The sequence below is a fragment of the Zeugodacus cucurbitae genome, chromosome 6, assembly GCF_028554725.1.
Source record: "Zeugodacus cucurbitae isolate PBARC_wt_2022May chromosome 6, idZeuCucr1.2, whole genome shotgun sequence".
In the NCBI taxonomy this organism is placed as follows: Eukaryota; Metazoa; Arthropoda; class Insecta; order Diptera; family Tephritidae; genus Zeugodacus; species Zeugodacus cucurbitae.
The window spans coordinates 22,958,303-23,083,906 of record NC_071671.1 but is presented as its reverse complement, the minus strand read 5'-3'; the positions used below and the strand labels follow the sequence as shown (position 1 = coordinate 23,083,906).

At 37.1% G+C, this 125,604-nt stretch overlaps 5 protein-coding genes and 1 long non-coding RNA gene across 6 annotated transcripts; 3 read left to right on the top strand and 3 right to left on the bottom strand.

Moving 5' to 3' along the window:
* Positions 1 to 18,456: 18,456 nt before the first annotated feature.
* LOC105210773 (odorant receptor 74a-like) lies at positions 18,457 to 20,441 on the bottom strand. Its single transcript, XM_011181914.3, has 5 exons — positions 19,953 to 20,441; positions 19,331 to 19,874; positions 18,965 to 19,066; positions 18,603 to 18,785; positions 18,457 to 18,542 (listed from the first exon to the last, which is right to left on the bottom strand). Exons 1-5 carry the CDS (start codon positions 20,315 to 20,317, stop codon positions 18,492 to 18,494), a joined length of 1,245 nt encoding a protein of 414 aa, XP_011180216.2. The 5' UTR covers positions 20,318 to 20,441; the 3' UTR covers positions 18,457 to 18,491.
* An 18,851-nt stretch (positions 20,442 to 39,292) lies between these two features.
* On the top strand, positions 39,293 to 40,591 carry LOC114803760 (putative gustatory receptor 58b). The gene is made up of 3 exons (XM_054232741.1): positions 39,293 to 40,158; positions 40,201 to 40,363; positions 40,424 to 40,591. The coding sequence occupies exons 1-3, from the start codon at positions 39,293 to 39,295 to the stop codon at positions 40,589 to 40,591; spliced, it is 1,197 nt and encodes a 398-aa protein (XP_054088716.1).
* An 18,594-nt stretch (positions 40,592 to 59,185) lies between these two features.
* LOC105210751 (putative gustatory receptor 58a) lies at positions 59,186 to 62,024 on the top strand. Its single transcript, XM_011181890.3, has 2 exons — positions 59,186 to 60,349; positions 61,361 to 62,024. Exons 1-2 carry the CDS (start codon positions 59,291 to 59,293, stop codon positions 61,526 to 61,528), a joined length of 1,227 nt encoding a protein of 408 aa, XP_011180192.2. The 5' UTR covers positions 59,186 to 59,290; the 3' UTR covers positions 61,529 to 62,024.
* An 850-nt stretch (positions 62,025 to 62,874) lies between these two features.
* Positions 62,875 to 68,555, bottom strand: LOC105210752 (integral membrane protein GPR180). Its single transcript, XM_011181891.3, has 5 exons — positions 67,665 to 68,555; positions 66,084 to 66,492; positions 65,880 to 66,023; positions 65,732 to 65,802; positions 62,875 to 65,659 (listed from the first exon to the last, which is right to left on the bottom strand). Exons 1-5 carry the CDS (start codon positions 68,177 to 68,179, stop codon positions 65,095 to 65,097), a joined length of 1,704 nt encoding a protein of 567 aa, XP_011180193.1. The 5' UTR covers positions 68,180 to 68,555; the 3' UTR covers positions 62,875 to 65,094.
* Positions 68,556 to 78,968: 10,413 nt separating this feature from the next.
* On the bottom strand, positions 78,969 to 110,715 carry LOC105210774 (sodium channel protein Nach). The gene is made up of 9 exons (XM_011181915.3): positions 109,819 to 110,715; positions 95,615 to 95,812; positions 95,254 to 95,538; positions 94,545 to 94,781; positions 90,651 to 90,805; positions 89,267 to 89,332; positions 84,818 to 84,909; positions 81,435 to 81,540; positions 78,969 to 80,221 (listed from the first exon to the last, which is right to left on the bottom strand). Exons 1-9 carry the CDS (start codon positions 110,613 to 110,615, stop codon positions 80,112 to 80,114), a joined length of 2,046 nt encoding a protein of 681 aa, XP_011180217.2. The 5' UTR covers positions 110,616 to 110,715; the 3' UTR covers positions 78,969 to 80,111.
* On the top strand, positions 93,772 to 94,352 carry LOC128922771 (uncharacterized). Its single transcript, XR_008471953.1, has 3 exons — positions 93,772 to 93,978; positions 94,045 to 94,172; positions 94,228 to 94,352. It is a non-coding gene; the product is annotated as an uncharacterized LOC128922771 (long non-coding RNA).
* Positions 110,716 to 125,604: the final 14,889 nt, after the last annotated feature.

The window sequence follows — 125,604 nt, the reverse complement described above, 5'->3', positions numbered from 1 at the left end:
GATGTGAAGGAAGACTTACCTCTAATGAAAATAAATTATTTAAGTGAGCTCGGATTTAGTATTGAAGAAAAATCATCCTTCCGAAGTGGACGTTAACACCAAAGTCGGTGAAACATAATCAGAATTTTTTCAGAAAATTGGATGAATTGAATGAATGATGATGAAGAATCAGTCACTAATCATACCATCCCTTGTGAGTTCGTATGCTATCCATGAATAATTTGGTCTTCAGAACATTTTCTGAACGATTTTGATTGATTACCGCACCTTTTTTCTCTACATATTCGAAGTATCAAAAGAAATCAAGCCTTTTCCCACACTTCCCCCTGAGCTGGACTTACTTTGTAATGTTGAAGACCTCACAGAGTTGTCATTGTTGCCACCACATAATGATCTTTTAATCTTTTACTAAATTTTTCTCTAAAACTATCCAAAAGACATCTGATCGGTTATCTTCGCCATTCAAAGCACAGCTAATCACGATATCTAAGAGAAGTCTTACGAAGCGTTATTTGAAGAGCTACTACTTTCTGCTTACTAAGACCCGATTACCAGAATTTGTTTCATAGGCATTAGATGTTTTAAAAAAAATTGTAAACAAAAATATGTATTTTCTCCACAAAAACAGAAACAGTTTAAATCAAAATACGGCGATACATGACCCTGATGTTTTGAAAAAATAAAAGTTGTGAAAGTAATTTTAACAAAATATTTCGAAAAACTTTTGTATATAAGCTCTCTCCTGTGTTTCTTATACCTAAGACAGACATATGGTTTCTGTACTACAATAAAAGCTCAAGAAACCATATAACCATACCAGCATAGTGACACACATGTAGTATTGTACTATGTTTACATCCATCAGCTGATACAAATAAATTCAAGCAAAATATAATTATGAATAAAAGGCAGGAAAATTGATCCTGACATCAAACTTGTTTGTGTATCCAGTCTTCTGCAGATGATTTAAAATGGTTTGATGACTAAAATCCATCTCTTGGGCGATGTCACGAGATGCCACATGTCGGTCTAACTCGATGATTTGATCGGTATTCGTCGTCGCAGGTCTTCCGCCGGCTGGCTTATCCATGGTGTCGTTTTCACCCGCTCTTAATCGTCGAAACTATTCCTCCCCATTTCGAAGTGGTAGAGTACCATCCCCGAAAACAACATTAATCTCACGGAACGTTTCTCTAGCGGATTTGTCTTTAATGAAGGAAAACTTTAAAATAGCGCGAATTTCGGCGTTAGGGAACTCCATGTTTATACGTTTATAACTGTTGATCACAATATCCAAACTTATCATGCCTAGCGTCGTTTTGTAGGTTATGTCAAGACCTTTCAAAGATGTATAGTATTGCCAGATACGAGCCCTGTAGCGCTTTATATATAGACGCAAAATTCAAAAGAGAAAAAGGCAGAGGGAGATATTTGACAACCTAATGAAGACGAAATGACTATAGCTATATTTAAGATTTAATTCAACAAAAACTAGAATATAGTTTGGTGTTATTGGAAGGAAGGATTCATTGAGAGAGGTAATATGTTGACCGTGTTATTCTGAAAAAGGGGCGGGGCGGGCGTAAAAAACTTCGTTATTAGGATGACTTATTAATTATAAATTATAAATTTTATAGATTCTATAAGAACCGACTATATGTGTAAAGGTTGGCTCTATTCCTTAGCCTTCTTACATCGTTTAGTATTTTTCAGAACAAAGTTTGGTTTTATGAGCCTTCAGTGGCTCTACAACTAAATAACCTTCTATAAACTTACTTAACGGGTTGTTGGTTTGTAAGTATCAGATGCAATGCTTATGCATAAAAAAAAGCAACAACAACAATACAACCACATTGTCCACTATTGTGCGGTAATTATTTTAAGAGTTTGCTAAACTTACGAGGCCGCATGAAACAATAGCTTGAGCTACGAACATACACAGGATATCTACATTTATGTACGCACATTCATACTTCCTTACTTACATATATGATGAAGGCATCATTGTCAGCCAAGTGAGTCTTGTATATCCATTTAAAGCGTTGCGGTGCACGCTTGTCCACAACTTGCCAACGCACACATACACGAAAATATTTATAGCGCTCTTAGGTTATGTACACATTGTAAGCATATTAAATTCATACACTGTAAATATGTATATGAAATAAAAGTGGAGAGCGCTTGGAAAAATTGCAATAGCGCACAGGAAGGGTTAACAAGTGCAAGTTGGCACAAAACAAAAAAACTTTAGTTTATGTTGGCTTGTTGGCGTAAGCGTGCTGCTTGTCTCGCTGCCGACAACTACAACAACCGCAAGCATAGCGGCAGCAGCTGGGAGAACGCTACGCCAGCAATTTCCGCTGCCGTTGTCGGAAAAACAATGCAATTTGCGGCGCAGCAAACAATTAAGCGCACTTGAAGGGGAAAGAGTAAAAAAATTTTAAGATAAAAAATTAAAAAAAAATATATATTAAATAAAATGCAGACAAAAATAAAAAACAAAAAAAACTAAAAATAAAAGTTACGAAAAACAAAAAATTCTCCAATTGCATTGTTCCAAAAATAGTCGAAGTGTATGAAAGTGAACAAGTATTAAAAACATCGCAGTTAAAACAAGAGTCAAAAATATAAATGCAAAAAAAAAACAAAAAAAAAGAAAGAAAAAATTAAAACAACACAAAAACAATTAAACCGAATTTCAGCAAACACACAAAAGTCATGAATGGCGTAAAAGTAGAGAAGCAGAAATCCGCTCGGAAAATAAAGTTTCACTTGACCCGGTTTTCGCGTACGCTACTTCGCCGCCCGCCACTGGTTCCGTAGTTACCACTTGCTTTCGTATTGTTGTTGTCTGAAAAAATCGCTGAACTATTAAAATTTTTGCGTAAAATTGCGAAGCTTTTGTGCGGTTCAAGCAGTGTGCGGTTAACGCTGGAGATTTTCAGTGAATTGCGCACGCCACGCAACTCTGCAGTTGTAGTGGTGTTCATTAGTCTCATTTTTTTTTTTTTTTGGTTTGAGAGACTGGCAAGTCGCTCTAAATATTTTTATTAAATTTCCAGCAATTTTGTGGAGTTCTTTATTAAATAATACTTATGGCTATCCAACAACACAAAACAGTTGAGGACTTTTGCTCTCGTAGAGCCGAAAAAAAACTCGAACAAAATAGAACCATAAAAAAGCATGTAGATACTACGCAATAGTATATGTATAATCTTTAAAAGCATTTCCTACATAAAAAAGCAACTCGATAATCCCATCCATCGGTTAGGAGGCACTGTAGATCATCATCGATGATTGTTTTGGCCGCGTCCATAAGCCTTCGCCAGTTGTCCCTGCATTGCGCACGACAACGCCAGTTGGGGATTTCAAACTTCGCCAGGTCTACATCCGCTTTAATCCGAGTTTCGGTTGGCCACCAGGGGGTAGCGTATCGTTTTACGTGCTGGAGTGTTTTCTTGCATTCGGGTGGTATGCCCAAGCCAGCGCAGCCGCTTTATTTTTATGCGCCGCACTATATCCATATCGTCGAAGTGGTCATACAGCTCGTCATTTCAACGAATCCGGTACTCCCTTACGCCCACGCGTAGTGGGACATAAATCCTTCGGAGGTCTTTTCTCTCGAACGCTCCTGAGTGCTCATCTTTGTTGCTCATCGTCCATGATTTCGCGCCATACATCAGGAGGGGGCTCCGCTTTTCAGAAGAGCCCGTGACAGCACCTGTTGGTAAGAATGATCCTCCGATTGATTTCGTGGCTGACGTCGTTATTACTTTTTATGCTAAAACCTAGATCAACGAAGTCTTTTACTACCTCGAAGTTATAACTGCCAATAGTGACGTAATCTTCTAACCGCTGAGATCCTTTGCATGATGATAGGAGGTACTTCGTTTTGCCTTCGTTCACTACCAGACCACTTTGCTTGGCTTCATTTTCCAGGTTTGAAAATGCTGCATACACGGCCCTGTTTTTGCAGCCGACACTGTAGATATCGTCGGCATAGGCCAATAACTGGTGATTCTTGAAAAAGGAAAAAGTGCCAGCACGATTAAGATCTGCAGCGCGAATTACGCGGGGAGCTTCTTCCCTATTCTGACGAAACGGGTGGTAGCGCTCAATCATTTTACATAGCCGAATAAGTTTTATGGGTATCCCAAAATCAGACATTGCGGAATAGAGGCGATCCCTTTTTGTGCTATCAAAAGCAGCTTTGAAATCGACAAGTAGATGGTGCGGGTCGATCTGTTTTTCTTGGGTCTTTTCCAGGAACTGTCGTATGGTGAATATCTGGTCAATGATTGATTTACCTGGTCGGAAGCCGCCCACTAAGGACCTAGTTCAGAACTCTTTAAACAATCCCGAGGAGATCGTGGTTCTCAAATTAATTACAACTCCTATGACGTGAAAATGAGTCGAACGCGAAACATTGGATAAAATGTCTTACCAACTAAGTTGAGTGTTTACCATACCTACTAACGAGGGTTTTTATAATTTCTTCAACAGTTCCAATTTCATACAAAACAAGTAAGGAAGGGCTAAGTTCGGGTATAACCGAACATTTTATACTCTCGAAATTTAATTATTTAACTTTATTTATTTTATATAATACACAATTTGACCCACATATTCGTCATATATATTGTATAAATTCCATTGAAAGTTGGAAACCATAATATTAGGTTAGAAGCACCGAGGTCCTCGTGTTCGATATATGGGGCCTTAAAAACCTATGGTCCGATTTCGGCGATTTTTAGAATGGGGCTGTCACACTATTAACGTAGTATTTGTGCAAAGTTCTGCACCGATATCTTCACTAGTGCTTACTTTATATATTGTAAAGTAAACGATTCAGATCGTCTTCAAAGTTCTGGTATATAGGAAGTAGGCGTGGTTGTGAAGCGATGGCCTATTTTCACAACATATCATTGGGATGTAAGCAAACTATTACGAACCAAGTTTAATTGAAATCGGTTGAGCAGTTCCTGAGCAGTTCCAGTTCTCGTAGCAACTTTGTTGCGAGAGTATAAAAAAACTACAACCATAATATCAAGGCAATCTGAAACCATCGAATATGTTAATAGAACCATTTAATATGAAGTTCTTCTTTCTTTCATATATTTCCTGTTATTTGCCAAGAGATTCTGAAGATTATGAATGTCGTTTTCGGTGGGTTGTTTACAAGGATTTTATAACTGTTTCAAATTAGATTCCACTTCTGATATAGTCATCACCGTTACCGCTGCGTTCTATATTAAAACGAGCATGCTTAGAGATTATAAAAACTAGGGAGAGAACTGCATTGTTATTAAGTTCTAGATCTATTCGTGAAAGCGATTCTACGTTAGATTTCGATCTGGCTCCAACTTAACCGAAAATTACTCCATGTTCGAAGTTATGACTGTCAACTGAGACATGTGAAACCTAAATGAGTGAACTGGACTGTTCTTTTCGCTATCAAAATATATTTAATCTTCTTCACCACACTTCCTTCCATGTCATCTAAATTTCATTCAGAGCTATGAGCCAAAACTCTTAAATGTCAACCACTGACAAATGAAGAGTTGAATTGATTTACTCACCACACCATTCATTAAGGTGGCATCACTTGCATAAGCGCTGCAACTGCTCGCAAATAAGATCGTTGAAACGAATCAATGAATACCTAATTATATCGCAAATGAGTACTTATATAAATGTAAATGTATGTGAATGTACTTGCAGTTGCCATTGACAGCTGCGGTTAAAGAGAATGCTTCCTTGCAATAATATACTTATTTACATCTGCGTCTGTTGTTGTAATCTTTGTGCATAATTAAAATAACGTTGCAACAGCAAATAAATCATTATTTGCGCATTTACTGATGAATGTACCGCTGTGTGGCCATGCGAGCATGCATTCGTATGGATGTGTTGGTGTATATCATTTGCTTTTGGCGGTACAATTAGCACAAAAGTGATACTAATTACATTATAACCGCAACTCTGGCAACTAACTGGAGCAAATGAATACGAATTTACACTTGAAAAGCGATTGAATGTTAAGTGCTTCATTAATTTCAAAATGAATATATCATTGTGAGAAGTATAATGTATAATACCTAAAGAGTGATTTATATGCACGAAGTGTCTAGAAATGGAGTTCTACAAAATACTATAGCAAATACTTTAATTTCAGCGTCTTGACTTACCTCTAAAGTGTCATTTTGAATGTAACACCTGAAGAATCCGCAAAGTAGCCGAGGCATATTGGAAGATATATAATACTCGTTAAAAAAATAACATTTACCACACGAGTTCAGTTCTTAAAACAAGCTTCGTTGCCATTTCAGTTAGAGTTGTATAACCACCTAACTAGTAAACTCAAAATTTGTTCTTTACATAGAAATTAGTCATATGATAAATAATCACAGTTGAAAGAGAAAATGAATTCGAGTTCCATGGAAGTTGAATAACAAATGCATGACCCAAAATTGTTTATTTGGACCTTCGGTTTGCTATAAAATCATCGTAACATCGTAAATAAACGGCGCTTACAAATTTGTTAGCCGTTTAATTGCGCTTCTTCTTCCTATTTATTTCACCCATCTGTATGTTTTGTGTGTATATTTATACAGTTATAACGAATGAAAGTAAAAGATATATGAGGTCTCTTCTTAAATAATATCTCGCAATATTCCGATTGAGTGATTGAAATCTTTTAGTGGACTCAGTTGGTCATTCTCTAAGATATTCAGTTTTACAATATACGAAACTTCTTTTAAAAAAGCAAGCATGAGATTTCTAATTGAACATTACTCATGACTAATTCAACCGTCTGATTTAAGTGCATTGCCTTCCGCTGTCTGCTGGAACCAAACGTCGAGTCTGTTTCGAGCAACATAACCATATATACTTTTTAAAGGCTCGCCATTGGAAACAAACGAACAATCTTGTATATAACATATAGTTCTGCACTGGCTAGTCGAAAGATATCCAACGATGGCCTTCTAGAGTACAAAAAACAGAGTACATGATTTGTGATTTTTTTCCACACATTCAAAAAATTAAATTAAATCAATTAAATAAGAACACAGATGAAGTTGTTGTTGTTTTCATAGCGCCAATCACCGCTTGAAATTACCTTTATTTAGTATTGAAATCAACTGATTAAGAGTTGAATATTGTAAATAAGCTGGAAATATTATATAAAAGAGTAAAATAAAAAAATCAAAATAATCGTAAGTCAGTATCTCAAACATGTACATAAATCAAATTTATTTAATTTATACTCTCGCAGCAAAAGTTGCTAAGAGATTATTATAGTATTGTTCACCTAACGGTTGTTTGTAAGTCATATAACTAAATGAGTTAGATATAGGGTTATATATATTTCAAAATTATCAGGGCGACGAGACGAGTCAAAATTCCAATGTCTGTCTCTGCGTTGAGATACCTTGACGAAACTAGGTACATAGATTACAAAATTTGGGATCGCCCTAGCAAGGCCCATATTTGGATGTAATTTTTTTGGGGAAGTGGGCGTGACCCCGCCCTAAATATGTTTTTTGTATGTATCTCGCACACCAATAAAGCTATATAAACCAAACTTTCTGCAGTCGATTCTCTTACGTACCCCACCACACACCACGAAAATAGTTCAAATCAGATAATGACCACGCCCACCTGCCATACAAAGGTTAGGTTGAAAATTACTAAAAGTGAGTTAACGTCAAAACGTCAGAAACACTAAATTTTACAGAAGAAATAGCAGATGGAAGCTGCCCTTTGATTTTTTTACAAAATGGAAAATGGGCGTCGCATCGCCCACTTATGGGTCAAAAACCACATCTCAGGAACTACTCGACCGATTTCAATGAAATTCGGGATATGATATTTACTTGAGACCCTGATAACACGGATGATAAATCGGTTCGCAAGCACGCCTACTTCTAATATAACTTAATTTTGATTTCCATCTGATTCTTTCACTTTATAATATATACATTAGGAACCAATGAAGATCGCGGAATAAAACTTTACACAAATACAGTATATGATCTGTGGCATCACTTGTGACAAAAATTTTCGAGAATGGACTATAACATTTCAATACCCCGTATATCGAATATGAACAACTCAGTGTCTTAGAAAATTTTTCACCGAAAACATCGGTAAATCCCTCAGATATCTTAATTTAATTCAGAGGAAATCTTTTTCTTCTAATAGTGTGTCTCTGTACCAAAAAATATTGAAATCCGGTCATAACGTCCCCTAGCTCCCATATACCTAATTATAGGTTTTTCAAAAATACGATGGGCTTAATAGCTTATAAATCGGTTAATATGTGAAATATCTTAGCAAAATTATGTGAACATATAATCTTAGATATAATGTACGTTGATGGTAAAAATGAGTGAAATCAGTTCAGGAATTACCTCAGCGCTCATACACTATATACCCTGATTTTCGTTATTCTATTGGACATTATGCCGAATATATGGGTCAAATTGTGTGTTATCTTAATAAAAATATAGCAATAAATTGCGAGAGTATAAAATGCGGTTGCACCCGAACTTAACCTTTCCTTACTTGTTAGACTAAAGTTTTGTTATTTATATTTTATTTTGCAAAAGACTCTTAATTAAAGTCATTTCCACCTAGAACCTTCGAGCAGCAGTGTTAGTTAGAGTATAAATCAGATTTAAAGTACTAACTTACAGATGTATGCATTTATGCAGATATCAAGAAAGGTCAATAGCATATGCTGCGTGATTCGAAGTCATTGCTAAGTTGTTGTAATACATACTACTTTCACATTGTGCAAACAATGACTTAATTTTTCGAACTACAATTGTTGCTGCTATGATTTGTAAGCTTTGCTTGTTGTACTTGTCGTTGTTGTTATTGTTTTTCGTGTTGTTGTTTTATTTGCGATTGTTGTTGTTGTTACTACATTTGCCAATGACACCGTTGTCAATGTACATATGTAGATGATATTCAGCATAAGAACCTTTGCCAGTTGACTTTGCTTGACAGCACACTTGCGTGTGGAGATTTTTGCATACAAATGCATACAAATATATATACATATATGAGATATATGTGTGGAGTGTTTGTGCGCCAATTTGTATTGCTGTCTTGCAACTGATTGTCACAGCTAGCAATATTGTTTTTGTTGTTATAATTGTTTTCTACTGCTTTGTCGTGTTGGTTGGCTGACTGACTGTAGTACAAGCTTGTGGATACTTCTAGGTGAATGTATGTCTGTATGTGTATAAGTGTGTGTTTGTTTCTGTGTTGCTGCTGCTGTTGTGTTTGCCTTCATTTGCCTTTGTTTACTTTGCGGTTTTTACTGAGTCGTGTCAATAACATTCAATATTGAAACAAGTCGATCAAAAGCGGCAGTCTATTAATGCAGCAAAGGGTTTGGCAAATAATAGTAAAACAGTAAATATGCACGTGTATCTTTCACTCTCTCCCTCTCTCTCTCTCTGTGTGTGTGTGTGTTGGTAGTAAGACCGTAAGAAAGCAAACAAACTCAGAAGTTATATCTGATTTTTGCAGTAACCTCGTTTGCCTGCAATCAAAATTTGGTCTCTTCTCTCCTTTCTACACTTTTGTTATTATTTTCTCTTAACTATGCAACCTTTGAAGGCACTAACAACACTATATACATACATTCAAACATACATTCCACCAAGCAATCCATATCATTCAACGTTTGCCTTATTCATGGTTGTCATGATTTCATTCAGCCCATGAATATTCCAATGAAATATTCACTTAACGAACGAAATACTGTAAAATTTATGCAAAAGGAAATTTTCACCGACAACTTGTTTATGCAACGAACATGTTTGTGTTTGTGTGTGCACTGTGCTTGTACGCTTTGAGCTCACTTGATAAGAGTTGAGTGAAAACTAAAACTTTTGACTTTTCACACGGAAAAGGTAGCGCCAGCGCAAGCAGTAACGAAACCAAGTGCTACGCCAAGTATACAAAGTAAGGCGAAGCATAGCAAAACAAAAACAAAAACCAAAGCCAAACAATTGCTATCAGTATATATGGTATGTGCAGGGCGTATACGCAACCTTTTGTAAATGCATTCAATTGCATGAAATATTTTACACAAACAAAGTATGTGTGAAATGAAATGCGAGTGAGAAGCGAGTAAGCAACGCACGACCACGTATACAAACAAACACACACTTTCATATGAACTCACTTACACTCACATATACACTCGTGTAAAGGAGTTCGAAGTGAGGTCAATGTGTAAAAGTGAAAAGTACCTACAAAAAAAAATAATAAAATTTCCAAAATGGTAATAAAAATCACTAGGACACTGACAGTAAAAGAAAGTATTAAAAAGTAATAAAAGTTGTTAAAAGGCATGCTGGAAAATATAGAAAACAAGTAAGGAAGGGCTAAGTTCGGGTGTAACCGAACATTTTATACTCTCGCAATTTATTTATATTATATAATACACAATTTGACCCACATCTTCGTCATATATATTGTATAAAGTCCATTGAAACCCTAATATTAGGTTAGAAGCACCGAGGTCCTCATGTTCGATATATGGGGCCTTGAAAACCTATGGTCCGATTTCGGCGATTTTTATAAATGGGCTGCCACACTATAAATACAGTATTTGTGCAAAGTTTTGCACCGATATCTTCACTAGTTCTTACTTTATATATTGTAAAGTAAACGATTCAAATCGTCTCCAAAGTTCTGGTATATAGGAAGTAGGTATGGTTGTGAAGCGATTTGGCCTATTTTCACAACATATTATTCGGAGGTAAGGAAACTATTACAAACCAAGTTTCATTGAAATCGGTCGAGTAGTTCCTGAGATATGGTTTTTGACCCATAAGTGGGCGACGCTTCTCCCATTTTACATTTTGTAAAAAAATCTGAGTGCAACTTCCATCTGCCATTTCTTATGTGAAATTTAGTGTTTCGGACGTTTTTCGTTAGTGAGTTAACCCACTTTTAGTAATTTTCAACCTAACCTTTGTATGGGAGGTGGGCGTGGTTATTATCCGATTTCTTTCATTTTTAAACTGTATTAAGAAGTGTGATTTCGGTTTTTGCCATTTTGTGGGCGTGGCAGTGGACCGATTTTACGCTCTCACGGTCCCAAGGAACATGTGTTCCAAGTTTCATTAAGATATCTCAATTTTTACTCAAGTTACAGCTTGCACGGACGGACGGACAGACATCCGGATTTCAACTCCACTCGTCATCCTGATCATTTATATATATATAACCCCATATCTAACTCTTTTATTTCTTGGTGACACAAACAACCGTTATGTGAACAAAACTATAATACTCTGTGCAACAGGTTGCGAGAGTATAAAAATGGCAATAAAGCACTATATAAGAGTATCACTTGCAATTGCTACTTTGTGGTGAATACACGAGGAAAGTAGGTTATTGGAGTTTTTGTAAGCTACATAAGCTATTTAGGTATATATAAAGCATAGATGTCGCTGTGGTTGAAACGGTTTACTTTAAAGCTATTACTCCGATTTTTTAAATATATTTAAATATTTTTTAAGAGATTTGTATATTTTATAGAATAAATTTATAATCATTTTCTCATTTGTCGCTGTTACATCACAAATTGTCCTTTACATGGCTTTGGAAATTGCTGTCGCTTTGGCAGTGTTTCGTCGTATATAAACTCAGGCCAATATATGTATATTAACATCGACACGATTTTAATAATAATTGCGACAGTAAATAAACTACTTATAAGATTTGTGCATCTTTTTTGATGGTAGTAGTTGTTTTTAGGCGTATAGTTTTCAATGAGGCAATAAATATTTACTTGATAGTTAGTTTGCTCCTAAGTATATTAGATCTGCTGACCTTCACCGTAATCTTGGTGTGAACTCAGTAGTAAACGAAATAACCAAACTTGCAAAGACTCACGAAATGAGGCTTAGACAGTATGTAAATGAAGAGGCATTCAGACTCATCGGAACTGATGAACGAGAAAACCGACTGAAACGTAAGAGACCTTCAGACTTAGCAAGGCAACTGTAGCAGCAAATGAATTTCTCTAACATTTAGCTTTTAATTATTATTTTTAACCTATTAGAATTGAATTGTTGTTAGTATTTAATCATTGTATACTAGCTAGAATTGTAATAATAATAATAAAAATAAATTATACGCGTTTAATTAATTTTTGAAAACCACATGTCTAAAAAAGAAGACCCTAACCTAACTATGATTTTCTGGAACCGAGGACAACTCTATATCTGTTAATTTTAAGTTGTTAATGTGGAGGTTGTCTCGTACTCTAATTCTCTTTAGTCATACATAACACTATTATGAAGGTTTTATCACGACTTGAATAAAGTATGTATGTATGTGATTAGCGTTGCAACCGTTTAGCCGGTTATAGCCGAATCGACGATAGTGCGCCACCTCTCTCTCTCCTTCGCAGTTCGGCAACAGTTGGAGATCCCAAGTGTAACCAGGTCGCTCTCCACCTGGTCCCTCCGGTCGAATACTTTCAGGGCTGGAGTGTTTTCGTCCATTCGGACAACATGACCTAGCCAGCGTAGCCGCTGTCTATTTTTTCGCAGAACTATGTCAATGTCGTCGTATAACTCGTACAGCTCATCGTTCCATCGTCTGCGGTATTCGCCGATGCCAATGTTCTGAGGACCGTAAATCTTGCGCAAAATTTTCCTCTCGAAAACTCCTAGTGTCGTCTCATCTGATGTTGACATCGTCCAAGCTTCTGCACCGTAGAGCAGGACGGGAATGATAAGCGACTTGTAGAGCTTGATTTTGGTTCGTCAAGAGAGGACTTTACTGTTCAATTGCCTACTCAGTCCAAAGTAGCACCTCTTGGCAAGAGTTATTCCGCGCTGGATTTCGAGGCTGACATTGTTCGTGTTGTTGATGCTGGTTCCCAGGTATACGAAATTATCAACGACCTCGAAGTTATGACTGTCAACAGTGACGTGGGAGCCAAGACGCGAATGCGCCGACTGTTTGCTTGATTACAGGAGATATTTCGTCTTGTCCTCATTCACCTCCAGACCCATTCGCTTCGCCTCCTTATCCATGCGGGAAAAAGCAGAACAAACGGCGCGGTTGTTGCTTCCGATGATATCAATATCATCGGCGTACGCCAGGAGCTGTACACTCTTGTAGAAGATTGTACCTTCTCGGTTTAGCTCTGCAGCTCGTATAATTTTTTCCACCATCAGGTTAAAGAAGTCGCACGATAGTGAGTCACCTGTCGTTTCGTATATTGAAGAAGTACTTCGCCATAAATTAATTACCAGTTTCTGTCACATTAACTTCCTAATACCCATTCGAGTCCACATTTTGTCCACTTGGAAAATATTTTAACAATCTCAGATCCTCGGTCCTTATTTTAGAAAAGTTGTAGGGTTTTTTCATATGAGCCATTCTTTTCAGTCGTTACATATGTAAGTCCATTACACCCCAAGGGTAATCCGGTTACCTAGGAACTAGAACAAGATGGGATAGGAAACTATATGAAATTTCCATTAAAATCCTGCTAACGCAGAGAGATAGGGAACTATATGAAATTTCCATTAAAATCCTGCTAACGCAGAGAGTAAGATTAGATGTACTTTGGAAGGACTGAATAGAGTGTGACTCTTTGCTTGACGTCTGCTATTAAAACGAAGTGATGACTGGTGAGCTTTTAAGGACTTAATTGTTACCCCATTATATCCCACTAGTTTAAATTTAGGATCTAGTAAACCAACCCACGAGATATAGTACTACCAATAATATTATGCTGGATGACGGATAATTCCTTTTGATTCAGTTTTTTTTTCTATTCGAAATTTTTAGCCAAAATTTTTAATTATCTTCTCATTGACTTGCAGAACCATAATCGAGATCTAGATAAGAATCAGGAATATACTTGAATGAGATCTTATCTTATTCTCTATCTATGATCTTATTCTTTATTTATTTATTTTTTCAACACAATCAAAGATTGATTCTTCAAAACACACAAGCAAATCTTTAAGATATTTACAATTAATTTATCTAAATTCCTTACCTTCCACACTCTTGCAGCTTAAAGGACAGCAATCTCACATTTATGGTGGATAAATAAATAACAACAACAATAAAGAATTTTCCACTAAAACAACAACTACATACTAGACAAACTAACAAGATTGCATTGAAAATGTCAGTCAAACAGCTATAAGCTGCAAAGATTTGACATTTAAATGAGCGTGCCTACAAGGCAAAACAATACCGTTAGAAATGATAGAGGCGGCATGAAAAACTTTAACACACAGAAAATACTAAAATCACTCGACTCTGACGTTGAGACCCAACTCAAAGCTGTCAAATGGAGAATAGCATTTAAATAAAGCAAATCTACAAATATTTGATAAACCAACTGCTGAGAGTTGTTTAAGTACGAACGATATACATACGAGTAGAAGCTAGCAATTTAACCAATAATTTTTACCCATATCAAATGTCCGTTTAATCTGCGCGCACATGAAATCTTAAATAACAGCCGTTGGCCACAAATATAGGTACACGTCACATACATATAGCCACACATATTTGTATTGTATTCAAGCTTGCTCGCCAGCAGGCTTCCACATGCGTGTTGCTCCTTTACTAAGCCTTCGGGTTGTCGCGTTGTGCGATATCCGGACACATTTCCTAAAACATATTTCCTTCCGCCTTTCAGTAAGTGAGTGTGTGTAATTTTAGAATGCTTGTTGTTGTTGTTTGTTTTTCTTTGATTTCTTTTCTCTTTTTTTCTCCGCTTAATATCTAAAGCTGTTAAGTAGTGAGTGCCTCATTTCGTATTCCGATGGTGTAAAGCACGTTAGCAACTTATTTATAACCTCAAAAAATGATAAACTTTATCCACTTTCGATTAGCTGTTGTGGCGCACATGTGGAGGGAGGGGGAATTACTTGCTATGTATTTATATATTGACTGCATGTGATCACACAACACTTTATGAACACCGCGTGAAACTCTTTGTCCCACGCTTCCTTGCTCACACTTGTTTAGTCGCTGAAACGAGCTCGTTGCCTCAGTCACTCACTGACTTGCATACCACAACCATAGATTGACTGAGCTTCTGCAGCGCGCTAAATATGTGGTTGAGAGTTAGCAACTTGTTGGTTGAGTTGAGCGATTGCTTCGAATTCTGTGCGTCGCTTTAAATTCTTCAATGCGAATATCGAAGACATACTTTTAGGTGCTTGTGTTTTCATTTCTTCCAATGAAGTTCATACTTCTCAAAAGATTAATGTTAAAATTGTTATAAATATCGTAAGCTTTCACACTAGTCTTATGACTTTGAGAACAGAGACCAAATATAAGATCGGTATACATACATTTGTCAACAACGACTCTTCCAAAATTTCGCAATTTTTTTTTTTCATAAATGACAAATAGAAATTTGAAAGTCGTTCAAAATATGTAGGATCCTCTATTTATTATATAACATAACCAAAGATCAAAGGCTGTGATATTTCTTATATACGGTGGGGCTTGGAGTAGATCTCAGGGCCCAATTGTATTTCCGATGAAAATCGGGCATTCATAAAAATCAATGGACTATCAGAACTGAATTCTGAAGATTTAGGTATCCGAAAACGCGTTCCTCATATCCAACTGTATATAAAGTCTTTCAAACAGATAATTCCGTTAAGCTGTATCTTCAAAACAACGATACTTCTGTTCCAAAATCGACAGTTTGGAAAAAGGTTCCGAGCCCTGTTATTTTTATATGGCTTAATATTGAGTTCCGTGAGCGCTGATCAATCACCACAACTTGTGTGGATACTTGATTTTTCGACCATAGCACAAGAGGTGCATTGCACTATTTAAGCAAGGTCCATCAAGTTGTCGAGCATCGAGTTTTAACCGATCATTGTCCCATGGACCTTCATGCGACTTTTATTTAGGCTAAATATTTTTTGGAAAATCTATTTTCTAAGTTATCTGGGAGCAGGCTGGGTACAACCATCTCAGTACTTTCTTCAGGACTGTTCCGCTTTCGCAAAACTAGGCTTCGTCATTGTATACGAGGTTTCCGTCCGACGTTAGGAGTTTTTAATATCATATTGAACGGGGATACATTTGTCCAAGTGTGATCCATGTGATCTTTGTCATGAGAACCAACATAAATACCTAACATAGCCTCTACGAATTAACTTATTAGACCAGAGATTCTTTTCAATGATATTAACCATTGGAACTTAGGAGCTCACGCTCAGTTACCTACCACTTCGGTTGCCGGTAAGATGTAGTGCTTCGTCTCCCAGTTTGCTATACTTGGACTTGGGTTGCGAACTTTAGTAGTCTGGGCTTACTTACTTGACTGAAAAAAGGGTATTCTTCAACTCTACACTTCAGTATTCCATTCAATCTATCCTACTTGAGATGTCTCATACTATGCATAGTTTGAATATGCAGGTCTCCCTGGATCAGCTCTAGATATATCAGCTTTACGGAGTCGATCAATCTCCTTATTTTATGTAAAAATAAAATAATAATAGTGGACAGTTTGAAGATTGGTCGTTTGATCTTCTAATTTTTTGTCGAATAATAGAACCGTTGTTCATCCCACTCAAATATTCCTCATCCTTTTCGCTAGTACTTCCCTATATAGGGAATAACCGTAAATGATACCCGAATTTGAATGAACTTAACTCAAACGAAAAGTTTGTTGTGTTCAATTTATTTTTCTTTAACCAAAACCGGAGCTCAATAATTTCTTGGCAAACAAGCATGCTTCCATTCATAAATACGCCCCATACACGCCTTTGACTCCGCATAACTTCGCCAATATAAAATATATCGTAGCCGAATTGAAAGTCTTCTGAGTACATATATATTGTGTGCTTGTGAGTCTGTGGTTAGCTGTTAAGAACATGTGGTCCACACCGACACCCACACGCATATCCACATGCACCTGCTACCACTTTGGCCACAACAAAACAACAAGAGTGTACGTGTGCAACTCAATAAACGCTCTTGCACGCGTGCATGTTTTCACAAACTGCGTGTTTTTGTGGCTTCATGTCTACCAACACACACACGGACACACCCACACGTGACTAAATATACCATTATCCACTTTATAAATATACATATATGAAAATATGTGTGTGAGAGTATGCTGAGCACTCTCAATCGATGCTGCACATAATATTGATGTTATTAACTCGCTACAATAATCGCTTTAACAACAACAATAACAACCACTGTGGCATTAACACAATTGTTTGGCTGTTTTCTCTTTGACGCATGCGAAAAGTTTTCATTGCCACCACATTTATTGTTGATGTTGATGATGTTGTTGCGCCCACAGCAGCGCCTGCCAAACTGTCATAATTGTTTTTTATTTGTTTGGTGTACGTGAGCGTGTTAGTGGCGTTGTCAAGATTTTGGAATGGGCGAATGAAGGAGGCAGTATGGTTAATATAAAGCAAGGCAACTGACTTCTTCTTTCGGTTCATGTACTCTAAAATTGTTGGTTATGTCAAGAAGACCACGAGAAAGAAGTCCAAACGTCCATTCAAGACGACATTCAAGCCGAAGTGATTATGTTAAGATAGACGTATCACCGATACCCTCAATTCTCCACATGACATAATCCGGCTTCAAAGTGGTAATTTTATTTCAGTTCGCTCTGTGTCAGATTGGAGAATGTTTAAGCAATTCCAATTAGTTCATGCAACTTTCGTCGTTTTCATTCTCACTGATTTGTAATAGGGGACCTAGTCGAGTATGGACTATTTATCAACCAATTATTCGACAATATGCTATAATCTCATTGCTATGCTGCGGTCTCTGCGTTCCTGCTGTCGATAAACAACAGACCTGACCTGAACTACACCGTAGAAGGTCAAAGAAGGTTTTGGAGCAGAGCTTTGATTGCCATTCACCAACTTGGTAGTATCAGACACATTAACTGCCCAATCGTTCCCAACCGGACTTCTCGTGACTTGATTTATCGCCCAGCCGCCTCCTCACCTAACTTCGACTATCTCTGCTCCAACCTCTTTAACCTACTGAGACGATTTCTTCTCTTTGAAGTACCTGAGATACTATTTCACATACACTCCGGTCGTCCGGTGGATCTACAGGACAGCTTTCGAAGCTCTGGTGTCACTGAAGAGAGTGCCCAACTATAGTAGGTAGGTAGATCTTGCAACTGACGTTAACTTTATAGAAATGGCTTCGATCACTATATTTTTAACTGAGTGTTTCTGAATTTTGTGAGATTAAATCGAATTAATTCTTAAACAATTGGAATTAATATCATTTTTCTTTTTATAACTAAAGCAAAGTCGCAAATAATATTTAACATCTAATTGTTAAAGCATTTATACCCGCTTTAAATACATTGAACTTGTGAAACACCTTCCCTTTTGTCAGTAAAACACAGACATAACTCTTATTTTCTTTTCTGTACCTATTACTTTTTTCTCTTGCCACTTTTTAACTATTTATCTATATGCGTAAATAACCGTAAAGTAAGAGCCAGCTCCTCTTAGAATCTGTAGATAATTAAATGTTTTAATTAGTGCCGAATTTCAGTTGCATTTATTTGCACTTACCGATACCACCGTCTCATAATTAACAACGGAGAAATTAAGACCGGTTAAACGAAAAGGATTACTATTTAAATGTACTGCCAAGGCTATAAGCTTCATTAATTTCTTATTCTCCTCTGCATCAGTAGAGTGTAGTATAACATCTTCCCAATCACAGCAATAATACGATGTGCTCAATTCGTCTGTCTGTGAGAAACGAGAATATTTACTTAGTTAATGTACTTTAAATGACAGAATAAGATATTAGGTGAAGACTCTTGAGGGTTACCATATATAGAAGTGTAAGGTTTTTGATTTCGAATTTTAGAGTGCTTTGACAATACAAAACACACTTGTTAGGCTTTTGAATACATTTGTATACTAACCGTTGTGGAAAGAGTTGTTCCAAGACGTCCGAAAATCAGCAATTCAACCACCTTTCCAATTATCCAACTTACGAATCTAATATTCTGTGCCGTTAGCCCAAGCTGAAATAAATAGCAATGAATTGGAGTTTTAGGAAGTACTTAGGTAATAGAGTTCAGAAATATATTTTGAAATGTTCGTTTCCAGATACAATACATGACATGTCTATAAAACATAATACAATTAGGAGCGAAGAAACTTGAAAAACTCTCATAGATACAATTAAAAACACTTGAAAAGTTGTCCTAGACGAAACAACCTTCTTGTACCTCCGATACGGTTTTACTACTTTCCAAGGAATTTTTTCAAACGCTCACTAGACTTACCGTTGCCGTTAAAAATCCCAAAACGCACAGCAAAGTCGCACTCATGGCCATCATAACGAACACCCGAAACGAGTATTGTTCCTGCAATGACTTGGCAAACTCGTTCAACTCCACATTTCGCCGAATAATTTCGAAAAGCCTGTAACGAAAGCGTTGTGTAACCAACAATGTATCCTTACCCTTGAGACGTTCATGTTCGACAATGGATTCCTTCGAAATTTTGCGCAAATCCTGCAGTAACAATGAATAACGACCATTCAAATGTAAGATTTGCATGGCCAGTAAATTGGGTTCGGCCACCAAGGGACCCACAACGGCAAAACCCGTCCAAATCGACATAGCGAGAAATACTAGATAACGCGGCCAAGGTACAGTATAATCAAAACTAAATCGGATTGGAAATGGTACCAACCGCTCATTTTTGATTAAGCCACTTATCGGCACATAGACATATGTCACGAGTGTGATAATGTAGGTGCATGTCGAATATTTTGTGGGCAATTGCTGACGGCGGATCTGCTCGAAAAGATCTGGGTTCCAGGTGCTATAAAGTAATGATATCAAAAGAGAGTGTTAAAAGTATAAGTATATCTAGAAATCGATGTTTTCATATATATCATACCGCTGTACATAGATCTTCTTATAGAATTCTTCGATATGTTTACGAAAACTACTCCGTCTATAGATAATATTATATGCGCGCAACATCATTTCAATCAGTATCAAATTCGGTGCCAAAACGGTACAGACAAAGCTGATGTTATCTAAATTGTCATGCATCACGATTCCCTCGCCAATTAGTACCATACTCTCGGACATAAACTGCGCAATGGTCACCATTATATCAACGATGTAACGGGCTTTCGTAATATGTGCCGCGAGTGGCCAACAATTCGAACAAATAAAGCCATAGATTTGCCAGTCGATCGGCGGATGACGTCCATTCGGTAATAGAGGTTTATGGTAGCTTGCCGGTAGATAACGCATGATCGGCAAATAACTGTAATTTAGTTGGGAAGAATAAATTACAGTGGGACTTCTCCAACTCGAATCACCATAATCCACAAAAAAACTTCGAGTTATAGAATTTTCATTAAAACATTCAATTTTCAAAAAGCTGCAAAATATAGATTTATACACAGTACTATTTATTTACTTCGCATAAAGTTTTGTGTATATGGGTGATTCTACAACAAGAGATTTTAATTGTATAGAGAAAACGGCCAAAGAAACACTTGGATGTTTTTCCTGAAACCTCTATATTATGATTTCTGTCCCTTTTATTTATCTGCTCACGTAAGGGCAAGTTACTTAATACATATTTTATTACTTTTTCGACGACCAGGTTAATTACATCGGCCAGGGAAGAGACGTAAAGTTTATGATAGATAATTATTTTACCAAAAGCAAAAAATTAATTCAAAATAGTATTACAAATTAAAGGTACTCTCTTTCCTAGATGAATAAACCCTAAATTAAAATAACAAATCAATAAATTCACTCTTTATCCTAAATAAACGAAACAAATATTAAATGTAAAATCTTACGATCTTTCAAAAACATTTCTGACTTTTTAAAGACCTAATATATCCTCTGCCCTTTGAAAAGAAGATTTGGCATGGAGAGAGTCTGGCCAACCTGATCTTATTTATATATACATACATATATGCGCTTTCGTCATTCGAACAACATGACGTAGGCTCTGTATTTGTATTCGCTGAACTACATATGTCAGTGTCGTCGTGTAGCTCATCGTTCCATCAACTGCGATATTCGCCGTTGTCAATGTTCAAAAAACCATAAATCTTCCACAAAACCTTTTTCTCGAAAACCCCTAGTGTCTCATCGGATGTTGACATCGCCCAAGCTTCTGCACCATAAAGCAGGACGGGAATGATAAGCGACTTGTGGAGTTTGGTTTTGGTTCATCGAGAGAGGACTTTAAGATTTAAATGTATTAGTAACTTAGGACAATAAAGCCAAACAAATTAAATTAATAGTATACGTTATATGAATTGCCAGGGGAGAGACAAAATCAGTTTTCAATAACTAAAAAACTACAGCGCTCAAACGGATTTCGCAATTAGTATTGCGAACTTCAGGCTGAAATGAGCCCATGATCACATTTTTAAATGCGATCGTCTTTGAATTTATGTCATACAAGCGGAATAAAATTTGGCAGGGTAGATACATAAAAAAATCGGCACAAAAGTTAATTTTAAAAATTATATGAAATAAACAAAATAATTTTGTTTTTTATTATCAGTACTTAATTTTAATTGTTTTACTTCCGATTGAACTTAGTTTTGGTTTAGCATCTCATAAAAAAATATACGTATTGTCCGAAAGTTAAATAACGGGTGATTTTTTTGAGGTTAGGATTTTCATGCATTAGTATTTGACAGATCACGTGGGATTTCAGACATGGTGTCAAAGAGAAAGATGCTCAGTATGCTTTGACATTTCATCATGAATAGACTTACTAACGAGCAACGCTTGCAAATCATTGAATTTTATTACCAAAATCAGTGTTCGGTTCGAAATGTGAAAATCCGCTTTTTTATCGACAAATTTTGTTCAGCGATGAGGCTCATTTCTGGTTGAATGGCTACGTAAATAAGCAAAATTGCCGCATTTGGGGTGAAGAGCAACCAGAAGCCGTTCAAGAACTGCCCATGCATCCCGAAAAATGCACTGTTTGGTGTGGTTTGTACGCTGGTGGAATCATTGGACCGTATTTTTTCAAAGATGCTGTTGGACGCAACGTTACGGTGAATGGCGATCGCTATCGTTCGATGCTAACAAACTTTTTGTTGCCAAAAATGGAAGAACTGAACTTGGTTGACATGTGGTTTCAACAAGATGGCGCTACATGCCACACAGCTCGCGATTCTATGGCCATTTTGAGGGAAAACTTCGGAGAACAATTCATCTCAAGAAATGGACCCGTAAGTTGGCCACCAAGATCATGCGATTTAACGCCTTTAGACTATATTTTGTGGGGCTACGTCAAGTCTAAAGTCTACAGAAATAAGCCAGCAACTATTCCAGCTTTGGAAGACAACATTTCCGAAGAAATTCGGGCTATTCCGGCCGAAATGCTCGAAAAAGTTGCCCAAAATTGGACTTTCCGAATGGACCACCTAAGACGCAGCCGCGGTCAACATTTAAATGAAATTATCTTCAAAAAGTAAATGTCATGAACCAATCTAACGTTTCAAATAAAGAACCGATGAGATTTTGCAAATTTTATGCGTTTTTTTTTTTTAAAAAGTTATCAAGCTCTTAAAAAATCACCCTTTAAAAAGTAGCAACGGGATAAGCCAGGGGGAGACTTTTTTAGACTTAGTAAGGAATTCCAGAAAAAAATGTTTTGATTATGTAGTAAATTGTAATATTATTTAATACACTAGATTAATATCATGGGAATCATTTAAAAAAATAGCAACATAAAGGACAAAAACAATATTTTTAGCTGATTGCCGCACAAGTTACCTCTTATCGTAGAATCACCCATATACGTTAAAACATGTATTCTGTAATTTTGTTTGTTGCAGTTTGCTATTGTTTGGCTCTTGAGGCTCTGTATTCCATTCCTTTGCTATACGATTTATGTAATCCATAGGTATAATATCATAATTTTTTAGCCTCCATTCGATATAGAGAGACTCTTGTAAAACACTGTCTCGATAGTAAAATTTTAAATTTTTTATTATCCTCTGGTCGAAAAGTTCGATTTATGGAAGGAAATTTGAATGAAATTTGAATTCTAAACGCTATTGCCAATTCAAAAGTTCGAGTTATGAAAATTCCACTGTAGATTTATTTATTATGTATAGTTTAGATTTGCAGTATATATCAGCTGTCGTCAGCTCTTTGTCATGTCACATGTCAATAGTCATAGATAAAGTGTGACAGAATTGAAATATTTAAGAGTCATGTTTCACATATTTCTTTCAGATATACATACGATCGGAATCCACTAGTCAAAGATCAGTTCGAAACTATATTACGGGAGTACACCGTCAACAAACTGATTGGACCTTATCAGTGTGGCTTTAGACCTGGAAAATCGACAACTGACCAGATATTCACCATGCGCCAAATTTTGGAGAAGACCCGTGAAAAGAGGATCGACACACACCACCTTTTTGTCGATTTTAAAGCTGCTTTCGATAGCACGAAAAGGAGCTGCCTTTACGCCGCGATGTCTGAATTTGGTATCCCCGCAAAACTAATACGGCTGTGTAAATTGACGTTGAGCAACACCAAAAGCTCCGTCATGATTGGGAAGGACCTCTCCGAGCCGTTCGATACCAAACGAGGTTTCAGACAAGGTGACTCACTATCGTGCGACTTCTTTAACCTGATGCTGGAAAAAATTATAAGAGCTGCAGAGCTAATCCGAGAATCTTCTACAAGAGTGTACAGCTCCTGGCGTACGCCGATGATATTGATATCATCGGAAGCAACAACCGCGCCGTTTGTTCTGCTTTTTCCCGCATGGATAAGGAGGCGAAGCGAATGGGTCTGGAGGTGAATGAGGACAAGACGAAATATCTCCTGTCATCAAGCAAACAGTCGGCGCATTCGCGTCTTGGCTCCCACGTCACTGTTGACAGTCATAACTTCGAGGTCGTAGATAATTTCGTATACCTGGGAACCAGCATCAACAACACGAACAATGTCAGCCTCGAAATCCAGCGCAGAATAACTCTTGCCAACAGGTGCTACTTTGGACTGAGTAGGCAATTGAACAGTAAAGTCCTCTCTCGACGAACCAAAATCAAGCTCTACAAGTCGCTTATCATTCCCGTCCTGCTCTACGGTGCAGAAGCTTGGACGATGTCAACATCAGATAAGACGACACTAGGAGTTTTCGAGAGGAAAATTTTGCGCAAGATTTATGGTCCTCAGAACATTGGCAACGGCGAATACCGCAGACGATGGAACGATGAGCTGTACGAGTTATACGACGACATTGACATAGTTCAGCGAATAAAAAGACAGCGGCTACGCTGGCTAGGTCATGTTGTCCGAATGGACGAAAACACTCCAGCACTGAAAGTGTTCGATGCAGTACCCGCCGGAGGAAGCCGAGGAAGGGGAAGGCCTCCACTCCGTTGGAGGGACCAGGTGGAGAGCGACCTGGTTAAACTTGGGATCTCCAACTGCGAAGGAGAGAGAGAGGTGGCGCACTATCGTCGATTCGGCTATAACCGGCTAAACGGTTGCAACGCCAATCACATACATACATACAAAATTTCGACATATGAATGGGGGAATCATCCATCATGTAGACTTTAACTTTGCGTTGTGGATATTTAGTTCATATGTGGGGAAAACACTCTAGTTGAGAGGAAGAACCAGGTCTGTCCTCTGAGTGTCTAGACTTATGTATATAGTTAGTATCTCGGAAGAAATATCCTAGTCGAGAAGTGTGAGTTGAAAAACGAAAGTCCCGTACATAATTGGATAAGAAAACTCCAAGAAATGTAAAGTAACCAAGGATCCTTAAAATTTTACTCGGATTCCCAACTGATCGAACATTTTGAAGATAGAAAATCAAATTCATTGAATTTACATTTCATACACATTTGATTAATCAATCAGTTATAAAAGAACTAGCTATTACCTTAGGTGTACACATTTATCAAAAATGAACGGAGTTACTACTCAAATAAAACTTTCTCAATACACGCTCCCCATTTTTCTTTAAATGTCTTCCAAGGAGTTCAGTTATTTTATAAATGGTTCGTTGATTTTCTTGGAATTCTAACTAAGCTTTTAGCAATTTTGTAGTAGTCCTTACCTGAAAGATATGCAAGAAATAATTACTAGGGTACTTTGTTTCGAATAAATTTTGAATTCCATAAAGGCTCAGGATACCTGCTATTAGTCATGTTTTCGATCTCAACTTTAGGAAAAAATCCGTCAAGAAATCTCGACATAGTATGCCCTCTTAGCCATCTACAAGAAAGCTAATGGAATTCTTAGTAAAAGATTAAGCACTTTAGTAACTTTTGTAGAAGTCGAAAACTCCGGCTAAATTTTAAAAATTGGTTATGAATGGGACGTTACAATCTTCCAATAAACCTCTCGTCTTTAGAAGGGTAAGGTTGAATATACCTTCCAGGAAGTCTTTTTTATCCCGTGTTATGTTATTGTTTATATTACTTAATGAGACGGGGTTTCGTAAGCACCGTTAGTTGTAAAGCTTGTAATTCGGCAATTTTAATTTTTCTTGATCCTAGTTTTTGTTTCTTTCTACTCAATGACTCTTCACAAAATCTTCAAATCCATTTTACCAAACTTGTATCCACTTGCTTCACTGCACTACTTGATCACTTACGTTGTGCTTGCGCTTCTTTAATCGGCCACTATCAAGCGTCTGTTTCGTAGTTTAAGCGGAAAATCATCAATCAGTACGCTTTTATACGGTTCTTTATCACTTGGCCATAACTTTTTTCGCACTAACAAAACAGTATGCCTACACATGTAAGTATGTATGAATGAGAGTATGTGGGTGTGCAAGAGCACTGCTGTCTTCCCAGCTGCATTTATGCATGAGCTTTCGTTCGCATTGTTTACCCAGATCGGGCAACTTGGCCAAACGATAATTAAAAGTTTCACCAAACAACTTAATTGGCCTGTCTGCATTCGTATCAGTTATCTATGTGTGTGTGTCTGCGAGTGAATCGTAAATGTGCTCGTCGAAAAGTTTTGCAAATCGTTCTACCCCACGAACATATTACCATTCAACCAATGGATTGCAATTGCTTTTGTGATTGTGTTAGTCCCTGCCATGCCACTTTGTGTCTTCAAGCCCTTCCGACCTCCACGCAGTTGACATTTACGCCCACATTCACGTTTTAATTTGGTAAGCTTATGGTCGGACAGTTGTTGAGCGCCATCATCTGGACCCTTTAAACTGAGTCGTTGGCGGAAGCAAAGAGGTTGAAATTGATTGATCGTTGATTGATGATGGAAGCATGTAGATATGTAGAATATGTTGGTTGGAGTTGTTGTAGTATGGAACGCAATTGTTGGGCTTCCACTTGAATGATAAATAATGCATGTGCCGAGGAAATAGAGAGACATTAATAATTTTTGTTGAAGTACTTTAGAAAGATTAAATATTAATTTTGTTTGCAATAATTGTGCTCAATTATTGTCTGAACTTTTTAGATGCCTTGGACTTTTTGGAAAAAGTATCGATTAACGAATTACTTGTAATGTCCGTAGGCCTTGAGAAGCTAAACTAGAATTTTAAGGATGAACTTATTGTTAAATATCGATCGATTTTGTGTTAGTCAGTTGTCAGTCATGTGTCACTTGAGTTTTGTGCTTCTAAGTTGCCATATAGAAAAGAGGAAAGAAAGAAACGTAAATCCTGTCAATACATGAGTGAATTCTCTAACCACTATTTCTTTAAGGTTTAAATAACCTTTTTTTATTCTATCATGTAAATCATTATGTCATTAGTCATTTGTCACACGTTCCCCACAACCCATACGACATTTCACTTTCACTTCTTAATTTTAATAATAAAAAAGTCCAACCTCACGTCTTGAAAGTTAAGTCCAACATAACAATATGCATGAGATTTACTTAGATTATTTTATGGTCAGTTATCATTATTATCCAGTCACAATTAGAACTTACTATAAATCGGTTTCACAATACAGTAGAATCCCGAGCATCGATTATCCGAATAAACGGCAACGAACGTATATAAAATTAACTCTATCTAATTTTCAATTGAAGGAGATGCTGAACTGTTATAATGAAGACCCTGTATTCACAATATTAACTGAAGAAGAAATCTTGATTTGAACGGTACAGAGTAAAAAGATTATAAAGAGACTTAAACTGGGGATGTACAGAGACAGTATTCTCAATTGTGGAAACTATCTGAAAGTGTAAGGATCTTTTACAGAGTAAAGATCTAGTATGTTTATATTCACATAGGCAAAACCCGCTAGCAATTTGAAGAGGAGTATAGAAGAGAAATGTTGGGAACTGTGATATTGTTGGGGTGAGGTACTGTTATAAATGATGGTAAGCATCAATATGAATTATTCGTATTATAGTGACGCCTTTTGTCGCGTTTATTGAGGAATCTTATATTGGAAGTTCTCATCATGATGATTTTTACGTAATCCAAATACCAAAACTCAGTCACTATCTTCATAGGGATCCATGAAAACTGTAATTCACTTAAACTGGTAGAATATGGAGATTATATCACAGTCGAATTATGTGGAGAAGAGATACACTTTTCAAGATCAAATGCAACACTTAAAATTAATCACAATTTTAAATGTTCCTTAGATAACAAGATCTTTCTGGACTTTGTAAAGCTGTCGTCACACCGCATATAACTACAAAAACAGTTATTCACACATTCTACAACAACTCCATACCGCCGCACCATCCCCACAAGCAATGCACACACGCCACCAAGGCCACAAACTAACGGCAACCGAACTCGAGCACCAGCGTCCACAGAGTGAGCGTGGAGTCCGACGGGCGCATTTAAATGCACCGCAACTTAATATTCGCAGCATATGAGTATTCACTATAGAGCAATTTATGGCCACATTTAGACGCAAGTTGCTCGGTCCAAATACACAGAGAGACACACACTTTTGGGTATTTCTACGCATATATGTATGCGATGTGCGTGATGTGCACGCAATTGCAGCCTCAAATACATTTTCGTATGACTGAATTTTGCGCATCAATTAGCTGTGCGAATATTTTGCCATAATTTTGGTTGAGAATATCCGATTTTAATTATGCAGCCAAATTAATGCTTGCTGTCAATATTGAATTACGACCAATGAATGTGGAATGCCAATATGACTTATGCATAACTAAATATACATACATATGTACATAGATATCTATTTTCTAAATATTTGTTTGAATATGTATGTACCTATGTATAAATGCTCGTTTCAAGAGAGGAAGAGAAAAGTGTAGAGAGCAAGTGTGGGCACCATAACACCCAATGAACCAAAATGATTATCATCGTTTTCAGATTTCTTTGATTTTTTATTCTCAAAATCGGGAGAGTCAAGCAACTAGTACCGAGTTGATTCTACTATATCCAGATGGACAATTAGCACCCAGTAAGATTTATAGCCTTAGGGTTTGGGTTTAAATAGGATAATTACTGATCAGAGGACCGACAACGAGACAGAGATGAATCCTATTGAGGGTGCAAAGCTCGCTTTACGACGGAGCTTATGGAGTTCGTGTGAGGCCCAATCGTTTAGCAATAAACCGTAAGAGGAATAATGGAACTCCAATTCATTCGCAGACTGATGATAATAGAACTGCAGAATCTTTTTAAGTCATTTTATCAATCTTAGGCCTCCCGGAATTCCACTCTGCCAAAAAATAGAAATGTAATTGAATCACATTCAAGTTCAAATGGCAACCCTGAAACCAAGCTAACCATGTTATCGTTTTATGTATAGCCTCGCAAATGCATAACTTTCTAACTCGACATCCGAATAATTTCAGATGTATCACTTGCGATCCACATATTCGACAGGGTACCTCGTGTAAGATGGGGCATGAGTGCATAAAACTTTTCAAAAGGGTAGAGCCCTTTTACTAGATAACGAATATCGGTCTCCCATGAAATCATCCCTGGGATGGATAGTGAGACGTCAGGCTCGTTTACATCTGTTATGAAAATGGATCGCATTTCTCTTTGTCTTCAACAATGAATTAAGTATAAAGGACAAATTCGTCCGATGGAAAATATAGGGCAAAAAAGTAGGTCTTGATGAATTCGATGAAGCCGAACCACCTGGAGTTAACAAAAGTTCATTTATCCATAAAAATTTAGTATGTTTTGTAAATCGAGATAAAGATGACTAAAGATCTGAGTTAGCGTATGTCGGCAAGTTAGATTTTTTATCAGGATAGGCTATAGTAATATCTATCTGGCATTTCCACAATTCTAGGGAATACTTCATATTTTATTGGGGAAAATGCCGAAATTAATGCCTAAAATTAAGCGGTTTTCATTTTTACCCTATGTTCGGATGTTATCCTATTGGACTATTTGTAGCTAGGGTAGATAATAGATTCGTCAATAGAAAATTGAACCAGTTAAGTATTACCAATTCGAACCTAACCTAACATACCTAGATTTTTGTGGAATCCTCTACAAAAGGAACCCAAAACATCGGATACCGAAACGAAATTCGCAGAAACCTCAACCAATAGTTAAACATAATGCTGACTAGGCACACAATATGTGGTAATCAGCCTGGGTTGCAAGTACCTTAACCGACATTTGTGTACAACGCTTGGTTGAGGTCGAAGCGTCATACATCGGTAACACGCTTTATAATTTGCACATTCATACCAACGTACTACATGAGTCGAGTATTTTTGATTACAACACTCGAATTACAAAATGTTCGAAGGCTATTTGCTGTATGGCAAACTTTTGCTGTTGCTGTTGTTGTTGGGTTGTGGGCTGCGTAATACGTCAATAATAGTACTTTTGTATATCTGAGGAAACAATTCATGCGTGCAGGAAAGTGGTATTAAAGAGGAAAATTTTATAAAATTGGTACACTTAACACCCACAACAACGCTCCCCTTCCAAGCAGTGTGCCAGCCACTTCAGGTCTCGGTACCATTGGTATAAATAACACCATTAATGCGCTGCGTAAATCATCTACAAATAAATAGTTATTGGCAAATAAGCATACCCAGCATGCAAGGTAATTCATTAATTAATGCAACGCCGTACATTCGCCTACAATTTGGATTTATTTTAAGCATATACATTTATATGCAGTGGCGTGTTTAGAATGTTATTTGCGAAATAGCATACATTTTAATTATGAGCGTAAAAGGATTATGTGCTTTATATCGAATTTGGTTATTGTAGAGCTGTTGCGATTTAGTTAGCGGGTTACTGTGATTTTGTATAACTGTATTTGTGTTAATTATATACAAATTTGGGTCGCAGATTTTAGCTCTCGTGTTTGGAAATAATTTTCCCATATAACTGACTAAGCTTTTGAAGGGGAATAATGAATTAAAAGAATGGAGAGTATTTTAATTTAAAATTCAATTAACAAAAATATTTTTGTTTAGTATAATATTGGTTTCATGAATTTAAATATTAGAAATCATCTTTAAATTATGGCTCTATCTCACAATTGACCGGCTCGGTATCTAATATGTATACCAAACTTTCTTAAATTTATTCCAAGCCTCTACACTCTGAAAATCTATTACCTTCGTAATCTAACTTTTTAATTTTCCGTTTCCCATGCCTAATATGATTAGATTATAATACAAATTACTAGAATCGCAGTCATCGATTCGCTCGGCCTTGGAGAATGGTGTAAATAGAATAAATATCTCTTGAGTTAAAATTTACTAGATACATTTTTTAACAATTCCATTGCTTGACAAGAAAGCGGAAATTAAGGGTGGCGAAAAATTTATTGTATGCAGCCCTTGCTTCTTCATGATCGTTATTCGAAGGAAAGAAAATAAACATTGATACCATTAATGAGCCCAACTCTTTGACAAGTCCTTTTCTGCTCTCTTTGTCGATATTTTTCGGAATTCATTACCATTATCTTTATTTATGGTTTTAAGGGGATTAAACTTTATACTTCCTAATCCATAATAATTATTACCGAGATACTTAAATTGAACGTTAATCTTTAGAATTCCGCTTTGGTTTTAGGTAGAAATCAATATTACTCTACTCTACTCCTGTGGGAACTACATTTTCTCCGGTTCCAAGTCTGTGAAGTGAGACAAAAAAATGCTTCTAGATTTGTATTACATAGATACCATTATTTTCATTGATTTCTTGCTTCATACATCCAAGACCACAAAAATTGTACCAAGGTCTTTGGATTGGATGAAAATTTTGTATTTTGTCTGCAGCGTTCATGGTCTACTGTTGATCCTAGATTCTTGATATGTTTTCCAGCAATAAAAACCGCTGATATCTGCAGGGTACATAGCAGAGGACAGAATACAATGTTTTTGAATAAAAGGTAATGCTTTTGTCTCTTATTTTCTATGTTCAAAAGAACACACCCCAATGTTTTTCACACAACACCTTATCTTTGTGACAACTTACCACCGAGACAGCTCGGAAGGCCACTATGGACAAGACAAAATTATGTAAATATCAGAAGTATCATATAGAAAGTCAGAGTCGCCACGTTAGACAACCTTTAATACCAAACTCTTAAAAAAAATCTATATTTATATTGATATTGATCTGATATCTTAATGAAGACTTTTTGTTACACAAAGTAGACATTCGTTACTTGATGATATTTAGTAAATCCGACAGCTACAGAACCGAACTTTATATCATATAGCAATGCAAACGATGGACCAAAATATACTCGGTTCTAATAACAAATGATAAAAGAGACATATTAAAAAAACAATGAGAGTTTAAACTGAGGACGAAAAATAATTGTAATTGCATGGCATGGTAAGAAGCCTACAACTAAGAATAAGACCACAAAGAGCTAGCTCACAAACACAGCTATATATTACAATATATTGCCACCGAGACAATTGCAAAGTTATTTCGAAACGATTGCAACTTAACCTCACATTAATTTTATGTTTCAAACAACCAGAAAGAGGCGCAATGGGAATCAAATTAAATGCGATAAATAAGTATTTTAATTAAACTTTGCAGATAAATACCTAAATGGCAAAAGGAATTAGTTTTCATTTCCATGCTTTACGCAATCCTAAATGTAGCCTAACATAATTGCTTATAGAACACACTTCAATATTAATTTTGCATATTAAAAAGAGAAAGAGAGAGCGTATAAATTTTCTTAGCCTAAATTTTAGGTGCAAAGCAACTACAAGTAATAGAATTGAGTGCGAAAGGCGAATAGCACATGAAGCGAAGTGGAGCATATGAAGTGGAAAGACCTGCTGGTGGCATGAGTGAATGCAAGAAAATCCCAAAGATAAGCAAGCACTATAGCAATTTAGACCAAGGATGAAACTATACTACAAAGCATAGGTTATAATAAAAGTCAAATTTTACAGTTTTAAATACAAATAAAATGTACAAAAACGATTAAAAGACGACGAGTCTGATGTTGGGTGAAAACGTGAAGCACGTGCGCTTGGAAAGCTTAAGCTTTAACGTGTAGTAGGTCGCAGCGGCAAAAGTTCAAAACGAGGAAATTACACTTTGAGGAAAAGATAATTTTCGAAATGTGCGCTCAACAAACTAGTATGGACAGGAAAGGAAGTGAAGCGATAAAGGTAGAAGTGGACAACACTTAAAATGAATTGAAGGTCATTTGGGAATCAGCATTTAATTGGATTGAAGTTGACATAGCTGAGCTTTTGACGGCAACGGCGGAGGTGAATGCGGTAGCTTTTGGAGACATATATAGATATACATATATAGAACAAATGTAATACACTTGAATCTTTCATGTAGACAGTCGGTTGGACGATTAGTCGAAATGCCGCAAGGACAGAGACGGTTGGTTGTGAGACCAAGAGACGTTGGAGGAGGCAAAAAAGCTACATTTACTACTAAATACAATTCGGCAAGTTACTGACGCCAATAGCCGTGGTCCCCGGTGTCTGTAGACACACACACGCCCACACTCCTCAGCAGTCCCAATAATGCGATGACTTTACAAAAGTGCTACTCGGAAGGAATGCCGACGAGACAGACGCGTAGCGGCAAAAGACGTTATGAGTGTATGTGTGTGTCTGTAGACTGTGTGGGCACTATGAAGGCGAGCGGTGCTAGGCGTGTGTTGCAGGTCAGCAACTTTGCAAAGATGTCACACAGAGTTCAGTTTAATTAAACGAGAATGATTTATGGCTCCGACAATGCACAGGACATTTTCGAATTGCTATGCGCATATGGTTTGCAGAGGTGTCTCACAATGTGTGTGTCTCGCGTCACAAGCCACTTTGCGCACATTCATTTCAGCCAGCCACAATGGCATTCATTTATGTATGTCACTGCTTGTAACTATTTATATACGAGTATATGTAAACATATTTATTTATGTTGTTGTTGCCACTTTTTTCCAATTTAACAATGCTTTAGCAATCTTCTTAGCGTAACCTGTGCTTGTAAGCGGCCACAGCTTCCATCTTTTAGCTTTTATTTGCACGTATGTATATTGTATTTAGATATATAACAGTACACACATATGCTTCTAACTTACAAGTAACACATTCATCTTTGGCGATAATCAATGACATATGTAATCCATTACGCCCGCCATTTGATTCTTGACTCATTGGCGCCCAGTAAATAATCATTTTGCAGAGTATATTTTTCGAATTGAGCTTTCACTGCGTTGTGCTGAGAGGTGAAGATATCGCCTTAAGCTTATGCGGGTACGTATTTTGTAGAGTAATTTTAAGAATACAAAATCTTCATAGCAGCAGTTTCTCAGCAGTATTAATGAAGTATATCTGAAAGCTCTACATAGTCGCATGATATGGAGAATTTCGCGAAGATATTATTTTTAATCTCAAGTTTAACTCTATAGAAGCTTGCTTGTAAATCTGATCCTCTCTCTCTTCTCTTAAACTCTTTTTTCTTTGTCTCTTCCAAACAGAATTCTTCTCTTTTTATCTAATTCTATTATCGTCCATCCTTTTGTAAGAGGGTCCATTTACCCGAATTTGATGGAGACCTCCTTTGAAAATCCATATTAAGTATTCATCTAGATTACTAGATGGTTATCATAATTCTATAAATTGGAAACTGTTTGCAAAGAGTCCGTTCCGTAATTCTGAAATTTGAGGAATCTCCGAGTATTTGTCTCATGAAGAAGCTAACAGCATCATCATCAGCAATATTCTCATCGCTACGAGATCGACTCCAAAATGTTCGAGCTTTATTTGATCGAGAGTCTCATTGTATCTGTTGGGAGTCTTTGTGATTCCGGGTTATTAAACTCTTAAGTTTTTAAATGAATTAAGAAATGGTCAAGTTTAATTATTATATCGATCCTTCCAAGTTTCTCATCAGTCCATATCTTTTCTTCAGCGGTATCATGCCAAACTTATCTCACTAAGTACTCTGGAAAGCTTAAAGTTTCAGCTATCATACCTATATTTACATATCAGAAAAAGAAGTAAGCAGACGAGCCAACCAAATTTCCCAAATGATTTAGTTTAATCGTTAACTATGGACTCTGCTTTCTTGGTCAAAGGGGATCATTCTGTCAACGGTTCGGGGTTTCCAGAGTAAGACGAAGGTGTACTTCGAAAACTTTTGTTCAAGGAATGATCTGGTGTTGGTATCCAAAAGTTCTCAAAACAGGAAAACTAATGGATATTGCTCAGTCACGACCAGACCTGTGACCCTCCTTCTTTACCACAATATCCGCGAACAGTCTCAAACTCCCGCCCAACGAAATGTGTTCTGCTCCAATAATAACAGCGTGCAGCCGAGCGTAGGTGTACAACAACACCATTATGCCGTCATTTTCCTTGCGCATTTCACTATTTCCGCTTCCGTTGAGGGTTATCTGTTGTTGAGGCGTTCATGCTTGTCCGCCCCCCATCACGACATCGAGGGGAATTGCAGCCAGCCGACTGGCCGCCCAATACATTGTGGTTTCGTGCGTTAAGCAGCAGCGTAACACGCAACCGCAGAGCCATTAATGCGGCTCAGTAGCCACACTCTTGCGACCGGCCAACAACGGCCCGTACGCGTACATTCGTTGATCCAACTGACTGTTCTGAGTCATGCATAACAGCGGTTGATGTGTGCGGTTCGGCGCCGAGAGCCTGCTGATGGCTCGAAACTTGAAATTAAAATTTAAAGAAGCTGATGAGCGTACACTTATGCTACTCGGCTGTATTTAAGCGAATTCTATATACAAATTTGTCTGGGTCGACTCGTGTATGTGTGTGTTTGTATATAGGCGTTGTAAGCCCATTCTTACATCCCCGGGGCTTGTAATCAGTCGCTGTTCTAGGTGGCTTAGTCCTCTCGTAGCACATACATATGTATGTACAGTTATCCTTACACGCATTTCCGCTCTCGAGCGTAACATTTTCAGTCGGACAATTCTGCTGATTTTACGGTGATGCGATTAAAAGCGTATAGCCAAGCAGTCAACCGCAAAGCGACAGCGGCACACGAATGCAATCAGGCGAAACGCTTTGTGGAAATGTGGAAAGTGAAAATGACAAAGAAAGTGAGCAAAAGGAGAGAAAATGTTGGTTGTGATAACTAACTAAGCACCCGATAAGCGTCGAGCAGGAAGCTTATAGAGCGCTAAGGTTACAATGAGTGCCGTGACGAGAGGACGTAGCGGACGAGGCGGAAAAGACTTTCACTTTCGTGCGCAGCGTCTGAAACGATTAGGTAAGGTAAACGATTCAAGCGTGAAGTGAAGATTTGGGGCACAAACAGGGTCAAAGGTCAGATTGAAAAGATATTTAGGTATTTAAAGGCAATTTTAATGCTGGTAATTGTATTGCATGGTGCCACGAAGTGTGCATATCCACATACAGTTTATCTAAAAAATAGAGTGTTGAACATAAATCTACACATTAGGGTTTCGTTAAACTTTAAACTTTCTTTTCATAATAACATCGCAATCCCATTTGGATTTATTGTGGGTACTTACAAGATAACTAGACGGTAGGCCAGGCCAACTTTTCTTTAAGTTTTAGTTGGTATCTAGTGGTTACATGTTTCCAAGACAATCGGGTTTATAAAGCCGTACATTTTTGACCGGCTCCGGCACTTTAGCGTTTACAAATACTTCAAAGGACCTTTTACCTTCCATTGTAGGGTAGATATTTTCTCGTATAACTCCGTCATAACAGGTCTATTATAATACAATCTTTTCGAGGAAACTAATATCTTTAAAAATACCTTCTTGCGAAACATTGAGTACATAATCTCAAGTTTCTTAAAATATTTGGTGGATTCAATCAATACGACTAGATTCTCATCAGTTCACACTCTCCAATTCTACTCCATGGATTTTTAGTTTTTCGGTTTATTTTAAATAATTTCGATTTTCTTTATTAATGTGCTCTCTAGGAATTAGAATTCTAGGACCTGTCTTTATATTAAGAACCCCAAATCAATCACTCGGTCTCAACCCAATTGCATACTTTTGAGTTCTTTAGGGCTCTTTTCTCGGATATTTAAGTTGTGGTGCTTTTAAGTAATCTCGCCAGTATCATATCATGTCGATGGAATCCAAATCAAGCTCTACAGGTATTTTTCATACAACATACTCAAAAGTTTTTCTTGGTGTACTGAAAGTCACTTAAGTGTTGGTACTTATTTCAAAAATGTATGTAATGGTCCCTAAGCTGTACTGAGACCCCATATATATATATACTCATATCGAGGATCCCATCTCTGTTATAAAAGCTACAAGTAATACTATGTAGACGTATTGCACTCTATAGCTCTGGAAGTTTGGATGCACAAAACCAGTTCTTCTTAAGGTTATGCAAGAATATTGAAAGGAGTTAAAGGTCACGTAAGGAAATTCAGCATAAATATTCGATATTCCACTAAAAAATGTTTGTCCATTTTAACGACCCTTGAATACCCTTCATCTACATATGTATGTACACAAATCAATTACCGCCGCTCTTAAAAGTATGCAACACTGCTGCCATTAAAGCATAAAGACTGACCATACACAGCTTTAATGGATTTTATTTGCACACACTTAGAATTTTTCAATTAATCAAAATGCCTAAGAGCCATTCAACCACACCACAACCCCTAGAGATAACGTACAAAAGTCCTAGAGCATTTTCAATTTTCTCAACAGATCCCACTTGCATTCCAAACACTAATTCAATCATTAGCTGATGGCGTTAATTAAGTTATGCTTAAGAATTTTACTCTACGTGCATGTGTGGCAGAGCTGGGCAGTCTGTCAGACGCAACAAACGGGCCATTGACGAAATACAGCATAAGGAGTGAGCGTAAGCAGGGAGTAGATATTATGTATAGCAAAATATCAAAATAGGCAACATTCTGCTAAGGCGCCTTATGCCACATGTGGCAGGCATGCGCCGGATTAAACTACTACAGATGTGAGGTTGGACAACTGATACGCCATATTTGACTATATATGAATGTGTGTATATATGCATCTATGTATATATATATATACTCGCTTGGCCAAATGCCAATCTATAATTCATCAACTTAATTAGGATTACGAACACCTCAAAGGGAAAATCTTAATATACGAACATGAAAACAAACGGTTGTTTGGGCATAATCATTTGTATGGACAACACACACACATACAAATGAATATTAATATATGCCGTTGTGCTTGCCCATGGCAATGAAATTATAAAAAGGACAATGCTTGTGCTACAACACAAAACAGCGGAAGGAAGGATATACCTGAACACACGTTGCCTGTGGGCAGTGAGTGGGTTGGGGAAGGGGGAATGAGAAAATTAATTTATTGTTTACATGTAACAAACAAATGACCTTAATTGTTATGGCAAACGAGCGTGCACGCAATGTGGGCGAACACATACACGAATGCACATACATACTTATATTTATAACGGTTTGTTGCTTAAACTGCTGGTTAACTGGCTATGTAACCTGTATTTATGCAACAATGGAAGTGAAATTGTACTTGTATTGGTACTAAAGTAAGATTAAGATAAAATAAGATTTAAAGGTTGTAAAAACTATATTAAATTAGCAAAGAAAATACAAGAACCTCAGAAATCTAAAAACTATCGCAAATAAGAAGAATGTGATGAAGATGAAATATACCAAGATGTAGAAATCACGCCTTAAACACGAGTACGTAAAAGCTAAATAAAGATAAAAGCTTTAGAGCTAAGAGCTTTCATATAAGCTCTTATCATTGCAATGTAGTAATCACGGTCTCAATACATTTTGCTAAGATAAAAGCTATAGCTTAGAGCTTTCACATAAGCTTTCATCAGTGAAAGCTTTCGAGGTATAAATGTTTGAAGCTAATTTAGAACATTTATTTATACTAAAAATTATAAAAGCTTTCGTCACTGGAAGCTTTGGGGGCATGGTTACCTAAAACTGAATACCGACATAGTTAATAGCACTCGTTCGCAATCACTTTTCTTACAGTAAGTTCATCATTGAAAGCTTTCGAGGCATTTGTCTTCAAGCACTTTTCTCACACTAAATCCAGAATGCAGTTCTGAATTTTTATTTGTATTCAAATTATAATAGCTTTCGTCAATGCAAGCTTTCGAGGTTTGAATGCCTAAAGCTTATTGCTGACAAAGTTAATAGCACACTTACTCTCAGTAAATCCAGATTGAAATTGAGAATTCTCATTTGTATTGAAAATTATGTAAGCTTTCCCATCGAAAATCTCCGAAACCGAAATATGATTTGTCCATTTCAACGAAATTATTTTGAGAGCACGAAGCACTAAGTGTACATCTGACTTTCCATGGTCTTTGGTTTATTTTTATAGAGGTTCCATTTGAGTTTGTCGGCATTTCTCACTTAGTCTAATTGGACAGTTTTTAATGCGAGTGTTTTTACTTTAGTCTCCGAACTGACCATTCCGGTTGCAGACTAGACGAAATTGCCGACAACTTCGCAGTTATATCCATTTGACGCGACTTCTAAGATAAGAATGTTAAGGAAACGAGTCCGCTGAATGTCTGTTTAACAGCCAAAGGAAATTTACTGGATGACTAGTGCAAGCTTTATCATCGGCTCATTTTCTTTACTATTTGTGTTTATGTTACGAACAATAATTTTTGAAGTTTTATTTATATAACCTTTTATTATGTTATAAGTTTGTGCAAACAAAATTTCCAATAAGATCTCACGATGACATTTTATTTAGTAACCTCATTTAGCTTGTCAACTAATAACGAAAAACTGGTGCTTCTCCACACATTGCATCGAACTGCCGACGCGTAATGTTGCCGCCGCATTTGCAACACGCCGCGCTCCGTTTTGTGCTGCGCCTTTCATATTATCACGCGCTCGCTTTTGGACTACTGCCTACTTGCATTAGCTACAAGCATCCGCTGCGCACGCCGCGTCACACCGTACTATATCAGCTGTACACCGCTGTGATATATTTGCTCTGCTGGGCGGCGTATCCTGTCTTAATGCTGCGCATGACAATCGATTTGGTGCATCTCCGAGGCTGGTTGGCCGTACTATTCTCGTTGAGCATCGGTTTAATATGCAAATCGGTCGCGCTCGCCACTATGTACGCATACATATTGTTTGGGCGGCTGCGCGCCATTGAAACACTACGCTTTTATCGCGCGTTACGTCAACGTTATCGTCACATAAAGGGACTAACGTGTCACCGGCAAGCGCAATTCGAGTGTCAGCTGTTAGCGAAATTCGTTATCGCCAGCGTTGGCATCGTCTTTACGGCGCGCATATTTTTTATGTATGGCGAAACGAACACCACATACGCTTATAAATTGCTAATACTCGGTCAATTTCTCGCCAATACATTCCTGATCGGTTGCGTACATCAGTTTTTATATGCGCTCTACTTGCTGCGCCAGCAATTCGCCTGCGTCAATGAGTCGTTGCGCCTGTGGCAGTTGGAGGCGCGCGCCTGGCAAACTAATAAGCAAACACTTCAAACGCATTCCCCTCAAGAACTCTACACCGATTTGCGCGTACGTTTGACGGAGCTGATCCAAATGCATGCGGATTATCAGCGTTTGGCTGTGCGCGTTTTCAAATTATTCGCACTGCCGTTTGCCGGCTTCTTGATGCGCCAATTCGGCGTCAGCATTAATATGCTATTCAGCGCTGTGTAATTCATTACGGAACGCATTAAAGCCAGTGTTATGGACAGGATTATTGGTTCACTGTTCGTTGCGCTCTTCTATACGGATGTCCTGTTGTTGATGTCCTTCGTCAACGGTGTGGTGGACGATTGTAATGCAGCCGCGCAGATGCTGCGCGAATGCACCACGATGGTCAGTGTTGGTGAGCCGCATGCGGTGCTGGAGCGACAGGTGTGTTGAAAAAATTAGGTATTCCTAAAATTTTTTATTTTTAATTTCCCCGTTTTTCAGCTGGAATCCTTTTCGCTGCGTCTTAGTTGCCATCCGCTGTGCTACAAAGTGTTCGGTCTTTTCGAATTCAATCGTAGTGAATGTTTGAATTGTCTATGTACTATTCTTGTTTACATAACGGTACTTATGCAATTTGATATGAATAAAGAACGGATGTCGAATTTTTAGAAAGTAGCTTTAAACAGTTGAGTACAAGATTTTAATTTTTACTATAAATGGTAGTTGATGAGAAACCTTCTTGCTGTTCTATCACTCAAAACATGCAATTAGTAGATCATTTAGTCCTCATCTATTATTCGTAAAGAAAAAACAATCACAGAACATTGATAAGTGAAAGGAACAGGATTCTCGAAAAGAGCCCGATAATTCTCTTCACTACTAGAGTTAAGCCTGGGATCTAAATCTACCCTTGAAGATCTAAATATACTCCTAGAAATCGAGAATAAAGCCATAAGTTTAAAAGTGGAGATTACTGTTCGGAAAGAGATATTGATTACATAAAGCATTGGGATTTTCTAGACTCACGTGCTTTAGACGAATAATTTATATTTTAATCGCATTAGTTCCATATTTTTTCGGTTCTAAAATAAATACTACCTTATTTTATATAGATCCGAAGCGAAGAAAAGCTTCATGAACTTTTGAGACCTTGGGGATAAAATTTCTTTAGACGAACACCTTCTTACTTAATCAAACTTGTTGTATATTTTTCATAGCTTCGAAGACACCAGACTTATAGATTTTTGAGGTTCTATAAACTCAAAATTATAGTAACTGTTCTACTGTTCTTTTTAATATTTTATTTTATTATTATTTTTAACAAGGAAGGGACTATCATTGGACATCTCACAGAACTCGTCAGCAGATATCAATCTTATTTTGTTTATATGATCTCTATATTAGTCTAGACTGTAGTTCCAGAGAATTTTATCTATAGGAGTGTTTTCCAATTACATCTCTTCCAGTTCCAAAGCGGTGTAGCATCAAAATAAGTGTTTTTATTACGAGAGATGATTTGGAGACTTACTATATGGAACACCCTTTAATTGAATTAATTTATCGCCGGTACAGATTTTTTTGTGCTTAATGATTTGACCGTTTCGAAAACTAATTATATCTGCTTTATTGCTTTTAAGATGGAATCGTGGATGAAGTAAGATGGCAAAGTGAGGTCGCTTGTTCGTTTGACAGTTCCCAAAACTTAATATGTCTTCATTGAGCTCATGATCTGTCTCATCAGAAGCATTTCTTAAGTCCTTTCCTTAAAAAATAACAATAACTCTATGCAAGAATGTTAATAACTTCAAATTCCAGCACATAAGCTATTGAAATTCAATTATCTGCTTGAATAATGTATAATAACCGTGCCAATAGTTATTAATTATTCTCTTTATGTCGCTGAATTCTCAGTATGTTGATAGTCATCAGTGACAAAGGGCGTAACAGTTAAACAATAGCAACGCTAACATTTAATTCTATTGTTATTTTCGTAGTGTTATTGCTCCATTGTTGTAGCTGTAGGCATACAAAGTGAAACATAGACATTTCCAAATCATTTCATACGAATTAATCATATTAGTAGCATTAGGAAATTAATTATTTAGAGTATGCTGGCTTATGTCGATAACTATAGTCATGTGCATATATGGATATGTATACAGTAGGTATATAACAACTCAGTTATATGCCGGTAAATGCATTATATAATTTATATGGCTACGTGTTGTCGTGGTTTTATGGCGGTTAAATATAAATACACGCGCTTTCATTGGATACCTTGTGGAAATTGCGGTTCCATAAATTCTACGTTTGCGGTGCGTCGCCATTATATTAATATCCTATTCAAATAGATGTTGATAGCAGTTTAATTTATGATCCGACTTGTGTTTTTATAACTTTTACAAAAGCTTTCTCACCTAAATTATGTACAACGCAGTGCATTAACAAATGTATGCTTTCTGAGAGACCTAAATAATAGCTGAAGCCATTTAAGTATCCAAAACCCAATTGAGTAGAAACCTGTTTTAAACCACCCTATACTAAAGAAAGTATGAAAAGCTCGTCCAATGAAATATATTCTATCTTAGATTCTTCAATACTATACAAAATCTTCGTAGAAGTCTGTCTTATTTTATCAGTATTAAGCTATTTAAGTACAGATCAGTACATCCCGTTATTTTACTCAATAGCATATGTCATCGACTGAATTTAATATCTCATCGACTTTTCTTATTTGAGGAAACTTATTTATCATAACGACTATATCAAAAAAGAAAACTCATATATCTCCAGATCGCAAGAACCGCATCTGACTGTCGAAAAGTCAACTCATATACAGTGAGAGATTAAGTCGAATTTTTAAGTCCTAAATATATATACTAATGCTGGAAACCCATTTTCATGGACAGATATTGTAAGAATCTTCGAAATCAGCAGGAAGGCACTCTATGTCATAAATCCCTTGTTACAACTGATATTTCACGCCCAGGATTCAATAAAGGTATTATGGCGATTGGTAACCTCGACGTTTGAAGCTCTAATCGATTTTTTGGGGTTCCTCAAGGTATGATTAATCCACTAAGAAATGAAGATTTCAGGCGAATATCGTGCTAGAAGCGCTTTATTCAAAACTTCTCACTCTATTGTTTTGGAAAATTAGAACAGATTTACGAACTGTCTTCAATTAATTTATAAATCAATCGAGTCAAGTTATTCGTGGGAAATACTTAGCAGACGTGTTGAGATCAATGCTGGTCTTCGAAATACTTAAGATATCATTCTGTAACGAGTCTTAAATTAAGACATTGTGACACTGAATACCTCTATCTGTTTCTTCTAGTTTTTGTTTCTTCTTTTACTCCTTCTACTATGAAGATATCATAACCACAAATATGTACACAACTCTAACAAAATTTACAAGAAAAGCTAATGAAGTTCGTACGCTATCGAATTCAATAAACACGAGGGATTATTTTCACATTACCTTTTATTAATTACGGATTACTGATTTCACGCTCCATATCGAACTGTATTAAGACAGTGACTTGTACCAGCACCACAAAGAAGAAAGTAAAACATTGCGGTAAATCAAACTCGAAAAGCCCACAGACAATATACCGCAGACGATTGCCATTGAGATACACCGAAAAATTATCAAGCTGGAAGAGAGTTAAGAAAGTTAAAACCAAGCATTAATTTGGTACCCGACACTTACCACACGCATCAGCTGACGATCGCGCCTCAGTTCCAAGAGCTCACTTGCCGCACGCAAAATACGGCCACTTTCATTACATGTCGTCAACAATCACGGCAGACCCATGATATTCGGCACCAAATTGGCATACAGGACCACCACCAGCAAACAAGCGACCAAAGTGTAAAGCGAACTCAAGTGAAATATGTGCCAGACGCAAGTGTGCATTGCGTTCATATTGACAATGAAACACTTAATTAGTATGAGCAGAAAAGTGAACTGCCCGAAGCGTAAGACGCGCTGCGTGAAGCGTAGATAGGCGAAATGTGCCGCAACCAAGCGCGACAAACGTTGCGTCAGCATGCGTAAACGTATACCAGCTACGCGCGTCTCCAAACAGTGGTGACCATGTGCCAGTGTTGCCAGTGCCCCGAGCACACTGCGCAATTCCGCATTGATGGTTTGGAATTTTTCTATGAAATAACAGTGTATGACGAGCGTATAGTAGGCCAACATTACCTGGAATGTGGAGTGTGCCCAACTGACGAATGTCATTACGATATGCTCGTCGGTTTGTCGCGGAAATTGCAGTAGCACATAAACGGATGTCAACGGCGTTATAATATGTGTCGTCCAGAAATAGTAGATCGGCAGCCAACATGTGCGCATTGTGGCATGACCTTCACCGGTGGGTAAGATACGCGAGTACAGCGCATTCAAGCGCCACATTGCCAACCACAGTTGTATCATCTCTTGTCGTCGCGTCCAAACGAGCGCGCAGAGTACGGAGAATGTTAGATATCTGCCCGCATTGGTCATTATATCCGTCCAATGGCTCACTTTATCCTGAAACTTTTCGGTAGATTGCTCCAAGTAGCCCTTGTAGGCGTACGGTGTGCCCAAAGCGAAGCAAAGCTGTATGCAAGCGCTGTAGAGCAGATACAGACGCGGTTGGTAGAGCGCGCCAGTTCGCCAATTGTACATCGCCGGCAGGAATCCGGCCCATAGGGCATGGTAGTAGGCAACACGCAGTGTAAAGTAATGTAAGCGGCGCGTGAGGGATCGTCCGTTCGGGTGCACCATTCCGCGGCGAGTTTGTGAGCACGAAAGACATATTTTGGTCTAAATGTGGGCTTTTATAGAAGTTCACTTTAAAAGTATATTGAATGTAGCATTGATGTTTTGTTTTAATCTGTATAATTGTTGGGCGTTAAGTTTTGTCGAGGTTCACTAATTAATCCACCTAAAATTGTGTAGGCTTTTGCTTATTATTTGTGACGTGAGACTGCCTGCTGCAAGTACCAAGTACCTGTACATATTAATACATTTTAGTTAGACCAAAGGTGGACTGGTTTCTTTTAATGCGCCTGGTGTATAGTGGCAATTGAAAATCTAAAGAAGTCGGTTGTATGTATTTGACGCCTTCCTTTACTTTATTAAATATATAATTTGGAACAAAAAAATCTTAAGGACAGCTCTTTGAGTATTCGAAATAAAGATTCTGTAAAATAAAATAAAACGTTAATTATTGGAAAAATATATCATTGGCTTAAAGACTTTATACAGTTCGTTGGACTATGAGATTGATGAGACATACAACATATTAAAAAAAAAAAAGAAAAAAAAGACCGTTTAAAACCGCGATGAAAGGTTAAAAATCTTACCGGAGAATCTGTTTTCCTTTGGGGAACCTTACAACGTAACCTGTTGAAAATTAACGTATGCATAAGGAAAGAAAAGGAGAGCTCCTCTGAATAAAATAAAATAAATCTGTATAAAATAAAAAGAGAAAAAACAAAAACAGTAAAATTAAAAAAATGGAAAGAAAAATAAGAGAAGAAAAATTAATTAATTAAAAAAATTAAGAAAAACTATGTGGAAGAAGATCATGAAAATCTAACAATTAGTGGAATAAGAAATGAGGAGGAGGACAAAAAAGCTTATGAAGGATGACAGAAAAAAGTATCGAGAAGAAGAACAAGTGGAGGTGAAGAAAGAAATCAGTGGATTTATGTCGATTTTGAGGAAAAATGTTTTATTTTTTAACAAAAAATGTAAGAAAAAATCCATAACCAAGCATTCTAACAAACTGCTGATAAAATGATTTCCAACAATAAATAAATTTATAATTAATACAACTTTTCCACTTCATTAGTGTTACTAACTATTTTCGACAGATACAACTTTTTACCAGGCAAATACAATTTTGTTCTTATTCAATAAAAGCTCTTATATATTTCAGACTTTCCTATTCACTTTGATTTTCGATCCTCTATTTTTTCACATTTCTGAATTTTTTTCATTTTTCTCTGTTTTATTTGCTTCTTTGCTTTCCTAAACAATTACCATAGCACACACCAATCAAGGTAACTACCCAAGCACCTCTACCTTGCTCCACTGTCACTCTCTCTCTCTCTCTCTCTCATCTCTTCGTATTATACTTATAGACTAGATGTTGTGTAAGAAATCTAATATTCACCACACTGCCATACGAAATAAATCCAATTGAATTGGAAATAACCGAAAATCTTCACCGAACATTACCGTTATACGACTACCGCAACCGATCGGCGCGCACTGCACACCGACACGCTTGAATTTTACGATTACTCTCAGCTACCGACATTTACATATATACATACTCACCTGCAGGTTACACTACACATTTGCATGTGAAATTGAACATGAAATTTCCATTAGAACTGAAATGGGCGGACAGCTTTAACTGATGCTAACGCCGTACAGCAAATAGTTGCCAACAGCACCGCTTGCCACCGCATCGCACCTCAACTATTGCAAGTGTAAAGCATTTAAAGTTTGGCTAAGTACTTACATTTTCATTGCATTTGTTGAGCTGCTGCCGCCATTATGGCTGTCGTCTGTCAGCCATTCAAGTGTCATGGTGTCGGCGCTGTCGCTGCCACAATTCACAGCAGTTTGCACTACGCCATATTGGCACACGTTCGACAAACGCTGTCAGATAAAAGGAAATGACGGCTGGCGCTGCCGCTGCTGCAGCTGCGTGTTATAGTTGCACCACCACCTACACTCCTTTTCGCTGCGTCTTAGTTGCCATCCGCTGTGCTACAAAGTGTTCGGTCTTTTCGAATTCAATCGTAGTGAATGTTTGAATTGTCTATGTACTATTCTTGTTTACATAACGGTACTTATGCAATTTGATATGAATAAAGAACGGATGTCGAATTTTTAGAAAGTAGCTTTAAACAGTTGAGTACAAGATTTTAATTTTTACTATAAATGGTAGTTGATGAGAAACCTTCTTGCTGTTCTATCACTCAAAACATGCAATTAGTAGATCATTTAGTCCTCATCTATTATTCGTAAAGAAAAAACAATCACAGAACATTGATAAGTGAAAGGAACAGGATTCTCGAAAAGAGCCCGATAATTCTCTTCACTACTAGAGTTAAGCCTGGGATCTAAATCTACCCTTGAAGATCTAAATATACTCCTAGAAATCGAGAATAAAGCCATAAGTTTAAAAGTGGAGATTACTGTTCGGAAAGAGATATTGATTACATAAAGCATTGGGATTTTCTAGACTCACGTGCTTTAGACGAATAATTTATATTTTAATCGCATTAGTTCCATATTTTTTCGGTTCTAAAATAAATACTACCTTATTTTATATAGATCCGAAGCGAAGAAAAGCTTCATGAACTTTTGAGACCTTGGGGATAAAATTTCTTTAGACGAACACCTTCTTACTTAATCAAACTTGTTGTATATTTTTCATAGCTTCGAAGACACCAGACTTATAGATTTTTGAGGTTCTATAAACTCAAAATTATAGTAACTGTTCTACTGTTCTTTTTAATATTTTATTTTATTATTATTTTTAACAAGGAAGGGACTATCATTGGACATCTCACAGAACTCGTCAGCAGATATCAATCTTATTTTGTTTATATGATCTCTATATTAGTCTAGACTGTAGTTCCAGAGAATTTTATCTATAGGAGTGTTTTCCAATTACATCTCTTCCAGTTCCAAAGCGGTGTAGCATCAAAATAAGTGTTTTTATTACGAGAGATGATTTGGAGACTTACTATATGGAACACCCTTTAATTGAATTAATTTATCGCCGGTACAGATTTTTTTGTGCTTAATGATTTGACCGTTTCGAAAACTAATTATATCTGCTTTATTGCTTTTAAGATGGAATCGTGGATGAAGTAAGATGGCAAAGTGAGGTCGCTTGTTCGTTTGACAGTTCCCAAAACTTAATATGTCTTCATTGAGCTCATGATCTGTCTCATCAGAAGCATTTCTTAAGTCCTTTCCTTAAAAAATAACAATAACTCTATGCAAGAATGTTAATAACTTCAAATTCCAGCACATAAGCTATTGAAATTCAATTATCTGCTTGAATAATGTATAATAACCGTGCCAATAGTTATTAATTATTCTCTTTATGTCGCTGAATTCTCAGTATGTTGATAGTCATCAGTGACAAAGGGCGTAACAGTTAAACAATAGCAACGCTAACATTTAATTCTATTGTTATTTTCGTAGTGTTATTGCTCCATTGTTGTAGCTGTAGGCATACAAAGTGAAACATAGACATTTCCAAATCATTTCATACGAATTAATCATATTAGTAGCATTAGGAAATTAATTATTTAGAGTATGCTGGCTTATGTCGATAACTATAGTCATGTGCATATATGGATATGTATACAGTAGGTATATAACAACTCAGTTATATGCCGGTAAATGCATTATATAATTTATATGGCTACGTGTTGTCGTGGTTTTATGGCGGTTAAATATAAATACACGCGCTTTCATTGGATACCTTGTGGAAATTGCGGTTCCATAAATTCTACGTTTGCGGTGCGTCGCCATTATATTAATATCCTATTCAAATAGATGTTGATAGCAGTTTAATTTATGATCCGACTTGTGTTTTTATAACTTTTACAAAAGCTTTCTCACCTAAATTATGTACAACGCAGTGCATTAACAAATGTATGCTTTCTGAGAGACCTAAATAATAGCTGAAGCCATTTAAGTATCCAAAACCCAATTGAGTAGAAACCTGTTTTAAACCACCCTATACTAAAGAAAGTATGAAAAGCTCGTCCAATGAAATATATTCTATCTTAGATTCTTCAATACTATACAAAATCTTCGTAGAAGTCTGTCTTATTTTATCAGTATTAAGCTATTTAAGTACAGATCAGTACATCCCGTTATTTTACTCAATAGCATATGTCATCGACTGAATTTAATATCTCATCGACTTTTCTTATTTGAGGAAACTTATTTATCATAACGACTATATCAAAAAAGAAAACTCATATATCTCCAGATCGCAAGAACCGCATCTGACTGTCGAAAAGTCAACTCATATACAGTGAGAGATTAAGTCGAATTTTTAAGTCCTAAATATATATACTAATGCTGGAAACCCATTTTCATGGACAGATATTGTAAGAATCTTCGAAATCAGCAGGAAGGCACTCTATGTCATAAATCCCTTGTTACAACTGATATTTCACGCCCAGGATTCAATAAAGGTATTATGGCGATTGGTAACCTCGACGTTTGAAGCTCTAATCGATTTTTTGGGGTTCCTCAAGGTATGATTAATCCACTAAGAAATGAAGATTTCAGGCGAATATCGTGCTAGAAGCGCTTTATTCAAAACTTCTCACTCTATTGTTTTGGAAAATTAGAACAGATTTACGAACTGTCTTCAATTAATTTATAAATCAATCGAGTCAAGTTATTCGTGGGAAATACTTAGCAGACGTGTTGAGATCAATGCTGGTCTTCGAAATACTTAAGATATCATTCTGTAACGAGTCTTAAATTAAGACATTGTGACACTGAATACCTCTATCTGTTTCTTCTAGTTTTTGTTTCTTCTTTTACTCCTTCTACTATGAAGATATCATAACCACAAATATGTACACAACTCTAACAAAATTTACAAGAAAAGCTAATGAAGTTCGTACGCTATCGAATTCAATAAACACGAGGGATTATTTTCACATTACCTTTTATTAATTACGGATTACTGATTTCACGCTCCATATCGAACTGTATTAAGACAGTGACTTGTACCAGCACCACAAAGAAGAAAGTAAAACATTGCGGTAAATCAAACTCGAAAAGCCCACAGACAATATACCGCAGACGATTGCCATTGAGATACACCGAAAAATTATCAAGCTGGAAGAGAGTTAAGAAAGTTAAAACCAAGCATTAATTTGGTACCCGACACTTACCACACGCATCAGCTGACGATCGCGCCTCAGTTCCAAGAGCTCACTTGCCGCACGCAAAATACGGCCACTTTCATTACATGTCGTCAACAATCACGGCAGACCCATGATATTCGGCACCAAATTGGCATACAGGACCACCACCAGCAAACAAGCGACCAAAGTGTAAAGCGAACTCAAGTGAAATATGTGCCAGACGCAAGTGTGCATTGCGTTCATATTGACAATGAAACACTTAATTAGTATGAGCAGAAAAGTGAACTGCCCGAAGCGTAAGACGCGCTGCGTGAAGCGTAGATAGGCGAAATGTGCCGCAACCAAGCGCGACAAACGTTGCGTCAGCATGCGTAAACGTATACCAGCTACGCGCGTCTCCAAACAGTGGTGACCATGTGCCAGTGTTGCCAGTGCCCCGAGCACACTGCGCAATTCCGCATTGATGGTTTGGAATTTTTCTATGAAATAACAGTGTATGACGAGCGTATAGTAGGCCAACATTACCTGGAATGTGGAGTGTGCCCAACTGACGAATGTCATTACGATATGCTCGTCGGTTTGTCGCGGAAATTGCAGTAGCACATAAACGGATGTCAACGGCGTTATAATATGTGTCGTCCAGAAATAGTAGATCGGCAGCCAACATGTGCGCATTGTGGCATGACCTTCACCGGTGGGTAAGATACGCGAGTACAGCGCATTCAAGCGCCACATTGCCAACCACAGTTGTATCATCTCTTGTCGTCGCGTCCAAACGAGCGCGCAGAGTACGGAGAATGTTAGATATCTGCCCGCATTGGTCATTATATCCGTCCAATGGCTCACTTTATCCTGAAACTTTTCGGTAGATTGCTCCAAGTAGCCCTTGTAGGCGTACGGTGTGCCCAAAGCGAAGCAAAGCTGTATGCAAGCGCTGTAGAGCAGATACAGACGCGGTTGGTAGAGCGCGCCAGTTCGCCAATTGTACATCGCCGGCAGGAATCCGGCCCATAGGGCATGGTAGTAGGCAACACGCAGTGTAAAGTAATGTAAGCGGCGCGTGAGGGATCGTCCGTTCGGGTGCACCATTCCGCGGCGAGTTTGTGAGCACGAAAGACATATTTTGGTCTAAATGTGGGCTTTTATAGAAGTTCACTTTAAAAGTATATTGAATGTAGCATTGATGTTTTGTTTTAATCTGTATAATTGTTGGGCGTTAAGTTTTGTCGAGGTTCACTAATTAATCCACCTAAAATTGTGTAGGCTTTTGCTTATTATTTGTGACGTGAGACTGCCTGCTGCAAGTACCAAGTACCTGTACATATTAATACATTTTAGTTAGACCAAAGGTGGACTGGTTTCTTTTAATGCGCCTGGTGTATAGTGGCAATTGAAAATCTAAAGAAGTCGGTTGTATGTATTTGACGCCTTCCTTTACTTTATTAAATATATAATTTGGAACAAAAAAATCTTAAGGACAGCTCTTTGAGTATTCGAAATAAAGATTCTGTAAAATAAAATAAAACGTTAATTATTGGAAAAATATATCATTGGCTTAAAGACTTTATACAGTTCGTTGGACTATGAGATTGATGAGACATACAACATATTAAAAAAAAAAAAGAAAAAAAAGACCGTTTAAAACCGCGATGAAAGGTTAAAAATCTTACCGGAGAATCTGTTTTCCTTTGGGGAACCTTACAACGTAACCTGTTGAAAATTAACGTATGCATAAGGAAAGAAAAGGAGAGCTCCTCTGAATAAAATAAAATAAATCTGTATAAAATAAAAAGAGAAAAAACAAAAACAGTAAAATTAAAAAAATGGAAAGAAAAATAAGAGAAGAAAAATTAATTAATTAAAAAAATTAAGAAAAACTATGTGGAAGAAGATCATGAAAATCTAACAATTAGTGGAATAAGAAATGAGGAGGAGGACAAAAAAGCTTATGAAGGATGACAGAAAAAAGTATCGAGAAGAAGAACAAGTGGAGGTGAAGAAAGAAATCAGTGGATTTATGTCGATTTTGAGGAAAAATGTTTTATTTTTTAACAAAAAATGTAAGAAAAAATCCATAACCAAGCATTCTAACAAACTGCTGATAAAATGATTTCCAACAATAAATAAATTTATAATTAATACAACTTTTCCACTTCATTAGTGTTACTAACTATTTTCGACAGATACAACTTTTTACCAGGCAAATACAATTTTGTTCTTATTCAATAAAAGCTCTTATATATTTCAGACTTTCCTATTCACTTTGATTTTCGATCCTCTATTTTTTCACATTTCTGAATTTTTTTCATTTTTCTCTGTTTTATTTGCTTCTTTGCTTTCCTAAACAATTACCATAGCACACACCAATCAAGGTAACTACCCAAGCACCTCTACCTTGCTCCACTGTCACTCTCTCTCTCTCTCTCTCTCATCTCTTCGTATTATACTTATAGACTAGATGTTGTGTAAGAAATCTAATATTCACCACACTGCCATACGAAATAAATCCAATTGAATTGGAAATAACCGAAAATCTTCACCGAACATTACCGTTATACGACTACCGCAACCGATCGGCGCGCACTGCACACCGACACGCTTGAATTTTACGATTACTCTCAGCTACCGACATTTACATATATACATACTCACCTGCAGGTTACACTACACATTTGCATGTGAAATTGAACATGAAATTTCCATTAGAACTGAAATGGGCGGACAGCTTTAACTGATGCTAACGCCGTACAGCAAATAGTTGCCAACAGCACCGCTTGCCACCGCATCGCACCTCAACTATTGCAAGTGTAAAGCATTTAAAGTTTGGCTAAGTACTTACATTTTCATTGCATTTGTTGAGCTGCTGCCGCCATTATGGCTGTCGTCTGTCAGCCATTCAAGTGTCATGGTGTCGGCGCTGTCGCTGCCACAATTCACAGCAGTTTGCACTACGCCATATTGGCACACGTTCGACAAACGCTGTCAGATAAAAGGAAATGACGGCTGGCGCTGCCGCTGCTGCAGCTGCGTGTTATAGTTGCACCACCACCTACACTCGCATGTACCTGCCTGCAGCTCAACCAGCATTGCATTGTTCGCGTTGCCAACTAACACCGATAATAGAGAGCAGCCGCGTCTCTTCGGCAGCAGCTGTGCAAATAAGTGGCAGCGCAGCTTTCGTAGTTGCTTGCCGGCGCGTGATAGCGTCCAAAGCAATTACACAATTGCCATTATTTAGTTTGTGAAGCACTGTTACACGCTTTGATATGACCAGGCGAACGGCGCGGCGCTCTTTCCCCTTCATGTATGTACTTCGTGTGCTGGCAATATTGAAGTGGAAATTGCTAAGCGATAAGCATCTGATGTCTCGTAATACATTTCGCGGTTTCGAGTAGCAGAAAAATTGGTTTCTTGATTGCAATTGCTGTCAAGCGCTCGCTCAAAAACCATCTCAGCGAAATGTGCTAACATGCAGTACAAGCATCTTTAATGTGTTTGCGCTATGTACTGTGCGGTCCGTTACTTAATTGCCAATAAATACTTTGCGCCAATCTGGCAACTATCCAAGTAATCTGCTGCAGGTGATTATTGCTTGCCGAGCTCAAATAGCATGCAATAAAACACACAGTTGCGCGAAGCAGCTGATAGGCAGCTTGCCAGTATGGGGGCGTTCAATGTGATTGAGGTTAGTTTTAGTAGCGGACAAATTTGCTATTTGAAAAAGTCAATAACAAATTTTAGGAAAATTAAAGTAGAATGTTCAAAATTACTAATAAATGTTTATAGTGATGAGCCATAAATATCGACACACTCCTTTACAAATTAATCCTCGAAAGGCGAAGAGCTACTTTGTTCCACTAAAAAAAATTGGAAATAATTCTACATTCCCATCCACAATCTGCTGAAGTATTATTCGAAGGCAGTGCCGTCTTTCCAACAAAAGGTTTGGAATTCTCGGTCCCAAGGTTTCTTTTTAGATTTCCTGATTTGTGTCCTTAAGTTTGATAGAGCTTAACCGGAGTTGATGATTATAGATCAAGGGACTATCTTGAATTTTTAGTATTCAACCGAGATGCTTTCCTGCAGAAAAAGTCTCGGAACTCTCGGAACTCTCATTCCCAATACTATAGCTTTCATTTTAGATTATGTTTTATGTCTGGTAGAACCTTGAAGTTTGGTGGATATTGATCGTGGAGGCTCGTCTCTTAGAGCAGATTGTTTTTTGATAATAAAGACCAATTCAAATGACAAAACTGGGTGGATGGTGTAAACCCCAGGAAAAGATGATTAAGGGCATTCGCATTAAGCATTGATCAAATCAAACTTGGTCTGAAAAGTCCATTTCAAATGACTAAACTGGGTGGATGGTGTAGACCCCAAGAAAAGGTGATTAAGGGAAATTAGCATTGATCAAATCAAACTTGGTCTGAACGGTATCTGGAATATTCCAGAAGTGGACTTAGACTCAAAGGTTAGGTTTATGAAGACCTCGTTTTTTGATTGGATTACTGTTTTCAAGGATCTCTTTACTTCTCATACCAATCGGAATATACGTCTCATCATTATTCGATTAATAGAGGATTCTGACTAACTGAAACCACCTCCGAATTGCTGAGAACCTTCATAGAGCTTTATAAATACCTTATAAATAAAGTCGTGGAGATGTAGAACAAGTTAGACTCTTGGAAATCCATTTCAAATCAAAATGCGCATTTATAACGGCCGCATCGTTAATACCTGCCGCACATTATGTTTGGCATGTGAATTATTCGGCCAGCCTTAATCATGTCAATCACTGCCACTATCAATGCCACCATCAGTAGGGTGATGAATGCCGAATTAAGCAGGCAAAAGCATACAAATGCTGACTTATTTTCAGTTGATGCTAAGACCAAGCGATTGATGCTGAGAATACGAAATCTAATACCGAAATTTTGGTACTAAAACTTCGGGATTCCGAAACGTTAATTTTTTTATTGAATTAGTTCGAAAGATTTTAAATGCAGTAATGAAATTTTAGGAAATTTTTCATCGATACCAGTTCGGGACGAACAATCCTGCGGGATTGTATGACACATAGCTCTGCGTTCAACATTATTAACCATATCAAACTATACATACACATACGTATGTACGGTATCTGCGAAATTCGACAGTTCGGCAATGGTCGCTAGCCGCCAGCCGTCAATTTGGTCATTTAGACATGCCATGCAGTGCCACCGCCATCAACGTGTGATTCGGCAACAACGAAAAAAATGGAAATGCGCGCTATTTCATTAGACGTACGAGACTCAAATGAGCCAAATCAACGGAGCGCAAAGGCAAACCAACATTTGTGAGTCTGTCGCGCGCTCTGTCGCATAGCACAGCACAGCGCGCCTCCAAACGTTTATTGGTAGTAGGTGGAGACATTTCAACATTACCGACCGAGTTCGAGTTGCCATTAACTATTTTGCGCGTCAGTTCTGTGATAACGCCCACCTCGCGCTAGAACATACCCACCAAAGGCGCTCTGTATCCGCGGCTTCCCGTTCGCATTGACGTAGCATCCGCTGTTTTCGTATTAATTCCAATTATACGCACGACTGGCAATTTTCGTACGCCCAACTACATGGAACTCATTGAAGCACAAGGATTTAGGTCATTACACTTAGCCCGTTAGGCTAACGGAAACGGTCGCCTAGCAGGCTTCGAACAGCCGTTGAGCCGTACCGTTAAGCCGGCGTCGTTGTGATGCGCGCGCTTTGATGCCTTGCCAGTATGCCTGGCACATAGCTACCAAATATGCCACATACTCAACGAAATCAAGCCAGCGCTGGCAGCCATCATAATTTGACGTAGTTGTTGCGCGTCGCAGAGTCCGTTTGTCCGCACCAACTCTACCTTCGTGGTTCACAACTATGTATGTATTGTAGTAGAGTTCGTTCTATTCAGCTTATTGCCTGCCTGCTGCTCATTACCGTTACACTACGGAAATGTTTACATACAAACAACTAACTGAATATATTCATTCATACCTATCACTCTTGACCCACATCGCTGGCTTAATTCGCTGGCAGAGTGTTGGCGTTGATGAGTAAAGTCGTCTCCCTTTGGCATCTTATGCGAATTATCTCAGCTGAAACTAATTGGCTAAGCGTTTGCATTCAGTAATCAAGCTCACACAACTGTGGTTATCACCAACCTCGGTAAGCAGTAACAACAACAATAGCAACTACTAACTAACTAACCCACAATACGCCAATTTAGCAGCAGGCGACTAACGAACGGACGCGCCATTGTCGTCGCACCAACTGCCACGCAAACTATGCGGACTGTAACAATTTCCGTCCGTCCCCACTGTGTGTGGCATGTGGGTATTAGCATATATTTCGGTGTCTGTACATAATTCAGCGCTTTGGTGTACGTCAGCAACGGACGTTAGACATTAACTAATAAGATTTCCATAAAACTAATTAGGAACTTGAACTTCTCAACCAATTCAGTGAAATGCTCATACGCACTCCGTGGCTCACATAAGACTGCCGAGACATGAACTCACACTCATGTCCTGGCCTCTCGTTCACACTACATCCGTACACTCCCTCCACTCGCGCACTCTCACTCCATTATCTCCCTCTAAGACATTCTTATAAATACTTTATTTTCTTTCGCATCATAAATCTCTACTTTACTTCCTCGCTACCTTTTCCCTTTCCACCCGCTCTATCCCCCCTATATGTAACTTACTCAAATCGAAATCAAAGTTAGCCGACGTCTTGTGAAAGTTTAGTTATCTCTGATAAATGTCACTAACTCAATTACTGTACCAAGAAATTTATGTGTCAGTTAAATGCTGGCTTTTAACACTTAAGGAAATTATGCTGAAGGTTAAATATTGTCCACATTGCGACGCATCTCCCCACATCAAATGATATTAATTTTGATTTGTTTTTTATTTTGGTGGTCGATAATTAGCGAAGGGATCAATTATTAATGTGAAACTCTCTCCTCCAGTGTATTGATCTCCCCAGACACTCTGAATATTCTCCTTCGTTTTTATGTAAGCATTGACAGTTATTTATAGTGTATCTGTTTCCACACAAGAAAAGTATAAGCTCAGCTCTTTGCTGTAAGTCTCGAATTTAGGTAGTGAAATCCTTTCAGGAATAACCTACTATCTTTTTAAAAATTCTGAATTACAGATCTTTAATTTATATCACCAAAACCATATTTTGATCTCCAGCGAAAGAGATCAATTCAAAATCTCAATCATTCAATCAAAACTACTCTCCTCACCATCATTGTAGGCGACGAAGATCTTCAGTAAGTCATCACATGTGTGCTTCTTAATATACCATAGACACAATAAAAGTCATAGATAACTTTTGTATCGATAATAACATTTTTTTAACCCCTTCATTGTTCATATCTTCATAATCTTTTATAATTAATATTGTTCCATTAAGCTTAAAAAGGTTCAATAAATGGATTCAATTGCCAATGTATACTGGATTTGGGCACTGCACCTATTTCTAGTAATTTCTATGAGTTAATCAACTTAAAATCCATTAAAAAAAAAAAATTAAAAAATTTATAGTAACCTAGTTCTCGACTTACAAAACTTCGTAGTGCTTAGTTTCATATTTAAATACTGCTTCCTTCACCAGTTTTGGACAGCGTCTTTTGTTTTGGACCACCGACATCAATTTTTCAATGCTTCCACGAATTCGTAAATGAATGTCTAGGTTAAAATTTGATATTATAATAATATTTTGTCTATCCGTTGCTTTTTCCGTTATTACTTTTTATGTCCTTCAAAGAAAAAAAATACAGTTTGCTATGTGTTCAAATATCATTGAACATGCATTCTTTTATGCCTTAGCAAATCCGAGGAGCTACATATAAAACATAAATTTGTATACAAAAATAAACACATAAACATATATGCATTAATATGCAACAAGCATACATTATATGTTGCACACATGCATGCAACACACATACATTTATATGAGGCACGCATGCATCTATATGCAACACGCATGCACTCAACTATTAATAAACAAACATATTTATATGTATGCACAAGATAACCTATTGGTTATAAAAATACATTTGGACAATTGCTTGTGTGCATTTGAAATAACCCCTTATCGTGCAACATATAAAATATACATATAGGCATACACACATACACATATAATTAGTTTCTTAAGATATATTCAAAAATTGTATTTAAGCAGTGACAAAATAAAAATAAAACTAGAATGAAATAATTTCTCAATAAGGCTAGACTATCACTTATTTTCCCCCACCAGCGGTAAGAAATATTTGACACAGCTAGTCTTAACACTATGCTCTGAGAAAAACTATAATAAATGTACTCACTTCAACTAATTAACATTACACAGTTTTTTTCGTCTTGCACAAATTCATGGCACAGTTTTGATGGCAATGTAATAGTTTCCATAAACATTTCCAAAAAAATATTAGGAATTTTCGTTACCTTTGCGCTTATTTATTTTGCCAAAAAGCTCTCAGTAAGAAGCGTTTTTTGTTAGCGAACTTTCTTCGCAGTTATAACAGAAGTCCACGGAAGCTTTTCTCGTTGTCTTAGATGCTTTGATATTATAAAATTTTATGGTATAAACTACGGACACCATAAAATTATAGCAAATCATTTAAGGCATTATTCAGACGTGTATAGTTTCATAAAATTTTTTATACTGCATTTACTCGACCATCTGAGCTCGCGTGCCCGCTTTTTTGCTAATAAACTTTCTCTGTACCAGTCGATGATAGTAGCAAACACCTTGGCAAAAATGTAGTTTTCTCATAAATAATGCAACTATCGACATCACGAATAAATTAATAATCATTGTTGACATGAAAAAATGTTGTGAAAGTGCAGTGTGGTTGCAAAGTTCGTATTCAAGAGGGAGCCAAATCGTTGGTTGACTCAAAAATTATTTCTTTACAAAGATCCCTTTTTCCTATAAGTTTGAATACTACCTTTTTCGTTTTCTTCTATTTCATAAAATACAATTCTGAAGGTCTACTATATAGTAGACTAGCGATTAAACTTTTTAGCTCAAGTTGAATTTCTTTTCGAGTTGCTGGAAGTCAAATTCCTGAGGAGCCGAGTCATATGAGGTAAAGTAGATACCACTTTCTTCACTGTTTTTTAGAACTAAGCTTCAATAGGAATTAAGCCTGACTAAATTTCGGGACATTTATTAGTTAATATAAGACACCTTCACTTTAAAGGTGAATTGAAGATATTTACCTCTACTTTCTACAGCACAGTGTTAGCTTAACCCCTTTTCCTACGCCCCTACAAATGCAAACAGTCGATACGATCAGCAAATAAATTGTCTATCAACGATTACAACAACAAGTATGCAATAATATTTGCAAAGCAACTTAGAAAGCTTTAATTCACACCTCAGTATAATACAAAAGATGTTACGCGCACGTTTATTTCGCTTTGTACTGAATACTTCTTATTACAACTCGCTAATTGTGGGCCTACTACCAGCTCCACTGGAGCGAAGAAGTCTTGGGTTTCGCGACACACGCTTTTATCTCGCGTACAGCGCTCTCGCCCATGCTTTTTGTGTAATCGTCTCGACTTATGCCGGTTACTACTACTTCAGCTTTGGCTTCATGACTAGCGATCCCATTTTGCAGTGGACCTACAGCGCAACACATCTGACGAAGAATCTCTTCATGGTGGTACTCGTCAAGGAGTTATGGTGCAAAAGAACGCGCATAAAGTCAGCATATACGGATTATTGTGAACTTGAAGAGCGGCTGCAAGCTTTTGCGGCAGCGGCAAGTGGACCAAATGTCGTAGAAAGTAGTGAGCCACTCAAGACGACAACCCTCGATCGCCGCTTAGAAAATCTTATAATTTTCAAATTCTTTCTCTCTTACGTTCTCATTGTGATGAATGCGTATAACTTTTTGTCTCAACACCCCGGCACTGATGCCAGTTACATTCCGATCACATATATTTCATTTGCACTGAACACCTATATGCTAACCGTATCGGGAAATTTCTTCAATATATTCAGCCAACTCTACCGACAGTTCTCGCAAATAAATGCACATTTGGAAGCGCTCTTCAAACAACTACAATGTCAAATGTCACGCGTACCCAGTGGTGAAGTTGTCGCTGGTCGCATCAACACTCTGGCCAGGCTACAACTCGCTGGCTATCGTCTGACGCAACGCATATTCACAATCGGCGAGTTCACATTGGCTGCCTTATTGCTGCGTCTATTTACCGCTAATATGCGTACGGTATATGGCACCAGCATGCTCCTCAGCCAGAATCAGACAGGGAACTTGTGGTCGCAGGCCAATGAACTCTTCTTTACCGCCGTCTTCTTTGGTGATACGGCAATGGTGATGGGTATGCTGGATGCGGTGTTGGCAAAATGCAATCATACCGGACAGTTGCTGAGGGATTATGCCGAGCTGGTTGAGATCTGTGATAGTCCTAACTTGAAACGAGCGGTAAATGAATGAATTTTATTTTCTGTGTGGAGTTATACAGTTAAACTCGCTAGCCACAGCTTGATGACCATCTCGTACTGGTTTCCTATCTACAATGAAGTGTAGTTATTGTAGTAGTCATGTAGAAGATATCTGTGACTGTCGCCACATGTTCTTTTTATACTCTCGCAACAAAAGTTGCTGAAGAGAGTATTATAGTTTTGTCTACATAACGGTTGTTTGTAAGTCCTAAAACTAAACGAGTTAGATATAGGGTTATATATACCAAAGTGATCAAGGTGACGAGTAAAGTTCAAATCGGGATGTCTGTCCGTCCGTGCATGCTGTAACTTGAGTAAAAATTGAGATATCTTAATGAAAGTTGGAACACGTATTCCTTGTCACCATAAGAAGGTTAAGTTCGAAAATGGGCGGAATCGGACCACTGCCACGCCCACATAATGGCGATAACCAAAAACACATAAAGAGCTATAACTAAGCCATAAATAAAGTTATGAAAATAAAATTTGGAACATAGGATCGCATTAGAGAGGGACACATTTGAATGTAATTTTTTTGGAAAAGTGTATATTTCTAACAAAATTCTCAGGATGAATTCTACAGTTATTGAGTACACTAGATAGATAGAGACAACGTTAACCCTTTTAACTACTCTTCCGAGAAAGATTGGGATCCAAGCAATTAGATTTTGACAAAGCTCCACTTTCTGAGAAAAAAGTTATACTTTTGAAATTCTGGAGATTTGGATGTAGATAACCCAAAAATATAATTTTAGAAATATTGATGTCCTTTCTTAGGAACATATAAAGGAAGAACCTTTCATCTCTAAAGTGCTCCACTAGTTTCCTACTATCTCTCCCTACAAACTCAACATTCATTTGGCAGTAGACAGTAGATTACATCATTGTAGGAAAACTCCGTTTTTTCCTTATACCACCTTACGTCTAGCTTAAATTAATTTTTATTATCAAATTGCTTGTCTTGAACACTCTTTCAATTTTTTTCTTCTAGTTGGACACATTTTCCTCTCAGCTGAGCTGTCACAAACTTCGCTTTATGTTATGTGGTCTCTTCGAATTCAACAAAGAAGCTTCGCTGCAATTCTTTTTACTTGTATTGGTAAAAACTACAGTGCTCGTGCAATTTGACATGCAAAATAAGTTAAGAGTTAAGGGGTAAAATAAGATTTAAAAAATGTAGATATAAGAACGTCTTTTCTTAAGAGTCGGTAAATAAGTTAGCAAAGCTTCTTCAAATAAATGTGTCGGACAACCTTAAAATCGAACTTTTTGTCCGCCGAAGAGAGGTGTGCGTCTAATAGAAGATGTCGTTAGAAGATGTTTCTCTGTATTCGCCGTTTCTTCTTCAAACATCGCTTTCAATAAAATCCAGTATAATATTTTTTTTATTTTTATATTTTGCAATGCAATATTTATTGTTGTATTTAAAATGTGTAAAAAAATTAAATACAGGTCTTGAAAATCATTATTTTTTTATACACATATGTATGTACGTATGAAGGTGAATTGGTAGAGAACCGCTAAGATATGATGCAAATATGCATGGCCTGAAATAAATTAATTGTTAAAATATAAAAATATTGTTTATAACATTTAAAAGTTTATGCTGAAAGCGTGGAATATCATATATTTTTCAAAGTAAAAAACAATTAATAATAAACATTTAACACCAACAAAAACAAAAACAAATTGATTAAAATTTCGAAATATATTTTTTAGAAAATAAATTTAAAATTTTAAAATGTACATTTTTTTCTTTTAATTTAAGTAGAAAATTAGTTGAAGTACATTTTTTTAAATGAAAAATAAAATATTGAAACATTTCAAAATATTTAGAAAATCTAATTTAAATCATTTTTTATTTAACTGAATGGAAAATTTAAATAAAATAAAATAATTTTTTATTAATTTATTAAACATTCAAAAATATTTATTAATTTTTATTTTTTTCACACACTTTATTTATTAGTAATTGCCTTTGCTTCATCACAAAAAAATACTATTTATTAAAATTAAATAAAATAATATGGCATTTTTAAATCTCGCTTATAAACTTTTGCAGTTCCATTTGTGAGTGTGGAAATTGCTAATTTTTTTCAATTTTTTTGGATAAAAAAACTAATTTGAATTTGAAGTATTACTATTTAGTGTTTTAATACTCATGACAATTGAAAATAAATTGCTACAAAAGTTGAATTTCTAAAAAACTGCATTTCAAAATGCGTTAAAAATATTAAAAAAAAAATCATGTCAAATCACTTACGAAATTTTTGCTTTCTCAAAGTGTCTTAAAATTGTTTGCTATATTTTCGGGTTTCACTTTATTTTTTTTTTCGACCTTTTTGCTTTATTCATATAAATCGAACTTGACTTTTAAGACTACAACTTACTTTATAAAACCTTTGCAGCTTGCTATGCGCTAAAAACATGCTCTTAAAACTTCAGTTAAAAACATAAACCGATTTGGGTTTGGGTTTGTCACAATCTGTTCAACAATGTTGAACTTACATACATACATATGTACATTTGTTTGCGTGTATGTATTGTTATTGTTGCAGCTTAAAATTAAATTTGTAATACGAATATGCATGTATGTAGTTGTAGTTTTTTATTTTTGTATTTCGAACATTGCGAATTTTCGCACACACTGAGCACATTTTTGTTTTAAAAACTTAGTGCCTGTGGTTTTTTGAAAAATCATCGTGATTAATGATTGTAACATACATATGTAGGCTTTTATGTATTTCTTATGCGCTGATTTCTAGAAAATTACAAACATCGAGTTTTTGTGTTATATTTATGCGCAGATTTTAGTTTTTTAAATTTATATAATTTTTAAATTTTTTTAATTTTGTTATTTTTTTTTTAATTTGGTTCATTTTATTATCAAATATTTATATATATATAATTTTTTATTAAATTTTAAATTTAATTTTTATTATTTTATTAAATTTATTTTTTAATTTAATTTAAGTTTTTTCTTCGCCAATATTTTTTATTTTCAATTCATCTTTTATGCGCAGTTTTACTATTTGTTTTAAATTTATTTTTTTTTTAATTTGTAAATTTCTTTTTTAACTTTGTTAATTTTATTTCTAATTGTTTTATGTCATATTTAATTTTTTTTTTATTTTATATTTAAGTTTCTTATTTAATTTTTAATTCTTTAATTTTTTTATTGAATTTATTTTTAATTGTTTGTCTTTATCAATTATTTTTATTTTTTAAATTAGATTTTTTCGTTATTATTATTAAATTTGTTTTACTTTTTGCTTCAATTGTTTTGGAAAATTTTTGTTATTTTAATTATTCAACGTTTCATAATTTTGTTTCGACTGTATTTTAGCGTTTAGCGACAACAGTGAATGTCTCATTTTCATTATTTATTTAATATTTTTGTCTTGTTTTTGTTTTTGAATTTCTGTATGTTTTTTTATTTTTTTTTTATGCGCTTTTTTGCATTTTATGTATTTTATTTTATTTTGTTTTTTAATATCTCCCTTTTTCTTTCGATTATCGATTTATTGTATTTTTGTATACATTTTTATTGACATTCTCTTGCTTTTAAGCTTTCACTTATCCTCTCGTACCTTTATTCCAAACACTTGCTATTTTCAGCTACTCACGTTCAGTTTTATGCTTTTTCTTTATTTTTTGGGGTGGGGGACGTTATGTAGGGTTGGTGCTTAACGCACTAAATATACAATAAATATGCAAAAAATTGTGCATTTTACAAATATAATTTGACACTCGTTTAGGTATATGCGTTTATACACACTCTTAAGTAATGCATACTTTTTGTTGTTTTTTATTCAGTTTGCATTATTTTTGTGTTTTTTCGTGATTTTATTTTTTTTTTTTATTTTTTTCGGTTTTTTTTCAAATTTAATTTGTTACAGTAATAATCATAAGTTCATTTTACAAAGTCCATATAGCACAAGGCTGCATAAATCGTTGTGTACTTGCAGCATGTTTCTTTTTTTATTTTTGTTTTTGTTTTTATTACTGTAACGCTACTACATTTCTTGCTTTGCCTGCTCTTTTTAACGCTAAAGTAACTATCGACATAACTACCCAAATTAGTTTTGTATAATAATGCGCATTCAAACAGTGCTTACAACGCTAAGTAAACGCTAAATTATCCGTTATAGAAATCAAATACAATATAATATGAAATGTGTACCTTATATGTGTATATATATAAATAGTTTAATATTATGCTTTAACCAAGTGCATAATATTGATAATAATAATAATGAGTTTCGTCCTACTTTACAATTAATAATGTCTGTTGTTTCATATATGTATACATACTTGACTACATCACACAATAGAAATATGTCGATTACATAGTTTTGTAAATATATATATAGTAAAACTAAACTAAAAAACTAATGTAATGTAAACGTATTTTGTAAGCACTAAAAATCGACATACAAAACTAAAGCAATATTTTTGAACGTATAATTAATTATACATATATGTATGTAAAATCATAAAAAAATATTCATCACATGATGCACAACGCCATTCGTTAACACATTTTAACCGACAAGCGCGCATCACAAACTATTTCACTCGCATGCCGTCTGTGCGCCGGGTTCTAGTAAAAAACACACACATTTAACTGTTTTAACTCACAAAACTACAAGCGTTTACAGTTTTAGTTAATGTTTTTTTTTTCACTTTTGCGCGCTACTACTACAACAACGCGTACGTTAACACTTATGCCACAACATGACTATTCTTATTCAAATCGGTCAAAAGCACCGCATCCAAATCTTCTGCATCCAATAGCTCCACGCATGCCTCACCATTCACCGCATTTGTGGCAAGCAAATTATTAGCACCCACTGACGTCACAATGCCGCTGCCACCATTTGCGTGTGTTTGCGTTAGCTCGCCATTGGCGATGATTATGGCATCGGGTGAATTGCGGCGCCGTTCTCGTTCGCGTACAATGTGTGGCGCTTCGTTGAATTCGTCCAACTCATCCATGCCGGTGTATTTGTTGCCGGCTAGCAGCAAATACTGACCGGAGCGATTGGGCCACAGCAGCCCAGTCATTACACAGTAAGCCAGACAGTCCGCCGAATTGGTAATGCCAAGCAGCAGCTTGTAACGCCACATGGGGCTCACTTGCAGCGCTACAATGGCAACAATGGGCAAATAAATGAACCACACTAGACTAGAGGCGCCCAGATGCAGCAGGAAATCCAGTTTTTTGGTGGAATGCTCGTACTTCATGGTGTTGCGCAGTTCGTAGAGGAACCAAGTCATGAATGATGTGCTACGGGGGGGAGGGGTGAATATTTATTACTTAAAAATAGTTTTAAAAAAGTGAAGATTTGTTTTTGCTTACCGCAATATCAATACAATCCAACCCGGCCAGGTTTGATACTCATCAATGTCCGATATAATGTCCACCTCCGTCTGCAAGTATATATTATTTTTTTTTGTTTTAAAAATTTTCACTGCACAAAAAAAATTTCATTTTTGAACACACACACCTTATCCCAAACATAGAGGAACATTTGAAATGCGCAATAGGGCACCCATATACTCATCAATATAATCCAACCAGTACGATTGATTTGCTGACGTGTCACGGCCCAGCCTTTAGCCAGCAGCAGCAATATCAACATGAATGTGGTCTAGAAATACATAAAATCAATTAATTAATAAAATGCAAATATTGATAAATCACAACATACTCTACTAAATATATCCAATATATCGCCCGCTGTCTGCATATTCGGCATGCCCACGCCATTTAGCGCGAACTTTATCAGGTGCACTGTGATGAAGGCCAAACTGACAAACTCGCTGGCTAAGCTAAGCGTGAATAAACGCGTGACGGGATGTTTTTGCAGACGCACCGCGTAAATTTGCACCGGCAACAGCACCATATAGACCAGCAAGAATATCATATACATTTCCAATAGATTTTGCTGATCGAAGGAGAATTGAAATGTGAGTGGATGCGCCGCGGAGTTGTTAGGATGCGTATTGACCACGTATATATCATAGTTAAGCTCATTATGACTTTTGAGATGATCGTAGGCTTGCCATTTGCATGTGGTGCGATTGCGATAGCAGGCAGTGAGCGCGACATACCAGAATCTATAAAGAGAAATTGTATGAATAAACAAAAGAAATTAAAATTGTGAATCATATTATACTTCGAAGTAATATAACTGAAACGAAGTATGCGTTTTTTTACAGAAATGAAGTTATAAAAGCTACCACGTAAACAATAAAAATAAATGGCTTAATAATTTTTAATTTTTTCCTAGAAAAATGTTAGTACAAAAATAAACAAAATAATCTGCATATTATTCATATTTCAATTTAAAACAATTGCTGATAAGCAAACACACATACATACATATTAATGTATAACTTCACAACCGGAAAATGAAAACAAAAACTTTTTTTTTTTGATAAACCAACAAGCATACACATTACAACTACAACTGCCGGCCAATCACTTTCTTGCACTTATCTAATTGATTCATTAGACTTGCGGACGCAGCAATTTGCAGCACGCTGAACTTTCAGTGGAGTTCAGGCAACATGTCTGCATACAGGAACAATTTTACACTTTCATGGTTACGCTATAAAGTGACAAACGCATACTTTTACTTTCATATAAAATAGAGTTGGTTAAACCAGCTGTGGGTAAACCGCAGAAAATGTGTTGGAAGCAAACAAAAATATGCCAATAAACAAAATAAAATTATATAAATTAAAATAATAGCGCATAATGTAGTACGTGTACAAAACGTTTTGTGAAAATTGCAGCAAACGCTTGAGCACTTGCCATTGTATGAACAGACTTACTTGCTTATCTAATCACAGAAAGGAAATTTATTTGAAAAAAATAGAGAGCTCTCAGTAATTTATTTTATAACGTAAATATAATAATTTTGCGCTGTAATCATATTAATATTAAAGCGTGGCATAGCAAGTACACGTGTTAAGATTGGCACGCAGCAGCGCAAAATGTTGTCTGGCAGGTATTTATGATGTGTACCGTGTAAAGCACAAACAACAAAATTCGCAGTAAAACAAAATAAATGCACAGGCTATAATATGGTAGCTGCTAGACTGTAATTTGCGTTACTTGCCATGCAAGCAGCATTTATAATTAATTTCATAGAACTAATTAAAATATTTAACACTATTGTGCTTTTTAAATTAACTAGCACTATTTTTGTAACTTCCTACTCAAGGAAATCGCAGTTATCTTATCATTATCAACAATTGACACTTTACGCCTATCTCTAACTTACCTCGGCTCTGTCACTTCACTTATAGTGTAGGTGAATTGTTGTTGTGGTATTACATTGCTGGGCGTATCTTCGTCAGCACATAGCTGACCAAGTGGGCATGGTACACGGCGCACATAATCACGTTTACCCTGCTTGTTGCATGCCTCATCATATATCAGCGGTTGCAAATGCGCAAACATGTGTTGGCACGCCAACTCATGATCTACATGACTACGATTGCTATAGAAATCAACAAATGCCACTTTGTCCAGCACTACCAATGAAATGGGTTGCACAAATGTATTTGTTGTTGCTGTTATATTGCCGTATATGTAGCCAAATGAGCCACCGTGCGGTATAGTTGCTTCGGCCTTTTGGAAACCAAATTTGGTGATAACTTTGAAAAAGTCATCAGTGTGAAAAGTGCCTGTCAGGTGTATGGCATTACTATAATCCCATCGCGCTTGAAATGCATACAACCAGAGGAGCGCTTGAAGTAGTAGACGCAGCCAAGAGGGCGGCCGCTGCCGCTTCATAATGCCAATTGTATATTGTTGTTATTTATTACTTTTTTTGTTTAACTTCACGTAATTTTAATGTTGTGTTGGCGCTGCTTTATTTGTCTGTCTGTCCGCTGAGTGCGTTTTTCAACTCCAAATATGCACTTCTATAGAAATTGTTGTTGCGAATTTCGTACTGGGCGGAGTGCTGCAATTTTGTTTTTCCTCTTATAAAAGTTATGCAGCTTTATCCACATATTTATTATACAATTGTATGTAACTATTGGTACACTTTTTCGCTTTTTTCACATATTGCACAGCGCTAAAATTTGTAATAAATCATTGTTGAAATTTAACAAAAAAAATGCACCAGCGCACACACACGCGAATTGATAATAAAACATCACAAAGCAAAAATCTCATTCAGCTGTCAAAAGTGAGTGTTGCAAACGTGCTGCCATATCATTGCAAACAAATAATATTGCACCAAAAATTATAAAAATGCCGGCAACCTTCTTCCGTAGTCTAGTCTGGATTCGATTTTAAAGAAATTGTTCAGGTCCCAGTATGAATTAAATAGTGTTAAATTGAAATTTTCGATAACCAAATAAATTCAATAAAGTTGTAATTTTTTGTATTTGGTGCACCCTGTCTCAGGTTGTGTACTTAGCTAATAGAAAACCCATTACACATGACACTGCAACAGTTGACCGTTAGGAAGAAAAATTTTGTGAAAAGTGAATTTTATTGAATTATGAAAAGTGTTTAATATTACAGTCCTCAGTTGAGCTCTCACCACCTGTAATTGCATGCAATTGTATACGGATTATATTTATAAAGAATCATAATTGGAGCTTATTCTCAATAGAAGTAACACATTTATGCATCCATAATGAAGCTTTTAGGAAAATGTTGGCCGGCTCACACCAAAATTACTGCATTCCCGCATTAGAAAAACGTAACAGATGTATGTAGTTTCTGCTTTTTCACCACATTTTCTACCCTTATTTTTTGGAGTACATGCTTACTTATTCCCAAAGGATTAAACATTGAAATTCTACAATTTAACACTCTTTCAATTGAATCAAAGCATTGGTAGACCTCCATTTAAGCTTCGTAAGGGGCGTTGAGGTAATGGTATTGATGAAACCTTAAAATTAAGAGCAACAAGTAAGAAGAGCTAAGTTCGGGTGTAACAGAACATTTTATAACACTCAATTCGACCCACATATTCGGCATAAAGTCCAATAGAATAACGAAAATCATGATATGAGAGCTGAGGTAATTCCTGAAGCGATTTCACTCATTGTCACCACCAAGGTACATTCTATCCAATATTATATGCTCACTAAATTTTGGTGACATGTCTCACATATTTCCATTGAAAACTTGAAAACCCTAATATTAGGTATTTGGAAGCCAGGGGAAGTTATGACCCGATTTCACTCATTGCATGGAGAGATATTATCAGAAGAAAATATTCCCTCTGAATTTCTGAGGTCCTCATATTCGATATATATGGGCTTAAAAACTTATGGACCGATTTCGACGATTTTTAGAAAAGCGATGGCACTCTTTAGTATTTTTGCAAAGTTCTATTCCGATAAGACTTCCGGTCTTAGACCAAGTATCCTCTGGGTAGCCTCTGGTAGCAGACAGACAGTGATCAAAGATACCTTCTATGAACGCCTAGAACGTACCTATGAGCGCTGCCCCCGCCACGATGTCAAAATCGTGCTTGGCGATTTCAACGCTAGGGTGGGTAAAGAAGGTGTCTTTGGCACAACAGTCGGAAAATTCAGCCTCCATGACGAAACATCACCAAACGGTCTGAGGCTGATCGACTTCGCCGGGGCCCGAAATATGGTCGTCTGTAGTACTAGATTCCAGCATAAGAAAATCCATCAAGCTACGTGGCTGTCCCCGGATCGAATCACTCGCAACCAGATCGATCATGTTGTGATAGATGGACGACAAGTCTCCAGTGTTTTCGATGTACGTACGCTTCGTGGTCCCAACATCGACTCGGACCACTATCTTGTAGCAGCTAAGATACGCACCCGCCTCTGTGTAGAAAAGCGCACACGTCAACAAACACAAGGAAGGTTCGACATCGAGAAGCTGCAATCACAACCGACAGCCGAACGATTTTCTACTCGACTTGCACTCCTGCTCTCTGAGAGCACTCATCAACATCTCGGTATAAGGGAGCTGTGGGACGGCATATCAAACTCCTTACGCACAGCTGCAACCGCAACCATTGGTTTTCGGAAAAGCCAAAAAAACAGCTGGTATGACGAGGATTGTCGTCTCGCAGTGGAGAGAAAACAGACTGCCTACCTCGCAATGTTGAGATCGACCGCAACACGAGCGGGATGGGAAAGATACCGATAGCTGAAGATGGAAGCGAGACGCATTTGCAAACAAAAAAAGAAAGAGGCGGAAGTGCGTGAGAGCAATAAGGCGGCGGGTGCCGATGGATTACCGGCTGAGCTATTCAAATACTGCGGCGAAGAACTGATAAGGTGCTTGCATCAGCTTCTTTGCAGAATATGGTCGGAAGAAAGCATGCCTGACGCTTGGAATCGCAGTGTACTCTGCCCAATACACAAAAAGGGAGACCCCACAATTTGCGCCAATTACCGTGGGATAAGCCTCCTCAACATCGCGTATAAGGTTCTTGTCGAGTGTATTGTGTGAAAGACTAAAGCCCACCGTCAACAAACTGATTGGACCTTATCAGTGTGGCTTTAGACCTGGAAAATCAACAACAGACCAGATATTCACCATGCGCCAAATTTTGGAGAAGACCCGTGAAAATAGGATCGACACACACCATCTCTTTGTCGACTTTAAAGCTGCTTTCGACAGCACGAAAAGGAGCTGCCTTTATGCCGCGATGTCTGAATTTGGTATCCCCGCAAAACTAATACGGCTGTGTTAGCTAACGTTGAGCAACACCAAAAGCTCCGTCAGGATCGGGAAGGACCTCTCCGAGCCGTTCGATACCAGACGAGGTTTCAGACAAGGTGACTCACACTCGTATGATTTCTTTAACCTGATGTTGGAGAAAATAATACGAGCTGCAGAGCTAAATAGAGAAGGTACAATCTTCTATAAGAGTGTACAGCTACTGGCGTACGCCGATGATATCGATATCATTGGAAACAACACCCGCGCCGTTAGTTCTGCTTTCTCCAGACTGGATAAGGAAGCGAAGCGTATGGGTCTGGTGGTGAACGAGGACAAGACGAAATATCTCCTGTCGTCAAACAAACAGTCAGCGCATTCGCGTCTTGGCTCCCACGTCACTGTTGACAGTCATAACTTTGAAGTTGTAGATAATTTCGTCTACCTGGGAACCAGCATTAACAGCAATAACAATGGAAATCCAACGCAGAATCACTCTTGCCGACAGGTGCTACTATGGACTAAGTAGGCAATTGAAAAGTAAAGTCCTCTCTCGACGAACAAAAACCAAACTCTACAAGTCTCTCATCATTCCCGTCCTACTTTACGGTGCAGAAGCGTGGACGATGTCAACATCCGATGAGACGGCACTAGGAGTTTTCGAGAGAAAGGTTTTGCGGAAGATTTATGGTGCCTTAAACATTGGCAACGGCGAATACCGCAGACGATGGAACGTTGAGCTGTATGTGTTATTCGACGACATAGACATAGTCCAGAGAATAAAAAAACAGCGGCTACGCTGTCTAGGACATGTTGTTCGAATGGATGAAGGTGCTCCAGCTCTGAAAGTATTCGATGTAGTACCCGCTGGTGGAAGCAGAGGAAGAGGGAGACCTCCACTCCGATGGAAGGACCAGGTGGAGAGGGACCTGTCTTCGCTTGGAATAACCAATTGGCGCCAAACTGCCAGAAGGAGGAATACGTGGCGCGCTGTTTTGGACTCGGCTATAACCGCGTAAGCGGTGTCTACGCCAGTCAAGAAGAAGAAGATATTTTCACTTGTGCTCACTTTATATATTGTAAAGTAAACGATTCAGATCTACTTTTAAGTTCTAGTATATGGGAAGTAGGTGTGTTTTTGAACTGATTTGGCCTATTTTCATAATATATCATTGGGAAATATTATGAACCGCATTTTATTTGAAATTGTTCAAGTAGTTTCGGAGATATCATAAGTGGGCGGAACCACGTCCTTCTTATGGTGCCAAGGAACATGTGGACCAAGTGTCATCAAGATATCTCAATTTTTACTTAAGTTATAGTTTGCACGGACGAACATATGGACATCCGGATTTCAAACATACTCTTCGCCCTGATCACTTTGGTATATACATATAACTCAATACCTAATTCTTTTAGTTGTAGGTGTTATAAAAAACCGTTATGTGAACAAAACTATTATAATCTCTTACCAACTTTGCTGCGAGAGTATAAAAATAGCTCTAATAGCGTGTTAGGTCACTACAAAAAATTAAATATATTGTCATTTGGAAGATAAATAGTCATGATTCAAAATTCATATGAATCATTCATTCATAATCAAAGAATATAGTTTATTCTATTGTAGTCAGTATGCCTTCTCTCATCAGGGAATTGATTACTTCTTTTATATTTCCTCTATGCAAATTATAACTTACGATCGCATTAATGAGATGTCAGTTTTTGGAACAATCAGATCTTTCTCACGGCGGTCCACACTCGTTAGCATTTTTTTTTTAATATTTGGGGAATATTTATGACGGTGAAATAGCAAAAAACCGGTTCATATAGTTTTTCTCAGATTTTTTAAGCAATACTGATGATTATTTTGTTCACATTATAATTTTTAGCGTTAAAGTGTTGTTTCTAAAAAAAGTATTAGATTAGTAATTATTTTTTTAATTAATTCGTTATACTTTATTTAATATGCTTAATATCATACCAGCTGAAGAGGTTGACATATTTTCTTCGTTATCTCAACAAATATTCACTAAACTTAATCAATATAAATGTATTTACTTTGGGTTGACTGTTCGTTGCTAGTATTAAGGTGACCTATAAGAATTAAATTAACTATTTATTTCAGTATCACAGTAATCATTTATACAGTGGAACTTCCATAACTCAAACCTCGAAGTTCTCCATAACTCGAAGTCTATAAATAAATATGATATTACACTTATAGATTACATAAATCATGTAACAAAGACATAAGATACATACGTCAAGAGCCAGCAAAAGCAAAATGCATCAAACGAAATTACAGTATATACGTTTTAGTGTATGTACATAAAACTTTATCGGAAGTAAATAAATAAAACTGTGTATAAATATATATTTTACAGCTTTTTGAAAAATTGTATGCCTTAATGAAAATTCTATAACTCGAAGTATCTCTAACTCGAAGTTTTTTTGAGGATTATGCTGATTCGAGTTAGAGAAGTTCCACTGTATATATATATATATATATATATATATATATATATATATATATTTGGCGTAGGAACCGCTTAGCCGATTTTAGCCGAATCCACCATAGCGCGCCATTCATTTCTCCGTTTTGCAGTTTGGCGCCATTTAGAAATTCCAAGTCCTACCAGGTCACTTTCCACTTGGTCTTTCCATCGGAGTGGAGGCCTCCCTCTTCCTCGGCTTCCACCAGCGGTTTTCATCCATTGGAACAACATGACCTAGACAGCGTAGCCGGCGTTTTATTCGCTGAACTATGTCAATGTCATACAGCTCATCGTTCCATCGTCTGCGGTATTCGCCGTTGCCATTGATCTGAGGACCATAAATTTTCCTCTCGAAAACTCCTAGTGTCATCTGATGTTGACATCGTCCAAGCTTCTGCACCATAAATAAGGACAGGGATGATAAGCGACTTGTAGAGTTTGATTTTGGTTCGCAGAGAGAGGACTTTACTTCTCAATTGCCTACTCAGTCCAAAGTAGCACCTGTTCACAAGAGTGATTCTGCGTAGGATTTCGAGGCTGACATTGTTGGTGTTGTTAATGCTGGCTCCCAAGTAGACAAAATTATCTACGACTTTAAAATTATGACTGTCAATAGTGGGACACAGTAATCATTTAGTAATATGTAAAACTTGGACTTAAATACCATGTCGAAGATTTTGACTTTGAAGAAGACGCCTTATGGTGTTTCACAGAGATATAAAGCTTCATCATGGTCGGAGATATAAAATTGTTTTATCTAAAGCCAATGTAAGCTTTAAATTAATCCTCGACTGTAAATTTATTTCACATATTATGTTAAAATTATACACCATACAATTTTTTTTTGGAAAAAACTTATTAAAATATTCGAGCCACCCTAATGTAGAACCTAAATACATATGTATATTCAGTATGTTTATCGACTGAGTGATTTTGGGTCAAATGTCAGTTAGTTGAAGCCAAAAAGTGATTGTTAATTTATAGCTGTTCACACACTATTAATAAGATATTAATTTTATGTGACACGCATACAACTGTACATAGAAACATACGAATACACTCGTCGTAGATGTGCTGACTGATGTTTACTTATGCAATTAAAGTGTTTAAACATTAATAACGGCAAATAACAGTTGTCTTCAAAAAGTTATGTACAAACATACATAAAATATTTAAGACACAGTCTTTCTTCCAATTTTCGTCTTTTGTTTCAACCACCTTTCTGGCTGCTTTCTCGGATGTCCCAAAATTCCAGCGCAAAATTAAGTGATATGACCGACCTTCTGGCATTTAGTGACACTTTGTGTTTGAACCGTTAACCCGCTTTTCGTACAACAACACTGTGTCCAAAGTTCACATACAATTTGTAAGGCGCGTGCAGACAGTAAGCTGCTGAGCGTAGTTGTAGTTGTAGTTGTAGATGAAGAAGGATGAGGAGGAGCCGAAGGGGCGGTGGTTGAGCATATCATAAATATTTGCCAAGTGACCCATTCGTGTGGAATGCAACACAGCAAAAGGATTGTTTTAATTGTTTCAAAACTTGGCCAAATGTTTGTGAACACACACACATACAAACAACTAGCGAGCAGCATGCAACAAAATGCGGCATGGTAAGCCTGCGTGTTCCAGTAACGAAATGAAGAGACGTCCCCAAATATTTGTGTGTGTGTGTGTGTGTGTGGGTGCTGTAACGAAAGAGTATAAATGAGAGTGTAAATGCCACGGCGCTGCAGTAGGCGTGCGGTTTGTCACATTGTTTTTGTTTTTCATTAGTTTTGCACCCAAAAGTGGGAGGAGGTGGATGGCTTGTGGGACAAAAGTTTTTCGACAGTTTTGAAAGTTTCTCCACTGGACATTCGGAATGGAGTTTGGCTGGAATAGGATTATTTTTCGCAAACGGTATGACCAGGACGGGATTCCGGCTACGGGCGGGTCTGCAAATTAAAGTTGACGGCTTTGCTATTATAATTGTGAGGATATGACGCACATAAACATGGCAAAGTTTTTTATTTTACGTGCATAAAACAAATAAATAGCCATTTTCGCACACATGTATGCATATAATGTTCATATGTGTTAGTAGGTCTCACTCATTTGATTTATTTATGTTTTAGCTGACGCTTGAAATGAAATTTTAACGGTTTAAATTACGTTGCCGCAAATGCAATTAACGGTTTAATGGAATTGTTTATTTTCATTTTCGAAATTTATTATCACCAAGAAATTTTCATTTTAATTTTTCGGAAATTATTTAAAGAAGGTTCCAATTTGAGGGAATTCACAATCTCGGGGGTAACCAACCCTGATTTCAGATCTCAGCCTTTAACATCGTGTAACATATCTTTAATATAGCTCCCACGGCAATCAGTTTTCTACTATCCAATTGTTGTTTTCGTTGGTGTTATCTTGCCCGGCTTGGCAAATATGTATCAATTGTTATCGTAGTCACCTAACGGGAGGTCCAGGAAACTAGCTGTTTCGATGGGGTCAAATCAAAAAGAAATGGGTGATAGATGGGTGGAGTTGGGAAAGGTGTATTAGATGGGTGGGACTAAGCCGGTTCTGTGATACCGCAATTGACCCGGATTTTATCTTGCCAAGGACTTATCTTTATGCGGATCCAACTCGGTTCGGATCTACAACCTAGTTGTTGTTGCTGTAGCGGCATAAAACATTCCTCAAATATGTTTGAGAGTAAAAAATATATCGTTGTGTTTAAAATCACTGAAAGAGAACTCAAAAGTTGAAGGATTTGAAAGTATGGCATAAAGCTACTTTTCCCTACCATACCAGTATATGTCAGTCTTGAAATCCAACGCAGAATCACTCTAGCCAACAGGTGCTACTATGCACAGAGTAGGCAATTGAAAAGTAAAGTCCTCTCTCGACGAATAAAAATTAAACTCTACAAGTTCCTCATCATTCCCGTCCTACTTAATAGTGCAGAAGCGTGGACGATGTCAACATCCGATGAGACGGAGTTTTCGAGAGAAAGGTTTTGCGGAAGATTTATGGTCCCTTAAACATTGGCAACGGCGGATACCGCAGAAGATGGAATGATGAGCTATATGTGTTATTCGACGACTTTGACATAGTCCAGCGAATAAAAAGGACGAAAGTGCTTCAGCTCTGAAAGTGTTCGATGCATTACCCGCTGGTGGATTGGCGCCAAACTGCCAAAAGGAGAGATGCCTGGCGCGCTGTTGTATATTCGCCTATAACGGCGTAAGCAGTGTCTACGCCAGTCAAGAAGATGAAGAACCTAACATTATAATACATCGAGGGATGAAACTATTGGATCTATAATCCCTAGGATATGGCTTCCGGAATGATATGTAGTCACCAATTTTCATGATATTGACTTCTCCGTGATAAAGAAAATCCAAAGCAGATAAAGACTTGATATGGGGAAAACAAAACGACCATCCCTTATCATCCCGACGGATGGTAACGTTTAATTTAAGTTTCAAGTTACAAAACAATTTCTCTTTTATTTTATGACAGCTTTTATATGCAATTACGCATAGCTTATCGCACATTAGAGCCATAAAAATTATGAAACATCAGCAAGAACAAGTTCCAACAACAAAATGTTGCGACCAAACAAAAATCAAAACAAAAATGTCGAAAGAATTATGACAAACAAGCGACCACTCGAAGTCATCAGATAAGCGACAATCGGTCAACTATTACCGTTGTAAGTAGCCATGTTATGAATAATTTAGTAAATGATACCACGATAACCGTTAAGCGGCCAACGCCAAACGACCGCAACACAACCAAACCAGAACCAGCAGAAGCATCCCTGCCACAGCTGACCATCCAAGCCCATCGCTGACTCGCTTGGTGGCATGACTTAGCATCGGCCATTCGGCTGCTGCCTGTAATCCTGTCGATATTGCAACTAAATGACAAGCGCTGATGTTGTCATTTCATTCAATCATAAATATTAAATAAAATACATTCAACCATATATCAAGCATCTCGATAAAACAACAAAAGTGGCGTGGCGTCTCGGAATGTGGCACACAAGCTTGTCTGGTTGAGCGGTTACTTGCTTGAGTATTAGCTGGTGGGGGAAGATTTTGTGGCAAAGTGACCGTTGGCAGCTGGCTTTTCTGTGTCGGTCAAGTCAAAAGCTGGCGTTTGGGTCTGTGTGCTCGTGACTCGACACGCATACTTACACATTTCCGCTTGTTCAATATTTGCCATTTATGCCATTGTTTGTTGTTATTATCCGTCTTCAAGTTTTTTTGCTGCTGCGTATATTTTGCTCTGTTTATTATTTATCGTTGTTGTTGTACTGTTACAATCGTAATCGTTCAATCCGTTACGCCAATAATTGATGACAAGGCAGAAATTACACAAGTTGACGGTGGTTATTGTTTTCTTTTTGTGGGTTGAGTTTCTTGGGTTGGTTCGCATATACGGAGGATGCACATAATGATATGATGTGGAATTTTTAGGTTAGTTTATATAAATATGAAGTAAATAGGGTGTGCTGGAGCTTAAGGACGATTTAGCTGAGTAACTTTGAGTGGATATAATAATGTGAGTCCCGCGCAAGCGAATAAAATCAAAAAATACAATAATATGGTGGTCTGAATATTGTATTGAAGCACGTAGTAGAAGAAGGCTTAGACTCCGGACACCGAAAGATTACAGGCTACAAGTGGTTATCCCTTAAAGTCCACCTACATAAAGATTCTACGGTGTCGTTAGAGCTCTACCCAAGCGATCTTCGCTGGGATGTTTTCGTCAAAATCATACTTGTAGTCATCTTCTTGGAGCACAAGCGCCTACCAGGAACATCAAGAGACCATCCTTACAGTCCATGAAACGACCCCAGTAAAACCCATCCAACTAACACCTTTTTTCCTATGGTTCGAACCTGTCGAAAGAACACGTTTCTTGGGCCTCCCGTTAGAAGACTTCGATAACAAGTTATTTGCTCACTTCCTCCAGTGAGGATCTCGAAACTGTTACACTAATAACAACTACAAAAATAATGAAAGACGCTCTTCAGACTCTCGAAGGTGGCTTAGAACTTGTTTAACCGGTATAACGTCAAAGGAAGTACTTTTCATAGAAATGTTATAAAGAACTTCGGTGATAAAATGACTTACAGATCCAAACAGGTTTAGATCGCCTAAATAGCAGCCTTTGGTCAGACAAAATCCGGGTAATTTTTAGTATCGCAGAACCGACTGTTGTGGGTATCTGGTCTTTTGGCTTTACCAACTCCATATCCGTTGCGTATTAGTCTTCGATAATTATTATTAGTAAGATGCCGACTTAAGCAATGTACCCAATTTTGCAACCCAAGTTCAGAAGTTCTTTCTATAAGCCTCCGGACAATTCAGTAAAACTAGTTATACCAGCTTTCATTACGTTGATCCGAGATATCTGTATAAGTTCTATAATAATATTAAATTTGATAATTCACCCCTAAAGGGTGATTCCGTAGAAATTCGAAGGGTCGTTTATAGAAGTTTGTGGAAGAAGCCTTTGTAGTTCAAAGTTACGATACGTGAACTTGTGAAACACCCTATTGTCACAGAAAACGTATATTGCCTTTGTCAAAATGACACATGTACAAATGACTTATCAATATATTTTTCTGGTTTCCCCAATGCCACTACCACTATTGACAAATTGACTGACTGTTCCGACTGACTCCACTTATGAACAATAAAAAAAAACTTTCGTTTATGTGTTCTACGTTGATGTACAAAGTGAAATTCCGTTGGTCGGAAATTGTACAACCTTTGCAGAATTTTACCCTTTGTCATTTATGGCAATTTGTCGCAAATAGGCTATACGCACATATGCCTGTACATTCGAAAGGCAATACAGTTACTGACTGCTGCCATGAGGCGCATGATTTCGGGTGACGCCACTGTGATGCCACGCGTGGTCATTTAGTTTTTCGTCTGTTTTCAGTGGAGTCACTTTGCTGTTGGTATGGCCTTTGTGGTGGTACTACGAGGGTATTGTGCCATTTTCTAACCTCACACTCCCGAAATATGCTGTATCAATGCAAAGGAAACTTGATTGTGGTGCCACAATTTCTGTCGAATGTTGATTTGTTTATTTGCACAACAATTTTCTGCGTTTATACTCAATAAACAAGCCTACGTATTAATATTGTTCAATCTTGTAGCTTTGTTATTTTTGTTGTTGTACTCTTTAAGTAAACATGTTGGCGACGTTACCGGCATAAATAACCGCCATTAACTGTAGTAGTTCTCATGTGGCCGGAGTAGTATGGGCAGCGGTTCGTTAATTTTTACATGTCAGCGTCTAATAAGTAGTTGAGTGCAAAGCTTATGTAGCTAGTTAGGTTAATTTGAGAGGTTCTGGATTGAGTGGGGATATTTATTTATTGTAATTTTAAAACAACTCGTGCGTATATTTGTATTGTGCGTAAACAAATTGGTTTGTGGCCAGCCAGAGTGACGGCAATTTCAGCTTCAGAGCTTTTTATATGCGTCAATTCATATTTTTTATTTTTTTATTCATTTGTTCGTCCCTTGTTATATTTTTTTATTATATGTAGGGTTTTAGGTCCAAAATAATCTCTTCACGAGACGCGCGGTGAAATAATAGATGACTTCCGTGAAGCTTAAAGCACTGCAACCGAGGAAAAAGCCAATTAGACCGCCGATGTAAACTGGAAAGAGAGATTACAGTTAGAATATATAAAGTAATTAATAGTCAGACACCCAGCTATATGTTTTTTAAATTGATTACAGCTTTTTAAGATTTTTCAAAGTAATATTTGAATACATATAATTTTGATTTCAGGAGTTTTTGTAAACTCTAGTATGGTTAAAATACGGTCCATATACATACACATAAAAAAGCTTGAACAAATAAAGCTCTTGGTTGTGTAAATTTTTTGATTTTAATGCACTAAAGATCTTCAAATTGACTAATTTGTTTTACATTGAAGCCTTTTCAGAGCTTTTGTCTCTCAGCTAAGTTGGGCTAATCAAAAATTGTAAACCGAAATTTCTTTTTAAGTTGTTTAGAGTTCTGATATTTTCGAAATTTCTATTTGAATTTTTTTTAAACGAGCTTTGCTATAATTATTACAGAATAAACTGCATAGCTTTATATAATCTTGTATCACTAATATAGAGATAAAGCTCAAAGTTTCAGTGTTGATTTTAATGTCTCCAAACTTTTCAAATCAATTAATTGATTTCAAATCGAAGCTTTTTCAGAGCTTTTGAATCTCAGCTAAGTTGAATACATTGAGTATTGTATGCTGAACCTTCTAATGATAAAATTCTATTAGAAAAGTTATTACATATAATTTATTTCTCAGAAAATAACTGTCTGTTTCACATTTTCGAATATATCTGAATCAAGTATTCTCGTAAATGTAAGCTGTTCTCTTCTATATACCATAATTATTAGATTTTGATGAGAGAGCTTCTTATGTTTCTTCACCTTGCAAAAAAAAAATAGTTTCCCTGACGTGGAATGCAAAACAGCAAACGTTAATATGTTGATAAGAAAAACTAGGGCTACCTTTCTTTTTTTTTGGAAAATTGGGGTCTTATCAACCTAAGAGTGAATTTGAGAATAGTTATATATTTTCCCAAAGTTCTTAGGTGGAACACAGGCCCTCAATAAACAATTTATAATTCGATTTATTTAAAACAGGAAATTTGATTTGTCTCCAGGAATGGCCTGATTTTCGAGACTAGCTGATACGTTGTTCTTCAAACTTAGTGCAACACATGGAAGTTTAATTTTCTCTGCAATACCATTTACTACGGTTTAGAAAATGTAGGCGGTGTCTAAGTTTTTAGGAACCTGTCGAGAATTACAGAACGTTTGCAAGACAAGTGAAATACTCATTATCTAGCACTTACCTAACACATCAGCGAATGAGAAGAGTACATCGCGTCTAAGCTGCATTTTAGGATAGTCTATAATGCCCCACTGGAGATTTGCGCCCAAGAACCAAACTCTGGAACGCTGTAAAAAAGCGGAGAGATTAAAAAATGAAATATTTATGGAACAACAAGTAAGGAAGGGCTAAGTTCGGGTGTAACCGAACATTTTATTTTCTCGCAATTTATTGATGTAATTTTATAAAGATAACACAATTCGACCCATATATTCGGTATAAAGTTCAATAGAATAACGAAAATCATCATAAATGGTATATGGGGACTGAGGTAATTCCTAAACCGATTTCACTCGTTTTCACCACCAAGATACAATGTATCGAAGACTATACGCTCCCTTAATTTAATATTACTTATAATTAGGTATATGGGATCTGGGGGAAGTTACGACCCGATTTTTAACATTTTAGGTACAGAGAGAGTTCTTCATGTTCGATATCAGGGGCCTTCAAAAGTCATGGTCCGATTTTGACAATTTTTCCACAAGTGATGTCACAGCTCAAATACAGTATTTGTGTAATGTTTTATTCCGCTATCTTCATTTGTTCCTAATGTATATATGTATGTATTATAAAGTGAACGAATCAAAAGAACTCAAAATTGAGTTATATGGGAAGTGGGCGTAGTTGTGAACCGATATCCCATATTCCAACCGTGTCATCAGGGTGTCAAGAAAGTGTTATGTACCGAATTTCATTGAAATCTGTTGAGTAGTTCTTGAGATATGGTTTTTGACCCATAAGTGGGCGACGCCACGCTCATTTTCCATTTTGTAAAAAAATTTCAGTGCAGCTTCCTTCTGTCATTTCTTATGTAAATTTCGCACTTTTAGTAATTTTCAACCTACCCTTTGTATGGGAGGTGGGCGTGGTTATTATCCGATTTCTTTCATTTTTGGACTGTTTAAGGAAATGGCTAAAATAAATGTCTACAGAAAGTTTGGTTTATATAGCTTTATTGGTTTGCGAGTTATATAAAAAAACCTATTTGGGAGCGGGGTCACGCCCACTTTTCCAAAAAAATTACATCCAAATGTGCCCCTCCCTAATGGTATCAATAAGATATCTTAATTTTTACTCAAGTTATCGCTTGCACGGACAGACGGACAGACGGATAGACGGACGGACAGAGATCCGGATTTCAAATCCACTCGTCATCCTGATCATTTATGTATATATAACGCAATATCTAACTCTTATATATCTTGGTGACACAAACAACCGTTATGTGAACAAAACTATTATACTCTGTGCAACAGGTTGCGAGAGTATAAATATAGAAAATAGCTGAGAAAATATATTTTTTATTTTTAGTAGTGTACGCACTGTACGCTATTTGAAACAATATGCGTTTCTAATCTAAAAACTCAAGCAACGTTAACTGAGTTGATGTCAGAAGTTGTAGCATCTTTCCTCGATAGCAACACTTTTCATTGACACATTACAATTTTTCGCAACAATAACACAATGCAGTAGTGAATATAACCAAATATGACTATCAGTTTCGAAGAAAAACATTTTCCTTTCACTGCGCTTTCCACGCTAACTCCCCGCTGAACGGATAGCTTACATTCTCAGTCGCAAAAAAAGAAAAATAACGAAATCGTTAACAATAATACTGACAAAATTTTCAATATTGTCGCATTGCAAATACACAGAGCGCATTACGCTTATAAAAATCCGTTACAACGCATTGTCACTTTGTCGAAAAAATGTGCAATGCAACGAAGGAGTGGATAGGAGTGAGAGAGAGTGAAAAAAATACAAAAAAGTGTGGAGGAGCTAAATTATTTTTATCGCCAATAATTCGGCATACAAATTGCGACACTAACAGCAGGAGTCGGATATGATGGCTGCCGAACTATTCCATACTAACAAAGCTGAGAAATTTGTGGCAATGTACTCACATTGTTGCTGCTGAGGATATGCATTTCGGGAAGTCAATAGATGTTGGCGAAAGCAGTACCAGCAGATAGTTATAAGAGTCACATATGAAGCAAGTGGCGGGTGTGTGCATTGATTTTTGGCCTTACGACTGCAATGTAACCGTACTTGTATGGATTTGTCTCATTAAAGGGTGTTTTTCAAGGGTCGGAATATTTATTTGTAAGCTCCGTTAGTAAAATATTCGTTCCGCAGAAGCTGACTTCGAAACATACTTCAAAGATGTGGGAGATATCGAAAATTAATATAAGACATTCCGATATGTTTAAGTTCAGTAGTTTTGTGTAGATCTTAAGTTCATGATTTCTTTCTGGGTTATTCTACAAGTAGTGCTCTTCTAGACTCTAAAATCATGTGACAGTTGTTAGTCAAATGATACAAGTTTACTGCAGTTACTTAGAGCTGAAGTTGATTTTTTTTATAAAAAGAAGGCGTCCACGGGTAGGCTAGGAATACATATAAGAATCCGTAGTCCATCCATTAATCTCGAATCAAAGGAGCTTTTCAGCGGAGTATCGTCTTCCATGCGTACGTGCTGGCTCAACCATCGCATTCGTTGGATTTTTATGCGCATAATAATAATTCTGTAGCGGGGGCTCATACAGTTCCAGGTTCCATCTTCCGTATCTATCGCTCACGCGAACGGCTCCAAAGATCTTGCGGAGAACATTTCTTTCCAATGCTCCAAGTACTTTCTAACAAAGCTACCTCTCCAATTAGGGTTGGACTGCTAGGAACTTTTTTTCTCGCCGAAATGGAATTTATTTCAGACAGTTCATAAAGAACTGAGAGTTACTGTCGTCTTATTTTTGTCCCTTTAACTCTAGATGACGAAACGAATCCTTCCTGCAACTCAAATTGCTCTATTTGTTCTATTAAACTAAGCTTAATCTTTTTCTGCCAAAGAATCTGGCGGTACTTCGCTGCAGTAAAATTTTTGTTTTTTTTTTGTAGAATATTGCTGTAAGCCCTGTACTGGATGTGTGCTACATTATGGTCCATTCCGGGTTTCCAGACTTCTAAGACCCTCATATGGTTAGGTGACTTCTGTGTTTGAAAATCATTGTGAAGTTGAGATTATTGTCAGCAAGGGATCTTTGGCCTCAAAGACCACAAAAAACACCCTCTATTTCCCCGTTTTGATAGTTTCATTCACCACTTCATAAGCAATTATTGCTCAACTGAAAAATGACACATTGCGAACTGATAGCACTCGTATGATGATGCAGTTATAACGGTGCCTGCAGTTAACTCTGACGCGGCATATGCCATATTGACGCTTATCCACTTGCCGTTGACACTACCAACAATATCGTATAGTTAAAAGTGTGCAAGTGATATGAAATTCGTGTGTGCAAATTTAACAAAAAGGCAATATGAATACGGTTTACAGGCACTTACATGGGACTGCACAAAGAAATTGGAGTCATCGCAATTTGACAGGCAATGACAATTGATTTTATACCGTCTGGACTTGAGCGAGATGATATCTCCTGAAAATGCAAGAATGACAAGTGTTATTGAAAATAAAATCTTTATATTTTTTTTTAAGTAAAATGGAAAATAATATTGAAGAGGTGACACAGATGACGTTATATTTCTTAGAAGTGAATGTTTAACGTTAATTCCCTTATAAAAAGCTCGACGGATACTTTATCCCCTATGGTATAAGGTCGACAATTTATATAGAAACCTGTGTAAAAATTTCTTGAATCGAGACTCAGTTGTACTTCTAGCATCGGTGTCAACTTTCCATTATTCTATTTAGTATGTGATCGGCCTTTTGGATTGAGTTCGTAAGTAAGGTGATCTTAATAATTTAGCGGAGTAATTGAAACAATATATAGTTTCGACTTCCAATCAGTTAAGATAGAACCCTACGATCTAGCTTTGAAGATTGCAGCTGTGGTACCTCCTGGTGGTTGCAGAAAAAAGCTTATGATAATCACTAGTGAAATCAAATTGCCATAAGACAGAGAATCAGAGAATATATAAAGAGAATCAGAAAAAATGGAGATCATCGTTTGAATAAAATTTGGAACCATGAATGACGGTAATATCCCTTCTACATAATTGAATTTACAAGACTCGAGCAACTCGCAAGTCGCAAATAAGTCTGTCAAAACGAGCAGTTGTAGATGTATTGATGGATCTGTGAGTTGAATGGGTCCTTATATAAACATTTTTGATTACATTTAAAGGCAATGAAGAATTAGAAAATGCATGAAGACGAGCAATGAGGCAATATGGGTCTCAGTATTTTCAAGACCTCGAATTAACTATCAACTTATTCTGTTTGAAGCCTGTAAGTGGTGTTAGAAATTGAGATCCCAGAGCATTTTTTGGATGTCTCATAAAAGAACTGCATAAAAGCCTCCACAGTCTCTGGTTGGCCTTTAGTACCGCAGCTAACTTCATGTACTCTAACTTTGTTTATTCTCACAAAAATCTATTATTTTTAGTTAATTCGCAATCTGGTTATCCGTTTATCACATCAGCTAATTAATCTTCATAATTTTCACAACCAAAGTTCAGACAAAACATCCCAAGCACCGACATCGGCAAGCATTATCATCAAGTTAGTTGGTAGTGGGTTCCACACAGGAGGCGAAAGTGAAATTAAAACCATTACATCCCCTCTATTATTTCTTATACGCCACATTCCGGAGCTGGACTCCATGACTCCAGCAAGAGTATAAACGGTACCGAATGCCACATTTCCTAGCATTCAACCGACATATGCAATTGTCATAGTATCTGTGTGTACGTGTGGGTGTGTTCTGGTATCAAATACTCAAAATGACTGCTGTGATATGCAGCAATGAATGCCAAAATTTAGTTATGGCCCTTCTGCGTTCTCTCTCTGTTGGATGTATGTGTTTGTACACCTGACGTTGTGCAGAAGGTCATGTGCGCTCAGAGTTGCATGCAGCAGGTGTTCACAGGAAAAATATCATTTTCAATTTTACTCTATAATATATGGTGTTGATATGGTTAAGAGTATGACTGTATGTATGTATGTATGTCATGCACTTGCACTGCGTGTCCAGCGCCCATTGTGCTGTGCTGCCATTCGGTAATGCATATGAAAACATGAACATGCCTGCGTGACTGTCTGTATGTCCGTCTATCTGTCCATCTGTCTTTCGGTCGGTCGGTGGTTCAATTTGCCCCCACCAACTAATCTTTCGCACTGTTGCAAGTGGTGTTATAATTTCGTTTATGATTTTCAGTTGAGTTTTTTTGTTTTTGTTGTTGTTGTATGTGTGCATTATTTCATTTCATCTCCCACCCCACCCTCTGCCAATTATTTCACGCTACTGTTCCAGTTAGCACTTTGTTTTTGTTGTCCCCACGCCGTACCTATCCCATGTATCTTCCATTGCATGATACTCTGCTAACAGCATTTGTTCTATCTCACTGTCTCACTTCGAGTATGCAAGTTCGTGTGTGTGTTCTGAAGTGCGAGAGGGGTTGGTACCTTGTGCTCCCCATACAGTTGGCATGCGGAAATGGACAAGTGAAAAGTGTTTTGAGCGCAGTGAATCGTTCGTACTCACGCAAGCTTGAGCATTGCTGACAAAATGAGTAAATTGCATAATTTGAACATGAATTTTAATTTCCTTCAAATATCAGGATGTTAAATGTTGAATGTGAACAATTTACGCTTTGAGTTGATGACCTTTTGTCTGGAATGAAGGGAGAAATTGTTTGGATGATGTTCCTCTACATATTTGAAGTAGGCAACTTTCCTTTTAAAGAATTCCTTTCTTTTTTAAAGGAAGTCATATCACTATTTCTGTATATTCTTGAATAGTTTCGGGAACGGGATTCTAACCCCTTCGAGCTTTTGAAGTTCTCCTAGATTTTTTGGAAAAAGTCTTATCGAGTCGAGTTCGAGTTCCAACATCCATTATTATAGATATTTGTCCGTGAACTCCAACAAGAATTGACATGCACTTAACACAATCTTCTTCAGTATGAAGAATGGGTATCTTCAATAATGAATAATAGTAAATTAGTTTTTAAAAAGCTCGTATGAGTTTTAGAGCTCAGAACTTCCATAAGCACTTAATTTACCGTCAATGGCCTTGTCTCAATCAATTGAAATTTAGTTAAATAAGCCCACAACCAGACCATTCCAGTGAGACTTAGAGCCTCATACAGTTTTCTGCAGATACCGCTAACATTGGTCAATAACGGTCTAATCAAAACAACTTGCTTGTATGATAGGAGTAGGAATATCAATTCTGAAGGCCCCAATCAAGTCCTAAGTCGTTTCTTAGATGATGTATGTATGTGATTGGCTTGGAAACCGTTGAGCCGGTTATACCCGAATCGATGATAGTGCGCCACTCCTTTCCTCGAACACTTTCAGAGCTGGAGTGTTTTCGTCCATTCGGACAACATGACCTAGTCAGCGTAGCCGCTGTTTTTTTATTCGCTGGACTATGTCTATGTCGTCGAATAGCACATACAGCTCATCGTTCCATCGTCTGCGCTATTCGCCGTTGCCAATGTTCTGAGGACCTTAAATCTTGCGCAAAATTTTCCTCTCGAAAACTCCTAGTATCGTCTCATCTGATGTTGACATCGTCCACGCTTCTGCACCATCGGGTAATTGCTATTCACAGCAGACGTAATCGGTAATGACAGTGTCGTATTTGGCCAATTGTTATTATCTGGTCAACATTTTTGCAAAACTGTTTAAAAAGACTACAGCAATTACAGTTCAAGAAATCGAGTTGAATTTATGTGATCCAGAAAGTTCTAAATTTATATCAACCATAGTTCTGTTTTACCGCTGTCTCTTGATGATCTCTATGTACCAGATGTAGAAAAGCAGATCTGTAAAATAAAGCTAGCAGTAACTCTTGGAAGAAGATCTTCTCTATTCATGATTCAACTATTTAAATTATCCGATTTTCTTTAAAAATGTAATCAGATTCCTAATGAACGCTTTCGAAATCAGATTCAAAAATGGGAAATTTAATAAATCCTGACATTAAGTCCATACCGGAGTTCAATCATAATTGGATCTTAAAAATTTATTGTTAATGTGTGACATTTCAACTCTTTTGGTTTTAGGACGGTTTCTAAATAGTATGGTAGTCCTATCCATATCCGTTAGAAGGAATGCGAAAGAGAAAATTCAAACTCTGTATCTTACTGTAAATTACTTCAATTTTAGAAAACTTCTGTTATGTCTATACATTGAAGCAATTAATTTTAAAATATCGTTCAAGGGAGGAAACTATGATTTAAGGCTCCGAAATCTTAATCTGAATCTGTGCTCTGAAAATTGTGAAAATCGAGTTAAACTATTTTTTGTTGTGATATACGTTTGTTCTAAATATACTCGGCAAGCATACTTTTAGGCATCAAAATCAATCATAAAAGCGCGTTCATCTAAATTACGCAAAATCGAGTTAAGCTATTATAGCGAGTTGTCATGGTGATTTTATTTACAAAAAATCTTTATTATTAGTTCATTCAACATTCAAATTCGTTTGCTGATTTTGTTTCAATGATATCTTGGTATAGTTACTAAAGCTCGCTTAATTGGATAATACTGTAAAATAGTACAACAAAATTTTGTAGTTTATTGATTATTTATTTCAAAACAGCTTAACTAACAGCTTAAAATAATTTCAGATTAAATTTTGTCTGTGTTGTAAGCGTTACTAAACTAAACAACAGCAACAACAATTAAATATTTTTTATTTCGCCAATTTATTATGAACACACCGTACACAATATTGTTAACTTGATTTATCTAATATGCAATGTTTTTCATTTATTTTGTTGCTGATTGCTTTGTTGTTAAGCATTAAATAAATGTTTACTCACTTTTTATATCCTCCAGGCAGGCGAGTCCATCGAAGTCGCAAATACGCAAAACTCGTCCATTTTTCACTTTAAGGATGATGAAAAATCAGTAAGTTTTATATTTTTATTTATTTTGTACATATATAATGTTGAAGTACATATAGCTATGTATATGGTGTGGTTTTAGAGGTAAATATTTTTCTGGAGAATTAGCTGTCAAAACCAACACTTTGTTTGACACTTATATTTATTATGCTTTAGAAAACTAACGTTTTACTGGAATTACAGCAGAAAAAATTGGTAAATGATGAAAAATTCAGGTATTTTACACAACGAACAATCTTAAAGCGACTTTTCAGGCTACTTTTTATTCAGAATAAAAGGATTACTGATTCAACATTTTTTAAATTAAATATGGAGCTAATTTTAAGCTCAAGATATTGACCATTTCATATTTTTTGTTATATTTTATTAAACGACAAATTCTATACCACAAAACAGCACCCTTTATACGAATTTTGCCAATCAAAAATCACTCATCAGAATAAAATGTGTAAGACATATTTTGTAAAAGAGTTAATTGCGATAATCCATTTTGTAATCGAAAATAACGGTGATTTAAGCATAGCGGAATTAAAACGGGATATTTATACTCACATATATAAAATGATGTGTGTGTATTTGTGTTTAAAAAAAAGAACCGTGAAACTCGCCAATTAAAAATACTTCAATTTTCTGGTTTGAAAGCTGCCCAAAATTGCCAAATAGAACTTTACTGTTGCATTAACAAACTGGCGTCGCTGCCTGATACCACAGTTTTGGCGCCTAAATGATGCAATGGCAAAATAATTGGCTGAATTGCGTCGCTTTTTTTCTTGCGTTTACCGTAAAATAACACAACGCAGATAACTGTGAAATTGCAAAATAATATTTAAATAAAAACACACACACATACAAATGCACAGGAAATAAAATGAAATAGCCAGTGCGTGGCGGCGGCGGTGGCAAAGTGTAAATATTCACATTTGTTTAATATTCAAAATGGCGTCAATGGTTTTTAGCAAATAAATGCCTTGGCATTTCCAACAACAAAACAACAAAAACAAAAAACACACAGTTAGCTGAGCTGAAACGGATATTCACATAACGGTGTTATTATTGCGTTGTTGTTATTTGCATTCAGCATGGCATAACGCTTTTTAATTATAACGGTAAGCATTTAAAATTTGGTTTAATTATTTTTATTTCTCTGTTTCTAATTAATATAATGTTTTTTGGTTACGGATGGCGCTTATTAAGCTTAATTGTGTCAGTATTGCTAACGCTTGTGATTGCTGGTGTTGTGTTTACTTTTATTGTTCTGTGTCTTTTTATTGTTGTTGTTGATTTTACGTTAAATACTTACAGCGATTACGATAGAAATGCGGCACACAACCGCACACTTTAAGCGCGAAAAACATGCGACACTCGGCCAAGCAAAGGCCGAAGCTGTAAATCGGTGACGTTAGCATCTCTTCGGCCTCGTATTGATAACGGCATTTGCGCTGTTTGGTGGTGAAGCTGCGGAGGTAATTAGTTTAGATGAAATATTCATGAAATTATATTAATTTAATTTCGAAAATATGGTTTATACATAGGTTAGACTCCGGACTGACTTCTTCTTTTTCTTTTCTTTTATAGATTTCGGTGGCTCTTGCATTTACTACCTTTCCTTTCTCTGAAGTATTCGCACAAAAAAAGTCCATTTGAGCCCATTGTCACAAAAAAAAATTGTAACAAACCTCACTTTGGTTCAATTGTTGAAGTAGATGAAGTACTTCCTCTCGATCTTTCAGCTGAGAATTAAGCTATTCCTATAATAATAGACAAGTTATCGAGAATAGATTAAGAGTCAAGGACTTAGGCCGAGTCATATCGGTTAGGTGTCTTCACTTTCGAATAGAGTGGGCTCTATTTTGATTTTCACTCGACAAAAACCAAGTTCGGTACTCTTTTCTTTCGCAATCTCAAGTTCGGTTGACTTCCAAACCTCGGACTTACTCCGAGTCATATCGGTCAGGTGTCTTTACTTTCGGCACTTTCCTCTTTCCAATTCTAAGGTTTCTTTGACTTATAAACTTTTATAACAAAATTCAACTTAAAAGGTTGGTTAATATTAGTAAATCTTCCAAAAAAGGGTTGCAAATTTTCAGACTACAAACAAACTCTCTTTCAACCCAGCACTTCTATACATTTATCTTCTTCTTGACTGGCGTGGACACCGCTTACGCGGTTATAGCCGAGTACAAAACAGCGCGCCACGTATCCCGCCTTCTGGCAGTTTGGCGCCAATTGGTTATTCCAAGCGAAGCCAGGTCCCTCTCCACCTGGTCCTTCCATCGAAGTGGAGGTCTCCCTCTTCCTCTGCTTCCACCAGCGGGTACTGCATCGAATACGTTCAGAGATGGACGTCCTCGTCCACCACCAGACCCATACGCTTCGCTTCCTTATCCAGTCTGGAAAAAGCAGAACTAACGGCGCGGGTGTTGTTTCCGATGATATCGATATCATCGGCGTACGCCAGTAGCTGTACACTCTTATAGAAGATTGTACCTTCTCTGTTTAGCTCTGCAGCTCGTATTATTTTCTCCAGCATCAGGTTAAAGAAATCACACCAGAGTGAGTCGCCTTGTCTGAAACCTCGTCTGGTATCGAACGGCTCGGAGATGTCCTTCCCGATCCTGACGGAGCTTTTGGTTTTGCTCAACGTCAGCTTACACAGCCGTATTAGTTTTGCGGGGATACCAAATTCAGACATCGCGGCATAAAGGCAGCTCTTTTTCGTGCTGTCGAAAGCAGCTTTAAAGTCGACAAAGAGATGGTGTGTGTCGATCCTATTTTCACGGGTCTTCTCCAAAATTTGGCGCATGGTGAATATCTGGTCTGTTGTTGATTTTCCAGGTATAAAGCCACACTGATAAGGTCCAATCAGTTTGTTGACGGTGGGCTTTAGTCTTTCACACAATACGTTCGACAGAACCTTATACGCGATGTTGAGGAGGCTTATCCCACGGTAATTGGCGCAAATTGTGGGGTCTCCCTTTTTGTGTATTGGGCAGAGTACACTGAGATTCCAATCGTCAGGCATGCTTTCTTCCGACCATATTCTGCAAAGAAGCTGATGCAAGCACCTTATCAGCTCGTCGCCGCCGTATTTGAATAGCTCGGCCGGTAATCCATCGGCTCCCGCCGCCTTATTGTTCTTCAAGCGGGTAATTGCTATTCGAATTTCTTCACGGTCAGGCAATGGAACATCTGCTCCATCGTCGTCGATTGGGGAATCGGGTTCGCCATCTTCTGGTGTTGTACTTTCACTGCCATTCAGCAGGTCGGAGAAGTGTTCCCTCCACAAACTCTGTATACTCTGGTCATCAATGACTAGATCACCTCTGGGGGTCCTACAGGAGTGTGCTCCGGTCTTGAAACCTTTAGTTAGTCGCCGGATCTTTTCGTAAAATTTTCGAGCATTACCCCGGTTGCATTTTCGGTTGCAGCTGTACGTAAGGAGTTTGATATACCATACCACAGCTCCCTTATACCGAGATGCTGATGAGTGCTCTCAGAGAGCAGGAGTGCAAGTGGAGTAGAAAATCGTTCGGTGGTCGGTTGTGATTGCAGCTTCTCGATGTCGAACCTTCCTTGTGTTTGTTGACGTGTGCGCTTTTCTACACAGAGGCGAGTGCGTATCTTAGCTGCTACAAGATAGTGGTCCGAGTCGATGTTGGGACCACGAAGCGTACGCACATCGAAAACACTGGAGACTTGTCGTCCATCTATCACAACATGATCGATCTGGTTGCGAGTGATTCGATCCGGGGACAGCCACGTAGCTTGATGGATTTTCTTATGCTGGAATCTAGTACTACAGACGACCATATTTCGGGCCCCGGCGAAGTCGATCAGCCTCAGACCGTTTGGTGATGTTTCGTCATGGAGGCTGAATTTTCCGACTGTTGTGCCATTCTATACATTTATAAAACAGATTAAAACCAGACGGGTAGTGTTTTCAAAAACGAGGAATTTACCCGAGTGATAACTGTATGATCGAAAAGCAAAAAGAGAGCTGCATCTATGTATTACAAAGATACAAGTTTGATCAGCATTTAAACGATGAAATCTAAGCCACAAACATAACAGTTCCTTAATAATACAAGACGACCTAGTTCCTCAAATCTAATCCTTCAGACAGTGCTGTTTTTTTGAAGTTATACTTCTTATACGACTTCGGAAAAGGTTGCGATAATTGTTTAACGCTTCAGTGGAGAGGGAATAGCGTTAACGCGAGAGAGAGAGAGAGAGTGAATGAGAGTAAAGCAGAGAACTTAAAGCACTTGCCATGCTTATGCTATTTGAGCAATTCTTGTTTTTGTAGAACAATGTTTAAATTTTTGGTTACATATTCATATTACATATTCATATACATATTCACATGTGTACGCATATGTATGATTATATGCTTGCGCATTATTTTTCTTTCGTTTCTGTTTCATTTCTGCGAATTCTCAACTATTTTGTGTGACTTTTGGTTGAAATACTCTGCGTTAGACGTTGAAAAGTTAAGACTTTACAGGATCATTTCTGTAGACAGTGTTTATTTACTAATTAATTCGTGTTCTATATAATATTGACGTACTATTTGTAGTATTAGTACACAGTGAATAGTGATTCAAAAGATTCAAACCAAACAACTGCAGGTTCGTATAGCGAACAACAACCGGTACTCCTTGCGGGAGATTTCTATGTAAATTTCTCATTGCCAGAAGCTGAACCATTACTGGCATTCCTCAGAGGGAAATTTTCATCAGAAATGATCAATGGAAGAAATGATCCTACGAAAGGAGGTACGACTATTGATGCGGTATTTGCGAGAAATATAGATAAAATATATGTAAGACATTTCATATCATATTTTAGTTTTCATAATCCAATTGTAAATGTTATAGATATCAATCCGTCAGAACCCAGAAATGATAATTAATTTGGACTTTGCTTTATAAAATGTGCATAATAAATTTATAAAATGTGAGTTTAAGAAAGTGTTGGTAACTCCATCACATTTTTATCCTTTCCCTCTCGCTAGTTTTCTTTCATACAAAATTATATGTATTTCTTGGAATATCACTAAGAAGTATAACTTCTTCCGCGCGAAGGGACTCCACGCACCTTTTTTTTTTAATTTTAGACCCATTACGGATCTCTTGTACTATCCATTTAAGCTATTTTTGAAAATTTTAGAGAAAATCATCGATCCAATACATACGCTCTCGCCTCCTCCGCTGTGTAGATCTCCAATGCGATCAATTCGACTGTCGTATAATCTGTTTCTGGAAAAGTATAACGCTGCTTTGAAATATTCGGTATATCCCCTGCGCCATGAAAATAGACATCATATGCGGTGGAGAGATTTATAATTTGTGCATAAATTTCGCCATCGAGAGGGTGAACGGTAACGCGATCGCCATGGTCTAACATGCTCCAGTCGTTGCGTTTCCAGTAACTGAGGAATGAGTGTGCATTTAAAATAAGAGAGTAAATATGAAATGGATGATAATGCAAAGGGTGAGATAATATAAAATTATAGAGAATAAAAAATGAGAGAAAGCCGAAATGGAAGAGAACACTAGACAAGGCCACTGTCTTCAAGACGGTGTTTATGAAAACTTAAAGGGTCTCCAGCTCAGAAAAAGTTCTATAAGAAGTCGTGATGTTCAATGGAAAAGAGCCAAGTATATAGCTTATTGGACAATAACAATATTCGGAAGAGTTGCTGGGAGAACCAAGATCATATTGACAGATTTTCGACTGATATTGGGATATTCCCTAAATCTTTTGCAATTTTGGACATAGAATAGACAAGACTTAATCACAGAATATCGCGGGTGTTAAAAGTTTGCTAAAATCGAAATATGGGGAAGTCGCGAAAAATCATAAGGCAAGAAAATCTGAAGAAATAAACTCGCATTACTTACTCATAAGAATTATAACGGGCCACAAGCGAATTAACCGAATGACAAATACCGAATTCGGTGAGTGTTTCATAGATGAACATTTGCACGGCGGCGCCGCTACTCATTTCCGGTTCGAAGTTCCATTTGAGTTCATACAACAAATCCAGATACTTGCTGCTCGGTATGCCGAAAGTTTTATTACGCGGCAGTGTCTCAATATTCTCGTAGGTGAGACGCGCTAGCTTCTCGATGAAAACACGAAAGTCGACACGATCCTGCTCCGATTCAAAGGTTTCGGCATGGTTGCTTGTTTAAAGAAAATAAACAAGAAATTTTAGAGTTTCAGACTCGAGAGAATAAAAAAATTTGAGACTCTACTTACTCCATGTACTCCTCAACTTTCAACTCATCGATGCGCTTGTGTGGACAAACAGTGAGCGAGGGAAAGCTCGTATTCCACACCAACTTATTCCGATCCATTGATATGACCATGGGTGAAGTTTGAAAACGTTCCCAAGTACGTTTACTCAACGAAATGATGGCGAAGAGCGCCACACAGATGAAGGCGAGCCAAATCATGCTAAGCCCGGGGTGATGGGGCAGACATGAATGAACAAACGGAAATATGAAACGGATGAAATTGTTAGAACATTCAGCAAGCGAACGAGTTTCCTGACATTTGCAAGAGTGTGAGTGTGCGAGTGAGTCTGCGGCGTTGCTCTTGTGCATAGCCCCTCAAAGAGCATGTGAATGACCGACCGTAAAATGGCGTCATAACTCTGCAAATTTTCGCGCATTCATAAAAATCTATTGCGTGTAAATTTATATGATTCTTTCGGTTTTATTTTTTTGACTGCTCATAAAAATCGCAGCCGCAGAAGGCAAAAGTCAAGTCAACAAACTGACAGTGCACATACTTTTACACATACTGTATGAGTATGTATGTATGTGGCGGCAATAAAAATGTTGGCGAATATGAAATGTGAAATGCATAATTTGCAAAGTTTTAGCCAATGCCGCGTCTGGGGGAAATATATTATTAGAAAGAGTTGAAAAAATAAGCGCGTAAAAATTACTAGAAACGAACTTGCAGAAGTCAGTGGACTCAATGAGACTAGTTTATTTGATAGGGCGTGAGTTTACTTTTGAGTTGGACACATTTGAATTGGAGACTGAGTCTAATAAATTCAGAAAAAAGGCGGAAGACTGCATTATACCTAATTAAATAACAATTTTTTAGTTTTCGGAATAGTTTCCTGCTTGAAATTACGAAATAAAATTGTAAAAATTTAAGCCCCTTCTGACGCCATATTATATACTTTTGACAACGTAACAGTAATTACTAATTATGAGGACATGAAGTAATAATAATGTTCCAAGATTCGGTAAAGAACTCTGAATATATTTTTAATTGTCATGAGATGAGATTTCCTTCGAAAGAAAGTTTAGTAAAAGATGATTCAGTACAATATTAAAAATTAATCGGTTTATTTTTTACATTTATAATATTTTTTTTAAATAATTTTTATGTGATTAAAGGAAGAGAAGCTATTATCCAGCCCTTACGCCCTAAACTGGTTGATTTTATCAATCGTTTCTATTAAAATCTTCGTCAATATCAAACAGCATCAATTGTAATATCTTTATATAACTTGTGAAACACATGTAAATAAGTTCTGTTCGACTAATCTCATCGGTTCAGCGAGAATTGTGTAGATTGGAATATAAGAAAGGAAAATATTATATTATTACATTATTCAGAGCTATAAAAATAAACAAATTTAACTATTATTTTCACAATTACCGCTAATGTATTCTGTTTCTAAAAATATATGGTTCTTCAATTTGGTCGGTACATTTTTGTAACTGGTTTATCTTTTCAAAATAAACTTTCAGTATTTAGAGGTGAACGACGTACGTATTTATTATTATACTTTAGACATGTGACCTAGGTCATCTGACCTAAAAGAGATTTTCTTCCAAAGCTCGAAACTCGTTCCTATAATATAACAAAGACTAATACTTAAATTCAGCTGGATCTATGCGAAAGAGTCCATTACATGGATTATTGTGAACATGAAAAACAGATTCGAGCTCTTAGGTCCTAGTACGCTTTACGGACCTCCCTTATTTTAAAACATATAATATTCTCAGTTTTTTCACACATTCTCAATTTTGGCAACCAATGATTCTAACCGTTTTCGCACAACTTGGCCGCCCTGTTTGTGAGGACCAGCACTACTCAGTAGAAGCCGTAGTAAACATTTTAAGACGGAGTTTGTAATTTTTTCCACACAGTTTTTTAAGCATTTCGAAGGATTAGAATATACCACATTCATAAAGAGTACGTATGACAAACGCATTTCCACACGCATCGTCGCACCGTAGCAACAAATTGTCACCGCGACACTGTGCGTCTCCAAGTAGACGCCACAATGGCTCATAAAGCTTTCGTTACGAATCTTAGAGAAAAACCCATTGCGATGCGTTTCATGCCATTTCCGCAATGAACTTAAGCAGAAGAAAAGGGGAGAGGAAGGAGTTAGAGGAAAAAAGAAACGAATGAGATGGTGAAGTTTAGGCAGAAGTAGGAGATAAAGGAGTTGAAGAGGAAGAAAACTAGAGAGGAAAGTAAGAAGAATACGAAGAAGAAGAAAAGAAAGATTACAAATAAAAATAAAAAGAGGAAGCTTAAAGTTCTAAGTTTGACAATGACTTCCAAAAATTAACCAAAAATTAATTGTTATGTAATACTAGACGTGGGTAGGGTAGGACGTAATATTACATAATATGTAAATGTGTTTGAACATATTCCTACATACTAAAATAAGTATATTGAATAAATATATTTATGTCGTCAGAAATTTGTAAAACTACATATGAAGTGTAGATTTTGTTGATTTTACTTAAAATTTTTTTATATATTTTTTTAATGTATTTTTTTGTATAAATTTTTTAAAAATATTTTTTATATAAAATTGTTTATATATTTTTTTTATATATTTTTTTCAATATTTTTTTTATATCTATTTCCACAAATGAAAGCTTAAAGCTCTCGCATATCACTGAGACAGTAGTAAGAACTCCTAACAAGCACAAATATCTACACATTAACAGTAGTAGAGTGCCTTAATCTCACAGAACAGCACCGTTCACTGCATTTGGACCTGCACAAATTGCGCTCATTTACTCGTTAATACCCGCAGTTTCGCATTATTCTTTTTTTTTTCAAAACTGAAGCACAAACTTTTGCAACACCGAAAAAAAGCAAATAAAAGCTTCGAAACACGGTGCTTAATTCAAAATTTCAACACTAACCTCAAAAAGTGCTACAATTTGGTAGAAATATTTTGCCCCACTAGCAGCGTTGAAAGTAACGGAGCGCATTATCCAGCGGCGTACTTGTTACCATGGCGGCGTAGCCAGCAAATGCCAACACACACACAGATGCAAATTGGACTGTTATCCAAAGCCTCGTGAAAGGTCACACATGTGAAATTCCAGCGCATATGCATGAGGCCATGCTCTGGCAGCGTATTTGTTGCCATATCAACTGGTCGGTCGGTTGTTAGCTGCCAGGGTTATCATATGCACCGCAGAGATTTTCCCAGAAATATATTTGTGCGTTCGTTTTTTTGGTTTTGTGATAACAGTTATAAAACGGAGTGATACTGACGAGGACTTCGTGTGTGTGAGAGAGTGTGCACTACAGCAGTTGCCCGTTGGCGCTCAATTTTTTCAAAACACCTCTTACGTTTTTGGTGTTTTTCCTCATATCAAAACCCCTCTTCCTCTTCTTTTTTTCGTTTCTTACTCGCCATGTGCTTGTAATTCCGTTTTTCATTTGGTTGTGGCTCAAAGTTGCAATCCACTTTTTCACCATGACACTCTAATGCCCGCCGAGCAGTGTTTTTTTCATTTACCGTTAAACTACACACGTGGCTATGCACATGTATGTATATGAGTCTCTCGAAACAAAAAATATCTCTCGAAATTCCAACACATGTGTCCCGCATCGTCTGCCAACAACAAACGAAAAAATTGCTTGCTGTGTGTTTGGTGGACCCATGCTCCCTCGAGCTGCATTGTGTAAATGTGCCGCGCAAAATTATCTCCGACGCAGATTAAGTGGCGCTGCGTATATAAATTTACTTTGAAAATTGCTGGCGCTCAACTAAAAAAAAAAATGCTCTCCAATTCCAAATGATAAGTGCGCCGCTGCTGGTTTGCGCTAATTTTCTGTAAACTTTTAATTAGTTTGTAAAAAGATGAGTGCGAGCGAATGAACGATTATCTTTGACTGTGTCAATCACTCAATTTAATAGCTTCGAGTAAAAATGTATGCAAATAAATAACGGTTATGCGGGGCAGGTTTAAAGAATTTAAACGCACAGGGAACCCGCAGGACAGCGGAGTCATTTAAAAATGAGGTTATGTTATGATATTTTTGATAATTTGGGTGTATTTTTTGGGCATAATTTCTAAAAATATCATAACCATATTTTGGAGGAGCATATAATACGGCTTAGAGGATTGCAAAACCTATAAACTGTTTATCTTAAGCGACGTAATAAATTACTCACTAGAGTTACTAGAAATACTCTACTTTAAAAGTAGTCTCCTATAATCTTATTAGTACCGCTGATGAACCATATAATATTTATTATATATATAACCAAATAATTTTGGTTATGTTGGTTAAAAATTCGACTCCGTTCCAGTTACGTTGACCCCACTGTCGTGGGAAGTCAACTATTGTTAAAGACAATACTGTATACCTAAATAGAAGATCGGAGCTTTAAACTGAACATAAATTGGTCTTAAACTATTTGAAATTGTTTTCTATTTGGGTTTTTGATTGGAGACCACTCTATATCTGCTAGGTGGCTGAGAATTCCTTCTAATTGTATTTTCATTTAGGACATATCAATGTGGCACCTTCCCATAAGATCACTGTTTACTAACATTCTGCGATTGCTTCAGACCAAGAAGCCCGTGGATTTCTCTGTTTCTTGTTCGCCTATCTCATTTGAATGTCATTTAAGGTACATATATTTTCTACCGCCTACCTCTATGCTCAATCAGCATCTTGTTGACACCCACAAATGCGACCCAGACTCCCATAATCAACTATCTTACTTTTCATGCTCAGAGGCATAATTCTGGAATTGTTTTTAATGATATCAGTATCTTAACATATTGACGCCTTTTGGGACAATCTCGAATATGACGTTCAAATAACGATAACTATTTATAGACTGTTGTATGTTTTTTTTTGTCCAATCCGAAATTGACAATTTTTGGAGATCGGACCGTATCAAGAAAAGGGACAATCTAGTTTCAAATGAAGAATACTTTTTGAAGCAATTAATAGGTCCAACTTGAGAAGTCGGCTGCCAGTAGAAATCCAACATTTGGCAGGGAACATAATATATTTCATATGAAACCTCCGAACTAATGCAAAAATATCGGATATTCATTAGATTTATTACTGATAATTAAAACTGAATTATTTTACCTCTAAAGTACCCCAGTTATGTACTGACAGTATTCATATTATATGCGTATGAGATGGGATGAGTTCCAAAACTGAGGGAAAATAATCGCTGTGATTCAGAAAAATATTGTTCCTGAGATACAAAATATTAAATGTTTTTTTTTAAAACTGCTTAATATACCTTATTACTACTAAATCAACATATTCAAATTATTATCTACGAATTTTGTATCATATTTGACTCTCTTGTTTCAACAAATTGTTTATCTACTGGTAAACAAAAAGAAAAAAATTAAAAAAGCAAGCTTTGAGCAATAATTTATGTTATATTTCTCTCTATGTAACTGTTTTGATATAAAAGCCAACTTTGTTTTTGTTTTATGCGTTATTTATTGACAACTATTTATTTTTCCGCAACACATTTTTATTGTTTTTGTCACACTTGACGGTTTATTTATTTGCCTGTCAATATGAAAATACATGCATTAAGTGTTGTGGGCCTAAGTAAATAAATAAACAAATGGGTCAATAAATACGAATGAAAATAAGTCATGCCTTCATATTTACATACTTCATTGGTATATTTACATATGTACATACGAGTACAATACACATTTAAATGCGGTTTTAAAAGCTGACTGTAATGTAAAAAACCACAAATGGAATTTATTTAGAGCGTTGAAGTGTTCTGCTTACTAAAATAATATAACAGTAATATGATATGCTTGAGGAACTTTAAAAACAAAGAGTACAATCAGAAAGTATATAGCAAAAACTGTTTTCAATTACATTATAACAATAAACCATAATGATACTAATACAAGAAGGTTGTGAATTCACAAAAATAAAATTAATAGTCATAAAACCAACGAAAGCTCATGAAAGCTTCGGTTAATTTGTGGCTGACAAAGTTGAAGTAACCTGCATACTATGAGTTAGTCAAATATACCGAATATGAAAAATGTTTTACAATTAAAACTCTTTTGATATTTCAAAAAAACTTTTTACGTACATATATTACGAAAGCTCAAAAATATAAAGATTTCATAAAATATAAAGAATATTTAGCTCCAAAAACTATAAATGTCATAGTAGGCATGATATAAACAACTTCGAAAAAGCTTTTAAGCTTTTTAAAGTCCCAAAGCTTTAAAAAACGGATTTTAAATATATAATTATTTTCGTTTCTACTAACGAATATGATCTACTATATTTGAATGAAAAAGATCTTTTACTTGTATCGCACATTAAACTTGTTGAGCTGCTCAACTTTATAAAAGCCACAGAGTGGTTCAAAGACGACATTGTAGTGTAAGGGGCTTTGTCTTGGTGGATTCACAATGGGCCTCGTAAAGGACTAGGTGCGTCATTTGACAACCACTCTACCTACCTACCTGTATCAAAAAAGCTTTGGAGCCCGATTTTATAAATATTAATATTTTTATTTTCAACCGATGCACAGTGGGGCCTCTTTATATTTTGGTTTTTAAATATTGTTATTTAGTATTATCAATATTATATTTATTAATATCAATATTATTAAATAACTCCGTAAACTTCCACGGTTTCGAAAACGAGATTTTTTCGATTTCAAAAGCTTTGAAGCATTTTTTTTCATAAATTGATGATAAACGCCCTCTTTGATTGTAACCATACTACATAACATTTTTTAATAAAAAGTTAAAAAGCTTTTGAAATGAAAGCTTTAAAATAGCTGAAAGCTTTAGAAATATGCAATAAGTAAGCTTTTTGGTTGCATAATATCAAAAAAAAAGCTTTACTGAAAACTTAAAAAATATTACAGTACGAAATAAACTGAAAGCTTACTGCAAATTTGAAAGTTGAAGCTTTCATTATTATAAAACTGATTTTTTTTTAATGTAATGTGAATTTTATTATTGAGCATGAACTGTTCTTAAAACTTTCAGCAAAAAACAATAAATGATTACAACAGTTGTTTTGCAAGTAAAAGTTTGCGAAATCAAAATAATTCCATCTTATATACAAATTCAACGTTCTGATTTCTACTTACTCTATATTCCCTTACCTCTATGGCATAGGACAAATGTAATAACATCACTTCTGATGAGAAATTTGCACTTCATAAAAGTTCATCAAGCATTATGGCATTGTGACAACCACATCCTTTGGCAAACAACATGCAATATAATGTAATGTGCTTATGTGTATTTACTTATGACTCGGCATACAAACAACACACACTTGTATTACATACATACATACATAAGTCCTTATTAAGCACAATGGAGAGCAATATTTATTTGCTTAGAAGATCGAGTGCTACGAAAATCCAAAGAAAGAACAAATAAGAACATTTTATTAGGAGAAAGATTTGTCAATAACCACTCGTATTTGTATGACTATTGTACACACATTCACATATTTATATATATGTATATAGCCTTGTATGGAAGCTCCTAGCAACTTGCACAGTACCTCTTGGAAGTATGTTACGTATGTACGCCTTGTCAACAAAGCAATTTTCTGCAACAATTTTGCTGTTTCGCCTCTGCTCTGGACATTCTTATTTATTTCTTACTTATTGCATATTTGTTTCCAAGTTAATATATCTCGGTGCCTCTCCACAAAACTATATATCCTTATGTGTGTGTTTGTTGACATTTCATGGCACGCCAGCCGAAAGCTTTAAAAGCTGTAGGGCATGGCCACTGTCACTTTCTCACACTGTCACGAGTCCCTTTAATGTCTTGACACTTTAATTTTACTGCTGCTTGACATGATTGTTGTCGAATTGTTGTTGTAAATACTAGCATGCGTCTGCTTGCGAAAGTTTCTCTCGAAAGTCATCTACTCAAAATTATTTCTCAATTCGTTGGTCATTTTTGTTGGCAAATTGCAATTGCAAACAAATAAAATAGTTTGCCGAAAGTTTTATTCACGCTTAAAGCGCTTGAGCATTTCATTGTCCGAGTTTGGGAACATGTTCACATACATACATTCAAAGAGACAAGCATTATCTTCAGTATTTTTGTGGAAATGCAAACCTCTGACCGCGACGAAGAAAGTTTTGTGGCATATTTCTGACTAACATTTGTTTGCAGTCTTCAGTGATTGAGATTCAGCAAGCTTTCAGAGAGCTTTAAGCTTTGTAATGCTTTAAAAGAGCTTTCGGGCGATTTTTTATATAAAGTTTACAAAGTCTCTTCGGCTTTAACGATCAGCACATCAGCCATTGATACTTCAACAATAATGTCTAATTTATGTATGTATTTCGCTACTTTTTTCTTCCAAAGAGATGTTATGTGTAGCGGAAGATCTCTTCAGGCAGCTACTTGTCAAATATTAGTTCAAGTATTATTATTGAGCCATTTAACCTTAGAACCGTGAGTTGGGCACTCAGTGCCCAATCTCATGTTTGATATTGAATTTCTGGGGATAGGGCAGTCCAATTTAGCCAAATTTTAGCATAGTGACAAACTATAATATTAGTTATAAGTTGACAAAATTTTAAGTACATAGCTTTTATAATAAGAAAGTAACGGCATTTTATATGGTCAGTACGCTATACGTGACTTGGGGCACTCAGTGCCCATAGAATTTCTTCATATATTTTATATGAAGAGGCGTAATTTTTTAAAGATTTTGGAGATTGTTGTGGATTTCTAATTAGTTTCGCATAACATTTTCGAGTAAACAGTTGATTTTTAGTTGTGACAAATATATATTTTTGAAATGAGTAAGGAATTGCCGATTTATTTGGCCAACTTACGTCGCGAATTGACGGAAGGAGAAGAGGAGAATATTTCAAATTATTTGAATGCTAATGGTGGTGACCACGAATCGATACCCAGGGATCAATCGGACTTTGGAGATGATATTGCTGAGCCCATTAGAGATCCACGTTTCGAAGAATATATCCAGGAGGAGGCTGCTGTATATATGGACCCTGACCAAAGCAAATGTGATTTGAACTGAAAAATGGCAAGCGGAATTGGCATTGGAAATGCGTAGACAATCAACGTCACTATGCACAGAAAGTTTTGGATCTAAAAGTAATGCCTTCATACGCGTTTTCCCAGCGTTTCTTGTTGAAGGTATTGCTCTTGAGACGAATAGGAAAACTGAAAGAGTAATACAGGCAAACATGCATCAAACAGTTCCAAAAAAATAGGATATTGGCAAGATACAAATGAGGAGGAACTATATGCTTTTATTGCAATAATTTTATTTTCCGGTGCTGAGAAGGCAAACTTAGTTCATGCTAAGATCTTTTTCACAAAACTAACATGCCCTTTTATAGAGCAGTGATGTCACTGCATCGGTTTGAGCAATTGTGTCATTTTATACACTTTGACGATTCCCTGACTCGCGCTGAGAGACTACGATACGACAAATTGGTGCCTATTCGTCATGCTTGTACATTATTCTTGGCGAATTTGCCGATACCATTCGTCCAAAGTAAATAATTAACAGTTGATGAGCAGTTGCTTTCAACAAGAAACCGATGCAGTTTCCGCCAATACATTCCCTCTAAGCCTAGAAAATATGGCATAAAAATGTTTTGGCTTGTTGGCGCAAAAACCAACCACCCACTTGCAGGCGAAGTATATTTGGGTGCACAGCCTAATGAACAGCGGTCGCCTGGTATTGCGCGCACTCTCGTTATGCGACTCACCAACCGATATGTGGAGAGAGGTAAGAATATCACGTTGCACAATTTGTTCACAAACTATAACTTGGCGAAAGATTTGCATGTGCGGAATACTACATTGGTGGGCACAAAAAGAGGCAATAATTCGCAACTGCCAAAATTATTTACATCCTCTGACATTCACCACAATGCCGAAGCCAATACGGACTCAGACAATGATGAAAATGTGGACAATACTCCAACAATGTCTACAGCCAATCAAAATGCATCAAAGAGACAGCGAAGAATTTCACCCATTTAAACAGTTCGAAATTAAAACTTTATTTGATTTTCATATTTTTCAATAAAAATACATTTGTTTCTTACAATAAACACAAGTTTCAATAAATTATTTGCATAAACAAGCGAGATATTGACATTTCTGTAAAAAAAACGTGTAAGAAGTCTAAATTTTCAAACAAAATACATTACTCGGCACTGAGTGCCCAAGTCACGAGATTAAGTTGTATAGCCATGTCACGGTTCTAAGGTTAAGTAAGTTCAGCACCTTATTGGAAGCCTAGAGTGTATTACTTCAATGGTTGTCAATATTTCTTATTTCGATAGAATTAGAAATCACAAAGAGATGCGCTTACGGTGACATTTCACAAGAGGAAGACCCTGTTGAGGTAATTCCCACGATAGTCGGGCCTAAGTACCAACCAATCTAAAGCCAGTCAACTAGGAAGCTTAACTGCAAATTATTCGGGCATAACTGCAACTCTGTTGAAGGTATTGTTGAATCCGAATCTCTTCAAAAAGTGCATGACATTTGTAGACGAGAGTTTCGCCGAGAAGTTAGTCAATCTCTAAAGACGCCTAGCTAGAGGAATATAAAGTGTTCTTGGAATAAGCGATTTCGAAAACTCAGTAAATCTATAATTCTCGGTGTCTGTTTACTTCAATATCTTACAAAAGCTTTTACACAAGTGTCTATTGAAATTTTAAAGAACTCATCAAAAAAGTGTGGACAGTGTCTATAAAGTGTGAAGAAAATTGTAATATGAAGAAATTCTGCTAAGTTTGGCGTGGTACAATGATGTTACTTCTGGAAAAAGCTGTACTGTTAAGATGAAAATTTTTGGTTAAAAGAAATCGATATCAAGAAATTTGCGAGAATAGTTTACTTCAATGTAATCGATCTTTGATAACACTTTGGGTCTGAAGAAAGTCCACTTTGAGATACTTTTTCTTTACTTAGAATGAGGGATAAAGAAAGATAGAGGGAGGTAGAAAAAAATATACGTATAGAGAAATAGAGGGAGAGAGCTATCAAACTTTATAAAATGAATATTATTCATTAGAAATTAGAAGTATCTTTATATAAATATTTCAAAATATATTTATACACATTTCATTGAAAGTAACATTGTGGCATGTTTAAAAATTAAGCCTAATTAATTGAGTGTTACACAAGGTAAACCAGCAGCTTAACCATTTCAAGTTAAAAAATATTCAGAAAAGCCTAGCATAGGTTATTTACTTATGGACCACAACAACATTTCAGTAAAGGTAAATAAAAGGAGAGGATGGAGAGTAGCAATTCAGGTATAAAGGTGTAAGTTATGGGCGGCTGTTGTTGTGGTGCCAGCTTTGGTAACAGTTACTGCGTAAAGGTTGTAGGATTTCGGAGCAAATTTACATGCCCATATGCTAGTGTTTCCTGCAACACGTGCCGCCACACATATATTTGTTGTCAGCTTAATCCTCATATGTTATAGTTTTTGGTTACAAAATGAACGCATTAAAATTCCACAAAAACTTAAGCCTTAAACTATTTGAAGAAATGGGGTGGAAAAAGAAAGAAAGAGCGAAAGAGTGGTGAGGAAATAATTTATGTGCGAGTTTAGAATCATTAAAGATACACACACAGTGATGGTGTGACACAATAAAATTATGTATTTTATACTAAAAGCCTTATGTTTAGCTCTAAATTATGTGGGTGTGAGTACGTATGTATTTAAAATGCTGGTTCACGTCTACCTGATAGAGTTGTGCCTTAAAATATGCTTGTTTTACAATCTTCATATCTCAAATGTTAAATTAAAGTTTACATTTGCATATTTAAACCCTTGGATTAACCAACAAAATGTCTTTTGCAAATATCTTGTGGTCCTTAAGGAGAATTCTCGTAAAACTGAAATTACAAAATGTCGAATAAAACTATTAAACGCAGGTAAATCCGGCACTTAAACTAACTAAACAAATTAAAAGACACGTGGATACAGTATTCTTACAGTAGAGAGCGTATAAAAAGCAGTGATTGTGTAATTCTCTAATAATTTGAAAGCATTCGGGCTTTAATTACTTTAGACTGGATCCACTTCGAGTCGAATTTTGGGTGTATTTTCATCCCGAAGGGTTCATATAATCGGAGTAGATTTATCAAGTACATGTTGACAGCAGTATATCTCGAAAAAGTCTGCCACAAACAACAGCCATTATTTTAGCCTCAGCTATGGAAGAATGACAGTAAAGAGAAACTTGCCACTGCAATGGACTATGAGACTTGATTCAGAACTCTGTTCTCTGTATATGGGTCAAACCGAATATAAATAACAGATCTTCAGGTTGTGAGTTTGAAACTTCGTGTATAAAGAGTTTCTGTTGATGATATTGAAAGTAAAAGGAGTTAAAAATCGTAAACTCGACTTAAAAGAGGTCCTACAATATGATATTACATGAGAATATTCTCCGAAGAATTTGACGGAATATGAAAATATATTATTAGCTTATGAGTTACTCATTTCGAAACATAAAATTTAGTAAACACAACCTCTACTCCAAACAGTGTACTTTTCCTCCCCACAACTGTATGTGTAGGTGCCTAAAAGTGCGCTAATATATATTACACTTTCACGATGGCTAAGTGTAGTCAAATAAATACCAGTTATCTTATCAGCGGTAAGCTGATACTAAATAGTATTTTGTATATATATTTATCCTACAATGGCACTTTTGCTCGGCTCGAGCATTGCAAGCCCCAAAAAGCTTAACCCCCTAAATGTATGCCTCTTCAGCCAAGACTTGAGTGAGTGGAGTTAACATTTCGTGCATAAAATTACACACGAAAACGTAAGCAGGCATCGCATGTGCGAGTCAGTTTTCATATATTAGAGTATTTCGGTTCTTTTTTTTTTTTTTTGCTTCGTTCCTTTTTTCTGCGTGTTTGCCGAGTTCGGCAATAAATCCTTAAAACTGACATGGCATGACAAACAGGATTACAGCGAGCGCATGAGATTAAACACGCTGCCTGCCAAGCGATGGAGAAGTATATTACACATATTTGTGTAGTTCTTTGTAATGTGAAATTAGATACTTTCTTATATACTTATGTATATGAAAGCTTCCAGAAAGTCAAGTGGCAAGTGTTTGCGGGTGCCATGAAAAACTATTGTGAGGTAGTGTTACCCTGACCGGTTTATAACGGATGTAATTAGTGCAAAGTGTTTGGCGCTTGAAGGTTACTCCCTTCACTTTAACACTGTCGCTGGGGGCTGATGGGTTTCGAGTGGTGGCATACATTTGTAAGATGAGCTGGCTTTGGTAGGAGAGCACTCGTGCTCGGACTGACTGACCAGTGTTATATTTTGCTAATAAATTACTTATGATTTAATACCATCCGTTTAGCTGAACTTAGGAAAGTGGAGGGGGAAGAAAACATTTATTTCGGAATGTTCGTAAGAAAAACCAGTCGCTTAATATTACCTTCATATGAACTTTATGTCATACTTATCAAAGTTTCTCGAAGTATGACATTGAAGTTTTAATTTAAAATATAATTTTGAGTTTTTAACTGCAAATACATAAATGTTAGAAGAGTTCTGGAAAGCTCTTAAGACCAAAGAATTTTAAAGTAGTTTTAAACTTGTAGAAATGTATATATAATTTAAAGCAGAATTTAAAGCAGAATTTGGAGCTTTAAGATTTAACGATCATACCATAAAAAGCTCAACTACTACATCTAAATGCAACAATTTTCATAGATAATTTTAATTAAATTGGTTTAACTATCATTTATTGATTTGTAAGAGCTTTAGTATTGTGGGTATGTATATTCAAATTTCGTTCTTAAGAGCTTTTTTTTTTTTTTAAAGATTTTGAAAACTTCCATATTTTATACAATTTATACAGTAGTCAATGTTTTATGTATTTTTAGTTGTTTCATGTACTTATGAAAATCCAAAAAAAACTATTAAAGTCCATTAAAAGCTCCACGCATGCAAATGGTGCATCCAATGTTCCAAGCGCCTTGCCGAGGCATAAGCACAACCTGAATCAATTACGATAACACTCAAAAGAATGCCATCCAATTTAGCATTCGTTTTGTCCTGCGCCATTACCATTAAGTATGACAACCTAACGTATCATCATTCAACTCAAAACCCAACACCTTTTCAGCCCCGCATTTACTTACCGCTCCACTATGCTGAGACCGATTTTCGCCAAATAGATAAAGCCATGTATGGAGGAACCTTGCAGAAACTCAAAAATGAATTCACGTCCTTTACGCAACAAACCCAACTTCACCGTCGCTTCCGCGCGCGAAAGCCGCTTTAACGGCGCCACCCATTGACGTGGTCGACGTATGCGTCGTATACTGCAAGCCGTTGAGTGTGACTTCGCCGTTGGTATTAATTGCTGCCGCTGTTGCTGTTGTTGTTGCAAAATCTCCGCCTCCATTTCCAAATCGCTTGCATAGAAAGTGCCAGGCTTCGCTTGCGGCCCTAGTGTGGACGTAACGGCTTTATGCGACCGTATATCGTCAGGATACTGCAATTTCGTATAGTGTGGCAGTTTTTGACCTGAGTTGGGCGTCACAAATGCAGTCTGCTGCGCCGCTTCATATGCAACGACCATAGATTGCCGCCATGGTTGGCGATACCCGGGTCCTGTTGTCGCCTTTATTGCTCTGGGTTTCAGCAATCTGTATGGGTCGCGTTCAACTGGTAGTTGTTGTTCTTGTTGCTCTTGTTCCACTTGTTCGTTGGTCAGCAGTGACGCCGTTGAGTTGGTCAGCGAGCCGGTGATTGTGCTTGTGCCGCGGCTAGAGGAATCTTCGCCTGATTGTATGTAGCTCGCATAGTCATCGTTGCCATATAGATTACCATAGTAGTTGTTATGGTCATTCGTGTTGTTGCTGCTATTGCTGGTATTGTTGTTGTTGCTTCTTCTACTGTTATTTGTGTGTATACTGCCACGTGAACGAATCATTGCTGAGATTGCTGATTGGCGCTATAAAGTGTTCGCTGTGATTTGCACTAAGTGAGCAGGTTCAAATATTTTAGTGGGTCGAAATTAAGCTGCAGGTTGGATTTCGAAAGATCTGAAAGAAGAATTGTTGTAGGTTTAACGTAAGTAATTTCAAATCTCCGAAGTTCATTAATGAGTTTCATATGTTTGTAAATATGTATAAGATATTTTTAGCTACTCCCTGAAGAAATATAATTCTATCGACGAGTGGCAAAGCGATTTCCAATATGATTGAGTTTCAGACCACCTGTGAGTCAGTTGAGATCTTCTCGAGACTTTAGTAAGATACGAGTCGAAGTTTCTTTACTCCGAAAGTACACAATTTTATGCTACCGCAGTGTTTATTATTATTTAAGAAACGGATGGACTCTGTTCTTCTAGTCAGCGCAAGAGGGATACACTGAATGTGTTTCCATGTCACTTCGCTTTGATATGAAGTCTTTATTCCAGTTCATGCCAAAGACTCATTCGTTTTATATATGATTGTTAGGTTCTAAGTTAAGAAGCCGGTGAGCGATGTAACATGTTAAAACCTTTTTGGCCAATATCGAGCCGCAGATCCTCCTATCAATCTTATGTTAAAATCTATCGCACCCAATACCCCAGTTCTGAAAACCACTTTTAATGACGAGTTTCGTAGCTGAGAATACCAACACTCTTTCTTCCTTCCATCCTAAGTTCGCACGGCATACACGGAAGGGAATATACTGTACATGTTCCCGATTAAGACCATTAAAAAATATAAGTTTTCATACGAAATGCGAGAGAATTCCAGATTCCATATATACATTATATGCAGTTAAAGCTCTCTCGAAACTGTAGCTATTTGAACAAATATAGAACGGTGCTTAACTTAAAATAGAAGTAAAGATTGGTGCGGCATATTTTCATGAGTCCGTTTTTCAGGAGTGTAGTTAGCGGTTGAAGCCTACACAGGAGTTTTAAATTTGTTGATACATTGAACGACTATCACAGTTGGATAGTTCTTGAGAGCTTAATGCGATTGTGGCCCTGGTACTTACAGCACAAAGATCGCAACAAAGTAAAATGCTTCCGATTACTACCTTCAACAGACATAGCGAGTCCTACCAGTTGCTGCCGGAATAATTTTTAAATATTTCTATTTAATTTCATTAATCATTTCTTTATTCACGTCAACTGCTGTGCCTGAAAGGCATAATACGAAACGGTCAAGAATAACACAGTATTAAATGGTGCTCCCTTAAGCTCCACAATTTAATTAACACCAAACATTAAACGCAAATGAGACTGACGGTCCATCAGCTGCAGCTTAATAGTCCTCCAAAAGCTGCGGAGCGCTTCACCAACCATGGGCCATTTAATTGAGGAAATCATACGAGCAGACATATGTGCATACACATAAGCAATTTGAAAATCGAAGGACTGCGTCCGTGCTGCTTTCACATTGAAGTGACAGCGCGCACATGTGATGAGCTCATTTACCTTTGCGCATATAGTCATTAACGTCGGTCGGTGCTGCAGCTGCCATCGCTGCACGGACTGTCGCTGTTGCAGCTGCACTTAGCACTTATGCACTTTGCCAAGCACATCGGATGCCTTGTGCCCCACATGCTCTCCCGCAGCTGTTTGTTGGCCTTTGAAAAGTTTTTCATTTACTCGCTTGCTTTCCTCACTCACTATCAATGGCGAGTTAATAAAGCTTTTATTATGATGGTCATTGCCAATTCACTCTGGATACACTCATTTGGCTGTAATGGCTAGCAAGCAGGGAAACAAAAAAAAATGTATGCAAAACCCCGAAATAAATAAGATATCGAGAGTTGATACGAAAATACTTCGAAATAAAGGCGAAAATAAACATATTTCGTTTAAAAATACACAGTAAGGACGAAAATGAAAATTGGCTCAGAGCACAAAGCAAAAGTGCCGGTGATGAGCAAAACAAAAAGATAAAAACAAAATAAAAAAAAAAAACTATTTCAATTTTCATACTCTCCATATGCCAGCAAGAAAAATTTGAGAGAGAATCCGAGTATCCAGAACCTGAACGTTCTAATATACAAGTATTAGTGAGAGATTACTCGCTCTCCATCAGAGAATTAAAGGCCCTTTGAGACGATCAAATAAACTCATCAAATTCTTAAGTGTATTGGTGTCGTCGGCTTTTGTCGGCTACACGTATGTTACACAGATTTGCTTTCGGCTCTGCTTGATGAAAATCAAAAATATTTGATATTTTAATTTGACGGCCGCAAATTTGATCGTCTCCACTCATGCTTGACGAAAAAAGCTCATTTGCCTTCTGACGTTCAACATGGATGGATGCGCGGACGAAATAAATTGCATAATTCGGTTCATTGAACGCAGCAATGCCAGCATTATGAGAATAAAAATTAAGCATATAGTAATCGGAATGAGAAGAGGAAGCAATAGTAATTTATTTTAAAGATTTTCTTTTGAAAGTTTATCTTTTTTTAATAAAATTGATGTCCGATGTTTACATGACAACCGAATGCACTCATATACATTAAAAATGATGCTTGACGTGTTTATTTGAATGTTTGGGAGCAAAACACGAGTGAACATTACTCACACATATGCGATGCTTGACGTGATTATTTGTTCGTCTTCAAAGGCCTTAAGAGATTGCCGAAGCTTGATTGGCTTATCGTACTTCAGAACATAATCTTGAGTTGGGGAAGATCGTCTACAAATAACAGTAAAACTACTAGATCCCTACAGGGCTACCTGACGAAGCCACATACATTCGTTCGCCGTACATGCTCGCCTGCTTGGTAATTGTATCTGCGCACTTTTTCATTTGGAGCATCGGTTTCACTGCGATTACCTACAATCTACGTGTGTGTACAGGTGTCTCTAGCAGTGGTGTGTGCAACCGATTATTATCCTTAACGGCACACACACACACACCGGCAGTTACCTCAGCTCATGACCATTTCATTTACCATTGAGCTTATTTAAATGCAAATTTAAATGAAATTGTAATCAGTTTAAAGTAGTCGGTGCTGCCGACAGTATGGGAAGAAAAGTGAAAGTGATGACCACATCACGGTACTGTGTCTTATTTTGAAGGAAAACATTGGAATTAATATTAATTTACAATTACGTAGTAAATGGCACAATGAGAGAGCCTAAGCATAACTCTTGAGCTTTGTTTTGTAATAGGGAACGTTCTAAGAGGGTGTTGAACTTGCTTTACACAGTTTTGGACACATGTAAATTTATCTTTTCCAAATTGTTTGCTCAATTTAGGAGATTCTCGGTTTTACCGGCTTTTCCAAAAAGAGTGGTTGCCAAACACTCAATGAAAAAAGCCATAATCTAGATACAGCACCCGTGATTATCCCTAATTCGGGCTAGTTCTTGAAGTAATAAGAACTCTGTTAAACACAAATTTTCTAAATGATTCCCTAAATTTCGTTCCCCTGACTTTTTTGCTGTAGGCTTCTGTTTTTGTAGATTTTCTTGTTGTAAAAGATATTCGCAGAAACATCATTTTAATATAGCCTTCCAAAATCTCGATCTGGAGGTCTGGAAAGATAATCCTTTTTTGAATAGAAATCCGGATCATTTTCGGCAAGTAAACTCAATCGGTTCAGAAATTTTTGGCAATTGACGCCACTGCTCTCTATATCGTACTAAGGTAAGCGAGGTTCTTTCAAAATATTTGTCAAAATCTATATTTTCATCCACGGTTCTTGGTCACGGCTAAATCGTCAAAACTGCAATTATTACCACAGCATATTCACTACCGTATGCACAAAGGACCAGCTTCACTGTTAAAACAATATAGTGCGCACTGCATGTCTCCAACGGTGGGCGCTCGTAAAAGCAAAAGCACTGAGAGTTCGCGGTCGGCCAGGCTTTTGATGGTCCACCAACGGGCAACGCAGTGGCACAGTGCGGCAATGAGCTGATGGCTGCTGGTCAAACGGAAAATGCGCACACACCAATACACACCACACTCATTTATATACAAATTACCATAAATATATATACCATACAGCAGACATAAATCGCCAGGACCATAAATGGATACATTTTCAGTGCAGTCGTTGAGTTGCTTATTTTAAGCCGAAAATCGAACTCAGTTGATATGCTTTTGTGGCGGTTTAATTACAACACACACACACAGATATTTAATGGTGGAAGCTGAGCGAGCAGCGCGTACTTATTGTTGTTGACGGTTTCGGGTTGGTTGGTCATCGAAGCGTTTGTCCGCTTTCCGGCTGATACTTGCAGCTCAAGGACAAGCATTTTATGCTGCACATTATGTAATATATAAGAATGTGTTTATCTCAGTATATGCTAAGTGAAGTGAATGTCCTTGCCAGCCATGGCTGTCAATGTGTGTGCCTCCTCTTGCAACCGCAACGCCGAGCTCTTTATATCTGATTTTATATTCAACGGCAGGAAACATAAGAAAAATGCACTTAATTAAATGCCCAACAACAACAACAGTAGCTACACTATTTTTACATGCATGTATAAAATATTTACGAAAATTGCAAGAGATTGTAAAAAAAATCAGCAAATTCTGCCGATATGCCTCTCTCATCTCTTTATCCATTTGCGCTTTATGCTTATGTATATATGTATTTAGCTCATACAATATATAAATTGAAAATGTTGTAAGGTTGCAACACTTGCAATTGTTGCTTCCTTTGTAAATTAAGTTGCACAATTCATTAGCTCTTGCCTTGTATGTGAGAGTACATACAGTGGTGGATAGGAGAATATATGCACTTAATAATTTTTATTCTGATAGTATCAAGGTCTCAGTAACTCTTCAAACCCAATGAAATAAATGTTCTAAACACTCGTATACTTCCCTAATAAATATACGTCATTAAGTTAATGCTAGTGTTAGTCAAAAAAGGCATCAATGCCACAGAAGTGGAGATTAAAGTCGAGATCCTATAGTACATTCTGCAAAATCTTATGGAGGAGGAATAAGAAACTTCATATTATATCTCTTACTGTCTTTTGAAGATTGGTAGTAACCTACCTCACTATCTTAACTTCGTCGAATCTTCTTCTTCTCCTTCTAAGAATGAGCTCTCAAAAAATTGAACTCAGTTTCTCGGCAAAGTTATATCGAAAATAGAAATCATAAAATAACCAAATTGGAGATCCCATAAGCTCTGAGTTCTACTGAATCTAATGGAGGAGCAATAAGAAACGATATACAATTTCTATAGAATCTTTTGGAGGCTAAAAAAAAGTTACCTGATGTGTACTATATGGGGTTGAGGAAGTCAGCAATATTACTAAACGGCGGTATGATCTCAAAAAGTCGATGGATGACAGAGAACTCATCTTCATGTCCATGAATAATGTGGATCCATAATAAACTATACTTTCGTCTTAATATACATTCATAAATTTGAGGGACTAATACCAGCTTGTCATTTTCTGTTCAAGGCCACGACGTCTTCAATCTAGCCAAGGTACTGGTGTACCTTGTAAGTGTACCTTCAAGCTGACCAAGCACTTGATGGACTTATTTACCTTTTTTCGTCTTTTAAGTTGAGGTATCGGATCTAAGACGGTTTGGAAGATGTTGTATATACCCTAATTCGGTTCGTATGAGTATTTGATGTGTTTGAGCTAATAAAAAGGAAATATATTTTAGTCGGTCAAGCCTAACAAGTGAAAATAAAAGACTCAACGTACTTAAAATAATGCCGAATACTGTACGCATCGACCTTTCATCCACAAAGAGCGCTTTTCCTCTGTTGAAAATTATCTCTTCGGCGGATATTGTAGTAAAGCGCATTACCGTTGCACCAACAGCTATTTCAACGTAGTTTATTTGTTATTGTTATTTTAACTTAATGCAGTTGTAATTTTGAGTTTTTTTTACAATTCTTTTCTTTAATTTTTTTACCTTTCCCACATACGATATCTACCTATTATTGTAATGCGCTTTGTGTTGCTTTTCGTGCATTTTTTCGTTGCACTTATGGGTAATTTCTCATCATTCAACTTGTGTGCTCTTGTCGGCTCTTCACAGAGTTAAGTATGTAAGTTGCTTAAGAAAACACATTTCGCTACTTTACAGGTGAGCACACACACATTTTGTGCACTCCCTTTGTGAGTCCTTAGCAGAATGGTCTTTTGTGAAGCCGTGTGAATGTGTCTATATGTATACAGTTACTTAGTACTTTGATCATATACTTTACTTTGTTGATTATAAAACTATTATTTTTAATCCGACAATACTAAATTATCATTGTTATTGAACTCTTTTGTTGTTTGTTGCTCTTTGTATCCGTTATATTGTACTCCATTTCATGATTTTTGGAATTAAAAAGCTTCTGTGTCCGAACCTAAGAAGCGCTAGAAAGCGAATTTTATTAAACTAATTCCAGTTTATGGGACAAACTTAATGCACTTAACAAGTGAAAAGTCACAGACAAGTGAAAGCTTCACAAAACAGCTGATTGAAATTTTTATGTTTTTGTCACATTTTATCATTAATATGAAAGCTTTTTTTTCAATCACTATCTATGAGATAATTTAAAGGTGCTTTTTGAAAATGAAAGCTTCCATTAAAGCTAAGTGAAACATACTGTAATTTTAATATTATATAAAAGTTAAGCTTTTATGAAAGCTTAAAGGAATGTTTTTATTTTCATTTCATTATTCATTATGATATCTCTAAATAATCACTCTTTATGATATGACTTCTGTTCTTTTTAAAATGAAAGCTTTCGTGAAAGCTTAATGAAAATTTTCACAATTTCACGAAAGCTTAAAGGAATTCGCAATATTATTTTCTATATCTCTGAAAAATCACTTTTTTGAGATTGCTTTACGTTTCTTTTGAAAATGAAAGATTTCATTTAAGCTCTATGAAATTTTTAAATGAAAGCTTCCATGAAAGCTTGAGTGAATTTATCATTTTCATTTTATTAATATTATATTAAACATATTATATCGTCATATCACTTAACGTTACCTTTATACTGACATTTACAATTCTTTCTGCACTGTCAAAAGTTTATGTGTGAATAATGAACTTCTAATGCGTTGCGCACTGAAACTGATACTGAACATGTTACACCACTTTTTTTTAGAGCTGAAGCATAATATAAACATTTCGGTTTTTCTTTTTTCAATCTTTTTTGTCTGTTGCTTAATAGTTGAGAACTTTTGCAGCTGTCACTATAATTACCAGATAGAGTTATGAAATATTTAACATTTCATTGTGTCAAGATCTGGAGATAATCTAAATTACTGTCACGTATGCTAAATGTAAGGGAAGTTAGCAAGTGACAAGCTAACTTAGGACCTCGGGAGATGGAGTAAATTAATGTATTATCCATATATACCATATTAGCAATTTGATATGTTACAAAAGCCACATTAAATTTATATAAAGCCCATACACTTGTGTTTTGCACTTGAAAGGATCAGCGAGCTCTTAACCTTGACCATTAGCCAGGCAACCAACATTGCTTTGTATGAACTAAAATAATATTTCTTTAAATATTTTATGAAAATTGTAAGTATATATGTGTGTTATATGTCTCTGTAGTCTGTAATATTTATCTATATTTGTGGCTTTCACGCTGACAGTGCCGCCGCCAACAGCCGCCGGAATAGTGTTAGTGCCGGCTTTTATGCTGTGCCACTTGTAACCAGGAGGATGGAGTCATATGTAGAAGTTCACGTAAGTGAGGAAAGTTTCTGACTGCCATTCACTTGGGAGTGGCCAGGAACGATTCTTTTACATGTGGCTCAAGCAGCTCACAACTTCCGGTCTTAGACCAAGTATCCTCTGGGTAGCCAACAGACATCCGTCTGGAAGCGAGCTAAAGTGAGAAGGCGAATCCCGCTTATGCGGTTGTGCGTAGGGCTTGGGACCCACCACATAAAAACGAATAACCAGTGAATAAGAAACACAGGCTTCTTCAACATATCGCTGATTTGCGCCCACGCCCCGACGGAAGAGAAGGACGAAGTGACCAAAGATACCTTCTATGAGCGCCTAGAACGTACCTATGAGCGCTGCCCCCGCCACGATGTCAAAATCGTGCTTGGCGATTTCAACGCTAGGGTGGGTAAAGAAGGTGTCTTTGGCACAACAGTCGGAAAATTCAGCCTCCATGACGAAACATCACCAAACGGTCTGAGGCTGATCGACTTCGCCGGGGCCCGAAATATGGTCATCTGTAGCACTAGATTCCAGCATAAGAAAATCCATCAAGCTACTTGGCTGTCCCCGGATCGAATCACTCGCAACCAGATCGATCATGTTGTGATAGATGGACGACATGTCTCCAGTGTTTTTGATGTGCGTACGCTTCGTGGTCCCAACATCGACTCAGACCACTATCTTGTAGCAGCTAAGATACGCACCCGCCTCTGTGTAGAAAAGCGCACACGTCAACAAACACAAGGAAGGTTCGACATCGAGAAGCTGCAATCACAACCGACAGCCGAACGATTTTCTACTCGACTTGCACTCCTGCTCTCTGAGAGCACTCATCAGCATCTCGGTATAAGGGAGCTGTGGGACGGCATATCAAACTCCTTACGTACAGCTGCAACCGAAACCATTGGCTTTCGGAAAAGCCAAAAAAACAGCTGGTATGATGAGGATTGTCGTCTCGCAGTGGAGAGAAAACAGACTGCCTACCTCGCAATGTTGCGATCGACCGCAACACGAGCGGGATGGGAAAGATACCGAGAGCTGAAGAGGGAAGCGAGACGCATTTGCAGAAAAAGAAAGAAAGAGGCAGAAATGCGTGAGTATGAAGAGCTTGACAAGCTGGCCGACAGGGGTAATGCTCGAAAATTTTACGAAAAGATCCGGCGACTAACTGAAGGTTTCAAGACCGGAGCACACTCCTGTAGGACCCCCAGCGGTGATCTAGTGGTTGATGACCAGAGTATACTGTGTTTGTGGAGGGAACACTTCTCCAGCCTGCTGAATGGCAGTGAAAGTACAACACCAGGAGATGGCGAACCCGATTCCCCAATCGACGACGATGGAACAGATGTTCCATTGCCCGACCGTGAAGAAATTAGAATAGCAATTACCCGCTTGAAGAACAACAAGGCGGCGGGGGCCGATGGATTGCCGGCCGAGCTATTCAAATACGGCGGCGAAGAGCTGATAAGGTGCATGCATCAGCTTCTTTGCGAAATATGGTCGGAAGAAAGCATGCCCGACGATTGGAATCTCAGTGTACTCTGACCAATCCACAAAAAGGGAGACCCCACAATCTGCGCCAACTATCGTGGGATAAGCCTCCTTAACATCGCTTATAAGGTTCTATCGAGCGTACTGTGTGAAAGACTAAAGCCCACCGTCAACAAACTGATTGGACCTTATCAGTGTGGCTTTAGACCTGGAAAATCAACAACTGACCAGATATTCACCATGCGCCAAATCTTGGAGAAGACCCGTGAAAAAAGGATCGACACACACCATCTATTTGTCGACTTTAAAGCTGCTTTCGACAGCACGAAAAGGAGCTGCCTTTATGCCGCGATGTCTGAATTTGGTATCCCCGCAAAACTAATACGGCTGTGTAAGTTGACGTTGAGCAACACCAAAAGCTCCGTCAGGATCGGGAAGGACCTCTCCGAGCCGTTCGATACCAAACGAGGTTTCAGACAAGGTGACTCGCTATCGTGCGACTTCTTTAACTTGATGCTGGAGAAAATTATAAGAGCTGCAGAGCTAAATAGAGAAGGTACAATCTTCTACAAGAGTGTACAGCTCCTGGCGTACGCCGATGATATTGATATCATCGGAAACAACACCCGCGCCGTTAGTTCTGCTTTTTCCCGCCTGGATAAGGAAGCGAAGCGAATGGGTCTGGTGGTGAACGAGGACAAGACGAAATATCTCCTGTCATCAAACAAACAGTCAGCGCATTCGCGTCTTGGCTCCCACGTCACTGTTGACAGTCATAACTTTGAAGTTGTAGATAATTTCGTATACCTAGGAACCAACATTAACACCGATAATAATGTCAGCCTTGAAATCCAACGCAGAATCACTCTTGCCAACAGGTGCTACTATGGACTGAGTAGGCAATTGAAAAGTAAAGTCCTCTCTCGACGAACAAAAACTAAACTCTACAAGTCCCTCATCATTCCCGTCCTACTTTATGGTGCAGAAGCGTGGACGGTGTCAACATCCGATGAGACGGCACTAGGAGTTTTCGAGAGAAAGGTTTTGCGGAAGATTTACGGTCCCTTAAACATTGGCAACGGCGAATACCGCAGAAGATGGAATGATGAGCTGTATGTGTTGTTCGACGACATAGACATAGTCCAGCGAATAAAAAGACAGCGGCTACGCTGGCTGGGTCATGTTGTTCGAATGGATGAAAGTGCCCCAGCTCTGAAAGTTTTCGATGCAGTACCCGCTGGTGGAAGCCGAGGAAGAGGGAGACCTCCACTCCGGTGGAAGGACCAGGTGGAGAAGGACCTGTCTTCACTTGGTATTACCAATTGGCGCCAAACCGCCAAAAGGAGAGATGCGTGGCGCACTGTTGTGGACTCGGCTATAACCGCGTAAGCGGTTTCTACGCCAGTTAAGAAGAAGAAGACTTGTAACCAGTTGCGGCCTTTTCAAGTTGTTGCGCGCCGCTAAAAGCCACAGTCGCTCTGAAAAGCACTTATGTCGCAAGGATATGCTCGAACAAAGCCACAAGCATCAACACTTGATTTCCGGTAGTGGTTTGTTGGCGTGAGTGGGTAAAAAAGCGAAAACATTTTGAGTGAAGATGCTTTTTTCTGCAGAATATAAATAAAATATAGTGTAAATATAATTGTAGTAAGATAAATATTCAGAAAGATGCATAGTTCATAGAACTGTGAAGCAGTATAAAACTAGCTACATCTTTTCAAACCATCTCATGGAAGGTATGCTTGCCGAGTTCTTCTTTTTTCTTTGATATCGAGGTAACCGAGGACGACTGTAATAATGTATTTCAAGACCATTGATGACACTGCCACATACAAATTTTGGTTCTGAACTGAGGGTCTTACTATGTGTACAAAATGTTTTTGAGATCGCTGCATCCGAATCTCAGGTCCATTTAACCCCATCCTATCAGGGTTTTGACATAATCGCAAAAACCAATATGGGGGGAGCTTTTGTAAAAATGCCTTGGTTACTCTTGAACCTCGGTTCTTGGGGGTTTTCGGGGGGGATTACGAATCCGTTATCGGTTTTCTAAAATTTACAATGTTGAACGCTTTTTTGAAAAATTCATTGGACTTGCTTGAAATTCGTTGCTCGGGGGTTTTCGAGCTAGATGAAAGCGTTCAGTCCGATAAAACTTTATAGTGCCTTCCACTTTTAGGTATTTTGGTGAACACCGTTATAATTCCAGATTTTGCAGAGTTGTAAAGCTTACGGGAAAAATTTGGTGTGTAGTAGACTTGATACACTTTAGGAAACTCCGAATGAAAATTTCTAACTGTGCATGAGTGCAAGCTTTCTCGGCATATTTAAACAACTTCGCTTCAACGCACGTAGTCAGATAGTTCTATCCATATGCAGAAGCATATCTTGAGCCATAATTTCAAAAGTATCAAATAATAAAAACTGCCTCCAGAAAGAAAATATCTTACTGTAGAGGTGCTGTTCAGAGAGTATTAGCTGGCGGCGTCGACGCTAAGCAACTGTGACGATTTAGTGGCGACGAAACTTTTGTGCCATTTTAAGCACTTTCAGAGAAGTCCGTGTTTTCTATTTTTGCCTTATTTTACATTTATTTTTCTTTTGCAATTTCTCTTTACTTTTTGTACGCTCGTTTACGCGCTTGTTTGCCTGTTTGTTTACCGCCTTGTATTTTTGATGCTTTTTTCATTTGTTCGCGTAGCACAAAGACTCGACAAAAATGTGGGTGGACACACACACAGCGCCGAGCATAGTTGAGTGGATAGTGCAGGGCGCCATACATATAGTAAGTACGTTGTGGTGGGGTGTTGTGGTTTTTCTTTCATTTTCCCTCGTGTTTTCTCAGCGGGCAGTGTAGTGAGCATCTTTTTGTATGTATGTGTGTATGCCATTTTATTTGCGACAAGGCCACACATTCTTAACCAACACAAACCCCACCTCTGTCTGCCGGCCGCCACTTTGATGAGCCACTTCAGCGCGCTTGTAGCCTTCAGTCGATCAACCTGTGTGCCCGCAGACAGCCAACGCCAAGGTTTAAAGTAGCCACACAACATTTCCGCCATTTTTTCGTGTTTGCGCTTCGAATTCGTTTCGCTTTTGAATTTGTCAAGTGTTTTCATTTCGTTTTCAAGCAAAAGAAAATGGAAAAATAACAAGTAAGGAAGGGCTAAGTTCGGGTGTAACCGAACATTTTATACTCTCGCAATTTATTTATTTAACTTTATTTATATTATATAATACACAATTTGACCCACATATTCGTCATATATATTGTATTAAGTCCATTGAAAGTTGGAAACCATAATATTAGGTTAGAAGCCCAGAGGTCCTCGTGTTCGATATATGGGGCCTTAAAATCCTATGGTCCGATTTCGGCGATTTTTAGAATGGGGCTGCCACACTATTAACATAGTATTTGTGCAAAGTCCTGCATCGATATCTTCACTAGTACTTACTTTATATATTGTAAAGTAAACGATTCAGATTGTATTCAAAGTTCTGGTATATAGGAAATAGGCGTGGTTGTGAAGCGAAGGAAACTATTACAAACCAAGTTTCATTGAAATCGGTTGAGTAGTTCCTGAGATATGGTTTTTGACCCATAAGTGGGCGACGCCACGCACATTTTCCATTTTGTAAAAAAATCTGAGTGCAGCTTTCATCTTCCATTTCTTATGTGAAATTTAGTGTTTCTGACGTTTTTCGTTAGTGAGTTAACCCACTTTTAGTAATTTTCAACCTAACTTTTGTATGGGAGGTGGGCGTGGTTATGATCCGATTTCTTTAATTTTTGGACTGTATTAGGAAGTGGCTAAAACAAACGACTGCAGAAAGTTTGGTTTATATAGCTTTATTGGTTTGCGAGATATGTACAAAAAACTTAGTAGGGGGCGGGGGCACGCCCACTTCCCCAAAAAAATTACATCCAAATATGCCCCTTCATAGTGCGATCCTTCATACCAAATTTATTTCCATAGCTTTATTTATGGATTAGTTATGGCACTTTATGTGTTTTCGGTTTTCGCCAATTTGTGGGCGTGGCAGTGGTTCGATTTTGCTCATTTTCGAAAGCAACCTTCCTATGGTGCCAAGAAATAAGTGTGTCAAGTTTCACAAAAAGATATCTTAATTTTTACTCAAGTTACAGCTTGCACAAACGGACGGACGGACGGACGGACGGAGAGACAGACATTCGGATTTGAACTCCACTCTTCACGCGGATCACTTTGGTATATATAACCATAAATCTAACTCGTTTAGTTTTGGGTGTTACAAACAACCGTTATGTGAACAAAACTATAATACTCTCTTTAGCAACATTTGTTGCGAGAGTATAAAAATAGAAATGCCACTTTTTATCTTTTCAAGCATTTCACCCGGATTGCGGGGAAAAAGTGCAGCGTGAAAAGTGTACGGCAAAACATCATCACTAGCCACTTATGAACGCTTGTTGACAATATTTATTTTTTATCAGCTTGTTGCCACTTTTATCACCACTTTTATTGCGGTTGATGATTTTATTATTGTCACTCTTTCTTGCACAATTTCACCCTCAAACTTTGTGTACGCCAGAGACGAAATGTTTTTTTGGTCTCACTGTGGCTTTGACCACTGTGGCTTTCTAAGCGTTTACATTTTCTACTGATTTTTCTAATATACATACATACATATATTTCCTATATACTTGAATAATGATTTATTTCTATATTCTCCTATCATTTTTAAGCATTTAAAGCTCGCTTTTTTTACTTTTATTAATTCCGTATATTTTGAAGGAGGAGGGTTGACATATCCCACTTCTGACTAGTGGCCTAAATTTATAATAACCCAATAATTCAGGTATTTTATATAGAACACCTACGACCTGCTTTGGTAGATTTGTTCTTCTGCGGTTTGTACGTCACTGCCCTAAATATTAATATGTGTCCACTTATGCTGAAAATTAGCCAAAATATTCAGGGCGTACTGAAGTAATGCCTAATATATTATTTGAAGGGATCAAGTATATAATTTTGAATTGTTATAAAAAAGTTCTCCATAAAATCCATAATTCTTGTGTATTAAATAGTTAAGAGAAGAGAGTGGATGAATAGGTAAATATTTGGACCAACTAGTTATTTTCCTACGTAATAGTCTCTCTTCTATAAGAGAGTACAGCTGCTGGCGTACGCCGATGATATTGATATCATCGGAAGCAACAACCGCGCCGTTAGTTCGCTTTTTTTTATCTCAATATCTACTGTCATCAAACAAACAGTCGCGCCTTGGCTCCCACGTCACTGTTGAAGTCATAACTTAAGATAATTTCGTATACCTGGGAACCAGCATCAACAACACCAACAATGCCAGCCTCGAAACCCAGCGCAGAATCAGTCTTGCCAACAGGCGCTACTTTGGACTGAATAGGCAATTGAAAAGTAAAGTCCTCTCTCGACGAACCAAAATCAAACTCTACAAGTCGCTTATCATTCCCATCCTCATTTATGGTGCAGAAGCGTGGACGATGCCAACATCAGACGAGACGGCACTTGAAGTTTCGAAAGGAACATTTTGCGCAAGATTTATGGAATGTTGAGCTAGCTGTACGAGTTATACGACGACATTGACATAGTTCTGCGAATAAAAAGACAGCGGCTACACTGGCTAGGTCATGTTGTGCGAATGGACGAACACACTCCAGCTCTGAAAGGGTTCGATGCAGTACCCGCCGGAGGAAGCCGAGGAAGGGGAAGGCCTCCACTTCGTTGGAGGGATCAGGTGGGGAGCGACCTGGTTACACTTGGGATCTCCAAC

What these genes read in the sequence shown, in the direction of transcription:
- LOC105210773 (XM_011181914.3), bottom strand. Translation starts at nt 20,317, where the DNA reads ATGCGTTATCTACCGGCAAGCTACCATAAACCTCTATTACCGAATGGA. An exon ending in AAGAAGATCTATGTACAGCG is followed by an intron (nt 19,875 to 19,952) that starts GTATGATATATA and finishes ATTACTTTATAG; the next exon opens with CACCTGGAACCCAGATCTTT. An exon ending in GAACAACTCTTTCCACAACG is followed by an intron (nt 18,786 to 18,964) that starts GTTAGTATACAA and finishes CGTTTCTCACAG; the next exon opens with ACAGACGAATTGAGCACATC.
- LOC114803760 (XM_054232741.1), top strand. Translation starts at nt 39,293, where the DNA reads ATGTTGCCGCCGCATTTGCAACACGCCGCGCTCCGTTTTGTGCTGCGC. An exon ending in AATATGCTATTCAGCGCTGT is followed by an intron (nt 40,159 to 40,200) that starts GTAATTCATTAC and finishes TGTTATGGACAG; the next exon opens with GATTATTGGTTCACTGTTCG. An exon ending in ATGCGGTGCTGGAGCGACAG is followed by an intron (nt 40,364 to 40,423) that starts GTGTGTTGAAAA and finishes CCCGTTTTTCAG; the next exon opens with CTGGAATCCTTTTCGCTGCG.
- LOC105210751 (XM_011181890.3), top strand. Translation starts at nt 59,291, where the DNA reads ATGTTACGCGCACGTTTATTTCGCTTTGTACTGAATACTTCTTATTAC. An exon ending in GTCCTAACTTGAAACGAGCG is followed by an intron (nt 60,350 to 61,360) that starts GTAAATGAATGA and finishes TTTTTCTTCTAG; the next exon opens with TTGGACACATTTTCCTCTCA.
- LOC105210752 (XM_011181891.3), bottom strand. Translation starts at nt 68,179, where the DNA reads ATGAAGCGGCAGCGGCCGCCCTCTTGGCTGCGTCTACTACTTCAAGCG. An exon ending in AGTGAAGTGACAGAGCCGAG is followed by an intron (nt 66,493 to 67,664) that starts GTAAGTTAGAGA and finishes TTCTCTTTATAG; the next exon opens with ATTCTGGTATGTCGCGCTCA. An exon ending in TGGATTGTATTGATATTGCG is followed by an intron (nt 65,660 to 65,731) that starts GTAAGCAAAAAC and finishes TCCCCCCCGTAG; the next exon opens with CACATCATTCATGACTTGGT.
- LOC105210774 (XM_011181915.3), bottom strand. Translation starts at nt 110,615, where the DNA reads ATGATTCGTTCACGTGGCAGTATACACACAAATAACAGTAGAAGAAGC. An exon ending in GCCCGTTATAATTCTTATGA is followed by an intron (nt 94,782 to 95,253) that starts GTAAGTAATGCG and finishes CTCATTCCTCAG; the next exon opens with TTACTGGAAACGCAACGACT. An exon ending in ACAGCGGAGGAGGCGAGAGC is followed by an intron (nt 90,806 to 94,544) that starts GTATGTATTGGA and finishes TTACCTCCGCAG; the next exon opens with CTTCACCACCAAACAGCGCA.